The sequence below is a fragment of the Tetrao urogallus genome, assembly GCF_951394365.1.
Source record: "Tetrao urogallus genome assembly, chromosome: 1".
Taxonomy (NCBI): Eukaryota; Metazoa; Chordata; class Aves; order Galliformes; family Phasianidae; genus Tetrao; species Tetrao urogallus.
Genome location: NC_136813.1, coordinates 65,334,462 through 65,450,735, shown reverse-complemented (window position 1 = coordinate 65,450,735; position 116,274 = coordinate 65,334,462). Strand labels below are relative to the sequence as shown.

General features: G+C 41.7%; 2 protein-coding genes across 2 annotated transcripts; one reads left to right on the top strand and one right to left on the bottom strand.

Annotated features, from left to right (window-relative positions):
- Positions 1-9,729: 9,729 nt before the first annotated feature.
- Positions 9,730-25,638, bottom strand: RP2 (RP2 activator of ARL3 GTPase; the record flags this gene model as incomplete). The annotated part of the gene is made up of 5 exons (XM_079549246.1): positions 9,730-9,813; positions 12,953-13,038; positions 14,150-14,264; positions 16,913-17,578; positions 25,516-25,638. The coding sequence occupies 5 exons, from the start codon at positions 25,636-25,638 to the stop codon at positions 9,730-9,732; spliced, it is 1,074 nt and encodes a 357-aa protein (XP_079405372.1).
- Positions 25,639-43,501: 17,863 nt separating this feature from the next.
- On the top strand, positions 43,502-109,866 carry SLC9A7 (solute carrier family 9 member A7; the record flags this gene model as incomplete). The annotated part of the gene is made up of 17 exons (XM_079541853.1): positions 43,502-43,757; positions 72,825-73,024; positions 74,353-74,430; positions 75,046-75,122; positions 76,056-76,168; positions 77,507-77,612; positions 77,905-78,046; positions 81,983-82,088; positions 82,442-82,530; positions 82,647-82,760; positions 86,209-86,320; positions 86,914-87,067; positions 92,717-92,776; positions 98,064-98,127; positions 100,744-100,826; positions 104,228-104,333; positions 109,618-109,866. The coding sequence occupies 17 exons, from the start codon at positions 43,502-43,504 to the stop codon at positions 109,864-109,866; spliced, it is 2,109 nt and encodes a 702-aa protein (XP_079397979.1).
- Positions 109,867-116,274: the final 6,408 nt, after the last annotated feature.

The window sequence follows — 116,274 nt, the reverse complement described above, 5'->3', positions numbered from 1 at the left end:
CCGGGCCCGCGGCCGGCGGCGGCTCCCGCCCTGCGTGCCGGCTGCTCGGCGCGCCGCGGCCAGGCCCGCGCCCGCCCCCACCCCTCCTCCGGCCGCACAAGAGCCCTATTGTACTGGTGACACCGCCGGGCGGCAGGCTCCGCCTCTTCCCCTTCCCTCCCTGCCCGCGCCTGGCCCTTCCTGCCGGCCGTGGGCTGCGGCCCGCCAGCCCCGCCTCGGCGCGGCCCCCCTGGGCGGGGCGGCGTGGCGCGGGGAGCGCGGCCACGCGGACCGCCCGGCGTGTGGGATGGCCGGCCGGCCGCTCGGTCGCCCCTCGGCTCGGCCTCCCGCGCCCCGCCGCTGACTCACCCGCCGCAGGGCCGGCCCCGGGCCCGGCCGCTTTCCAGCCGCTTCTGAGGGCGCCGCACGGAGCGCTAAATTTAGAGCGTTTGGCCGGAGTTACGCAAGGCTCCTACGGAATCCCGCAGCTTTCCTTAGGGCAGCGCTCGGCCGGCTGGTGACGGTCATCGTCCGACCCGCGGCGGAGCTCCCCGCTGGAACGGCGTTTGACAGAAATGGGCACAATGGGTGGCATCGTTCAGAACGAAGGAAGCGACGGCCCAAAATACGGCAAACCTCCTTTACTCGGCTTGGTGCCCACGCGCGGCCCCCATGCTCCTGCTCCACGCATCCCTTGCGTCAGGCACGGCGTGCAGCCTCTCACCCCCTTATCGCAGGCCTGCCCGCGTCGCAGGCGTGGTGCTGGAGGCATGGGAAGGCTGCTGACTGCACAGGCTTTAGCAGAGTGGGAAACCACATTTGGCATCCCAAATCTAGGATGCTGCCCTGAGCCGTTGCTTTTGTGCTCAGACAGGTGCTGAGAAAAGGTACGAGCAAAAAGCATAGTACAAAGAAGAAGGAAAGAGGAGAGCACCAAAGCGCGGCGGCGATGGCTTGGCATATCTGAGCTGCACCATGCTGAGGCAGCAGCCAAGCAGTGACATGAGACAGTTCATGGCAAAGGAGACAGAGCAGTTCTGGCCCCAAGGTCCCTCCAGAACAACACCTCTTGCCCATTTTACCATGCTATGATATGCATACAGCTTCCCCAGGCCAGGGAGGTACTGCTGTGCATCACTGCCCTTGGCACTCAGCAAGCCCACTCTGCTTTTCGCCTGGACTTCCCACACACAGCACGGCATGCCTACTGACTAACTCTCTCACTTCTCCAATACTTCTCCAAGTCAGCTACAGCCGAGGCCATGTCAGTTTCTGACTGTGGAACACTGCTGCTGGCAGCGACTTTTGTGGAAATTATACCCGTTGCAAAAATACGTCTTGTCTTTTGATAGCTGGTTAGTATTCCTGCGTGTAATGCAAAATGTAACTTTCTACAAATGCAGTTAGACAGCAACCAGTGACGCTGACGCAAATGACTTCCTTCACGCACCAGCGATCACCTCATTTGCCTTCTGTTCATCAATACATACTTGCCAGGAAAACACTCTGAGCCTTCTCCGAGCAGCTTCGGTAAACCACAGTATCAAGCAAAACACCAGGCATATCTCCCCCTTCCTCCTCCCCCCTACTTGTGGTAGCCTCTATTAACCTGAGTGGCCTTGGCGTTAGGGCAGGCAACACCAATAATGAGACAAAGAGATCTGAAGTCCAGATTGAAGAGAACTCAGAATGATGAAGTCAAATCTGCCTGTAACAGAAGTAGACCATTTCCTGATCATAAAGGGAGTTTCAAACCTGATCGAGTCAGACTGAAAGGAAACCATTTTCAAGTATCAATACATTCATTTGGATTTGAAAATTTTTTCTTTTTTGTTATTGTTTTTGCATCCATGAACCTTTACAGAGTACATACAATGGTTAAAGTATTGGTCATTCTGAAGGACAAGGAGGCTGTGGATGCCCATCCCTGGAGGCATTCAAGGCCAGGCTGGATGTGGCTCTGGGCAGCCTGGTCTGCTGGTTGGCGACCCTGCACATAGCAGGGGGTTGAAACCAGATGATCATTGTGGTCCTTTTCAACCCAGGCCATTCTATGAAGAAAAATTCCCACGAGAAATCTTTTGCTGAATTACTTTATATACAAAAGACTTCACCAGCAGCCCAGAAAAGATGCTGCTGGGTAGCCACCTTCATTGGGCATGCCTGGGATCACTGCACTGCCTGTCTCAGGTCAGGAGAGAAAGACATCCCATCCCAACCTCTGGTTCTGCAGTAAATCCACATCTGCAGAATCCACATCCACATCCACACGTAACTTCTAGCAAACTATTTGCCGTTCGATACGAATTTTTGCAGAATTACATTTGCATTTGCTACTCATTTCTATAGGAAAATGTAGCAAGATAAATAAATCGGAAGCAGATTGCACACTGTTGCTCTTTGCAAAGACACATGCAACAGTTTCCACTTTCCTGAGAAAGGATGAACTACAGATGCTCTTGCGGACCTAGAGAATATGAGGAATTTGCAAAGCCAGATGTTAACAAGTTGATAAAATATAGCACACAAACTTAAAGTCCTCCCTGGGGAGGAACGCTGTGGAAGCTAGAAATGTAAGAGGTATGGTTAACATGAAACAATGTATACATCTATACCATACTCAAGTTGAACTGAGTCACTATGCAGCTACACAAAGGCTGCACACAGTATATTGCCTATTAAGAAAGTTACACTGAAGTAACGTTTAACATCTGAGAAGTTGGGTCACTCAGAGTTTAACTTCCACTCGAGCAATGAAAGAGGCATCTATAATTGAAATACCTGGAAGTACTGCAGTGAATTTCAATGGAAAAAAATACTGTTTTCTATGAAACCTGCTATCTCTGATCAGATGCCAGAGCAGTGAAGCAGACGGCTAACAGGTCAGAGCACCGTGAAGGAGCAGCTGGAGGCAGGGGGGGAAGTAAGAAAAAGGTTCATATCCCTTCATTCGTACCACTTACCTCCAAGTCTTTGCAGCATTCCCAGCCTGGACACGTAATCCTCTATGGGAGCAGCTGTAGTTATCCCCGATGCAAAAAGAAACGTACCAACACCAAAGCTTGGCATTACTCCTTTCTTTGAAACCTGCAGATACTGCTTAAAACTTGATTCATTGGCAGATCAGATGCTGTTGATGAAGCCTTGATATCATGCCCTTGAAATGAGAGCAAGCACTGACAGCTACTTGCAAGAGACAGAGAAGCTTACCTCCCTTATTTTCTTTTCACAATGAACAAAATTACTGAAGTGTTATAGCAAAGCACAAACACCCACCTGCAAACAAGAGAGCTAATTATTGCTGTGGAGCAACTTTCTTCTGCTGGGGGAAAAAAAAATGCAAAGTAGAGTCTCATCTGAGAATCATTAGCTGTCTCAAAATCCTCTTGTGACTGAAGTGTTTCTTTCCGATATGAAGTATTAGAAATAGAAGCAAAAAACACTCAGAGCTTCAAAAGATTATTGTTTCTTCTAAGGCTGAAGCCAATCCTTAAGCACCTGTTGGGGCAGCTCTCAAAAGATGCCCTCGGGTCACAGCACAGCCCTTCCATTTAATCTGCAGAACTCTTTTTCTGCAGCACCTGAAGTGCTTTTTACAAAGGGATTTCAGAAATGGGGGAAAAGGGTCTCTCCTCCTAAAAAGGTCAGCACATTCAGACAAATAAAGTACTAGCATTGCCACAAAGCACCTATTCTCTTCAGAGCAAAACACGTGTGCCAGCTTCAGTTCCCAGGATCTGGCAAGTTCAAAGATTTGTGCACATGGAGAACACCTATTTATCTGTCTCCTTCTCAAACAGTAATACAGAATGGAGAGAATTGCCAGCAGCTTTCAAACCGTATCTATTGGTATTGGGAGTCTGTATCCTAAACACATACCAGTACACCTACCAGAGAAGAATCAAAGATGACATCTGATAGCACTACTACTGAGGAAAAGTTACTGCATCTCTTACCTAAGAGTTGGAGGAACTGGATGCCCTGATATGCCAAATAGGATTGTTTGGGAGAAATCTCCCTAAAGCACTTAGCATTCACCTAGATAAGAGGAAATAAAGCTGCCACTCCTTAAGTGCTCAGAAATCTCAAGTCAACTGTCTCTCCACACCTCCTCCCCAAAAAAAGAAAAGGGTAGTTTCCATTCTATTTTTGAGGCACACAGTTAATGGCAAAACAACAACAACAACAAGCATACACCTATTCGAGTTTTCTTTAACATCATAAGAACAAAGCTGTCTAAAAATTAAAGCAGAGATTCTCTCACAACTTTACAAACTGGGATTCAATCATTACGATTCTTATCATAGAATCATTATAGAATGGCCTGGGTTGAAAAGGACCACAATGATCATCTTGTTTCAACCCCCCTGCTATGTGCAGGGTCACCAACCAGCAGACCAGGCTGCCCAGAGCCACATCCAGCCTGGCCTTGAATGCCTCCAGGGATGGGGCATCCACAGCCTCCTTGGGCAACCTGTTCCAGTGCGTCACAACCCTCTGAGTGAAAAACTTCCTTCTAATATCTAACCTGAACCTCCCCTGTCTCAGCTTAAAACCATTCCCCCTTGTCCTTATATGAAAATGAAGTAGGAAGAAAAAAAGAAATACATATTTCTCCTCCTGACACCAAGTCCTTTGAGGTCCTAGCTTCGTGGCGGTGGTTAGCTTTAAGTTTAACCCCATCATTTTAGTGGAATTTGTAAGAGCATGCTGCTTTTAGCATTTGGGGTTTGGGAACATCAGACAAACCCTTGTATAAATACTGTTCAAGAGCCTCTTAACCTCATTTCCTTCACCTATCAACTTCATCAGATGCTTTTAAGGACAAGCTTCCTACAGTGTTTTTTTTTTTTCCAGAATGCTGGGAGAGAAAAATCGACATGATTTGGAAAATTTCATCAGGCCCTTCGACAGCACTTGTAAAGTTATGGCATTCTAATTGTTTGTGCTATTGCAAAGAGGATACTCATATTTGACAGATCCTGGTCAGGTTGCTTAACGCATTCCAGGAGAGCAGTCAGATACGCCACCAAAGCACACACAGCCAAAGGTTAGCACATTTAGAAAACACCACCAACCAACAACAATGCACAGTTGCACTTTTTTGTGCTCACAAAACTTCAGAGCTTTTTGAAAGTTTCTCACTTCCCCCTCTATTTTCTTCTCTTACTCAGAACCAGCAACGATCACACATGCATCAGCAAGACTGCATGACCACAGACGTTACCAGCAACAGTCTTATGGCAGTCAGGCATTCTGATGAAACAAAAGCAGTGAAAAGCATTCTTCTAGAAAACTGAACAGACAGATAACCACGTCCAGCCTGTTAATACATCAAGACTTCCAGCCTCTCATATGTGCTTGTTTTATCAGGTCTGACACTTCTCAGGTTTTTCATATACAGATGACTGTGTTGTTCACCCCACAGAGACAGAGCTCTTATTAGACATTAAAGAAAAACTCCAGACTGGCAATACAGCAAGATGTTATTTTTTCAGAAACTGTTATCCTCAGCAAACTGCTATGGCTCACGCTGCAAATCCTGAGGCACACAGGGAACTGGATGGACCACAACAGAACTCCGTTTCTACACAAACAGATGCAAGAACAGCAGATTACAGCATGCAGTTTAACAAAGTGCTGCAGTCTACTTGTACCATCCTTCCCAAATCCAGGCTTTGGATTACTTACAATCAGCATTTATGCATAACTTTTAATACTGTCAGACTAGAATTTAGATGATTCAGACCAGGTTTAAACACACCTCGGAACAGCTGCTCCTGCAGACCTCCAAACAGTTACAGCAATCACCCTTATGGATTCAGGAGGTTTACTCATTCATTTGGAGGGGAAAAAAATGAAAAAGAAACAGCACAAATGAGTCAAGAAGGAACTGGAGAAGTCTTACAGTTTAGGAACGATTCAGGTATACACCTGGGCTGTTTCTAGATCTTAAAGGATTCAGTTCACTCCAGCTTTTATTTAATCTTTAGGAATAAAAGACTGGGGAATTGACAAATTCTACAAGACATTATCAGCAACAGTAATTTAAATACACACTGAAAGCTGAATGCTATAAGAATAAAGCCTGCATGATTAAAACTCATCATTTAAAAGAAGATAATCAGATACAGAGCTCCCTCAGAAGCATAAATCAGTAAAACTCATTTTTGCTCCTATTAGTCAGAAGGACTGAAGCACATATTTTGTAATACAAAGTTTCAAGCTCCTTTTTGGAATGGAAAATATTTGTCCCAGTTATATAAGTGCAGCCTGGTATGTGGATTACTTCTAAATCCACGCATTTTATGCATGACTATCTGGATACGACAAAAGAAAGTGGGTGACTTCCTAGCAATTGGACACAGATACAGAGCATCTGCTGGCTACTATTTGGGACTTGACTGGCAAACACTGTGAAAATGCTTAAGCTTTACTGCTACTTAGATACTACAATTAAAAAAGAAAAAAGATTAGCGGCAACTCAGATCCAAGCGAGGTGTAAGATTTTAATTGAACTGTAAACATGTGAAACAGCTGAGAGCAGAACAAAATCTTTTTTGTATTTAAAGCTTCCCAACTGATCTTGTTTCAACAGAAAAATGTATTGATACAGGACTTCTTAGCAAACATTTACGCTTCGTGGAAGTCACTCTAGACCATCTATGGCTGGAAAATTCTCTTTTCTGATCAATTTAAAGCTTTCAACTCTATTCTTATAAACATCATGACCTGTTTTTGATGCGAGCACATCACTATCGTCCACCCAGTATCCAAAGAGGTAATTACAGTTAGAAAGCACAGGACAAGCTGAAACAAAACAAATCAAACAAGCAAACGCCCAACCAACCACACGCACAACAGGGAGAAGTGCTTTAACAGTCTGCATCCACGTATCTCTACAATTTGATATAAGAATATCTTCTGGCACATCTTATTATGCAAGAAGTAAAGTTAATCATATCCTCAGTGACTCTGGGGAAAAATCCCTGCTGTCAGAAATTTACCTTTTTGGAGGACGGATGACTGCACTGCTGTCAAAAACGCATCTTTTTCAGTGGATGGATGGCTGCAGAGGTAATGCCTATTTTCAATTAGCTCCAAATATCTGGCAACTCACACTCTGTGCTTAAACACTGAATTCTGTTTTAATATTTGATTATAATTTGCAATGATTTGCAATTTAAGAAAGTCTTCCAGAACCCAGAGTTTACATTTGCAATGTTTATTATGAAATACATTCACAGTGCAACGCAAATTACACAAAAAGCTACACAAAAAACATACAAAAGACTACACGAAGCACGTACCATTCAGTAATGCATGCAATATCTGATATACTCTTAGTAAGGCTAGAAATGTCTTAACACCCATTAGCAAGAAATTGAAGTCAAAGATAAATAATTGGATTAAGAAACTCCTTCATTATTTAGGTTTTTAAAAATTAAAAACCCCTTTATGTTGCTTAGCATGCAAACAATGCAAAAGAAGCAACACCCTGCTCATTTCCAGCATGTAAAAAAGGTTTTCAATATTTCAAGACAAGATTAATTTTCAATCACTCATTTTCTCCTTCATCAAAAATAGTCACAAAAAGCAATTCAGCACTTTGCTTCCTGATCAGGTCGAAAATACAGAAAATAACCTGTAACACACACATAATCATGTGTCAGCACATAAGATTAGAAACATTACGTGTAAAAGTTTAGAGATCAAGATGGTCCAATACAGGCAGTGCTCAGAGAAGTCACATAACGACTGTTTTGAAGTACATTACACAGCTTTATTCATATCCGAAAAATGCACTTGCAGTATGGACCCAGAATAATTCCAGCAGTATTCACTGATGAGTTGTGCTTTGTGCACAGACCTAAGGTTTGTAGCTACTTCCCATAGCCTCACCTCACCACATCATACAAGAAAAAAAAAATCCTAGCTGGCTAAGAGCAAATAAGTGGCAATTTCTTCTACCAGTCAGATTTAGGTGGCAGTTTCATTTTATTTCACTCTATCGAATAATAACATTTTACAAGTGACATTTTTCTGACCTTCAGTATGCTAATGGTTTCGTGACTTCAGGAGATATCCTTCCTTATTTAATCTATGCATAACTTTAATGAGAGGTCCTAAGGACATATTCTCAATATCTAGTTTAAACTAAGGGCATGTATTTGCATAGTAGCAACAAAATGACAGCTCAGAACGTCTCTTGGGCATGACAGAATTATCAAAGAACCTGTTCTCCTGAAATTCATGTGCTAATTCTAAAAACAGCAAGAGGTGTGTATTCAGCCTCCCACTTGTGGAACTCTAAAGCTGTGAAATGGATGAACTGTGCATCTCAGCTGAAAAAAAGGGTTCAAGATTTTACTTTCAGGGGGACAGTGCTAATGAGGACATTATTGCTTTAGCATCTCAACACAGCCAAAGTGTGTTCAATTGATTATAAAGGCTGCATATACTGGCAACCCACAATTTTAATTAATAAATTCTGTTCTGTGCACTTGCATGCACAGCCTGTTCAAGAATCACAGAGGGCTTGTAAACCCAGACATAAGCGTTACGTTCCTGTGGAAAAATCAGTGGGGAACTAACATGCTAAAAGAAATTAAGTAATCATATACTTCATAGTAGTAAAGATATGCACCCTAATAAGCACTATATAGAAATAAGCATCCTTATTGATAGCTATTCAAATAAATCCAAATTGACAAGTAGCACTTCTTCAGTCCATTTTGTGAATCAATCTCTAAGCCCTACAGCAAAGAGTAATATTCTACAGCCAATTTTCAGGATTACTTTTGAGAGTAGCCCCCTGCTCTCGAGTCTTAACAATGAAGAGCTTTCTTAATGCCATCAGAGCCCTTTCTCTGGTTCCTGGTTGCTGCACGTCCCTTGTAACAAGTAACAATGTGCCAGTGTCATTACTCCCAGAGCTCAAGGGAATCTCAGGTATATCCCATATGTGGCATAGGAATACCAGAGGTAGATGCATCTCCAGAGACCCTGAAGGGACCTTAGAGCTCTTTAGACTTTAGAGCACTTTCAGCTGAGTACCCATGATCAGAGTTCACCTCAGAGCAAAGAGCCTAGCAAGTGCTCACTCACCAGACTGCTCGTATGACAACTCTGCATAAATGCCCCTGCAAACAAATTTATTCAAAAAAAGATGCCGAAGCAGAATAAAGCAGATGCACATTTTTTTAAGTCGTGCTCTGTTTCTGAAAGAATGCTGCAAGAAAAGTCCATTTCAGACTAAGCTTTCAGAAGAACTCATCAAATACAATTTCCTCCCTGACCCGCAATGAAGACAAATACACATACAGGAAAGTTTTGAACAATGAGTGTCACAGGAATATACTTTGCTAAGAAAGTGTCTAAATTAAACTTCACAATTATCGATGTATCAAATGCATGCCAGCATTGCACTTTCCATGTCTTCCATTAAATGCTGACAAGAAACATTCAAGTGTCAATAAAAGTTTAGAAATCACTGTAAAAACAAGTTAGTACAAAACCTCTGTGGTTTCTGAGCTGAAGTGTAAGTCTTGAGCACAATGCACACAAGGAGGTATGTTGTTTACTCCAGTTCAGGTAACGTGGTATTAAAACCATCAAGAGCTTTATAAAAGGAATGTATGAGAAATATAAATCCAAATGACAAAAATTCTCTGATACTACTGCAGTATTCAAACTAAGTGACATTCAAGTGCTGAGTCAAACCATACATGAACACTTCTGTGTTAGATCTCACATTCCCATCCGCATATCAGCAAAGTTGTAGAAGTTGTCTACATCTTGAGATGCTGATGCCTTGCTCTCCGACACAAAAACCTATTTCAGTAAACAAGGAAACAGTTATGCATCACTAACAAACAAGTTCAAGTAGTTTTTGCTTGTTTGGAGCTAATTATGACTTTATTTTTGCATTTCATGAGAGACCCAAATCTCTTGGTTTCCACTAAGGGTTGACAACAGAATCCTCTGAGCCCTGACGTACCCTTTGTTGTTGTGACTGTTCTCAGCAGACTCAGGCTACCAGTAAGCTTTCACACACAAAAAAACAAAGTTGGTAAGAACACCCTTGCACTCTATTCCTAAAATCTTAGCTGCTGCTTTAGACAATTTTAGGTGTTTTATTTATTTAGAATTAATTAGATTTGCATTTTGCAAAATTGATCAACACATGCAATTCCAAGGTCTAGGACAATCACCTTCAAGAATTTCCAGCAAATTAGCTACAAATGTCCCAGGCACCATTCAAATAGATCAGCGTAACAGACACAAGGGCTGCAGAAGCTCATCAGTTTCTTCACGCTCAACAGTATCAACAAATAAAGGATACTTTCAATTAAAACACTTGAATTATTTCTAGTTTTTATTCCTCCAGGGGAAATTCCCTCCCTCTTACCATATCATATGTGCTTGTGCAGCAAACAGCGATTCTGAAGTGCACTGAAAGTGTAAAAATGGGCTACTCCAGATAATCACACTCACACAGCACTACTCTTCTGCTTCACCTCTGAGTACCATGTCAACATAAACTATGACAGTTCCTTGAATTGGTTTACTCTAATATGGTTCAAGATGAATATCCTGTTATCCATCAACTTCTGATTTCAGAACAAAATTGTCTATTTCAAGTAGCTGCCTAGACTACTGCTTGCAAGCACAGTAGATTTCTGTCTGAAGAGACTTGACAACACCTACTATTTATCTGGCAGTTTGCTGGTGCAACAGCAATTTGTACCACAGTCACAATAGTTAAGTATGTTCTTTCAATATCCTTCCCTACCAGAATATTGCAATTTACATTTTGAAGAGGATTTTATAAGTGATGAGGCCAATGGATACTGCATGAAAGGCACACAGAGGGGAAAAAAAGAAAAAAGAAAAGAAAAAAATAAAGACAGATCTAGCAAGACCACACAAATCAGAAGTTCTGTTACGTGTGTATAGCGCAGAGGTCTCTTTGCAACACATTGTTTCTACTAAGCAGCTGTAAGACTTCTGTAGAAGACTTAAGACCAGCTGGTGCTACTGCTGATGATTTTTTCTACCTGCACTAGAGCATCTCAACAGTTATATTAGATCTAAATCAGAAACAAAAATTTGGCTAAATTGAAGGTATTAATGGACGAAGTTAATAAATTAATAATTTTGAAATGCAAGTGTAACTAGTTGCTTAAAAGCAGACTGATGTCCTTGCAAAACCTTACAGGATAAATGCCTTCCCAAGAGCTTTTGTCCCTGCTTTGTGATCAAGAATACCTATAATTCTTTCTGAGCACTGTAACAACTTTCGAGCTGTCCAAACGATAAAGGCAGCCAGCAGTGATGTGAAATCATTTTATAGAGCATTCCTGAACCTGCTGGTAGTAATAAGTCCAAAGTCTGCTACTCCCTATGTTATTTCTAAATTATGACCTAAGTAAGATATATTTCCTAAAATGTATACTTGTGATAGTCAAGTAGCTGGAGATCCATACACAAACGTAGCATTTATCTGATATCTGGGGGTTAAATTGTATCTAAATAAAAGACTGATAGGAAGCCTGAAGTCCTGCTTCTCAATTCAGCCCAACAATTATTTACAAACTGAGGTAGGTTCTACTACAGAGCCAGTCTGTAAAGAGAAGATTTAAATTCAGGGGCAGGAAATAATTTCACATTTGGAAACCTGAAGAACGAAGATTACTTCAAAGTATGAAGTGCATAGTTTCTGATGTCCCAGATCAGAGCATTCACTGTGTTATGACAACAGACACCAGTCCTTCTGGCAAGGAAAGTATAAGTTTTTATTTGTTCTAATAATTAATATAACTTCAGCCTTTGAACAGAGAAATTGAGATCTAGAAGAATGAGCTAATTATGTACCCAGTATCAGCTTTGTTTGGTATGAAAAAAGAAAAAAAAAAAAAACCAACAAACTAGCTACATCAGAAACACCACAGTGATCTCCCAGTTAAAGAACTGATTTTTATGGTAAAATTTGCAGAGATGACTTTTGGGTCCCAAGAAAGAACCAGCAACATCACAGCTCTGCCTAGACTGCAGTCCTAGTATTTCCCAGACTAGGAGAACCAAAATTTAAACCTGCTACACATCAGGCTTTGCTCACACAATAGCAAACACAACAAAACCCTCAATCATTAGCTACATTGCAGATGACATTACAAGGCTGTTTTCCAGAATCTGGGCAGTCTAATTCCCTGAGCAATCCTTTTGAGATGAACTGAAAGACATCAAGGAGCTGTATGGACACTAAGTCCCAAAGACATTCCAGTCTTTTTTGCACAGTTTAAAAGCAAGGGGTTTGCCTCTCTCCTATTATCAGTAATACTGCTCCCTTGCAGAGCTCCAATTGTTTCCAGACACTTTCTCAAATCCACTGCCATTCAAAAAAAAGAAAAAAGAAAAAAGCAGACAGCAAGCAAAAAGGAGACAAGGTATAAAGACGGTACAGTAAAACAAGTTGACAGAAGAAAAAAGCAAATGCCTTTGAAGGAAGGCACACTGCAATATCCTTCAAAACAAAAGTAAATCTTGAGAAAAGCTGGAATACTATTAAACCCTGACAAAGATGTGATACTGAAGTCTCCTTTATAGGAGACTTCATATAGGAGAACCTCCTTTATAGAGGTTCTCTGCTCTATAGGTCTTGGAGCAGAGCTTTACCCTGTTAAATTAACAAAATTTGTTTTTACCACTATGTGAAAAAAGTTTCAGGTGAAAATCCTTTTTTTAAACAATATGGGAATTTAATACTTTCGTTAACGGGGCAATTTTTATTCCCTCCTGCAAGCAAGCTTGAGTTTTGAGCAAAACAAGCAAACAAAAACAAAACATGACTAGGATATTTAGATTATACCATTCAGAAAGAAAATTCAGTACATTGAAACTACAGCTTGACTGTGAATTACCTTAGATGTCCTTTAACATTTTCTGCTAATAAAGCAAAACACCAGCTTACCTTGGTTCCATTAAAAACATCATTTACAGTGTTTCGACATCCTTCCACAGCACCATCTCCATTGAACTCCAAAGCAACGACCGGACCTAGAAGATCGTTTCATCTGGAATCAATACAACTTTTGAGTCTGGCATTAAAACATTATAGTTTTCATCCCTTAGGGAATGGTGAAGCTTACAAGAATCATTTCCATTTTTTGTCTGAGAAGCCATAATACAGAATTAAGAAACAGAAACACTTAACCATAGCTTAGAAGTACGATGTTATCTGTGCAGAAAATATCTGCAAATCCATGCTCATTTTTGCAGAGGCTCTAGCAGGTTTCCTGCTTTATTTCTTGAAAGACAGCAATGGCACAGAAATGCTGCAGAGTGGAAGGCATCGTGCAAGTGAGTCAGATTCTACTGCTCACATAGTGAGCCATTTCACAGACATCTGCAGCACGACTGAGTCATTCAGGCATTTTTACCTCAGTACCAAGATAGCAAACAGTCTGATTTTCAGACTTGTTCTCACCCACCATTTTCAGATCCCCTTTCTCAGCTTTCATTCTGAAAGTGTTATTTCTTCCCACATAGGTGCAAAATAGCCCTTAGACTACTTTTGATCTGAAAAGCAGAACTTCTGTCCTATTCCTGCAGTCAGCATCATGGACCGCTTACAGTACTGTGAAAAAAACTTCGCATTGCTCCTAAGTTTGGGAGCACGTTTTGAGCTTCAGCACACAACAGATGGCAAGATGAAATTACTTCTATAGGAACAGATAATAAAACGATTACAGTCAAATCAGCAAAAAAGCTTTTCAAGTACTCTGACAGAACACCGTTTATAAACAGGAATTGAACACTTGCCTGTTCATACATTTGCTTTAATATCCATACAGAAACACTGAATATCTAGGTTCTTTACCTGCAATTGTGCTAAGCTAATAGATTTTTATTCCAGAAAGATGAGCCTCTGTTGATCAGCCCAGACCGATCTGTTTATGTCACAGCTCCTAAGTGAATTAGTTCACTTTGGATGCCTTCAGTTTTGACAGGTTCAGTGCCTAAATGAAGCTTCCAAACTTCATCTCAACGGGCTTTATAATTTTCTCCTTCATCCTTCCATTTTCTTCTCTTTCACCTTCTCCAGAACACCCCACTACCAGCTAGATTTCTGCACTAAGAAGAGAAACAAAACTGTGTATAATCTCACCTCTTTCAAGCAGTGGAATGAATTCTGATGCATGCTGTTGGAAAACTCTCTGAGCATCCTCTGCTTTCATTGAGACTTCTTTGGTCTGTACCAGCTGAAAGCCTTTGGCAGTCATCTATTAACAGATAAAGTGTTCAAGCTAAAATGTTTCTCAGGCATGCAGCTCAACTTTAGTCTATTCCCGTGCAGACTGAATATTCATTTCCCATATACATTAAACCACAGAATAAAAAGACCCTTTTTACTCTTTTCAAAGACCATTTGCTTTTTCTGCATTTCTGTTTATTTCCATTCCATTCATCCAGATTTTATTCTTTGCTCTAGTGCACCTACAGGGGTAGGTGTGAATTTTGGTTTTATGTTATGGCCTAGGGTTGTAGTTTTTTCCACAGTCTCTCACAAGCTGAAACTAACAGGAGTTAAAAGCATTCAGCATCCGGAGTCAAGCAGTTTGTTCTCCTTAGACTGTAATAAAAAATAAGCTCAAATGCTTATCTATCTGCTACTGAAGTTTTCCATTTTGGGGGAAAAAAAAAAAAGTTACAAACTCTCAAACACACACAGCTCTTTATTCCAAACCCAGCAGAGATACTGAAGGTACATTGTCCTGGTTTTGATTGAGACACAGCTATTTTATTCACAGAAGAAATCTGGTGAGATACTTGGCTTTAGGAGAAAAACGATGTTTATAACACATCAGTGCTTCCAGTTGTTGCTGAGCAGCGCCGCACAGAGCCAAGGATGTTTTGGTTTCTCAGCTTCTCATGCTGCCACGACCAGTGAGGGGCATTGAGGGGACCCAAGGAGCTGGGAGGGGGGAGAACCAGGGACAACTGACCCAAACTGGCCAAAGGGACATTCCATATCATATGACAACATGTAAAAGAGCTGTAAAACTGAAGGGAATTAGCTGGGGGCAGCCGCTAACCAGAGGCTATCTGGGCATTGGTGAGCGGGTGGTGAGGAATTGCTTGTGCATCACTTGTTTTATGCTTGCATATATTTATTTTTGGCTCCCAAATGTGAAATAATTCAAGAGTTGTCACGATTGTGCCCAGTTGAGCTGGTGCTGGGAGTGAATGGAAGAATATGGGCAAAAGCAAAAACAGGTCAACAGACTTTAATGATAGTAAATACTTCAGAAACCTGTGAGTACATGACTGCAGAGCAGAGCAAACAAGTACTTGCCAAACTGCCAGGGAATTGAGTAAAAAAAAACAAAACCAAAACCTTGAGAATCTGTGATAACTGCAGGACATACATCACTAATATTATTTTTCCCCCTCCCCCCTTCCTTTTCTGTCCTAGTAAATAGCTTTTATCTCAACCTATGAGCTCTACTTTGCTGTTTGTTTGCTTTCTCTGATTCTCTCCCCCATCCCACTTGGCTGGCAGGGGGAACAAACAGCTGTGGGGTGCCTAGCTACTTGCTGGGTTAAAACCACAACATGCATGCAAAAGAAACAACTATATTTATACATCCAAAACATAAATTAAATCCACAGACTAGTAAGATTTCCCCAGCATTTCACTAAGTAGTCTTTTACATTCTTCTTAACTCTTCTTTTTAAAGAGAGACTATCAGGGGAGAACACACCTAATACCTTCCTTACTGTAGCTAATCATTCTTCAGAAAAAATACCCCCTTACTTATCTGTGTTCACTGAAGTAACTGTTAGTAACTCAGTTCCTGATAGGGATGGGGGCAGGTGCTTTAGGGAAACACCCTAAAGCTTTTTCTCTTTTTTTTCCTTGTAGTTAAAAATTGAAAGAAAGAACTCCATCATTTGTTTGGTTGCTCATACAACACTAGGATCAGCAACTTTTGCAGATACCTCTCTCAAGCTGTAAGCTGTAATTCACTTATTGGCTCTGCTCTGTCATCCCTGGCACTCCAGAATGCTAAAAGCAGCCAGCCACTCCCAGATTTTAGCCCAGTGAAGACCAAACTCAGCCAAGCATAGGAGCTCCTGCCTTACAAGAAAAAAAAAAAAGAAAAAAAAAAGAGACAGCACCAGCTATTTAAATAATCAAAGACAGCTGACCAGTTGTAACAAATACTCCCTGAATTTTCCAGCAGAAAATTCCAACACTGGATGGTAAGGGCAGGGGATAGATAACATTTAGCATGTTATTTTTAAAAGTCTCTGTTAGTGCTGGCAAAGCTTTCAGGGCAAATAGCCTTGATAGATTTTGGGGGCAATAAGTTAACAAGTTTATTGACTATCTCCTTTCACAAGCATTGACAACCACTTATTCTATACTTCGCCAAGTTCATTGATGAACTACACATTTTCCTCAGTGTAGGTTTGGTGTGCTGTACTGGAAAAATACACTGGAATGATTAAAGAACAGGTGTGCCAATACAGGACATTAGTTGTAACATAACTCACACAGAGGGTGGTGACACACTGGAACAGGTTGCCCAAGGAGGCTGTGGATGCCCCATCCCTGGAGGCATTCAAGGCCAGGCTGGATGTGGCTCTGGGCAGCCTGGTCTGGTGGTTGGTGACCCTGCACATAGCAGGGGGTTGAAACCAGATGGTCATTGTGGTCCTTTTCAACCCAGGCCATTCTATGATAACTGTTTGATCAGGATGAGTTCCATTATCTTATCTTGCTTCAAGGTTTTAACATGCAGTTGATTAATACAGTTAGCAGGCAGGCAGAACCTCAGCATTCTCTCTTCAATAAGCACCAAGGCTATCCAGAGAAAGTTCAATTAGAAATTCATAAAGTTGAACAGAGAAAAAGGTCACTTACCTCATCAATTAGCTTTCTGGCATTCGCAGTTGTGTAGTCACCAGCAAAAAACACAGCCAAACACGATTCATCACTGCTCTTCTGTCTCTGCCCTCGAGTTATTGGTATTATGCTCTTCATAGCATCTGTAGAAATTCTGACAGCTTTCAGCTCTTCAGAATTTGGCAGAGGAACATAATCTTGAACCACAGCATTTTCAGGCAAAAGGCCCCAGTTGTTTTCTCCTGACACAGGAGTAAAGTCATGGATCTTGCTCCATGTGTTATTGAAGATACTCAGTCCAGCATCTTTAAACTGTAAAGCAAGCTCAGGATAATAGTACTGGAAACAACCAAATTTCATACCTGTGGAGGACTCAATAATAGGTTGGGTGGCACAGCACAAGAATACCTCCAGCTTTCTGCAGTCCCGAGTACGAAACTGTTGGCAGGCTACTATGCATTTGCAATCCTTGCAATCACGGAAAAACACACTGCCTTTTATTGGTCCTAAAAAGATTTGGCAGTTTACACAGTCATCGACGGTGATTGTGGCAGAATGGTCAAATATGTAGATAGTACAGTTCTCACAGTCCTGAATGACAAATTGTTGTCCTGCTACTTTTCCAGGCAGTCGACCCACAGTTTCGTCCTTCAGTCCAGAAAAAGTGTAATCTTTTGGATCAACCTGAAGGAGAAAGGAAAGAAAGCACATGAAAGTCTTCACGTACAGATGATGTTATAATGCCAAATGTTAATTGATTTGGATTATCTGAGACATTACAGATCTGTACAGGATAACTTGCCAGAAAACTTCAAAGAACAGATATCAGAGTGATGAAAGATGCTTTTTAACTAGGCTACTGAAACACATAGTATTGAGGTACAACAGAGAGCCGAAACTAAACTCCGGGACAACAACAAACAAACAAACCTCACCACAACTAAGTTTGTTCTCTAGAAAGGAAATGGGAGGGGGTTCTAAACTGTTTCTACAGGAAAGATGGTCCTGAGGATTATGGTAATAACAGTAATAAATGAATTGGCCAACAGCATTAAAGATTCATAAAGCTGGGAAGATACAGTACTTCCTTTTCAAGTAGCCTGCTTGCTCTTACGTTACCACTCCTCAACACACTGCAAGAAAACATTGCTGCTTTCAAGCAGCATCTCCATCATTATGTTTGCAAACAACAAAGAGCTTGCTTATCCATGCCACAGCATTACCTTGTGCTAACAACTCCAGCTACATTCTAGCTATAAGCAACAAGCAAAGATTGGCAGTGCTGGCACACAGGTCATGTTTACAGACCTCTCCTCCTCCACTCTCCAGCATTCTTCTGCTGCAAGAGAAACTGTGGCCCTCCCCAGCAGCCTGTGCTGCAGAGCAGTGACTGAGGAGCCACGCAGTGACAAGGACGGTACCTGATGCAGCTGGGCTGCATGAATAATACAGCAGCTGCAGTCAGAACACTGAAGGAAATCTGAGCTGCGTTCCTCCTAGTTACATGACAGTCAAGGCAACTGTGCTTTCCCAGAGCAAATTCTACTCTGCCCTCTTGTGAAAGCTTATTAAAATAGCACTGAAAGGAAACAAGTACCTGAACTATTCTAACACCAGATCACTTCCCAGAACTGCCATTTCACTCCAAAGGCCTTAAGGCTTGCTGTGCTGCAGGCAATGATAAAGCAGTACAGCAGGCCCTGGACAGCTCAACTGGCAAGAAATTCCCCCTCCCCACTATTCTGAACATTCACAGAAGATTAGAGACCAGAAAAAAGTCTCTGGTTTCTAAAACCACAAGCAAGAAAGTGCATGTGTCATGGACATGCATTAAAGCAGCTTAGTCTAGATAGGTTTTTCCTGAAATAGCTCCCGGAAGCCACATATGTCTACTAACAAAGTGTGCTCTTACATGCATCATAAGAGACCTCCTGACACAAAAGTAAGTTTGCAGCTGATGAACTTTCTCCATGGATATGAACTCCCAGTAAGCACTTTTCAGCCAAATTCAATATTGCTAGCACAAATCTGGGACAGGGAGGTGGAAGAGTTACAGACAGAACTGGAAGGCTCAAAGTAAAGGCATCACAGCACAGAGCCACACCATATGATTAAGATTCAAAGTCCCTAAGATCTTGCACAAGACTCGTGTAACGTTACTTATCTGATCCACTGAGCATTCCCAAGGCACCGAGAGAATTGAAGTATCAGAACTGCTTTTGGACACATTCTTCCCCAGCATCTGCTAGAGCATTCATGGATGGATGTGCATGTGTATAGTATGTACAAACATAAATATTTATTTATAGCCTTGGGAGTGGTAGTGCCTTGTAACTGAAACAGAGGAACGGTTACTTCCCTTACGAAGGAGAAGTTCAAAGTTTCCAGAACTGGCAGCTTTTTTAGAAACATCACACCTACTGTGCCCTTCTAAACAAGCCTCTTCTAAATGCCTCGGAGACTGTATTAGTTTGTCCAACGTTAAGTCCTCACAAAGATCTGTGAAACAACTTTCCTTTACTATTTTAATTAGGCCTAAGTGTATAACACTGGTTTGTCAGATAATCCTCAGGTTACAGAATCTCAGATGAGAGCACTTGAGAAAGAGTAGCATTGAGTTCAATGATGTTCTGTATTAATTTAGATTGAGCAACAAAATCAGCTGATCTCCACATTCAAGAGCTCAATTTTGTTTCCCTAATGTGAATTAACAGTTGTGTGCTGATGTAATTCTTAGCTCTAAGTTTGTTCACCACTGTAGGGAGTTGGATGATTTCTTTTAATTCCACTTGGCAGTTTTCTTTTTCAAAGACCAGAAATATTTATTGACTAACACAACCGTCGGAACCAGAGGGACTGAATGAAATAGACCTCAGCACTCCCCCTACCACGCTGGGTTTCTGCCCTTGAGAGCAGTCAGTAACCCAAGAGGCCATAGCACATCTGAGTATTTCAATTCCCCTGGGTAAAAGAGGGGTAGCCAGCAGGGACAGGGAGGTGATTTTCCCCCTCTACTCTGCTCGTGAGGCCCCATCTGGAGTACTGTGCCCAGGTCTGGAGGCCGCAGTACAAAAAAGACAGGGAGCTGCTGGAGAGGGTCCAGAGGAGAGCCACAAAGATGATCAGGGGACTGCAGCACCTCCCCTATGAGGACAGGCTGAGGGAGCTGGGCTTGTTCAGCCTGGAGAAATGAAGGCTGCGGGGTGACCTCATTGCAGCCTTTCAGTACCTAAAGGGAGCTACAAACAGGAGGGGAATCAACTCTTTGAAAGAGTTGATATGTGTAGGATGAAGGGAAATGGTTTTAAGTTGAGGGAGAGATTTAGGTCAGACATCAAGGGAAAATTCTTTACAGAGAGAGTGGTGAGGTGCTGGCACAGCTGCCCAGAGAGGTTGTGGATGCCCCGTCCTTGCAGGTGTTCAAGGCCAGGTTGGATGGGGCCCTGGGCAGCCTGGTTTGGCATTAAACGTGGAGGTTGGTGGCCCTGCATGTGGCAGGGGGTTGGAGATTCATGATCCTTGAGGTCCATTCCAACCCTGGCCATTCTGTGATTCTGTTAAACAAAAGCCTTAGAAAAAATATCAGGGCAGGATTGTAATTTTAAGTACACACCCAACATCTGTTTATACCCTTATCACAGAGCTTCATGCTTAACAGTCCTCAGGTCTACAGGTATCACCATGAGGTTAATACTCCACTAACTCACCTTCCTTCCCCTGAGACAGACTGCACTAATTGCTTAAGTACCACCTCTATAGCTAAAAAGCAGGCTAGGAAAAACACAGGCAACAGAAGATAGCATTTAAAGACTCGCACGGTGAGAACCAAAGATATGTAGATTCTCTACCTACTTATCTGGTATAACTTTGTTGTAGAATCTTATGCATGTGACAAGTTAGCAATAGAAAAATCAAGTTTGATAATTCACCTACTTATCCTTCACATGTGTATAAAGCTTCAAAGAATTGAAGCAGCTGTATATAGTTTTGAAAGCCCTTTTCTCCAGATTGGTATAATTCCAAACAACCACAGTATTTATAGGTGTAAGTTTTAATGCTTTCAGCTGAATTTAAAGAGTTTTAGAGTAGAGAGAGTTCTGCATTAATAGGTTTAAGCACAGCTCAAGAATTGAAAACTTCTAGTCAAAGTGCTATGAGTAGGTTCAGGAATCATTCTGTAAAGTAACCTAAAATAATTAGATATGATGACAAAATAAATAAATAAATAAATAAATCCCTGCTTACTCAATAGCTTTTCTCCTTAACAGAAAACCTGAAGTCTCATCTGTAGTCATTGGAAACAACAGTGCTGATTAAGTCTATTACAAAGGACTGGAGAACATGTAAAGCAGTGATTATAAGGCACGGAGAAAGAAGTGATGGCAAGCAAAAGTTTGCCATGAATGCTCTGTAAGTTCTGCAGCAGCAAGTAACACTGCAGTATGCAGCTTTTCCTACTGTGAACAACTGTCTTGCAAGAAGGCCAGAGGCCAGGAAGGCAGATGAAGTTACTTCCCTTCAGCCCTGGCAGCTCCCGCTTGGAAGACTGAGAAGTACCAGATACTCACAGTTTTCAGTGCTAGCTGTACCTGAAATCACCAAGGTCCCCAACAGCTTCTTCCTGGTTCATGATCTAAGAAGACTTTTCTAAGAAGCCTGGTCGATCAGGAAAGGAGTCTTAGTCAGCAATGATTGCCCACTACTAGTAAGGAGGCAGTGCAGTCTTTAATGGATTGTGGCTCTCCCCTAGTTACTTGTACATAGCCTGCAAAACAGTGACTTTGAAGTCTGTCGAAACCACTGACACAAAGATCTTCTTTTAAATATTGCTCTCAAAAATCACTTCCTACCTTTCTAAATTATAACAAACGATATTTCTGTTACAAATTTATGTACAATTAAGAGTATGTGAGAATTGGCTGCTGACACAGTGACATCAAAAGCTGCAGTTATAGGGCAGGCACACAGACTTAAGAAGATTTATGTGCTATTTTTGTCAATAGGGGAATTAACAGAAAGGAAGCAAAAGAAGTGCATTCCAGGCCTAGGCAATTCCTCGCATTCAGATTTAAATGGTATTGGTGCCCTTCAGCACTGAATTGCAACATCCACTGGAGAAAGTGTTTGTTCAAGTTACTCACCTCTGCCTGACTTCCAGGTTCCCAGCAGTAACAAAAGCTGGAAAGAGGGACAATATCTGCAGATTCTAACCACTGTCATGCAGTTTTTCATCTTGAAGCATCTCCTGTACACCTTGACTTTAAACGCAACCAATATAACAGCCAAAAGATATGTTTCATTCTATTCTTCAGAATCCCTCCCTTCTTACAGAGGACCAATAATAGCACTGAAGAGACACTGGCAGACTTGTCTGAACAACAAACTGCTGCCAGATGCTGCAGATAGGAAAAAGAAAGGGAAAAAAAAGAAAGAAAAAAAAGCTAGAACACACTTTCATCAGCCTTAAATGAAGGTGTTATTTAATATTAACCTGTTGGCTTCCTCAGTTGGTAGATCACATTTTGAGAAACACAGCAGTAGTTTTTCCGGTGCACTGAAAAGCCTAATATGTCAGAGTATCTGATCTGAGCATGAGAACTCAGGACACCACCTCCCACTGCTTAGTAACAGACAAATCAAAAAGGTTAAAGCGATTTCATATTTGTTCAAAAATAAAATATAAAAACGTTATGTGAAAGAGATGTAGACAGTGCAAGAAGACCTTATCAGCTCAGACCATTCCAGCAGAATCACCAAATGTGAAGTAACTAATAGAAAACTACGACTCGTGTGGCAAGTTAAAGACCCGTTCGTGAGGTTTTCTTCTTTGATTGTGGTTTGGTTTTTTGTTTGTCTGTTTTGGGGGTTTTATTTTTGTGTATGTATGTCCAATTTAAACTGTTTGAATTGAACTACTAGAGCCTGACAGTAACTATCATTATATGTTTCCTACCAAATACAGCACTTCATCTGCAAGTCAATTGGCACAAAAGAAAATTTTCTCGGTAGGGAAGTCCACCTAAGTTTTGAATGTAATTGAAATCATAACTCATCTAATCTTACTTCTTTGAGGATGAGAAACAACAGCAAAAAGAAAAACCTCAGATGCTTGTGTTTCCCCTCTTCACAGAGGAGATCACAGCACATAGTTGCATCAGCCATCTCAAAATATAAAACCCCAGTTCCTGTCTGTATGTATCCATGTTCTGCTGTTGCTGTAGTTATTATTCTGGTCCTGTGTGCCAATGCTGTTTAGTCACTCAGAACATAGAAAGGTAGGAAAGGAAAAGGGAGACCAAGAACAGGAGGGCAATCTTATGTTGTAGATGAAATCATAGCTGAAGGCCGAGGAGATTCAGGCATCACCAAGTTCCTCTTTTGCATTTGGTCAGGAAGGGATACGACAACCCTGCAGAATGTTAAGTAGTGATAACTCTCTGTAATAAGCTGTGCACTGCTTATTTATCTGGAATCCCATAGAAGAAAGAAACAGAACACATTTTGTTTTCAGGATAAGCTCATCCTTTGATTCTTCTTCGGCACCATAAGTAATCTTCACACAGTTCTCCAAATCCAGAGGTCAGCAAACATTACAGAGATCCCAGTAGATTTACGATGCAATCTGAATTTGATTAATTTTTAACCATCTGAAATACATAGACTTCTGTTCCCTTTTGAATAAGGCCCTTCAAATTCATGTCTTTCCTTACTTTTAAGTAATCTATCAGCAGCTCATAGCATTTCATGTTTAGTTTTCTAGCACAAGGTCCATTTTCAGGGCTACTACACTGGAGTTATGTGGTCACAAAGTCTTTGTCATGCTGCTCTTTAGCTACATAATACCAACAGTAATCTTCTTTTGCCAGAAGAACACAATTAAGACAGCCTACAACTGTGCTGTGCTTCAGAAGTGGAAGAAACAACTTTGCTGGAAGAACCGCTTAAGTTCAGAGCTTCTGCCAGCACAGCTGTCAGCTAGCAATCGCCTCGTTTCGCATCCCTGTACAGACAATCATGCACACAAGAGTGCCTAGGTTGCGCTGCCTACAGTAAGTATGTCAGCATAGCCTGAATTAATGGGAAGCCAACCGGAGCCTCTGAGCAGCAAGATTTATCCATCTCTAAGAATGTTCAGATGATATCCTGCACAGACTGTAGGCATTTTGCACTCTGCTTGCAGAACTGCACTTCACAACTGGAACAGCATCACTGTGTGTAATAGCTTGAAATTAGAACACACTTCACACCTAACACATTCATAGTAAAAGTAACAGGAAATGCTAATGGCTTTTAAAGTTCATATTTCTGACCAAGTTACTGTTTTCAGAACACAAATTTGATGCACTCGATGATCAAAGAGCCCTAATGCCTCAAGTTTTCCAATTGCCACCAATCAAACTTTGCATACAAATACAAATTGTGAAATGAATAAGTATACTTATGTGTGCTGCATCAAAAAATGAAGCAGCAATAGAGAATTGGATAATGTGTCTGAGAGAATACCTAACGCTACCACGTGAACACTGACATGGTAACACTTAACACAAACTGTGATCAACAAATACAGTGCAGAAAGAGCTCAGCATTCCCTTGCCTAAAAGCAAGCATCTCAGCTCTGCTCTCCTGGCTTAACATACCAAGCATATACTTAGAGACCAATGAAAAGTAATGTTGCAGGGAGAGAGAGAAATGGGCTGGAACGTGAAATAAATGTTCTTGAGCTGTGCTGTACCAAATTAAGCAGCTACTCTGATGGCTTCCGCAGTTCAGTAGAACAGCCCAAACTCACTGATTCTTCCAGTTTTTCAGAGTATTTCATACAAAGAGGAAGTTATATACGCAATACGTGACATACTTCCCCCCAGTGAGACAGCTTGTTTGCACTGTAAAACCTCATCTGTTCCCTCCAGCCTACTTCCCACATGCTAACAATCACCTCCACAGCAACAAGGTTCGTTGTCCTCCCAAGTCCAGCATGTCTACATGCCAGTTTTCCACACAGCTCCACAAGTTAGTGCCATTTGAGTAAAACAGTGTGTAGAAAAGCTCATATGAGTTAACCTTTAGCTGACGAATTTGCTCTATGATTAGGTCATAGGGTTTCAAATGCTCATTTAGTCATGTACTTTGGCACTCGCTCACCCTACTCACTGCAGGACAGGTTCTCAGCACAGCCCTCTCCCCATAAGAAGTCTCCACAAGCACCCTACAGCCAGACAGAGCAAGGAGCCCAGCACAGGTCAGCCTTCTTTATCCCCAGGATCCGATCCCTCCAGGTTACACGCACAGCCCCTCGGCTCATCTCCAGCACAGCTTTTTCTTAATCCACTTGAAAGACTTAGAAGCAACCCCGGAGCACCTCACCAAGTTTAGAAACACAAGCGAGCTAAGCACGAGTTACAGCTAACATGAGTTCACGCATCTTTTTGTCACTTGTACCACACGGCCTAAAGGTCCGACAGCCCAACGATGGAAGCTCACACCGGACCGACAGCGCATTCTCACTCCGCCCCGCTCTCGCTAACGGGACGGGCTGCCTCGCGGCGAATACGAAACCAAGGCTGCCGGCACACTGCCTGACAGGAAACCGCTTTCCGCTCGCCCTCCCCGCCGCCCCGTACCTTGGCTCGCTGGTCCCAGCTGTACTGCGGCGCCTTCTCCTCGCCGGCCGCCGGCTCTTGGCTGGCTCCTTGCTGCTGCCCACTTTGCGCCGGCTTCCTGCGCTTGGAGAAGAAGCAGCCCATGGCACCGGCGCCGCCGCCTCGGCAACCGAAAACCGCCGCGCGCTCTACAATCGCCCCGCTGGCGCCGCCCGGCCCGGCCCGCGGGGAGAGGCCGTGCGGGACCGAGCGCCAGCGCAGCGCCCCGCCGCCCCGCCCCGCTTCCGGCTTCCCCGCCCGCCTCCGTCTCCCGTAGCGACGGCGACAGCTGGCGGCCCGGAGGGGCGGGGAAATTTCTGTCTGGAGGCTGTACCGTCATTTCGAAACGTTTTCTCCCGGGTTTCACGGAACGGAATATCCCGAGGCGGAAGGGACCCGCAAACATCACCGAGACCCAACCCCTGGCCCCACACAGAACCACCCAAAATTCAAACCCTGTATCTTCTAGCAATATCCAAACGTTCCTTGAACTCCTTTGCCGTACCCACCGCCCTCTGGTCTGGTGAGGAGCCTTTCCTTAACTCCCCCATACTGCGGGGAAGTATTCTTGCCTGCGCCCAGGCCAGCAGACCCACAGGGCAGAAGTGGCTGTTAAGACAGGGGGTGACGGATGTCACTACATAACCAGAAGGTTGCTGCCTCACATCAATCTGTCATAACAGAGGGCTTCATAGTCCCCATGAGTAGAGACCACTTCACTGTGCTGAGAAACAGCTGGCTCTGCAATAGAAATACCTCATCACTGATGTCAGTACCATTTCAAAAGGTTTTTAAAAGCAAGAGAAGAAAGTAACTCCTGCATTTGCCTTGCATTTGCTGTAATGTAAATTAGAGCTAGGATTTCCCACACTATCATGACCAATATTCTTGCCTTGCAAAATCATCAGTGCCACAAGAAGTCAGGGTTTTATATGGCTACAGCAGATTGGGACATGCCTTAGGTTTTATCGCCAAACCTCCAGGCTGTTTCCTGACACCAAAACACCAGGATATTTCTTCCAGACCAATTTAATATGACTTACAAGCACATGACTTCTTCAGAAATTGCAAGTGCCTGGCACAGTTCTTCATTCTCCATTCATACGCCAGGCAGACTCAACCCTCTTGGCCTGTGAGATTTGATACAATCATAGCCTGAAGTGTAGTAATGTAAGACTGCAATAACACTGTAGTCACTACCAAACATTATTATACTTACTTTAATTTCAACAAACTGCCGTAATTAGTGACTTCCCTCCTGGGGATGTTATGAAATATACCTAATTACACTGTAATACGGAGCTTTCTGATCCCCGGCTAGCAGTTTCTAGGTAACTGAAAAATAAGGCATTTTCATTGTAGAGTTTATGTCATAAAAGATTTGGTGCAACAGCTTGGTGTATCCATGCCTTCTGTGCTGGCTTCTGTCCCTGCACAGCTTTGCAGTGCAGAGATCCCAACTTCCTCCCCTTCTTTTTTCTGACACTCCCATGCATCACCTCAAGGTGCAGGAAGAGAGCTTATTCTCAGCAAACACTGGAACCTGGAAGTTTGCCCACACCCTAAACAGGTAGTAAAGGAAGCAAAAGCTCACCGAGTGCACATTGGCACTCATAACACCGGGCAGAGTCTGGCTCTCTGTGCTGCTGGCAGCTCACTGCAGTGTGCAGAGCCAAACTTGCACAATCTCTTTGTGTTCTGTGTGCGTGTCTTAAAGCTCTTGGAATTGTATCATTGTGAAAAATCTGCAGAATGTCTTGTTTAAAACTGCTTTTTAATCCTGCTGGTTATAGAGAAGTTGAAAACTTCACCTGTAAGACATGAAAATGAGGAAGACTCTGAAAACAAAAAGACTTCAAAACTACTGTTCCCTAAATCTCAGCTCATGTTTTCTCCACCAGGAAGCATTACAAATTCCATACCTGAGATACTGGCAGCTTACCTAGACTGTGTTTTGAAAAGGATTCCTAGTTAAGATTAGATTCACCCATACTCATGTGAAATTGTGAATTAAGTGTGAGACAAATAACACATGACAGTGGCAATTTCTTATGTTGTATTCAGCATAAAGAAAGAGCAGGATGCTTTACTGCTGAGCTCACACTCTGAGGCTGAGCTTTGATATATGTTTATGGCAGAAGCATTCCCAGAAAAGATCCCTCACCTCCAGCTGCTTATCCGAGTCCCCAACCACCTATACACGCATTTGTACAGACGTGTGGCAAACTGCACTGAGTAACAGCTGAATGTGAAAAGCAAGCATTTCAATCAGACATCTGTGCATTTGAGTCTAAACAGACACTTTTTTTTTTTTTTTAACAGAAGCAGATGATAAATTCACTGAATAATCTCATACAGCAACTGTCACACATTCTGAGACCATGCTGGCCTTTTTTTTTGGTCCCTTTTGCAGATTTTCTAATGCCAGATACTCTTGCCAGAATGAATGCCAACAGAAGTTGGTTTGGACTTGAGACCAAGATGGACAAATAATGTGGCTAATTTTGCAAAAAAATATATTAGAGTCTATTTTGCATTGTTACTGCTGAATCTGAATTCTTCCTTTTTTTCAATAAATATGTTTGAAAAGCATCTTTTTTTTCCAGCATCTCCCTGCATATAGAATTCAACCCTGGTCATTGGCAGCTTTGTTCAATCACAGTGCCACTGGACAACAAGGGCATGTCCTTTTCATAGCTGTCTTCAGCAAAGAGTCTGGCAGCCATGACATACATCTCTAACACTGGGGTTGGTGAACCAGGAGCAACAGGCCAGTGTGGCTGTGTCACAGCTTAGTGTGAACTGACCCGCTGCAACAAGGAAAAGCACAAACAGGAAAATCGAACAGTTCATATCTGCAAGCTTTTTTTTGTTCCAAAAACCTTCTTGGTGTTCCCAACCTCAAATAATTTCCTGGTAAGGAATTACAGCATATACACAACCCTTTTTCTATTGCTGGTGTTTGGGACAAAGATGAGTGGAATTCTGTGCGGACAGGGAGTAAATTATTTAACATCCCTCTTAAAAGTATTCACAGAACTACAAGTCCTTTCTGAAGTTTTTTTCACTGAAGCTCTAAACAGCCAAAATTTCAGAAAGGCAGAAATTAAATATTGATGGCCAAATGAACAAAAGAAATATTTGAAAGTAGACCATGATTTAAATTATCCAATACATTTGAAGCATGTATCCTGGTATTAGGACAGCATAACATATGACATGAGACCCACATTATCCTGAATTTTGCTGCAAGCTGTCTCTGTGACAGAAAGTCTGCAGATGAAAGGGGTTGCAGTTTATCTAGAGGGCTGCTGGTGTTCTGACTGCACTTACTGAAACAGAGCAAATTAAGTTTTCAGCTGTAAAGCACATTCTTATTTTGCAATTATCGTTCCATAGATCTTACACAAGAGCCCAGATCCTAGATCCTTTTTTGTGATAGGAAGAGAGCTGCCACAACCTGAGTGTTGCCTAACGTACCCTTTGCCAGAGAAGCTTGTGTTCTACGTGAACACCGAGCTGGGGCAGGCAGGACTCTTCAGTTTGATGTTAGATGCAAATGCAATGAAACAACCATAAAATTTATGGAGAGTATGTTTGTGGCTTATTTTAAATTGGACAGCAATTCAGATAACAAGTTACAGTGCTGACTCAGCAAGGCATGTATGCACATGCCAAATGGAGCATATGAAGAAGAATAATGAAGATGAGTTTTAACAGCTACTGAAGCACAGTCCAGCAGCCCTTACTTTCTTCCTTACGCTGCTGATAGCAGGACTTTTTTTTTGCTCTAGGCATTCCAGTTCCCTTTGCATCTTAGTTAAAACCAGGAGGAACACTTGTCAACATGCATCTCCAGTTACCTTACCTTTTATCCTTGTCTCTAACACCCAATGTTAGGGCTGCTCTGCAGAGTGCTGTTCCACATGTAGGCTTCAGAAAAGTTTCACTCTGCTGCAGTCCTAGTATGGAAGAGGAAGGCCAGAAATACACCGAGTAAAGGTTGCTTGCTCTAGTCATTTTATACCTTTTTGTCTTTCACCTTAGAAGAGAAGTTGGATGGAAGCTCTCTCTTCAAGCTCTCTCTTCACAAGGAGCTACATGGAGAAGACAAGGAGCAATGGATACCAGGAAACCTAAGAGAGGTTTCTCCTAAATCTAATTTTGATATTGATCACACCAAGGTTTCCTTTTCCCACAAAAAGTTGGGCCTGGCAATCTTTTGTGATCCGTTGCAACCTGGATTGTACCACAATTCTATGAGGTTATCCTTTTTAGTGCCTAAGGAACTTTTTAATTGCAGGACAGAGGTTCTATTTGTGTAGAGGGACAGCTGAAGCCTGGCGTACACACTGTCCTCATCATTTGGTGGTGCGGCAGACCACCAAAAGCGGTTGGTCAGAGGTAGCAATGTGTTAATTTGCTGTTGCATAATTCATCAAAATTTGTTTATCTGCAGTCTTATTTTACATTGTCACACAGCCTATTCATGTTCTTCCAGGTCCAAGCAGTAAATTTAACGAGGTGGCTTTATCTATGGTGCCAGCCTGCTATGCACATTGTCTTTGTGGGTGAGAACGGTGGCTGGCCCATGTTCCCAGGGAGACTGGTGAAAAGTGGGGTCTCCAACAGAAATGTAGAAGATATCACTTGTTTGCAACCATGGTGAAACCCTGGCAAAATATACTCAAAGGCTATGTCTGTGCTGGACTCTGCCTGCACATACTTTAGGGAGTTACACAGCATCTGTATCCCTGAACAATCCCCACATGTTTTAGGGGATCAGGTCAAGATTTCATAGAAGTTGAGCAGCATCTTTTTAATACTCAAGTGTTAACTGTAAAAAATTTCCAGCTGTTGAAGTCAACAAATAAAGGATTACATCTTTTTTTTTTTTTTTTTGGCTTTTCTTCCCTTTCTGTCTTATGGCAGAATATATAATAAACATTCCAGACTGTTTTTGGAAATGCTGTTATGTCACCGTAAGACTGAGGAATAAATTAGTTATACTGTTAATAGCACAAAGTAGCAAGGGATTCTGCAGAGACAGCAGGTGGAAAACATATAAAAATTAGTATTAATTGGAAGGGTTAAAATTCTAAAGCTTGATTGCATATTAGGAAGGCTTGTTGCATTAAGTCTGGTTTTCAGATAATGTAATTTACATTGAAGGAGCAAAAAAGTCCAGCACAGAACACAGAATACATTAAAATAGTCAAAATGGGAAAAACTGGGGTGGCATTAAATATATGTTCTTGTGGAAAATTGACTCAGTCACCAGAAACAGGTACACATTAGACTAATCTGGCATAGAGAGACATTCCTAACAGTTCAGATGGGTATAAAAATAGAGTTTAATATTCAGAGGTGAAATCCCAATTTCTGTGAGTCTACACAGGGATACTGCACACTCTGAGTAGCCTACATACAGTTTAGGCTGATAGATCTTGACCTAAAGGTCAAAAGAGAAGCACAGTCATGGTGCACAGCTGGCTGGTGAGGAAGAGAAAATGGAAGATGTCTGAGTTAATGCAAATTACAGACTCTTCTCATTCACCTATGGGCTGTTTTAGGGAATTTATGCCTTTCTCTTTCTATGCATTCAGAAGTCATTCAAACTGCAGTAGCCTCAGTAAAAATTTGTAAGCAGGACAGGCATCAAGGCAAGGCCAAATCAAGAAAAGAATAACCAGAATCCAGTAAGGATGGCTGTCTTAGGGACTCACATTTTACTCTGTTTCAGATGTATTTCAGTGGGATTACGTCCCCAGCAAAACAGTCTACTGATTGTCTCAGTTTTTAATTAGATGAGGAAAAAATCTGTCGCTGCTGTGCATCTTTAAGACATTGCATGTTTTCAGTGCAGGTGAACTATTTAAAAGCAGCTTTCTTTTGAATATTGCTGTACCCACTACTGTCTTCCCTGCCATACAAACCAGAGCTGTGGGCAGCTTTCCTCAGCCCCAGTTTTTCTAGTTAGACAGGCACGTCTCTCTGAGTTTGCCACCCAAAGCAATCTTTATAATAAAGGCAATAGAGAAAAACTTTGGAATGGCAATTCATATCGCCAGGTAGGCACTTTTTGGGGTAGCTAGTCTGACTCATCACAACTGCTCGGGCTTTTTTGTTGAATATGAAAGTAAACTTAGAGTGAGGAATACAGACATAGACATTGAAACATCAGCTGTCTAAAACTAACCTTCTAAAATTATTTTAGGTGAATCATGCTTTTTATGCAGAACTGTTTATCATTCATTGTTTCTAGCAGTATCCTATATGTTACAGGCACTAGACATAAACAGAACTACAGTTGTCAGTGCCTGAAAGGGCTTGCATCTGAAAAACAGCAAATCACACACACATTAAAGAGGTGTTTGGTATAACAACAGAACTTCAAACAGTTGGCTAAATTATAGTCACTTGTTAATTATGAAGAATTTATAAAGATTAATATGCTGAGTAAATAAGCCTGTCTCGTACTTTGAAACGAATCCACGAAGTCTTATTTAGGCATAAGAAAAGAATTTGAACAGTTTTGAAAGATAAGGCGAACACAGTGCTAATTTTCTGGATTAATTAAAGTGCTCTGTGATCAATTTGGTACATCACCTATTTAAGAAGATTTTTAAATTTTAAAGGCATTTACTTTCAAGTTCCTCTCTCTATTTCACAGCTATTCACGCACCAAAGGACGAAACAACAAATTATAGAAAACAACATGCAAATAATTAGAAAGCGTCAAGAAAACAGCCAGCTCTCATGAGTGAAAAAGAAGTGCACAAGAGAAAGGCTTCAGACCCCAGAATGTGAGTGCAACTAAACCTAAACACACACACACACAGAAAGTCATATTCCATAAGGTGCAGCTGCAGTTGTTGAAGAGCCTTCTCCCTGGTGTGGCAGAGCACTGGGATTCCTTCTGCTGAGGGGCTGCTGGAGACTGCTGACTGCCTGCCTATCTGCTGACTACCTCCATGATTCAGGCTAGAGAACATGATGGATGAGGAGGGAAGCCATGGGAACCGGCCCAGCATCTCCACAGAATATCGCTGTCCCAGTGTGTCCTGCTGTCCTGCTGAGGCCACACCAGCTACTAACCCAAGGAGGATGTCCTATGTGAAAGCATGGATCTGTAATCACATAGCTGTTGAAGAAGCCACGGGAGACCAGCCTCATGCTCTCATGGTCAGCAAGTCTCAACTTTATTATCTCTCGGTTACAATTCTTATAGCCACGATAATTAGCTCATACATATTGTAAAAGCGGAGCTCATGATTGGCCCGTTATGATTTGTTACATGTTTTCTGCAGTTAGCCTTGAGATTATCGCTTTCTCATACCGTGTGCTGTGTCTCCTATCTCAGCCGGTTCTGACTTGCCTACTCAGGGCTCAAAGTCAGGACGACCTTGTCCCGAGCACGTACTAGTGATCACTGTATGGCCCTTCATCTGCAGCCACTCTCTATAGATGCTATCCACACATAGCCAAGTTCACTTTTCTGCTGCCACATTTGCTTCCCTTTCCACTGTATCTTTGCATCAGTTTCCTCTGGCAGCAATGGTCCTACTTCTCCCTGCTGCTGTAACTCAGGCACTGAGTCGCTCTTCGCTTCTTTTGCTTGAGGGACTTTGAACCCTGAAAGGGGAAGTCAGTAATGACTGTTCCTGTTCTTCAAGGGGATAAGACCCACAAAAACAGGGAAATGGAACGTTATTCTTCTGCTAACATTAAAAAAATGCTTTTCCTCAACTTAATGAATCATTGCAAGATGCTGGAGGCTTTACTTCCCAGTACTCACTGCTATTCCTTTTTGAGCTAGTGTTGCTGGTTCCTTATTTCTCTATGTGAAAATGCACGGGAAGATCGATGACCACGTGTAATTAGCTTACAACAAAAGTTATCGCTGCAAGACATTTGCTCTGCTGAGCATTTGGAATTCCTGCTATATTAAAAACTTTTCTCAGCCTTATCCTGGCAGTGGGACATTTGGGCCAGCACAGGCCTGACAGTAAGGCAGGACACATTAGAATAAACTACTGTATAAATGGTAGTGCCTCCATAAGAGTGGCTTTTCCTCACTTTTATCAGATTGCTGCATGACTTTGACAGTGCCTTGGGCTTAATGCCACTAGAGGTCATGCAATGTACTTACTATGTAAGCTGCTTTTGAAAAAATGCTCTAATACTCCACATTTGCTAGATGCATTTGCAGATGCTGCTTTGGCCTGCTGGATGCCCCTGCTTTGCATGCACGTATCAGCCATGCCACAATAAATCACCCTACTTTTGCTATTGCCCATTTATTGTGAAAAGCACAAAACAGGGAAGGATAAGGAACTAGGAATATGCAAACAACCTTCACATGGAAAACAGTTGTTATAGAATGAAATATGCTATCCATTAGAATAAGAAATAAAAAGAAATAAAAAGGGAGAGTCCAGTGTCATATGAAACCCTCTGTTAACAGCAGCAAAAGTACTGACCTGACTACTATAAAGCTGATTCTGCTAACATACCTGCCTTCAGTTTTTCCTACCTTTGTGATACACCTTGAGATAATATTGACTGCATCTTGAAGTAGCTGACAACTGCTCTCTGTGTTTTAAGCTTTTTGGAATATTTCTCCTCCTTGCCTTTGGCCAGCAGCCTAACAATCAACCAAATAAACACCCCTTTCAATAGCATCCCTATCCAGCTCCTTCTCAAATAGGCACGGTTTTGGGGAGCTGTCAGACTTCACATTCTGTCACAACATGGCCCAGACCCACTGTAATAATTAATCTGGTAGATGCAGAGCTGTTGTGAGAGGGATCAACTGTTGGAGCCAACATGTTTTCCCATGGAGCTTCCCATTGTCACTAACCAAGACATTAAAACTTGCTCAGTGGCACTGTCCTCACTAGCCCAAGTTTGCTTATCCTTGGGAAAAAGAACCAGCTATCAGTATTACCATTAGCTGATCTTTTTCAGAACTTCTATCTGAACCTCTCTCACTGAGGTGGCCTTGGACTCAGGTTTCCACCAAGCTGTGGGGAAGTGGCCGTCCACATGGCCTTTCAAAAAACATCTCCAGATTTCCTACACCATTTGTCAAATACTGTAAAATGAGATCAGTAACAGTCAATCCATTTTCCAGTTTTCACAGTAATCAAAATCTACAACAAAATTGTTCTTACCTCTTGGAGGTAAGGGCCACTCTCTTAAAATTTTGCCAGTCTGGGAAACTCTGGATATAAGCATTGCTACTAAAACTGATATTGCATTCATAATTTCACCACTAACAATCTCATCTCATTTCTTCATACATTAATAATCTCATCAATGAATATAAATATCTGACAGGACAGTATAAAGAAGACAGAGCCAGGGTGCCCAGTGCCAGGACAGGAGGCCATGGGCACAAACTGGCACAGAGGAGATCCTTCTGGACACCAGGAGCACTCCTGTGCTGTGCAGCTGACGGAGCAGTGGCACAGGCTGCCCAGAAACTGTGGGGTCTCCTCCTTGGAGAAGTCATCCTGTGATTACTGGCCACTTCAACGGCCATTCTGTCACTCCGTGAGTAATTTATTGCCTGTGTAGAGGATTGTTTGGATTACACAGATTGGCTGTATTAGTATATTGTTAATAATTCAGCACTTTCAGCAGGAGGAGAGCCTAGGAAATATGACAGGAAAGTTAGATTGAGCAAACTGTGAGGCTTCCTCCAAAATTGCAAAGCACAAAGTGCAGCATGTTGGTGCCATTTATCACTTAAGCACAGTTCTCAATGGATGCTTTAGGATCAAATATTATTAGAAAAGCTTGTTTTCCTGTAGAAACAAACAAACAAACAAAAACCTAAAAGTTTTCTTCCTTTCTTCCAGAACAAGAGTAAAAATGACATTTATGTATAGCTTCCTAAGACAGATGTATCTGTATGTTTAACTATGCCTAACTCATATTTCATACATTTAGGTGCCTAATTCAGATGAAACTGAGATACTTAACATAACCTTACATGCAAACATTCACTTTCTAACCTATGCAATGCCTACAGGCATACTGTATTGAATGTAATCAAGATTTAATCAAACATAATTTTGGCATTCTGATTCTCTATCAAGAAAAGAACAGCGGGCTTTTCCAGGAGAGCTTTGTCAAAAGATTTGGTATAGCTGTACAAATCTACTTGTAGAATATAGATAGTTTTTACCAAGCTTGAATGCCATAACACTGTGCTCATATCTTTCTCAGTCTCTCATCCTCTGCACTTTAGAAGTGAAGAAACCTTCCATAGGCATTGCTTCTAGTAGTGTCCAACTGACAGCACAGAGCATCTATTTGCATGTTTGCAGCTTTGATGTTCTAATAACTCTTCATAGAGGTAGACAAGATTAATTTTGCATGGGAGGAGATCCAATTACGGTTCACGTGCCTCAAACAAGGCTCACTTGCTCTTCTCCAGAGCTTTTTTTATTACTATTATTATTCTGGCACAAGGCAAGCCCTGAGAAAGAGAATATTCACTTGTTTAAATATGTATGGGGATGTGCAATGAGAATAGAGCAGTGATCACTGAGCTGCTTAAAGCAGTTATAACATTGAAAGTGATAACCATGGTGTGACCTGCAAAGAATAACGAGCTACCTTCTGCTGATGAATAAGGGGAAACCTGCTTTGTTCCTGGTAGAACAGCATTGCCTGATCTCATGAATAGGTAGAAGAGAAAAGCGACTTGTTGGACATGAGGGAAACAGCAAAACCCACTCCTGTGGATAAAATTCCTACTCATATCCCTCTCAGACATTTTTTAAGTTTATCGTGACTTAAAAGTTGTGAGATGTGACTCTGTACCAAGGAACAACTCTCACACCTTGCAAATATCACAAAAGAGCTTCCTCTAGGTTTTTGTCTGCTAGAAAGACTAATGTTGATTTCTTCATTCATGTGATGAAAAAATGGCAGTTTTGACATTTTCTTTGATATACAACACCTCTGCAAAACTGGTGCTAATAGAGAAACATGTCACAAATTTTGGTAATTCCAATAGAACGGAAATTCAAACAAATTCCTTTTTGAGCCAAAACATGACATGTTCTTCAGAATTTTACTGCAGAACACTTAGCTGTCTTTAAAAAGATGTCTGCAACAAAGCACATTTTTCTGAAATCCCAGGGTGTGGGAATGTGGGAATGCTGATATGGATGGTTAGCCCACAGGGTGACCCAACTACTGCCAGAAACTGGCAAGAGGTTCACAGTGGGTTGTCATTTTGAAAGCATGATAATGGGAGGCTTTGGCTTAAAGAGGAGAAAGGAGAAAGACAGGAACATGATAAGGACCTGCATTAGCTGCTGCAAGGTTATTCTGCATGTGAATCAACACTGCATTCTGGATTAATGTGGTAGAAAATTTGAGTGTGCAAGGGAAGTTGCACAAAGACATTGCATATCAAGATAGGAATTTGTCTGATTTTCTGGTTTGTTATAAGTGCGAGCAGCTGGGAGTATTTCTCTATCAAAATCAGCCCGATGAAGGCATGTTAGACAAGTGGAAATCTCAAAATGCTTTCAGCAATACCATGTGCTACCTTAAACAGTTGCACAATACAGAGAAGATCTGAGTAGGGGCAGAAGTTCTTCAGTGCGATCGATGAGGGGCCAACAGTGCTACCACCAGGAGCTCAGAGACAGAGGAAGGTGTGAAAATAACACTTGGCATTTGCCTAACATCACATTACACAATTGTAGGATCAAGAATAAACGTAAAGGGCATATTATGTGGTAACAATGAATTACATCACAAAGGAAATGATAAAATTGCTGAACAGACTACATGATCATGCTTCTCACAGTCCGAACTTGTCGATGAGAGAAAACTGGTTGGAAAAAAGAATGGCATGGGCTGATCCATATCTACAGCCACGGCATTTTGGTTACATTCTTGTGAATCAATCCTATGAGTCACTCTCAAATGCACCTATTTATTTGTATTTTATACCAACATGTTCCTCCAAGTATGGCTGAATTTAACTGAATCACTATATTGTCTCTCTTGCCATCTCTATGCACCATTTCATAGCTTTAGTTTCAAGACTCTGGTCATGGAGTTATGTCTAGAGTTATCTCTAGTTAATTGGGATCGAAGCTAATAGAACAAGTAAATGAGAGACACTGTCCAAAACCAAAGGTCTTACTCAGTGCTGAACATGAGATGGCTAAGGGAGCACATGCTGCAGAGATGAGCAGTAAGAAGAAAAGGGATGTCTTGTGACTTGCAAACAGTTTTATCTTTCCCTCTGAATGGAAAATGGAAATGGAACACTGAAAATCTTCTGGGGTATGTAGTTCTTTTCTTCTGAGAACCAGGTAGCCAGAAATAAAGGCAATCCTGGAACGAAACTGGAGCGCTAACTCTTTAACTCCCAGTGCTCTACAAAATGTTGTGATGTGGAATAGTGATAACAAAAAATCATAGAACCATGACAACTCCACTGTGAACCCACCTGGCCATTGCCTTGCATCTCCATAAATATATATTTCTGCCTCAAATGAGAACTCACAGGCAGCAAGCAGAACTAAGATCTTTGACCAGGACCAGATACAAATAGAATCACAGAATCACAGAATCACAGAATCACAGAATCACAGAACTGTAGGGGTTGGAAGGGACCTCCTGAGATCATCGAGTCCAACCCCCCTGCCAAAGCAGGTTCCCTACACCAGGTCGCACAGGTAGGCATCCAGGCAGGTCTTGAACATCTCCAGAGAAGGAGACTCCACCACCTCCCTGGGCAGCCTGTTCCAGTGCTCCGTCACCCTCACTGTAAAGAAGTTCTTGCGCATGTTTGTGCAGAACTTCCTATGCTGCAGTTTCCAGCCGTTTCCCCTTGTCCACTCACCACTGAAAAGAGTCTGGCCTCGCCATTCTGCCCCCCACACCGTAGATATTTATAGACCTGGATCAGGTCCCCTCTCAGTCTTCTCTTCCCAAGGCTGAACAGACCCAGTTCACTCAGCCTTTCCTCATAGGAGAGATGCTCCAGGCCCTTCACCATCTTTGTGGCCCTCCGCTGGACTCTTTCCAAGAGATCCTTGTCTTTTTTGTACTGGGGAGCCCAGAACTGGACGCAGTACTCCAGATGAGGCCTCACCAGGGCAGAGTAGAGGGGGAGGATCACCTCCCTCGACCTGCTGGACACACTCTTTTTAATGCACCCCAGTAAGCCATTGGCCTTTTTGGCTACAAGGACACACTGCTGGCTCATGGCCAACCTGTCATCCACCAGGACACCCAGGTCCCTTTCTGCAGAGCTCCCCTCCAGCAGCTCATCCCCCAGCCTGTACTGGTGCATGGAATTATTCCTCCCCAGATGCAAGACTCTACACTTGCTTTTGTTAAACCTCATCCGGTTTTTTTCTGCCCAGCTCTCCAGCCTGTCCAGGTCTCGCTGAATGGCAACACAGCCTTCAGGCGTGTCAGCCAATCCTCCCAACTTCGTATCATCAGCAAACTTGCTGAGGGTGGCCACTATCCCCTCATCAAGATCATTGATGAAGATGTTGAACAAGACCGGACCCAGCACAGACCCCTGAGGAACACCGCTAGTTACAGGCCTCCAACCGGACTCTGCACCGCCAACAACGACCCTCTGCGCTCTGCCAGTCAGCCAGTTCTCAACCCACCTCACTGTCCACTCATCTATCCCACACTTCCTCAGCTTTGTTATAAGGATGTCGTGGGGGACAGTATCAAATGCCTTGCTGAAATCAAGGTAGACTACATCCACTGCTCTCCCCCTGTCCACCCAGCCAGAGACAACATCATAGAAGGCTACCAGGTTGGTCAAGCACGACCTCCCCCTTGTGAACCTGTGCTGACTATTCCTGATAACCTCCTCTTCTTCCAGTTGTCTGGAGATGACATCCAGTACAAGCTGTTCCATCACCTTTCCAGGGACAGAGGTGAGGCTGACTGGCCTATAATTGCCTGGGTCTTCCTTCTTGCCTTTTTTGAAGACCGGGGTGACGTTGGCTATCCTCCAGTCTTCAGGCATCTCCCCCGTCCTCCAAGACTTCTCAAAGATGACAGAAAGTGGTTCAGCAACCACCTCTGCCAGCTCCCTCAGCACCCGTGGATGAATCCCATCGGGTCCCATGGATTTGTGAACATTGGTGTTGCCTAGGCGCTCCTGGACCACCTCTTCCCTGACAGAAGGGAGGTCTTCCATTCCCCAGATCCTCTCACTCACCTCCAGGGTCTCAGATTCCCGAGGGGGAGCTTTTTCACTGAAAACAGAAGCAAAGAAGGCATTCAGTATCTCCGCCTTCTCAGCATCCCCCGTTACCAGAACACCCCCGTCACCTGGGGGATTACCATTACCCCCGTCACTTAGCAGGAGGGCCACATTCTCCCTAGTCTTCCTTTTACTGTTAATGTACTTGAAAAAACCTTTTTTATTATCCTTTATCCCCTTTGCCAGATTTAATTCCAGGCGGGCTTTAGCCTTCCTTGTCGCATCCCTGCAGACCCTGACAACATTCCTGTATTCTTCCCAAGTAGTCAGACCCTTTTTCCACATTTCATGGGCCTTCTTCTTTCCTTCGAGTTTGCGCACGAGCTCCTTGCTCATCCACACAGGTCTCCTGCCACCCTTTCCCGATTTCTTCCTCACAGGGACGCACCAATCCTGAGCTTGGAAGAAGAGCTGCTTAAATGCCCACCAGCTCTCACAGGCCCCCTTGTCTTCCAACACCCTAGCCCATGAGACAGCTCCAAGTAGGTCCCGGAAGAGATCGAAGTCGGCTCTCCTAAAGTCCAGGATAGCAATCCTACTTTTTGCTTTACTTCTTCCACTCAGGATCTTGAACTCCACCATCTCGTGGTCACTACAACCCAAGCTGCCCCCGACCTTTACTTCCCTGACAAGCCCTTCTCTATTAGTGAGAATAAGGTCCAGCAGTACCCCTCTCCTCGTCGATTCCTCAACCACCTGCATCAGGAAGTTGTCTTCAACGCATTGCAGGAACCGTCTGGACCGTGCATGCCTGGCCACATTGCTTTTCCAGCAAATATCTGGATAATTGAAGTCCCCCATAAGCACCAGCGCCTGGGATCGTGACGCTGCTTCCGACTGTTTGTGGAAGGCCTCATCAACCTCCTCCTCCTGATCAGGGGGCCTGTAGCACACACCCACAACGGTGTCAGCCATACCAGCCCGCCCCTTGATTCTTACCCACAAGCTCTCCACAAGCTCTCCACTTGAATAAGAGAGAATAAGAGAGAAGAAAGAGAATAAGAGAGAATAAGAGAGAAGAAAGCAGGAATAAAACAAAAGGGCCACTTGGCTAGATGAGCAGTCTGACTTCTGCAGTGCATGTGGCAGCCTTTAAGCTGAGGTAAGTAACATCCTAGTGCCATCTGTAGGGCACGTGAAGAAGGTTCAGCGCAGAACAGTGTGGGAAGGCAGGCAGAGACCTGCCAAGTCTAGAACACAGCTGCACCAAAGAGTTACCGTGGGAATGAAGCGCACCTAGTGGTGATGTCGCTGCTGTTCCCAATAAACTAAAAGCACCACACCAATCTGCTGCAGACTATGCCACGCAACTCTCTTAGTAAGCCCTGGTTCACAGAGGGGTGCAGAGAAACCTGGCCTAATTCTTTTTGCTATTCAACACCATTACTCCCCAAATGATCCCGTTTAAGTCAGTTAAACTATTCAAGCACCACAATACCAATCAATGAAAGTAAAGACAGCAAACTTGAGCCAGTAGGAATCAAATATACTGTGCTGGAAAGTGTGCATCAAATTCCCTAGCAACGATCTGCTAGAGAAAGCGCAGGGTTGAGGAGACTTTAATTACATCACTATTAAACATTGATCTCCTTAGTGGACAACCATGTTCCTGTCACCAATTTTTTGACACTCAGTCACATCCACGTTGTTCAGGGTAGGAATGAATTATGCCCCATTTTATGCATACCAGTGGTGAACATAATTGTTTATGCAATAAAAAGAATTTTGGGAGAGTACCCAGTGATGTACTGCTTTCAGTGGAGATGTCCCTAGGATGAGGTCACACAATAGTTTGAAAATGACTTCTCAGATCATCCAGTCCAACCAGCAGCCCACTCCCACCATGCCCACTGGCCACATCCCTCAGTGTCACATTCACACAGTTTTTTAACACCTCCAGGGACAGTGACTGCACCATCTCCCTGAGCAGTCTGTGCCACTGCCTCACTACACTTTTTGAGAAGAAATTGTTCCTAATTCCAACCTGAGCCTTCCCTGGCACAACTTGAAGCCATTCCTTCTCATCGTAGGTGATACCTGGGCAGAAGTGACAAGAACATTGCAGCAGTCCAAACACTTGTAAGTGCGGCAAAGTTGTGCTCATGGTAGCACTGACATGCCAAACTATGGACGAATGTTATATTCCACAATGAACACTGCTGAAAAAAAGAGAAGAGTAAAACTGAGTTACTGCATTGAAGTATTGAAAGAATTGCCTTGGTATTACTGCTGCTGCCTGGAGGGCAAGAGGCGTAGTACATACAACCCACACTGATGTTGAAGGGTACAACAAACTACTGACTTTGCAATATGCAACTGAAGATGCTGACAGCAGGTCAGCAGAGAGGTAGATGGAGTTATGACATCAATGTAAATTTTTTTCTTAAGCCCCACTTTACACTGAGGGACAGGCATTACTCAGCAGCAAATGATAAAGAACAAAGTAGAAGAGAATCTGTTATGGCCATTCGGGTTTTTATTTTACAACTTCATTGGCATTGCATGTGCTTAGCACTGTACTACACACAGTAGGCTGCTGCGAGGCTGTAGGCTGTCACACCCTGAAGACTTAAGAGGTGTAATGCTCCCATTGTAGCAGCAATGTTAATTTTAAACGTGCTATTTAACATATGGCAGCCTGGAGGCAGTAATCTTCAATAGTTCGTGTAGGTTTAAGAGCTGGGTCTTCAGGGCAAATTAATGCTTTTCATCTTTAAGAGGCTTACAAATGGGATCACCACCGACATAAACTTTCACCGTTGTGCAGTCAAGCCTTTACAGATAATTGTATGCAACTGTACCGGGTTTTGAAGGCGGAAGCGTTTGTATAAATAACACATTTAAAATAAAAATGGGGATTTGCATAGCTGTCACCTTGAAAGGGTTCTAAACGAAAGCGTGTGCAATAGGAGATGATGCGAGTTCCTCAAGCAAGAGGAGACAGTTCAGGGGGAGACTCCAGTGAGTACCCACAGAAAGGGCCGTGCAGCAGCATGTGGGCAGAGGACAGCCCTTAACTAAAAGAAAGTTGAAGGAGAAAGTTCCAATATTAGCTTGGTTGTGAAAACCGACTTTTCTTCCCCTGCCCCAAAGCGTAGTCGGTTTCAGAACCCGAGGCACACACGCGCTTTTCCAGCAGGGATTCCACACGAAGACCACCGAGGAGCGGTTGATTTCTTCCCACCGTCCCACTCCTGCCTCCTTCGGGCAGGAAATCCCAAGCGAGCAGCCTGCATTTTAGTCATTTTTCCTCCCCCTGAAACCAAAACCACCGAACCATCACGCGGGGACACGCTGCAGTGCTTCAGGAGCACCCGAGCGTTTCGCCTTCTTTCGGCAGAACTTTCGGAAGCGGAAAAGGCGCCGCACGGGGACGGCCACCCATCGCCTCGCAGGTGCCGCAGAAGACAGCTCCGGCCTAGCTCAGCCGGCTCCGCCCGGCAGCGTCGAGCCCCAGCCCCAGCCGGGGGCGGTGCGTTGCCCGCCCCACCCGCCCCTCAGCCGCCTCGAACCGTGGAGCCCACGCACGGCACCCCACGGGCGACCGCAACCAGGAGGCGGCGCTGCCCGGCCCGGCGCCTTTAAGGGACCGTGGGGGCGGTGGGCGGGTTCCCGTTCGCCGGGGCCACCCCCGCTGCTCTCCGCTGCCGGCCGGGCAGAGGGCAGCGCCCGCGGGCGGGAGCCGCGGCCATGGCGCTGCCGCTGCTCCTCCTGCTAGGAGCCGGCGGGCTGCGGGCGGCCGAGCGGAGCGGCGGCGGCGGCAGCGGCAGCAGCAGCGCCATGGAGGAACTCGCCACCGAGCAGGAGGCGGAGGAGAGCCACAGGCAGGACAGCGTGAGCCTCCTCACCTTCATTCTGCTGCTCACGCTCACCATCCTCACCATCTGGCTCTTCAAGCACCGCCGCGTCCGCTTTCTCCACGAGACGGGTCTCGCCATGATCTACGGTGAGCGGCGGGCCTGGCTCCGCGGCCGGGCCCCGGGAGAGCGCCCTGCCCGCGGGGAGACCGCGGCGGCGGGGGCTGCGGGGGGCACCGCGGGGCTGGGGGCGCCCGGTGCCGCCGCCCCGGTGGGTGTCCGGTGCCACAGAGACGAGGGGGAGACGCAGCCTTCGGTTCCTGAGGGGCGGGAGGGCCGGCGCCGCGTGCGGAGCCGTGACCTGTCATCATCCTCCGCTTTCGCGGCTGGAAGGCCGTAGCGTCCTGCACCGCTCCGCTTTGCAGAGCCGTCTCGCTCGCTGGGTCCTATTGGTGGCAGTTGGAAGCCCTGGGCTGTGCGGGTCGTCGCCGGCTGCCGGTCGGTTGCTGCGAAATCGGGGAGCCTCGAAGGCACACTCCTGTCATCCTGACCCCCCTCGGCGCTGAGGTGCCCACATTCCACCGAACCCGCAGGGAAGTGTCTGAGCAGGAGGACACAGGCGCTCCGCTGATCTCTGGAGCTGGCGCTCCACACCAGCCGGGCACTGCTCTGTCCTGTCAATGACACTGAGATGCTGCTGGAGCGTGGCGTTGTGTTGCCAACTTATGCTATTGTATTTGGTGCTTAGTTTGGTGCGCAGAGCGCAGCGGCACCGATGAGGAGCAGCCATCCATTTAAAAAATGATTTGTCTGCCCGCGATTGGTTATTGCCTCGGTGCCAGAGGCCCTTCTTCTCGTTCATTAGCTAAATCTGTTCCTGCCGAACGGTGCGAAACACCTCCCTGGTGTTGGTTGGGGTGAGCGTGCTCGGGGTAACCACAGCTGAGAGATCCCACACTCGTGGGAGGGGGAAAGGAGCTGTTTCCTCCTTGATAGGTACTGCTGGTTTTCCTCCCTGATGGGTACTGCTGTGATCTCTGTGATTGCTTGCAAAGCAGTGGAATTTTCCTCTGCTGATGCTTCTATTTAAGCCATCCCAATTTGCTCTTAGTCACTGATACCTTTGCTGCATTGCTGTGTGTTTCATGTATGCTTGTTGCTGGAAAGTGACAAATTAAAGATTGGAGATATGAGTAAATAATGCACCGGCATAATAATCCTTAGCAGCTGAACGGGAGATGGTAGATTAACTGTGCAAATGCTGATTGGAAGTGACACAGTGAAGCTGTGTTGAAGGTGTTATTTAGGTATCACCTTGGTATTGTCACCTTCAGGAGCTGCTGTAAGGCCATGTCAGAGATCCGGGTGTTGTGCTTCATGGTAGAAATCCTGTGTACCTGGAGATTTGATGTCTGTAGTGCCCAGATGCCTGGGATGCCCTGTTATTTGTGTGCATTTGGGTGGGCTGTGAGGGAAGAACTGCTCAAGTCAAAAATCCCTGCCTCTCATTAAACCCAAATTAGTTTGCTATAACTTCCACTTTCTGATCCATGAAATTGATGCTGGATTCCCAGTTTGATGTATGAATGCTGAAATTCTGTTCTCAAGAAGGCACTGTGCTGTAGCTCTTTCTGCACCATAAGCAGCACTGCCAGAACGATTGGCTCAAATTACTGCACATTGTTGATGTGCCCTCATTTAAATCATTTTGTTTTCATGGATCATCCCTTGATGCACACCTTCTCAGTGAGCCCCTCTGGTATACCAGAGAGCATGCTGTTTTCCCTAACAGCAGTTTTTGCAACGTGTAAATGTCTTTGGTGTACAGGAGATGCAGGTTGGCATTTAAGGGCTGGTTAATTTTTATCATGGAAACAATGACCTGGAAGAATTGTCTTGCTGGATTTTTGGTCTAGCTCTGTTCCCTTATAGCAACGTGCTATTAGAGATCCTTCTCTGAGCTCAGTGGGAGCTGGGTGGCGCGGTGCTGGATTGAGGTGGTGAGAGGAGCAGCTGCCTCCAGCCAGACCTCTCACCAACGTTTCTGACTTATCTCTTCTGGGAACTCTGCTATGAGCACATCCTGTTCCACTTTGATATTTCTTTGATTTGGTCACACAGCTGTTAAAGAAAGTATGCATTTTACTCAGCTAAGAGGAACTGTGGCCCCGATACTGCTGGTGCTGCTAAAGTTCACATTTCTTCCAGACTTGGAGCTTTGTGTTGTTCGTAGAGCAGGAGGCATCTGCTGTAACTGATACCACCACCAGTGTGGTCGTCCATGACCCAGTCCTCAATGCAACCAAGGCTGCTGCTGTGGCCAAGCTTGCTGTGTTATGCAGATTTGTAAGGCGAGTTGCTTTGCTTCTTGAGGCCATTAAAATCATAACAGTCTTTCCGTGTTTCTTGTTTTGTGTTTTGTCACTTCCTCTTCAATAGAGACAGATACTGTTGTCTGCTTGTGTTATGCTGAAGTGCTAAATGTCTTCCTCTGGAGATGTGTGTTGAGATGTAAAACAACCTGAAGTTTACATGAATTCTTAATGACTTACAGGGCTGCCTTTTGATGTGATGTACAACTTAACATCCTATTTTTGATCAGGCAATGTGGAAGTCCCACAGGTTGGCTGCATGTGCCCTACCTCACAGCTGTGTAAATGGAAGGGGAAAGGATCTTACCAAAACTGCAGGTTCAGGTTCAACGTAGATTTTAATTGATTACACACCGTGTCATTGCACTGTGCTTATGCACATGTTATTCCAGAAGATGCATTTGGCTTATAAAGTGCTAAATACAATTGAATTCTGGCCTTCAAGCTTTAACAGGAATGTTGCTCTTCTGTGGCTGCCTGACCAACAGTAGTACCAATGCAAGTCATTATGAAGCAATTAAGGACTTCAGGCTTTGTTGACACATGTATGCCAACTTGTGACAGCAGCTGTGATGATCACTTTGTACTGCTCCGAGTCCCAAAGGTAAGGCATGCTGCCCTGTGCCCTCCCTGAGCTGTGTGAGTCTGTTGTGTTGGGGACTTGCCTTGCTCTATGAGGAATGTTAGGGAAATGCAAGGTGTGGGCTGTATGCCCTGAGAGCACTGGAAAGAGCTTGGTGAGGGCAAATGATGGTAGCTGCTGGAGTTCTGCTCTCAGGGCAGCAGCTCTCCAGGTGTGCGGATGTCCTGGCTGTATCGCAGCCATCAGGCAACTACCTTGTCCCTTTTTGTAAGTGACAACTTAGGCAACTGGCAGCCCACACATAGCACAGGTGTTAATCCTGCTGGACTGTAGAGCTGCTCTTGAACTGTGTGCAGGTTGCACCTTCCAGCGCTGTGGGCTGGCTGCTTGCCCTGGTTCTTACCTCTGCTCCTTATATTGTGTGCCTCTGCCTTCTCAGCCCTGCTACTTTCAAAGGTTACATGCTGCCCAAACAATTCCATCAATGCCAGGCTTTGTAGCATGCAGACAAGTTGAGGTAGCAAGATCACTTGTTAGACATCTAATGAAAACTGTACATCTGAAAATAAAAGCAAACTGGACTTCTGTTTGAGGAAAAACAATATGTGAAGGGTCATGAAATGTCAGCTGCCTTTTGTAAATGAGAAATGAGAGATGTTCAGGAAAAAAAAATACTAGATTTATTCTGAAATACTCAATATTGGACTAGATTCTCTTATCCGAAGAGCAAATACAGAAAGGCCTGTTCTTATCGCATCGCACTGCAGCACTTGCTATACCAGTTCTAAGCTGCAGACATGCTGGAGGAGACATCTTGCACCTCAATGACCATCAAAAAATAATGGCAATGTTGGCATTTAATAAGCCACTTTTATGTAGGCATTCTAATATCAGATTTAGGAGCATAACTCCAAGCACTCCATTTCAAGAACATTGTCCTTTCTTTGGCAACCTGCATGTTCTTTTAAATTAATTGATACAAACATTCCAAGTGAGTCTTGCTCCATTTGTTGTCTGCTCAGGATGTCTGAGTTGTACTGCAGATCTTGTTTCTGAGCTTGCTTTGTGGTCTGTGACCAAATGAAATTTCACATTTTATCTTTGAGAGATCGCAGAAACACTGCATCTCTGTTATGAACCTACCACTGTTTCAGCTTTGCTTTTCAGGTGGGGTAATTGAGTAGCCTGAATGCTTCCAAAATCTCTTTGTGATACAGTTCAGTTCTAGTCCTCAGGACAATGTTTTTTTGAAAGTGTTTTTAGTAGCAGTCAATCTAAATCAGTTAATATTCATTGGTTAATGTCAGCTTTCCAATGTTCAATCAAATCAGCACTGGTCTACCTTTCTGATCACTGGTAAGAGACAAGAAGAGAAATGATGACCTTGTATTTCCTCTGTATAATCAATCCTTACTAATCCTTGCTAGTAGGGTAACTGGTTTTTAAAGCTAGTACTGCCCTACAACACCAGGCTGTTGTTGCAGAAGAAAAACAAATCCTGCAGAGCTCATACATGTGATTGCCTTGTGTGTCATGTGTGTCTGCACACTGCATGGCTCTGCTGATAATGGTGTGTTGAGCTGGGGACAGGTAACCTGATGTCTGGTGCATAGGTTTGTTGTCAGACAGCCATATTCTTCTATAGTACATTACAGTTACTGTTATTGAGACTTTCCTCAGTCCATTTCGTAAGATTTTTTTTTTTTTTTTGTAATGTTTTCCAGTTTTTCTTTGCCACTTTGCAATAGAAATCGAACTGTAAACAGATCCTCCAAGGAATCTCCTTAAAAGATTGCGGAGGAACTCAGACTTTGCAAATGCAGAGCTCTTCCAGTAAACCTCAGTGCATGTTTTAGATGAGAAGACTGAAAAGGGGAAAATGAGTGAATGTATAAAAGTCAAGTCCTACAGGCTGCCCAGAAATGTTTCTTGGGTGCTGATGGTATCCTCCTCTCAGTGCTGCTTTACTTAAGAATTGAACTCCATGCTTCTGGGAGAAGATGAATGTGACTGAACAAGTCTGGGTTTTCAGCTGTCTCATTTAGCTATGGTGAGCTGGGACTTTCCTGTGTGGGTAACAACAGAAGGGTAAGAGGAAGCATTTTCTTGGCCATAATGTGAGCGGTGTATAAGCTTGTTGCTGGATTGGCCAATGTAATGTTAACATAAACCTGAGGCAAAGAACAAGCAATCTGGACATTGTTCTTTCTGATATTTAATTTAAAAAATGAATGTGCTGGACTGAAGTGATTTTTAACAGTGGCCTCTATTGTAGTGTCTTTTATATCGCTTCCTCACTTTGTGCTAAAGAAAGACCAAAGCATCATAACACCAAAGTCACCTTCACATGCAGCAATTAGATGCACAGCGGGGTGCTTTCAGAAGTGCCTCTGGTTCATCTGACAGCCAGTCTGGGGCAGTGCCTAGGTGCTGCAGCAAAACTCTTTTCTACATGACTGTGTGACTTGGGCTCACTGTCATAGGTAGAAACTACAGGGTTCTGCTGGGTGTGCTCCCAGCCCCTGCTTGTGGCAAAGCTGCTCCCTTTCCAAACCTACTCTGTAGAGCTAAGATATCTTAGAGTTGGGTGAAGCCTTTCTCTTGCTCTGTTGGGGAGATATTTCCACTGCTTACTCCTGCTCTCTGAATAACAACTTTCTTATTTGTGAATGGCTGTTTACGAGGCTGGAGAGTGACAGACAAGGGGGAATGGTTTTAAACTGAGACGAGAGGTTTAGGTTGGATATTAGGAGGAGGTTTTTCACACAGAGGGTGGTGATGCACTGAACAGGTTGCCCAAGGAGGCTGTGGATGCCCCATCCCTGGAGGCATTCAAGGCCAGGCTGGACGTGGCTCTGGGCAGCCTGGTCTGGTGGTTGGTGACCCTGCACATAGCAGGGGGGTGGAAACTCAGTGATCATTGTGGTCCTTTTTCAACCTACACTATTCTGTGATTCTATGATTTATCTTCTCTCACTCATTAGAAAGCAGAAATTTGTAGCAGGAGCTGCAAGTCAGCCATCCAAAATAATAAATAAGTGAGACTCAGAGTTGTGGTGTGTTAAGGGACACTTTCTACTTCCTGCAGATCATGCAGTTGCTATCTAGCTTTACAGCTTGCTGTGTACCATGGGTGTTCTTTCCTTGCTGACTGCTGCAAGTCCTGCACTGAACTGTTTATGTGTGCTGAGGAGAAAACCTCAGTATTTCTCTCAAGGCTGTTACGTCCACTTTAACAGAAATAGTGGCTTGGGTATATAAGTGTTTAAGTGTTTTAGTGAGACCTGATTTGTGATTCAGGATTAATGCTGTATCCCCATTTATGACTGAATATAGCCTTCTCCTGCTTTAAACTAAGTGGTGTCTGTTGAAAGGAGTGTGATACAAGCAATTATTTTTTAGAAGAGTATTTATCTTGAACAGTTTTTACCAGTGCTGTAAAAATGCACAGTTGTTCTCAGCAGATCAGATCTCTTCTGTCTCTGCTGAAGATGGGTAATTTAGTTCAAATGTACTGCTTTTTCCCCCCTATTAAAAAGCACTTCAGCCTGCAATTAACTGAGTGTGAACGAATAAAAGAGAAATGATATAAAATTGCTTTTTCGTTCATGCCCTGATATCAGACAATTCACTTTACTTAGAAATGCCAGAAGGCCCCTAAAAGCTGTGAGGAAGGAGCTGGGTTTTATCGGAGTAGAGATGGTCAAAGACTCCCCCTCAATTAGAGTAGAGCAGAGAAAGCTGAACTGTGCTCTTAGCTGAGGGAGGCATGTGCTGTCTGTGCTTTCTTCCTGGCTGTAGCATTTCATGTTTAGTTTCAAAAGAGGAATTCAAAGCTTAAGCTCTGAATTCCTCTTGATACCTCTGCAGGTGTGAGGAAAGCATGGAAAAGGATTGCACCTTGACCCTGGTGTATCTCCCAGCTACTGGCTTAGCTACTGGCTTTGCCAGGGCCAGAAGGTCCTGCCAGTGTCTGCAGGTGTCTACAGATGTCTGCATGCCTTTCTTCTGCTTAAATAAAGAACATCCATTTCAGGGAAAAAAACATATTCTCAGTAGTAGCTTTCCTTTTTCTTCTTCTTCTTTTTTTTTTTTTTCTTTTTTCTTTTTTACTTGTTCTCCTGCTCTCTCATCATGAAAGTGGGGGGGCTATTCTTAGCCAAAAATAGGTGTGAAAACAAAAGAACACAGTATAATGTATTCCAAAATACAATTAAATTGTCTGTGTGTAAGATGACAATATGTGACATTACAGCTCTTTCCATTGGCAGCTTGCTGAAGTGAGGTGTCCTGTGTGGCCGAATGCCCAGTATGAGATTTGACCCAAGTGCCAGGTGTCCTGCAGGGATGTGGCTAGATTTTGGTATCGATTCTTTGAATCCCCTAGGATAAGTACTATCTCCTTCCATGCTAATTTGGAGCGATAAATTATTTCCTGCCCCCCTCTTCCCCTCCGCCCCCCACCCTCCCGCACTTCTTAGCATGTCATCAAGTCCTTGACCAGTGAAAGGGGAACTTGTGACGCTTTGAATACATGCATCTTGGCTGCTTCACTGCTGCGTGATCTGTCCTATCTGTTGCCCCCTCCATGTTATGTCATTTGCTTACTGGCTGTTCTATTTCTTCTGGGGGTAGTTCCCTTACACTTATCTGTGAGATAACGTGACTGTATTCCTTAATTTGTCCTCTCAGTGACCAAACTAATGTGTTGAGCCTCAGCATTTGCCTTCTTGCTTGAAGGAGAACTTTGCTTGAACTTTGGTGAGCCTACATGTCTTCTGCTGTAGAGCTGAATACTTCCAGAATTAGTATTCAGTAGTCTTCAGAAGTTGGGCTTAATGGATTTTGAACTGCTAAATGTGGAGAGCTCCTTGGCTGGTCCACGGGGATGTGCTACGTGGGATGGAAGGAGCATTTGCAGGAGCTGTGAAATGATGTGAGGAGTTGGTACCACTGGCTGCATTGGAGTTCTGCAGTTCTGGGAAATAGAAAAGTAAGCCAGGAGGAGGAAAACTGGAACAAATGCTTCTGTGTTGTGGAAGAGGTTTCCTGTTTTTCTTCCAGCATTGCCTGATATTCATGTATTCAGAGCAGAGAGCAGTAAGAATGTGAGGCCTTCCAAGCACTTCTGTCAAGGGACAGAATGTAGGGAGTATATTCCCATTGGGCACCATTTAATGGGAGTAGATTTTTGGAAGGAAGAAAATGCTTTGGACACATGATGGTGGAAGTCAATTATTCTGAACCCTGCAGTAGACTTTCAAATGAGTAACTGAATATCAGTGCAATTTTAGCCTGAGCATTACTGTTTTTCATCTCTTGGCAAACAGATTGTGAAGTTGATTTTTATCTCTAGGAACCTTTAACCTTTATACCTCTTAAACCACATTTGCATGTTTGTTCTCCGTCCCAGACACATTCTTCAAACTTTGGGAGCTGGAATGGAAAGATTCTGTTTTTGTACCAGCTTTAATTTTTCTCTGAAGTTCTGGCTTATTAAGCTGTTGGGGAGTTTGCTGCTTCCAAATCTGTCTGTCGGACAAGGACTCTCTTCAGAACACACAGAAGTTTCTTGGGCTTTCAAAAACACATGGGTGACCAGCCTCCTGATCATCTTTTATAGGGCTTTATGGATGTAAAATTGATCTTTCTTCAGCAGAACGTGACTGAAGTAAGCTAGTGAGTGGTTTCCTATGGAAGATCTGCTTGTTGAACTGCAGTAACTAAATAGAATTACTGCAAACTCGATTTTTATATTTGCCTTCATGAAACAATACTGACAACACACATCTTGGTGATACCCCCTTTCCTTCCCTATATATTATCTTCAGAGAACTATAAAAAAAAAAAGTTTATTTCTCTTGCTGGCAAATACTTGAGCATATTTGTTTTAACATTTCCAATTTCAGACCCTAATGGTTTTGAAATCTCTTCCAAAATGTAAAACATACAACAGTTATTCCTTCTTCTCCCTACTTCAGACGAATAATTAAGGTTCTCATTGTGTCAGATGCTTTCCATTGCAGACACCTGGGTTTTGTCAACCTTAATCAGGGTTAGAGGACACTTTACATTAGATATTATAGGGTACATATGGCAGAGGTACTGTGCCAAAGACTGTAAAGTCAAGGCAGGAGGTGCAAATACAATGTATTTTGTTTAGTAACACTTTCCTGATGAAGCTAAAGCTCTGGTTCAGGTCCGTAATCTTCTAGCTACTGCTTAAACTTACAGCTGTATTCTTTTTATTAAACAAACAGTAACAACCACAGAGGAAATTAACCATCTAAAATGTTTGGTTTGTTGCTATCACTGGCCCCAGTCACGGTTTCTCTGCTACCAGACAAGCTGTTTTTCAGCATTAGGTTCTAACTGCCACAGCTCTGAGAAAAGCTGGGGAGTATTGGAAGTCTGAAGGATGATGTCTGGGTGGATTTTGGCGGTCCGCTGTACCCCTTCTATTTTCACACAAGAGGTGCTGATGTAGGTACAGATAAATTTTGCCCTCCGATGTCTCCTCTAGGTTTGACTGTTTGTTTCTGGTCTGGAAGAAGTACTATACTTCAGTATTTTATTTACTTCTGTGGAAATCATCTTCAACTCTTGTCTGTTCTGTTTTTATTTTTATTTTTTTCTTTTTTACCCAAGATGTAGCCAATGGTATATCTTAATGTTGACTATTTTCACTCCTGTTTGCATACCAAGCCTAATTTTTCTACCAAAACTAAAAACCTTTGCTGTTTTTCCTGCCTCTTGTGACTGTGCAATTGGCTCAAGAACAAAATGGTTGAAATCACCTTCTCAGGCACTGCCCAGGGAGGTGATGGAGTCCCTGGAGGTGTTCAAGGAACATTTGGATATTGTGTTGAGGGACATGGCTTAGTGAGAAATATTGGTGATAGGTAGATGGTTGGACTGGATAATCTTGAAGGTCTTTTCCAACCTTGGTGTTTCTGTGATTTTTCTACCCCTCTGCTGCCACCATCTTGTCTGTCTGTCTTGTCTTATTTCTTGAGTGCTGCTGATGTGATCTGTACTTGTCTTCTCCTACAAACTATTTAAGCTTTGTATGTTCTTCCTTGGCAGCTATATATATGCATTTATTACTATGTAACAACAACAGCTCAAGCTTTCATTGCAACACTGTTTTTTTTTTTTTTTTTTTTTTTCAATGTTATCCAGGTGATGGGGGACTGTGTTCAGACTTATCTTCTGCTGCAGTGTTAATCATAAGTAACCCTTTTTCCTAGATCCTCTTTTATTTTATTCCTCTGTTCTCAGTTGCCCTGGTAGTTCTGTGGGTACTGTTATAGATTTTTCATTTGTGTTGTAAGAATCAAAGCTTTTGTGATTTGCCATTACGATTGTCTCTTGGAATATTTAATTGTAATAATTGTTTGAGGTCTTCTAATGTAACCTGCTAATAGGCTATATCAAAAGCAAGACCAGATTTTTAGTCCTTCCACTCATGGAAGGCTTCAAGTTTGGCTTGTAGGCAAGGTATGAACTCTTCAGCTGTAAGAGGAAAACTTATACAGAATCACAGAATGGCCTGGGTTGGAAGGGACCTCAAGGATCATGAAGCTCCAACCCCCCCCCCCCCCCCCCCCCCCACCAGCAGGGCCAAAAACCACTTAATGCTCTTTACCAAGGTTATGCTATTGAATTCTTTTGAAGTAGCGAGTGAGGAAATCAACTCAATTGCTGGATTACTAGGAATTGGTAAAAGTAGGGTTTCAGTGGATCTGTTCTACTGAGATCTTCAGAATCCTAGTAGCAGAAAAAAGGCGGTACTTAAAAACAAGAACTGGCTGCTTTTGCGGCGATGGCAGAGTACCAGGATCCAAGTCCTGCAGTGACTGCATTGTGTTTTCTTGATGCTGAGATCCTTGAACTGGTCACATTCCTGACCTACGTGTGCTCCCATGTACTACATGCATGCCGCAGAGCTAAATGACTCTCTTTCCAGATTAGCCCGTTCTTGGGTAACACTGTCTGAACACAGAACCTGTTTTCTGATGCTTTGCTGAATCGGTAACAGTATTTTCTTTGTACTTGATTTAGTGTGATAAATAAACTTTTAAATGTGCAGACAGTATATAAAGGTAATTAGACATTTAGATATATGTATTTTTTTCCCCTAAAACATTGACTAAAGAATCTTAAGCGCCATCTTCCTATTCCTGCAACATAATAAACAGAGGCTATGTGTTATGGAAAAAAGATCTATCAATCATACATTGCCACTGATCACAAATTTATTTCAAGTTGATGCATTTTAGGTAATCATTACTTATACTCCTAAAATTCACAATTCTTACTATAGGCATTTTACCTGTGGCGTGGTATTTGCTTAAGACACTTGAAAGAGCATCTGGTTGACAAGTCTGATTTTCTTAGGAATCCCTGAGTGGGCAGAGAGAGGTGATGACCCCAGGAGATGTGCTTGGGGACTGCTGTGAAGTGTTGGGAAGACATTACTGATTCTTGGTAGCAGCTGTCCACCATAGGTCTGTTCCTTATTGCTGGCCTTCAAAGTTGAGGAAATTAAATGGAAAAAAACCTCTTGTTTCTAAAATGCTAGAAATTCACTTTTGTACTGTAACTTAAACTGTTGTAGTTCTGTTGATTTAGGGATGTTGTATTTGTGTTCTGCTGAATTAGTGGCTGCATTGACAAGAAAAATCTATGATTTGTGGTTTGACGTGCCTGATGATGTAGCCGTTTCATGTTGCACTTCAGTGAACAGGTGATTAGCTGGTACCAAGAGGTTGCCCACTCTGTCCAGAAGAATTTGCTGAACAAAGAGCAACAATGAGAAATGGCTGACTGAGCTTTATCTGCAAGGGAAGACTTAGCCAAGGAGGAGGCAGTAGATTCAGTCAGATTTATTGACATGGGCTGATGCTAAGAAGACAAGTATTCTGGGAGAGAGGGTATTTTTATTTTTCTATTGGGGATGCAAAAACAGTGGCTGAAAAAGTAGACGTTGTCTTAAAAGGAAAATAATATATCAGTGGTTTAAGCTTTTCATTGTTATGTTCCTGTGCTATTTGGCAGGCTTTTCTACATAGTCTTGGGTCACGTTCCAATAACCTCAAGTCTTTGTGGCTATAAATAGAAAATCCTGGGGGGAGAAAAAAGGCTACCACTTTTCCTCAGGAGCTTAAATGGGGAAGAGGCTTCTGGCTGAGGCTGGGTTTATGCTGTGGAGCTTTATGGTCTTCTCAGGAGGAGTGTTGAAGCAGTGGCCAGACTGCCCAGAGAGGTGGTGAAGTCACTGTCCTTGGAGGTTTGGATGTGGCACTGAGGGACATGGTCAGCGGGCATGGGAGGGATGGGCTGATGGTTGGACTAGATGATCTGAGAGGTCATTTCCAGCCTTAAGTATTATATGTCATAATTCCATAGAGCATAGTAGCAGTTGCATCACCTCCCAGCTAACATGACTATATTGCTCAGCCCATAAAAATATTTTTATTCATCTGTTTACGCCACTCCTTTTTTTTTTTTTTCTTCTTCATACATCTACCCTGCGTGGCACACCTAGCAAACCTGAAGGGATGGCATGATAGCAGGGAACAAGGGAATGGCTAGGCTACTGCTGCTCATCAGCCTAAACTGAGGATCTGTATCAGTACGTTACTCATAAGGTTTTCTTGGTCCTTAATTTCTTTTTAATTCAGTGCAAGATTTTAGTTACTATTGTGATGGGAGAAACGTAGTTCACCCTGTTAGCTTTTAGCCAAATTTCACTATAGCTCTTCCCTGGAAAAGAACCAGTCGTTATGCTGGGTTTTGATTGTGTAGGTTTTATACACACAATACCTGCTAGTTGGTTTTGTTTGTTCGTTTTTTAATTTTTTTATTACTACATTTGTGGTGTAAAACTGGGCTGATTGTGATCTGATGAATGCTTTTCCAATGATTTTACAGTTCTATCTATCAGCATTTGGTATGAGTAACTGGGCACACCTTTTCTATTTTGCTGCTACAGCAATCCTGTAGGATGCAACAATGGCAATACTGTAGCTTTCCTCAATGTTCTGTTGCTTCTGAAATAGTTTCTTCTATATAAATAAGACATCTTATGTAGTCTTATTTATATCTTATATCTTATCTATCTATCTATAGATATCTTTAAGATATCTATACATCTTAAATAGTTTCTTCTATATAAATAAGACATCAAGACATTGTGATATAAATAAGATATCGGTAGTCCGAATAGTCCAGTTGCTTTGGTGTGATAAATAGCTCTGATCTGAAAACTGATCCTTCACACTTGTGATCTTATATATATATATATATATCTTATATATCTTTTATATATATATATATATATATCTTATATATCTTTTATATATATATATATATATATCTTATATATCTTTTATATATATATATATATATATCTTATATATCTTATATATCTTTTATATATATATATATAAAAGATATAAGGAAGGAAGTTCCTGTAAGAAGCAGCTTCCTAATTTGATCTTCCATTTATTGTCACTTAACTAGTTCATATTTCATAACAAGTTTTTATGCTTAAACTGATACAGCCTCATTAAAAGCTTTGAAAATAAGAACTCCAGTGAATGTATATCCACTGGTTTATTGTGTAATCTATATTTAGGATTTGGGAGATGGTATTCTATTCACATTGTGTTACAGCAAAAGTACTGTAGCAGCTGGTTTGCCTGCTGCTGAGGGAAGGCTCGCTGATGTGGAAATTCTGTTGAATTCTTTGGCATGAATAGGCATCACAGCAGTAACTTAAGAGCTACTTTAATTGTTATGGTTTCAGAGCATATCAGTGTCAGGACCTGACATGAACTTACTGCGTGTAGAAGCAACAGAATGTTCCACAGTACCCTGTAAGAGCACTTTGGCATACCAGTAATCTGGTTCTATTTTTGTCATTCCCTCTTTCTGTGAGTTATTGACCCCCAGGTAGAAATGAGTGAGGAAAGATCATCATATTGTGTAATTGGGAGCGAGGATGCAAGACAACTTTATTTATACAGAAGCATTTTGCAGCTTTTCAAGTACGGCATCTGTGTGTTCTAGTGCTTTGTAAACCCTTTTTTACTTAATTTCCTCTACCTGGTTTTTTTCAGAGCATGTACCTTTGTGCAGATCAGCAAATCTTCAATAGATGCTTTGAAAAGCCTGGATTTTCTTTGGATGGGTTTATATTGTAGCTCCATTGCTGTGCCTTACAATCTAAAGAAAGCCTGCATTCATAAGGCTTACTGCATCTGTGAAGGATGAGGAACAAGTGGAATGATGAACTCCGGTGGCCATGAATGGTTGGATTGTCCCAGACACTTGTTCAGTTGGCAGTATATTGTGATGTATTTGGGCTGGCAAAAGCGTTAGCTTTGGGGAACATACTGGTTTTATTAAAAGCATAAAAGAGTACTCAGAGGGAATATATTTTAAGACAGCATTTGATATACTAGTGTATCCTTCACTCAAGTGTGATTTGTTTATTTCTTACTTGTAACTTGAAGCTTGTACCTTCAGACTTCAGTTCTACTTTCCGTTGTTAGCTGTGCTTGTCTTATCAGACAAGTCTTACCAAAAAGCTACTTGCAGTTTTGAGTGGGATGCTGCATTTTTGTCATACCAGGAACAGTGGAGAAGGAAAACCTTGTCATCTTGATTAGCACTTGAATTGATTCTGGAGCCTGAAACATTCTCCATGTTCTCAGGTAGAATTAGTACTGCGACCTAGAGTTCCATGCTTTAGGCATTCACTTTGCAGATTCTGTCATGGTGGGTGCCAGTAAATGGTGTTCTGATGAAGCATTTCAGTGGTCCTATCCCCAGTGATATTATTGTCCTCTAGGTACTGTGGTGATGAGGAGTAACTGGTCACAGGGAAGCTGCTATACTGTTATGTAGCATGCAGTGATTTCGCAGTTGCTCCCATACCAGATCAACTAAATAGAATTGCATGTTAACAGATTGCTTTTTGTATAGCAATCTACTTTAACTACTACTTTAAAGTTAGGAGTCTCATACAGTGTCGCTTAAAGAAAAGAATTAGAATGAGGTTTTTTGCAAAGCATTATGAAAAGTATTGCTAACTATTGTGCCAGGCACTGATTGCAGGTGAGAGTAAATCTGTATTCCTGACTAGGGCTTTCAATGCCTTCATTGCAAGGTGATTTAGGAAATGCACAGACAAAACATAACACTCGTGTTAATATCAATTATTTATTGCACACAAACTTAATATAATGATCTGAAGAATATTTTGGTTTTGGTTTTTTTGAATTTTCTTTACGGAATCAGACACTTCAGATGTTTTGGTTGAGTTTACAGGCAAACCTGGAGCCTTTGGATGCTCACACCTACTGAAGTGGAACACGTTAGTGAGGCTTTTTGAAGACTTCTGTGCTTAGACCTAAACATACAGCCTTTTGCTAATGGTGTTTTGCTAATGACAGTTTGTTACTAATTACAAGTCTTGTAAAAAGAGTTTTTTGAACAGCAATCTAAGATCTTGTAAATAGTAACTAATTGAAATACCTGTGGGGAGGAAGTTAGGGAAAAGATTTTATTTCCTTGATGAAAACACAGTGCTATATGATACATCCAAGTGTGTATTTTTAATATTGCTGTAATTCAGATTTTCAGTGATATCACCTTGCACAGCGATGTACTTTTCTGCAGATCTCTGTGAATGCATGGCAGGAGTTCATGTGACTGCCTTTCCTGATATCAGACCATCTATCATTATTGCTGATAAAAGCTGCTAACTGAATATTTGTGTTTCTGTAGACATCAGTTGCTAAGCTGTTATCTGTTGGGCCTGATTTACATTGCTGTATTCACATCAGATAACTTTTCTTTTGTGTTTCTTTTTGATAATTTCGGTAGGTCGTAGAATCATAGAATATCCTGAGATAGAAGGGACCCACAAGAATCATTGACTCCAACTTGTGTTGGACAAGTGTTTGACAAATCACAGCAAAGGAACTTGCCTATATTGTACATAAATGCAAACTAGCTTCCACACTACTTCTGGAACTGAAAATCAGACCATGATGTCCAGTATTCCTATACCCCGGTCATGTGGACTCCTGGGATTTTTTTCATCAGGCCTTTTGGGAACTGCAAAAGCGATGACTGTCAGATTCCAAAAATGTACTGGACCAGCCTGCGCTCTGCATGTGTCAATTCTAAGGAATTGACGTAATATCTGCCTATTAGCATGCCTCACCCCTAGCCTATGTGTCAGCTGCTAACTGCGCTAGTCAAATTGCATTTTTCCTTGAGTCTGTTGACTTGAGAGGTCTATCTTGTTGATGTCGTAGTCCCTTCTTAGCTTCAGGAAAAGAGCTTGTGAGTGTTATGTAGAGGTCTCATAGCACACATTCCTACTGAAGTTTTCCTCGTTCCTTTTCCTGTTCTTTAGAGATCTTATTCCCAGTCACTGGGGAGTCGCTGAACTATATTAAATCCTGTGATGTGTTTGCAGAGCAGCGCATCTCCATCTTGCAGGTAAGAAACTGGGGCTAAGAACAAGATGAAAAAGATTTGCTGAGCCTTTTTCAGTTGTCTTCTTATAATGCCTGTGATGGGGATTTTGTTCTCAGTGTGATCCCAAATATGCTTTTAGCATCATTTCAGCTTGGAAAGCCTGGTGTTTTTGCAAACCACAGCTGTAAATACTTGTTCAAGAATGCAAAGCCATGGCCTTTGTGAAATGTCCCATCTTGATGAACAACCTGAAAGATGAGTATGTGAGAGCTCTTAGAAACTCCTAATGGCTTTTAAAAGGCAAATCATTAAATAAGAAGTCTTTTTAGTACATCAGAGATTCCAATGTCTGTAGAATATGAACTTATGTTTGTAGTACTTTTTTGCAGAGCTTTTTTTCAAATGTGAATTGTACAAAGGGAATCCACTGTTAGCTTATGGAGTATAACTCTGTGGCATGTTAAAACTCAGCATGTACTTCTGGGGGTAGGAAGTAATCTGTTGGGCTGAAAATGCTCCATCGCTGGTAGGTTGGAAAGCCCCAAGAGTGCAGATAAGGCAGAAATTACCTTCTGATTTAGGGTTTGGAGTAGGGATGGGAGGAACAGTCAAGTCAAGGGTTTGACTGTTTTCTTTCACTAGCTGGTAGCTGGTAAGCTTGAGCTCTTGGGAAGAGATGAGAGGACTCTTATCAACTGGCTCTGGGCAAGAGCCATTCATTTTTATCTGGATGAGGGGATTGAGTGCACCCTCAGTAAGTTTGCAGATGACACCAAGCTGGGAGGAAATGTCAATCTGGCAGGGGCCCTACAGAGGGATCTGGACAGGCTGAGGTCAGTGAGATGAAGTTCAACAAGACCAAGTGATGGGTCCTGCACTGTGGCCACAATAACCCCAGGCAACACTTCTGGCTTGAGGCAGAGTGGCTGGAAGACGCTGTGGAAGGACCTTGGAGGTGTTGGTTGGTCATGGCTAAACATGATCAAGCAGTGTGCCCAGATGGCCAAGAAGGCCAGTGATATCCTGGCTTGTATCAGAAATAGTGCTGCCAGCAGGAGCAGCAAAGTGATCGCTGCTCTGTACTCAGCTGTAGTGAGGCCATATCTCAAGTGCTGTGTTCAGCCTTGGGCTCCTCACTACAAAAAAGACACTGGAGGCCCTGCAGCCTGTTCAGAGAAGGCCAATGAAGCTGTGAGGGGTCTGGAGCACAGGTCTTATGGGGAGCAGCTTAGGGAACTGGGGTTGTTCAGTCTGGAGAAGAGGAGGCTCGGGAAAACCTTAGCATGCTCTACAACACCTTGGAAGGAGGTTGTGGTGAGGTGGGGAGTCAGCCTCTTCTCCCTCATAACTAGCAGTAGGACTACAGGGAGTGGCCTCAAGTTGTGACACGAGAGATTCAGATTGGATGTTAAGAACACTTCCTTCTTAGAAAGAGTGGTCAAGTACTGCCCAGGGAGGTGGTTGAGTTAGCATCCTTGGAGGCGTTCGAGAACTGTTCAGATGTTGTACTAAGGGACATTTTAGTGGGGAAGTATTGGTGATGGATGGTTAGACCGGATGCTCGTGAAGGTCTGTTCCAATCTTGGTGATTTTATGATTTGTCCCTGTGGCCTCCCTGGATGTCAGGATGGTTGTACCAAATCCAGGTTTGGTGAAGGTACACGGTTACGCCTATTACAACACAAAATAAAAGCTTTCAGTGAGTTGCCATAGATAAACTACCTCCAGTGAAGCACATCTGCAATCTCGTTAAAAGCATGGCTTGCTATTAATCAATGTATACACACAGTCATTAATATACAAGTTCATATGGTGACCAATCTTGGTGTAAGTACTTCTTTGAAGTAAATTGTCAAGGGGTGTTTTTCCACCATTGTTGTTCAGATCATCTTGTCTCCTAAACAAATAATCTAATTCCAGCATGTGATTTGTAAAGTCAAGAAGCTTTTGTAAAGAATTCCAAGTGCTCCGAGGGCAGCTCTCTTTATGAGCAATAATGACGGAATAGTAAGGCGGTGTAACCAGTTATCTACGTAAACCAATTTTTGGGTTTTTTTTCTGTTTCTTAGAACTATCTGATATCAGAGTCCACATTGCTATTAAATGAGGAACTGTTTTCGTGGTTTGAGAAGGCAGCTATAGGCTAGACAAAATGCATTAAATGGTATTACATGTTGTGCCTGGCAGTTGTTCTATTCTGTCAAGCATATTTAATCTAAGAAAATAGTATATATGGAGAAATGAAAGTGATGTGAAGACAGAAATAGATAATTTGGAATTTTCTTTAAACTTGAATGGAAATTTTAAAAGAGAAGTAATGTGGCTGGTTGATTAAAATAGAGTCACGTATGCAAAAATGGTCAAGGACAGATTCGTGTGGTGAGCAGCAGTGCTTAGTTTCCTGGCCTGATTATCCTCCATACTACGTTATGTGTGGGTGTGAGTGAGTCCCTTGTCCTTTACTTTTGCAGAGGGTGTGATTTTAGGTTTCTGATGACAAACATGTAAGTTGCCAGGTTTTTTATACATACAGTGTGCAGTTAATGCTTTTAAGATCACACTGGCTTCAGCAGTTTTAAAACCAAGCTTGTCATAAGTAGTTAACCCCTTGTGAGTGTATTGGTGAAAATTGTGTAACAAGAAGAAAGGTAGCAAAGTTTGGTGCATATTTTAATGACAATGGAAGGCCAAAAGACAGCATAAATGGCTATATACTGATAAAATGGTTAGGATAAATGCAGACTTCTGCAATGCACTGTGGTTCTGCACATTTAAGTGAGATTAGCCTTGGGAAGAATATTTTATTCTTTTTTTTTTTTTTTCTCCCCATTGTAATGCCTAGTGGTCTTGCAGCGGGTGCTTGTAATGTTGGTAGATGCCCTGGATGTCAGTGGCTTAGATTTTTCAACACACAGCAGAGATTGGCTGCTATTCAACTGAAATAAATCTGACCTTACTGAATCTCAGCTGGCACTTTGTGGATTAGAAGGGGATGTTACCTGATAGGTTCCCAACCATCTTTTCCTCCCTGGTGAGATGTGCCAGGGTTTGAGTTGAGATAGGATGCAGAGACAAAGCAAATACTGTTTGGGTCTCTGGTGTGTAGTGAGGAGGTTGAGGAGGTGGTGAGTGGGATCTGTAAGGGTGAGCTTGGTTAGAGGAAGACTGCTATAGCTGAAAGCAGGAAAGCCAATCACAAATAAGAAATAGTCTTTGATCCTCTGTTCAGCTGTTCATAAGTACTTAGGTTTTTTTTTTCTTTGGATTTCTAGCATGTGGGATGTCAGAGTAGCTGAATCAGCAAGTTAAATAGCTGTCAAATGGGATTGAGAGTTGAGCTTTGTGGGAAGGCCATGGCCAGACTGTGCTTGTACACAGGGCAGTCACCCAGAAAGATGACACCGAGAGAACACACAACTCCCAGCTCTGCTCTTGGAGACCTCTGTATGGAGAAAGCTGTTCCACAAGATGGAATAGATCTTGTGTTGAGACTGCAGGTGGATAGGGGATGTTATAATGAGATGTCTGTGATGTGGGACTGAGGGACATGGTTAGTGGGCATGGTGGTGATGGTTTGGTTGTTGAACTAAATGATCTTTAAGGTCAGAAGAGATCTTTATGATGTTATGTCCAGAGAAAGCCATGGGGTTGTTGCTTTCCACATATTCTGCTTGCTGTGTGTGTTTCCCAGGAAGCCACAAGCATCAGTCTTACGAGCATCCATCAGCCTTCTACTCGTGGCTCCACAGCTAGGGGCTTGCCTCAGCTGTGGGATTTCCTTGAAAATTCAGTCTGCTTGCCAGCTTCCTGTTCTGTGGATAGGAGGTTATTTTGTTAATAGATGAATGTGGCTTGGAGGAAAAAGGCTCGGGGGGGGGGGGGGGGGGGGGGGAAACAAGTGCTGGATAGCTCTCCTTGAAATAGCTGAACACTTTTTTGTTGCAGATTTTACTTTGTTTGCCTTGGTCATACATCTTTCCAGTTTTTTTTTTCCTTAAGACTTCACTTGGTCCACTGTTCAAATCAGAAGCTTCCAGAAATGTTCTTCAGGATGAAGGCTTCTATACACTTTGGTCACTTTAAACTTTTAAATATTTTTCAAATGAGCAAAGGCCTCTGGCTGGGATATACTCTTTGTTTTTAGCAAGAATGCAGGTTTAACTATAGTTAGGAGCTCTCTTTGTAGCTCTTGAGGAGTCTTTGAAACCAAAGCCATGCAGAAATGGATATGGGAATGGCCTCAAGTTGTGCCAGGGGAGGCTCAGGTTGGATATTAGGAAAAATTTCTACTCTCTAAAAGTCATGAGGTGTGCCCATGGAGGTGGTGGAATCACAGTCCCTGGATGTGTTCAAGAAATGCTTAGATGTTGTACTAAGGGACATGGTTTAGTGGGGAAATAGGTGGGGTGGGATATGTGGATGGTTGGATGGATGATCTTGGAGGTCTCTTCTAACCTTGGTAATTCTATGATTCTGTATTTCCTGCCCCTTCTGTCTCTACCCTCTCCCTCTGTCAAACCCTCAAATGACAGTGTCAGTGGAGACTGCTGTTACTTAATAAGTTTCTGTGAGGTTTCGGATGGAAGCCCAGCTCTTTGCAACGGTGCAGTAATAACTCTTGCTGCTGAAGCTTTATGGTGATATACTGGGATGTGTGTGGGGAGTATAAGTATCTGGGCTTTTTTTTTTTTTTTCTTTTATAGGATAGCTTAACTTCTTGCTAGTTCCTGTGATAGGTGATACTGTGTAGTTTTGTTTTTTATTTTTGGAAACAGTTTACTGGTTTTTTTTTGTTTGTTTGTTTGTTTTTGTTTTTTTTTTTTTTTTTTTTTTTTGGGACTCTGAGGAGTTTGTGGCCTCCTGTTTGAGCTATGCCAAGCATTTCAAGCGTATATACACAAATGGAGAAAAAAGCAGTAAAAAAAATATGATTGAGTAGACAGTTTTTTGTTAGATGTCATAGAGCTGTTCATGTTGTTTGTTTTTGTTGGGGTGCCTGCTAGTCTGGTCCCAAATATGTTTGGGGGATAAAAATCTCTGTGTTTGAGTTTTCCCTCATTTGATTTAGAAGCCTGGGTTCAAAGATGCTTCAACACTGCTCCTGTAGAAGGGCGTTGGGACTGCTAACTGGTGCTCTATAATAAAGCTATTTCTTCATGAGTCAGGAAAGACAATTGCAGGGTGATTGAAGTCACCCTGTGTTTCTGTGGTTGCCCATTGCTGCCTGTGCTTATAGGAATGCACGTGGCTTTAGTATGTGTATGATTTTCACTGCTTTGGGCTTTCTAGCTAAGAAGGAATACTTACATTTCTGAAAGTACAACTAATCTTTTAAGATATTGTATGTAAAATACCTGACAGCAAATACTTTATTAAATATGTTACCTGAAACAATGGTTGTGCAGTAAGTGAACTTGAAAGCACAAACAAGGAGAGCTTAATTGCAGGCTCTTATCTTACTGATAATCTCTAACAAATATTTGTGCCATCTGTAACAGACAAATAATTTACAGCTGCAGTATCTTATTTCTCTGTTGAGTGCGCCTCTTTGAATTGTCCTCTGTGGCTCATCCCGTGACTCCACTGAGTCACTACTGAAGTTGGGAATTGCCAAGAGCCTTGACTCAGTCCCATGCTGGGACCAGAGGCCACATGATCTTACCACAAGACAGCAGTCTCTTCCATGACCAAGCTTTCAGCGTAAGCTGTTGAATATATGGGTTTTGCTCAGTTTGTACTTATGAATGTTAGATTCCAAAGGGGAAGGGGAAGGAGAGGCAACACATTATTCCTGGTCACCTATTTGCTGCGTACTTAGGATCACATTTCTGGTTTACAGCCTTCCTAATAGTGCCTTTCCAGTTAATTAGAACACACAAATTTTTTTTGCAGTTATAACTGTCTTGTATAGATTTTGAACTGTGAAATGCAGTAATTTCAGATCATGGAGTGCTGGAATTCCAACATGGTCTTCTGTCTTCTGATAATTATATTTTTAATGACCTTTTTTTGCTATCTTAAATTTGTTTAATCCCATTATCACCACTGAATAAAATATATCTGCCTTCTTCTTTAGTTCACATTCTTTTGACCGTGTTGCTACGTGAGTATGTAGATCATATTAACATGACATGACCCGGAAAAAAAAAAAAAAATCCTGGAAAAATAATAAATAAAAAAAGTCAGAACAGCCAGACATAACAGTTAGTCAGACAGTAGATTTGGCCACCTGGCACTCCTGTGGCCTTTCTGGAAAGCAAGGTTTTAAAGAAGGCAGCAATGTGCATGTTGTGTGTGTCTGGCAGCATCAAGTCAACAAGTTAATTTGATGTTTGGATACTGTGCACTGTTTCAGTAACTTTTTCTGAATAATCCTTTGATTTATTTAAATTCAGAGTTATGCTTGCTTTGGCTTATTAGGAAAATGCCCTTGATAGTGTGATACTTGATGTCCTAGAAGGAAGAATTAGTGCAGAGCAACATTATTCCATTAATGTTGTTTGCTGTCTTTTTACGTCCTTATCTAAAACAATCCTAAAGCAATGACAAAGCGTGACCTTGAGTCTGTTGTTCAACCTATCAGATTCTGGGTATCCCCGGAGTTTTGTTCACGTTTCAGGACTGGTATCATGTGCCTCCATTCCCTGTTGAAAAATGCTCTTTTACTGAAATTCAATGAGGACTCAGAGACAATGCCTGAATTATTTTCTTTGTAAGAAGCTCTGAAACTTCCTGATAAATCACTGTGAAATTTGAAGTGTGGTTTGTCACGTTTGGAGGCTACCCCTGTATGAGAAGTACTTTCTCTGGTGGTGCTCTGGGTTATTTGAAATAACTGTGGCATCTCAATGCACGCAAACTACCATCCTCTATTAAAATACATTGTGTATAAATATATGTACAAATTGTGTATAAATACTCTGTATTCCTGGTTTTCTGCTTTGAAGATATGTGAGCAGGGTTTTCTTCCATCCTTCTTGACAGGTTTTCCTCCATCCTTGTCTGCAAGCTGGTAAAAAGTTCAGTTTGGGAGAATGGAGGAAGAATCGTAGAATGATTAAGGCTGGAAAAGACCACTAAGATCACCTAGTCCAGCCATCGGCCCATCACCATCATGCCCACTAACCAGGTCCCTCAGTGCCGCATTGATGTGTTTCTTGAACACCGCCCAGGACGGTGACTCCACCACTTCCCTGTGCAGCCTGTTCCCATGCCTCACCACTCTTCTTGAGAAGAAATTGTTCCTAATATTCAACCTGACTCTCCCCTGGCACAACTTCAAGCTGTTACCTACTGTCCTGGGAAAGAAGGCCAATCTCCACCTCACCACAGTCTCCCTTAGGGTCATTGTAGAGTGTGATACAATCTCCCCTGAGCCTCCTCTTCTCCAGACTGAACAATCCCAGCTCCCTCAGCCACTCCCCATAAGACTTGTGCTCCAGACCCCTCACAGCTTCGTTCTCCTTCTCTAGGTTTGAGGGCCTCGATGTCTTTCTTGTAGTGAGGGGCCCAAATTTGGACTTTCATACGTGGAGAAATCCTTCCTGCATCTTTGCCTTAACTCTCAAGTATTTCTTCTGCCATCACCTCTGTCCACTAGAAAGGTGGTGCAGGGGTGCCTGAGATACACTGATACACTGCCCTGCCTGGCTGTGCTGTGAAGGGGAAGCAGGCTGTGTGCTAAGGTGCAACTGGGCCTTCTGCTGGTGGTGTTACCCAGCTAGATGATGGTTTGGCTTAGTGCTGATATCAAAATGCAATGGCACTACTTTTTTTTTTTTTTTAACTGCTGCTCTTAGTGTGTGCTTTCTCTTTGCATAAAGTACTTGTCTGAGGGGTCTAGTGTCCGTAGGAAAGAGTGCAAATTGCAGTGCAGTTTAGGCTGGGGGGCCTCTGGCAAGGGTCTCATCCAACCTTCTGCTCAAAGGAGCCCCTTGCAGACCGTGTTGCTTAGGGCGTATTTGTGTGAGCTTTGCTATGTGCAAGGATAGAGATAATACAGCCTTTGGGGGCAGCTTATCCTGGTGCTTATCCACTTTGCTGGTTTTTATATTTTTTTAAATCTTATTCTTCTTCCTTTGTGTTGCAATACATTTGCTGCTGTTGGTCCTAATTCTATGCGTTTTCTGAAGTTTTTCTCTTCTCTGTTTTCCTAGTGGGTAGCTGTAAACAGCAGTAAGATCTCCACTGAGTCTCCTTCAGGCAGAAATACAGTTATAACAACTTGTACTTGACGTGGATAGAGCCATAGCAGTCTGTGCCCAGGCCTTTTCTAGGACAAAAGAAACAGTATCTAAGCTGGTTTTAGTTCACCCATTGATCCAATTCACTGATTCACAGTTTGAATCCACTGATTGAGTTGTGTGTCATGGAGTGCAGATGCCTCCAGTTCTGAAATTTGCCGGCTGTTGAAGCTTCCTGAAATCTCAGGGCTAATTCTTCAGCAGGGAATTTGGCTGGAGAACCACTCAACTCTGGCCTGGGTTATGTGTGCCTGTCTGAACTGCTGAAGACAAGTCTCTGGGGTGATCTGATAGTGGCCTAACGAGGACTGTAAAAAAAGAAGGGGGCTAATTCTTTGTCTGTTGTTGTAGGACAAGAAGAAGTAGTTTCAAACTAAAAGAGGGAGATTTAGACTGGACTTAAGAAAGAAGCTTTTACAGTAAGAGTGATAAGGCCCTGGCACAGGTTGTCCAGAGATGTGCTGGATGCCCCAATACAATGTTCTTTATGTACCAGCTGCACAATCAGACAGGTTATACAGTCAATGTAGTGGCATAAATACTTTCCCTGTTAAAAGTGAGAATGCCAGTCACAAGTTGAAGGCAAGGCATTAAGTATTAACTTCTGAGATTAGCCTTCCTGAGAATCCTTAAGGACAGTGGTGCAAACTTGTCCTTGCAGCAGTTACCACAAGCAACTTATGGCTTTTCTAAAATTGGGAAAAATGGGGAAATGGTTTTAAGTTGAGGGAGGGAAGATTTTAGGTTGGACATCAGGGGAAGTTCTTTACAGAGAGAGTGGTGAGGCGCTGGAACAGGCTGCCCAGAGAGGTTGTGGATGCCCCATCCCTAAAGTTGTACAAGGCCAGATTGGATGAGGCCCTGGGCAGCCTGGTCTAGTATTAAATGTGGAGGTTGGTGGCCCTGCCTGTGGCAGGGGGGTTGGAGATTCATAATCCTTGAGGTCCCTTCCAACCCTGGCCATTCTGTGAAAATTTTGCAGTATTTATAGCTCACCTGTAGCTCTTTTTCTCTTGCAGTAAAAGGTAGTGCTGGTTTAGTTTGTCTCTTCAGATTTCCATCTTGATGAGCTAAAATGTTTTTAAGCATTCAAATATTTGCTCTATTGATCCACATTCTTCATTAACTCTTCATCAGTGAGACTGTGCAAGATGAAGGTAGCACGGGGCTGGCATACTGATACTTTCATATTTATTCCTAACTTCCATCCCTTCTTTCACCTCTATATAAGCAGTAGTACTGTACCAAATTTGTGCTTGTGTTGTCCTAGAAATAGCTGCTAAAGTAAGTGCATAGCGCCTCACTAGGTTTGCCCACTGAGCAGTTCCAAGTCTTATTCTCTTCTGTTCTTTTTCTGCAGCTGTGACTCTAATGTTCCAGAGATGCTTGAAGTCAAATATCTAGAGAGAATTTATAAAGGATGAACTTGCCCTCTGTATAACACATGATGACAGGCAGCTTAGGAGGGCATCTTTTCTGAAGCTGTAAATCAGGCTGTTCCGTCTGCTTAAAAAGCACTCTAGTTCTTAGGTCTTTAGTTGTTTGGGACCTTGGGGGACGGCTAAGTATATAAGCCTTTTCATCAGATGAAAAAAGTCTGTAGAAGTGATCTAACAAGTCCAGGAACTTTTTAGTGTGTAGAAGAGCAGATGTTCATTGGAACCATAAATGCTTCCCTACGGTTTTCCGTAAGGACTTTGAGCTTGTTTAGAAAAATGTTAATGACTTGAGGCTCTCTGTAGCTCACTTCTGTCAAATGTGCCTAGCTGGCACACTTCACTTGAATGCTCAGAACCTGCTCTTTATGGACTGTGTGATAACTATAGCAGCATGCCTGTGCTTTGTGAGATTAGGGATCTGTTCCACTCTTGTGACTCATCTTCTGAGCAACCAGTTGCCTAGTTGTTTTTTCTCTGATGACGCTTGCTGTAGGATGTGTGTGGCCATTTTGGGCCCCACATGTTTTCATACCTATTTCCTTTCTGGACTGAGCCCTGTGCAGTTCTAAGCAGGACTGAGCCCTAGCAGCACCCTCCCTTGACTAGCTGCCACTGCTTCTTATGGCCTCCTACCTTCTTGTTGGCCACCCCGAGGAAAGCAGTAGCTGCAGACTTCAGTCTCGGCTGCATCCTGATGTTTTTTCCTGCAGTTGTTGTTGGAGGAGTTGCAAGATAGCAGCCTGACAGCAGGGATCGGATGTTCCTAAACTGTGTGGTGCTTGATGTGAAGGATGTCCACTTTGATATTTTATCAGCAGGAAGGGTACAAAACAGGATATTTCCCAGCAGCTGTTGTAGCCAGACAATGGAATACTGATGGTTAAAGTATGTTTAACTTCAAACATTAAATGTGAATTATGGATATAATTGTCATGTAGTTGAATCCAGACTTAAAATAATAGCTATGCTTTATTATAGCGGAGAAAATGTAAGAGTGAATTATGTCCAGTTCTATCATATAATCACATCCTACTCTGTAGTGCATCCTCCTAATACAATGGCAACAAGGTTTCCCATCTGCTTTAGCAATGAATTCACTGAATGATGCTCTCTGAGCCTTAGGCTGCTAAGTCTATCCTCCTCAATGTTCTCAGCTTAGTAGCAGTACAGAGCTGGTTTTGTGCCACCATTGTGTATAAATTAATCTGTGGAGTTTTCTGTGTTGCTTCTGATTTACTGCAGGGCTTTGGCAGATGCTGGCTAGCTGAATTTCTAAGGCTGAACATCTTCCTGATGTATTATGTGAGCCTAGCCCTCTCCAGGGATGAGGGGAGTGAGAGCAATAAGTAAGTTTTGGCAATCTGACTAGTGGGGTTTGTGGAAAATGTCTGTAGCCATAATTGGCACTGCAAATGGCTTGAAGTTGACTGGCAATAACCTGTCATTTTCTGCATAGCTGCATTTTTATTGCATCAGATAAGTGTAGCTGTAAAATACTCTGGGGTTGTATGGAATATGCTCTTTAAAACTCTGTATTTAAATTGTCAACATTTTGAAATGTCAGTAAGTAGTCTTGTCTTGCTGAAGAGTTTACTTCCCTGTGTTCTCCTTGAGTACATACTTTTCTAAATAAATAGTCTGTTTTCTAAATAAAATACATCTTAATCTTCCCATTACTTTTTAATGATCTTGTTGCCGTTATGTTCTCTTGGGGACCAGAGAATAACCACCCACTCAAGTGTCACAGCTATTGTATTGTACCTTCTTTTACATCAAGACTGTTTTTCTACTCTGAACCTGAAGAGAATGGGGAGTTGGTCTTTTTTGTTTTATGTTTTTTTTTTTTTTTTTTTTTTCATTACAGTTCAATTACTCTTTATATATATACCAAAATTTACATTTTTTGGTGATGTGTGCTTTCTTTCTTGTCACACCTCATTTATTCTCTTGTTAATATCTGTCAACTTTATTTACCATCTGGAGAAAGAGATCTGTGGATGCAGAGTGAGGGTCACAGAGCAAAACCAGCTCTAACTACTGTCCTGCCAACAGAAGGATCGCTTCTTTATTGACAGTCACCCATCATCACCTTTCATCTGTCCGCAACAGGGATTAAATCGCAAATTATCTTAAGATGACAGGGAAGACTTAAAGGAGGTATCAATCTGTGTACTTCTCAGGCCAAAACTACTCTGACTATTCTTCCCATTCCTCCTATAGGGCTGGACAGTTGTTTTTCACAGTATGTTGTAAAAGGAACAGTGTCAGTTAAAAGCTTATATTTCTTCAATATTTTTTTGTTTTGATTCCTGGCATTGTCCACTTGGTTACATGTATTTAATTAATTAATGGATTGCTCATGCTAATGATGCTCATCTTACTGATAGTGTTTTCTGGCTGGATTTTCTTTAGGCTGCTTGAGTAATTATTTTTATATTCCTGAATAGCATGTCTCGTGCCTCTTGTGGTTGCTTATTTTTTTTACCTTGTTTTAATTCTGTTTAGTGAAAAGAGGCACAGCTGACTTCTTTATGCACACCGTATGAACTTTAGTTGCAAAATTTGCAAATACACAGGAGATTGTGCAACTGCCATTGTTGGCTTGCGTAGAATTGCCAGGCAGAAAGATGCATTATTGTTGCAGCTGTATTGTGGTATTTTACAATGAATAGTTTCAGTGAATTATATTTTCAGTATTCAGTATTGTATATTTTCAGTAGTTATTTGGTTATATCGTACTCAGTTCTGCTCAGAAGGAGGTGAAATGTTTGTTATATCCCAGTTGTCAGCCTGCAGCACAATTCGGAGTTTTCGGAGAGATGTGAATGAGGGTGAGGAAGAAGTGAGATGAAAGTGAGTATTTTGTTTGTCTCTTTGAGCAGATACCAGATTTTACAAATTCATCAGTATCAGCATGTTTGCTTGGGTCTTCTCTTCCTTTGCAGGAAACTGGTAGTAGCCGTTCACTGCAAAATATACGTAAGCTTCTTGTGTTACACCTCAGTTAACACTCCAAACTCAGAAGCTCGGTACAGGAGTGTCAAATCAGCTTCATGGATTTTTAATCCTCTTCTTGCAGGCCTGATTGTTGGGGTAATCTTGAGATACGGCACTCCTTCTTCCAGCGGCCGTGATAAACCGCTGAGCTGCTCGCAGGAGGACAGGCCATTCACAACCCTGCTGGTCAACGTCAGTGGGAAGTTCTTCGAATATACGCTCAAAGGCGAAATAAGTCCTGGGAAGATTCACAACGTGGAGCAAAATGACATGTTGCGAAAGGTGAGGGTAGGCCAGTTCTTGTGGATGTGTGCTGTTTGGCTGCGTGCTTCTCCTTCTTGAATGCTCTTAAATCTACGATTCCCTTGAATGGTAGTATCAAACGTCAGTGTTTTTGGTGGTAACTGCACCTCAATGCTTAACTGAGAAGCACCTTTTGTACTGTGTTGCTGCTGGCAAAACTGTGTTCTGTTGCCACAGTGTAATACTTTTCCAAAGCCTTTGGCTGCTGCTGGAGGCTTAATGTACACTTCTAATATCTATAAAATTCATGAAAACCAGCAGAGCAGGAAGAGCCTGATGCTACCTTCTGTAATGTAAGGTATAGGAGGAAATGAATACTCATTGCTTCTTGGTGTTATTTCCTTGTTTTTTTTAATCTGCTTACTTTCAGGAAATAGTTGCTTGTTGCATCCTGTAATCCACCAAATTAAACAATCTGGTATTAGAAACGAAACTTATCTATCAACTGTTGCTCAGATCTGCTATTTCCTTTCTTATTTTATTCAGTGGCAGGAATTAAATCTCTTCAGTGTGTAGCTGTGTAGCAAAGCTAGACTTTTAAGTACAGAATTGACACTTCAGGATTGTGTCTTAAAAACACTTTCAGTAACTATGACAAGGATGACTCTGAATGACTATGAAGGTGGCTGTTTATACGTGTACCTGTCTGCTATAGACAGCTGAAGTGAGCTGATATGAGCCCCAGTCTGGGTGCACACTCTCGTATTAGTCTTCAGTAGGTCTAGTCTCACGTGTATGCAGGTCTTGTTTGAATTATAAATGATTGGTTTTGTTCCTTTGTCTAGTATAGTCTTCCATGGATACCTGCAGCATCCACTGGAACACTTAGAAGTGATGGTGATTCCGCTTCCTGAAAACCAGACTTGTGCGTGACTTGACTGGCTGGCAATAACAGTACGCTGGCTATACTCAGGAAAAAAAAAACAACCAAACAACAAATGAATGTCTAAATATAATTTCATCTGCAAATACACGAATGTCATGTGCAATTAGATACCTTTTCCAGCATCGTTTCCATTAGAATTAATTTTATTTCAAAAAAGGGACTATGTTTGGAAGTGTTGCAGGACTGTCATTGGTGATGAAGGCAAAGGTTGTTTTCCTAGGTGCTGTTCCCTATGGAGAGCTGCAGTTTTTTGCTGTTGTGTCTTTATAGGGCTAAACAGTAATTTGGAAGGTCATCTTGGCCAATTGACTGTTATTTCAACACTTAAAAAATAGTAAGTGTCAAAAATGAAAGAGGAAAAAGACATAAAGTGTGTGATTGTTCCTAATTTGTTTCACATTTTATTTGTTTATTATTTTAGGTTACATTTGACCCAGAAGTTTTTTTCAACATTCTGTTGCCTCCTATTATTTTTCATGCTGGTTATAGCCTGAAGAAGGTAAGTGTAATCATCTTCCGTGGAAAATTTCTTAATGGGAGACTGATCTGTTCAGGAGTGCAGTCTCCATTTCAATCATTTGTGTACATCAGTAAGGAAAATCTTGATTTCCTCCACAGATTAGGTTAGGTTACCCTGTTTTAAGAAAAAATACTTTATATATGCATGGATATAAACATGTGTGTGTATATGCACGCTATCTAATCTTGCTAATTTGTTTTCCTTTGTGCTTTAGTTGCATTTGAGCTAAAAGATATGCTGCTATGAACTGTTAAATGTCCAAAGTGCAGTACATTATACTGAGAAGTAGAGTCAAAATTCAACTCCAGTGGGGGTGTTCCAGACTCTGGATAATGAAAGGACCCAGATTGTTGTTTCACTAGAAGATGACATAAATCACTCATGTGGTGCATGTTTTTAGTTTTGAAACTAAGTCTTACTTACTGTATATCCTACATATATACATCTTACCAAAATTTCGTTGGACAGAATTTGCATTGCAGTAATTGAAGGATTTCTCTGGAATGTGGCAATGAATGCAAGTGTAACAATGCACTGTGTTTTTAACTTCTTTTTCTTTTTAAACTTGTTTAAACTTTCATTTCTTCTATACAGAGACACTTTTTCAGGAATTTGGGGTCGATTTTGGCCTACGCCTTTTTAGGAACAGCAGTCTCTTGTTTCATCATTGGGTAAGTGAAATTTGTGATATCTGTCCCTCGAGTTCATTGAGCCATTCAGATAGTTTTAATTTAGTGATCTGTTTGAATGTTATTTCTGATTCTCCCACTCAAAATTAAAGCATAACTTTTGCTGAGATCTGACTTCTAAGCAATACTGATAACAAAACAATATTGTCAAGTTTGAATCACTTCACAAGTCCAGACTACTAAAGAGCAGTGTTCAGTTTTTGATCTTATGTTGTAGTCCAAAATTAAACCTTTTTAGACTTCTGTTAGAATTAACTTAATTCCGAATTGTAGCCACTACTTGTAATAGAGTCTTAGCTATCAAATTTCTGGAGATGTCCTTTCCATTTTGCATGTGCACATTCTGTCTCTCCCTCTCTGATCAGAATATGTACATCACTTTATGTATACGTGCACATTTGGTTTGAGATAATCATGTTAGTTTACTTGCATACAATCACACAGATAATATTGTGTTCTTGGTGCATGGATGTTCTGAAGTACAGAAATCCTGAGTTTGCATAGGTGACTTCGATTTGCATCTTTCAATTTCACTACACAGAAATACTTTAAAAGCTATTCTCAGTTCAAAGCTTTTTCTCTATGTACTGTGTTGGGAGAAGCATTACCGAGGGGAATTTTGAGCATGAAAATGTTTGCTGTGGTGGAAAAAGGAAACAGCCTGTGGAGTTTGTGCTGGTTGTATGAACAGAATTCATGCTGTGCTTGCTTTATATTTGCTGGATCATGTCTCACTCTTGACTCAGTTCCTAGAGAAGAGAGGAGGCCTTAATTTGAGAGCTTAGACTGCAGCACTGTCCCACAGAGCTCCAATGTAACAAAGCCCACCTGAAATATTGTTGCTTTTGGTTTTCCTTTGCTTGTTTGAAATATACTAACTTGTTTGACTTGGACTGTTTTATCCTTTCTCTTCAGGAATCTCATGTATGGGGTTGTGAAACTAATGAAGTTGGTGGGACAGCTCTCTGATAAATTCTATTATACAGATTGCCTCCTCTTTGGAGCGATAATATCTGCCACTGATCCAGGTAGCTTGCTGAGCAATTTTTAATGACCTTCCAAAATGATCCTGTTGCTAGGATTGTTGGCTGTATAGCACGAATATATTAATAATTCTTTATTTTCTTTGATGTTATTCTAACATCTCTGATGTTCTGGGTGCTGTGAAAGCTATTCCATCAGTTTGGTGATTATGTGATCGTATGTTTAAGGGCAAATCCAACTTTCCTGTTCATTATACATTATTTTAATTATTTTTCCCTAACAGACTCTTTTTTAGCATGCTTCAAGTTTAGGGCTGAAAATAAATTATATTGGATATAAGGACTTCTGTGTCTTTGTTGCATCTGACATTTGATATTTTTCAGAGCTATATTTGAGGGTTTTTTCTTTTTTTTTCCTTCAAATGAAGTTCATACTATACAAGTTCAAAGAGAAGAATGCTCTTCTGCAAAGTAGTTTGAGCTTTTGGCAGAAAATTGAGTTATCCCTCTAAATCCAGCATGTTCACAAAGGTGTCTGTGCTTGCCAAGTCAGTCTGGAGAGTTGGTGGAAGAGCAGGGCCAAGGGATGGTGTGCTGAAGTATGAATTGTGACATTTAAAACAGATTATTTGATGTGCTTAGTGTTGTGTGTTGTGAAAATGGGAAGTAGCTCCTGTAATTGAGCTGAGCTCTGAGCAGGCTATGGCTGCACACTGTTTTTGGCCTTTGTGCAAAAAACTGCCATCTGATTTTTGAAGCTTATATATGGGAACATCTGAAATCGTTCTTTCAGGTCAGACTGGAGCCTTTTTTGAAAGGACTGCTGTAAATATTTAGTTATATTATTTTAGTTATATTTATTATTTTAGTTATATTATTTAGTAATATTTAGTTATATTCTTGTCCATTTCAAATCCTGTGCAAATGCATGCTCCTGAGGCACAAGGTATGCTTTGGGGAACATTTACAGCCATTGGTGCAATGATTGAAACAACACAGCTATGTCAATAATCCACACATCAAGAGCAGCACAACATCTTTGTTGGTTATCTTATATGGAACACATTTTACAAAAAATAGCAGAGCATTCTACAAAAAAATAACAGAAGTATTTTGTCTGCACTGTGCCAATGCATCATAGGGGCTTTGCTATAAATGCTGTGCATGTGGGAGGGCACAGAGCTCCTGCCTAATGAGGCTACCCTAAAACTGATGGTGGAATTGTTTACCAGTACATAAACATGGCTAGTTTGTTTCCCAGATTGATTTTGATCCTTCAATTCTTGTGTTTTATTGCTAAGGCAAGCTGGTAAGTCTGCTTTCTCAGCTCTCAGTTGTTCCTGAAGTCATCCAGTATGTTTTTTTTTTTTTTTCTTCCTGCAGTTACCGTGCTGGCAATATTTAATGAGCTGCACGCTGATGTTGATCTCTACGCTCTTCTGTTCGGAGAGAGCGTGCTGAATGATGCTGTTGCCATTGTATTATCTTCGTAAGTAGCTACTTGAATTTCTACTCTGAAATTACTTAACTGCTTTAAATGCTTTTTCTGAGGGGGGAAAAAAATAATTTTAGACATGCTGTTTTAAATTTAAGACTATTTCCTTGAACTTGACAATATATATCACAAGCCTTTGCCAAGATTCTTCAGGCATACACAGACCAGAAAGGAAAAAATTGCCTTCAGTATGGGTTGGTCTGTTCTATTGTTCATTTTCTGCTGTTAAGGATTAAAACCATTCTGATGCCACTTCTGACTTCTCATTGTGTTACTCTCTTCCTAGGTCCATAGTTGCCTACCAGCCAACAGGTGAAAACACCCATGCTTTTGATGCAGCAGCATTTTTCAAGTCAGTTGGTGTTTTCCTGGGAATATTCAGTGGTTCTTTCATGATGGGAGCAGTGACAGGAGTAGTGACAGCTCTGATATCCTTTTATATGTTAAGCTCCTCCATATGAGAAACCATGTTCAGGTGCTAACAGTGCTCACCTATTTCCTGCTGTAGCAATGGTGACTCTAGCTTATTTCAATCTGAGTGTGAAGATTTAACTCTGTCTATAGAAAGATACCCACAGAAATTACTCTTTCCAGTATAACTGTGGCCATACCAGATGTATTAACAACTTATTGATTCTTCATGCAGTGTACTGCCAAAAGGTTTAAGGTCAATAAGAGGCTCTAAATAGATGGCCTATCATTCAGTTTTAGTAATTATGAAAAGCAGTTTTTAAGGTAACTGGAAGATAACTGGTGTTTTGTTCTGTCTTCAGCAGAATCCTTGACAGCTTTTTTTTTTTTTTTTTTTTGTTACCCTAATGAGGTTTTTCTGAGTGTTTCTCATTCAAACTTTTTGCTGAAAATCTGTCATGCAGCTTGGAAAAGACTGTACCTCTGTCAGAGTTAACATCATGACATTGTGTGCTTTGCATGACCTGTCCTGCTCTCTTGACACTTATTTAGTTTGATCAGAACTCTGAAGCACTCAGAGAGCAATCTGTGTGGGTTCTGCTTTGAGCTATGGCTGTAAATCTTAAGCTTGTGGTTCTTCTCCTGGAGGGGAAAAGAATCAATTTTTTTTTTTTTTTTTTTTTTGCTTTTAGACTGAGAAGGATAACAATATTTCTGTGTGTCTCAGCTTGCTTTGATCTCCCTAGGCTTCTGAAAACTGACCAAGAAAGGGTAAAATGTGATATTTTGCACAATAATAATGAACCAGTGATTCTTTATTTTAAGCAGTAGTGTCTCAGCTGTATTTAGTTACAGGCACACCGCTCAGATTTGCCCAATGGTATCCTGCATAATGGAAACTTTTCAGATATAAGGAGGAATATGTGCTGTGATGCTTTTGTGTTTTGTCTTCCAGTTCCACTGTTCTACGGTTGATGTAACCCAAAATGATGATTCTTAAACTGGCTTTTAAGCCACTGGCCACCTATAGGCCTAGCTGCTCAAATGCTGTTGCTGTGGTTTTGGTTTTCTGAGCTGCTTCTAATTGCAGCTGGAATACTTTCAAATCCATTTTGTAAAATCATGTTCTGAAGCAGCAATTGGTTCTTGCTGTTTCTAATGCTTTGCTCAGGAGGGTGCTATGAGACTAGTAGGAAGGATGCTGTTCACAAGACAGCCTCTGGTTTAAAAATAAATGCATAAAAATGCATAAACTGTTGCTTAATTGTGCAATTTTAACTATTTTATTTTGGAAGACTACTTAATGGTGTGTAATAATGTAGAAAGTAACAGTAAATGTGCATTTTAGTCTTTGCTAGTTAGAACCTGTAACTTCAGTCATGAGTGAATAGAACCTTACTCCCAAGCAATGTTCTGTAGCTCTGTCATAGCTGTGAAGTACTCATCACCATACCTCTCCACCAGCAAAGGGCATTCATGCAGTCATGCATTGTCCTTTAAAAATAGACAGAATACTTATTTTGCAAGTACATTGCAGACAATATATTTAAACTTGTTCTGGCTTTCAGCGAACTGTCTTGGCCTCAAAGCCTTTGGTTATTATTATTATTTTTAATAACATTTAAAGTATTGCATCATTTGGTATTTTCTTTCTAAATTGTAGAATCTACCTGGCTGGAATGAAGTGAAGCCAAAATGCTATAGTTAAGAAATAAAGAAAGAAAACTCTTTGCTTTGATGTTCAAATTAGGAAAACAAGTAATTATTTTGAAGTAGTACTTCAATTTGGTCAATTAAAATAAAAATAAAATAAGTGATTATTTTTTTCCTTTCTCTCACCACCCTCTTCCTCCAGAATGATGACCACAAGTCTTAATTTTGAATTTAGTAAATTACTTTGATATGTTGCTTGCATTATAATGGCAAGAGAAATAAAGTGTTTGATTCACAAGGCTGCCAGAAAAGACTGGAAATGAGGAATTGGTTCGAATGGGGCTCCTTTTCTGACTTCAGGAGATCAACCTTCAACCTCTTCTTCTCCCGTGGAGCAACAGACGTGACTGTCTAGTTGCTAAGGAAATACATGAATTCCTTTTGAGTCAGGCACTGGATAAATTTGTAGTGGGATTATCTAAGTCTTCTGTGGAAGATGGGTTGTAAGTACTGCTTGAGTGGTTGCTGCTTCAGAAGTATGATATTACACAATAAGTCTGTTGGGAGGTAGGAGTGATCCATGTAGTATAACTGTATGTCTTCAAAAATGACAGGGAGATGGATTATGTAGGAAAAGGACCATGTGGAGAGTAACAGCTATTTAGAAAATGCTGAGTTTTATGTTTTGTTTAATGCCAGCAGTCATGGAGACATTTTGATCGTGATTTGGGCTTTTGTTTTGAGTTCAGCCTTCTGGCAAAGTAAGGTTGTGTTTGAAGTTGCATCTGGAATATGTGCTTCAGAGCCCTTCCCTTCTCTGAGCCATTCGGAATGCCAACAGGAAGCAGTGGTGTGGGTGGGGAGCAGGTAGCCATGCTCAGGAGTGCTTTGTGCTAACCACTGAAATGCTGCCAGCTGTTTGCCTCTGGTGTTAATCACTTGTGGCTGTGAACACCGTATTCTGTGACAAAGCCCTTGGGAGACTGCTTCCAATGAGTCTTGTGGGCCAACTGAATGCTTCTTGCAAGAATCACAAAGAGTGCTGTGAGCTGCAGACCTCCCAGGGCCTGTGAATTTCCTGTGAAAGTAGCGCTCCTCATTGTTTTTAATGTACTGAACCATGACTCCCCAAGTAGCTGTGTTGCCATTAGCTTTGATTGTGTAATGCCACAGAGAGCTCTGGGTGCAGCTATATTATACATGGAGAGGAGTGGTGGATGATGGTGCAGCCCTGATGTCTCTGTCAAGGTGCTGATTGCCTTCCTGTAGACAGGGAAAGTGCTACATCTTGCTGTTCCAAGTCTCCATACTGTTGTTCTCTTGCTGTTGCCCTGCTTGGATTTCAAAGACTGCCAGCCATCAGCCTTCAGAAGGAACAGAGGTTTCTCTACCACTCCTGTAGCACATTATTACTTTCTATAACTCCCTGTACAGTTGTGTAGCTATCAACACCTGAGCTATAATAAGCTGTGCTATTTACATGTTGCCAAAATAGTGAGAGAAGGGAGGAAAAAAATTCCCATAAATGGGAAGAAAAATTTTGAAATATGTGGAGAGCTGTATTTAAGGCAGCTGAAACTTGTTTCACTATTTGCTACCTATGTGAACTGTTAATTCTGTGTGTTTGACATTATTCAAGTTCTCTCATTTGGAAGATAAATTTGTTTTTTCTTCCCATGGAAAATGCTGAGCTTGCTGTGGTTGTGCTGGTGTTTTATCCAAGATGTATCAACACAGGGAGAAGAAATCTATCTTCTTGTAGGCAGGATATCAGTTTTACCTTAAAAATGCAGAAATAGCCAATCTGGCTGAAAAATACTTCTCCACAAATCTGAGTGCTTCATCCCAGGGTTTCTATAGTTGAGATCATCCCTGTAAATGAAACACTTCTGAATGCATTTTATGGTTTATCTAAAGGTGACCAGTGAGTATGTGTGTGCGAATCATCGTCTAAAAATAAAATATACTGTGAGAGGAAAAAGAAAAAGCAATCTGAATGGAACACTGAGTATATATCCCTTCTGTGCTGGTACTTTGCAGGGAAATGTGGTATGGAGTAAGCTATTAGTTGAAAGAGGTGAATTATGCTGCAGCTGTGCAGCACACATATCTAAAATTAATGACGTGAAAGGGGCTCTTAATATGATGGAATCGATGTTTTTCATGCCAAAAAAAATTTTTTTTTTTGGACTAGCATTGGTTATTAGCACATAAAAGTGCTTTTCGTAAATGTTAGATAGAGAGAAGCTGAAGGACCAGTGGGTTTCTTTTATCTGTGATCCCTTAACAAATGATTTAACGTGACGAAGTTTACCAAGTTACACTGCTTCCCTCTGCTGGAAACGGCTCTCTTCTTCTTAATGTCTTGGAGCACTTTCCTGCTAGCAGAAGCCTGTGGATTTACTGGTGAGTTGGTGGCTTTGAGCACACTAAGACAGAATTCCTGCCCATCTTAGCCATGTATGCATGTTCTCATTAAACCTAACTGTGGGAAACATGATGTTTGCATTAAAGCTTCCCTATATTCTGTACAATACCGTAGAGGGTGGAACTCTGTGCAGTAAAAGCTCTTAAGAACAGCTTTCATTTGGCTTAAAAGCATCTGTGTCCCAGCATGCCCAGCCCCATCCTTGGTTTGAAAATGAGGTTCATAAAATCTCAAGGTTAAGGGTAACCTAAAAGGACTTGAGAAGGGAAAATATCTTGTGCTCGCATAGTAAACAGACTGATTTATTTTTTACATGTAATTCTGTTTACAGGTGTAGTGGCTGTCCTGTTCTGTGGAATTACTCAGGCACATTATACGTACAATAACTTGTCAGTTGAATCAAGAAGTCGCACTAAGCAGGCAAGATCCTTTCACCTTTTGTACTATTTGTTGCTATAGTGCTGTGTACTGGTATTTTGAAAAGCGTATTTATTGCTTGGCCTTTAACATGTTATTTTTTTTTCTTCTTTCCTTAGCTATTTGAGGTATTGCACTTCCTGGCTGAGAACTTCATCTTTTCTTACATGGGTTTGGCACTGTTTACTTTCCAGAAACACATATTCAGCCCAGTTTTCATCATTGGAGCTTTTGTATCCTTTTTCAGTTTGTTTGAGGCTTCTCTATTTTCATGTGCGCCTGTAGGCTGGTGGTGCATTTTAGCTTCATCAAATAAATGACATTGACCAAATAAATGGTGGTTGACCAGAGTATTCCTGTGTCTTGCAGACACAAGAAGTCTAAGAAAATATTTAATTAACCCTTATATCAAAACCCTGAGGCCTCTGCCACGAAGTTGTTGGCTCTGCACCTGAGTGGGTACAAAGTCGTGTATGTTCAACACATCATGTTGATGTTCATATATTCATATCAAATGAATATATGAAAATATATTGAAAATAAATAAATAAATATATATATATATATAAAAAATATATGAAAATAAATGAAAATATTCATATCAAATGAATATGCTTTCCTCCACGTAGCTGTAGCACAGAGGAACTTTCAACACCTGGATTTGCAGATTTCCTTCCTAGCTAGGAAACATCAGTATCAGCAGAAGGGGGAAGCAGCGTGCTGCTACATTTATCAGCATAGGCAAAGGGAGTTGCTTACTTGGGAAATGTGAGTGCCTGCTGCACAGATATGGAGAAACATTGAATCTAAAGGTAAAGTGATGGATGAGCATACTAGAGAATTCTTGGTGAAGAGTAGTTCACCAATGCAAATTATTTGAGTTGTTTTTGTTTGTTTGTTTTTAATATCTTCTGCTTGTCTGTTTTTCCTAAGGCGTAAGGGATTTACAGATGACATTCAGGACTCTGATCTTTATCTGTTCTCATCTCAAATGTATACGTTGCCCACCTGGAGAAGTTATACTAGATGAATCTAAGAGAGCGAGTGGAGTGGAAAAGAAGAGAAGATGGGGGAATGAGGGGGAGAGAGGTTTTGGAGAGGGGGAATGTGTGCCTGGATTGGTCTGTTATTCACTGTATCTACATCAAGTGTTAATGTCTTTTGGGAAAGGAAGACTCAAAACTTTTATTCTTCTCCAGACCTTATGATTCAAAAAAGTATGTTGCATCATGAAGGTTAAGCATGCATGGTGTTGTGGCTATGAGCTGAAATGCATCTTCAACTTTCAGGGCTCCTGAGTTACCGAAGAGAGGAATCTACATTGAAGTCTGTTTTTTCCCATTCCCACAATTGATATCTAGTTCTTAAGGCTGGAGAAAGCTTTGTAATAGTGCCTTAAGAGGGATTTGCATGATGTCAGTCTTTCCAAGACTGACATTAGAAATCATATACAAACTCTCTTTGATTCTTGACAGTAATTTGTAACAAGTGGAGTAATAGGTGTTCATCCCTCTGCTCTTTCCCAGTCTTTCCTCTAGAGATGTTTGCAGCATAGGTGAAAGCACTTTGAGCTTGTCAATTTATGTAAATGGAGAAATAGCTTAGGATTTCTGTGAGTAAGAGATTGCAGAAGTTGTCAGGGCAAACAAGGTAGAGGTAGAAGGTTTTGACTTCTAAACTTTTCTTCTTGATTTTTCACCAGTCTGATCCAAAAGAAAAATTGTTCCTGTTGCTTTTGTCAGTGGAGAAGACAAAAATACGTGCCTCAGCTGTTGATGGCAAGCAGTGCTTGTAATGCTGTTGGGTTCAAACTTTTGTTCAAACTGGTATCCAGTTCCCATCATCACTGGCTGACTTGTTACCTGGCTCTCAGCTGCCTCAGAACCAAGCACTTTGGTGGTAGTCTCCCTCAGATAAGCTGGGAGTTGCTAGATTCATCTCTCCTCGTGCCCCCTTTCAAAACAGACTGTATACTTATTCCTTCACTGTATTCCTGGAGGCTTGAAAATTCTGAGCAATTCAGAGTGTGATTGAAATGATGGACACGGAGGTTCATGTCTTGACTTCTCTCTGCCTACTGCGGGAGTAGGTCTCTTTGCCATGGAGATAAAACTCAGGAAGCATAAAAGTGGCCTATTCTAGAATGTGTTTATTTTTTCTCCACGTTACTCTTTCTCTCATATCTATACTACTTCTAGGGATTTATCGCACTTATCTTTATTTATCTTTGATCATTTACTTTTCTGAAACACTGACAAAAATGTTCCACATCCTCACATCTTTTATTTCTGAATTAACAAATGTTCTGGAGCCCTGTGACCGCTGGTTGAAGATACAGATGAAATAGTTGTCTGGTGTGCTGAATGTTGTAATTTTTTTGTTTTTGCTATACCCATCTGTCCTCTGTCCAAGCTATGCCATCAGTCTTGTTTCTCCTCAGAATTTCTGTTCTATTCTCTTCCTGCCCACCTACTTTTACTGCATTTTTCACATCTCTTTGTACTACAACACTTAACCTTTGTTACCTCTGGTGTAACTTGTTTGTTTTTTTTTTTTTTAATTTTGAGGAAGATGAAGGGTGCTAGCACCCACATTTTGCCTTAGCAGCTGCTTTCCCCCTTGAGTTAATGCCTTATGGAGTGGGATCTGGGGGGATATGTAAACATCATTACTGTTGAAAGAGAAAGGTTGGACTGCAAAGGCAGAGCTAAGGCCTCAGTGTCATTAGCAAAATCCTACTCATTCTTCCTACAGGTGTTGGTCATGATGGTAACTTCTGCAGTGCCCGAAAGAACTGCAGTAAAAATTGCTTGGAATAACTGCATGAAGCTTTTTGTGAAAGTAATGATCAAAATCTTCGCTCCGTGAAGGTGGACTATATTGTTTTACTTCAGTATTTGGGTGTAACATCAACCCAGATAAGTCTTGAGTTCTTTCATAAATGCTTTTGTTTGTTTTCCATAAGAGCTGCTTCATTCTTCTAATGTTATCCTAGCAGCAAATAAACAGTATTGTGTTGTTGTGTAATAGGATTTCAGCTTATTGATCTAATTTGTACCCAAGTGTTCCTTAGATGGGTGGAGCATTTATTCAGCTTTCTGGTTAATCATTGGAACCATAGTGCAGGAGGGCAGGAGCTTTTCACTTACGGTTATGAATTTTTGAAGTACTTTTTAAAAGCTTTTTGAACCTCACTCTAGTAATGATGATTATTTTTTAATTCATCTTTGTAGTTTCTCTGAACATTTAAATGCCCACTGACCAGTAGGTCACATTGCCTCTGGAAGAGTGATGATAGTGGACACTTGCTGGTCTTTTATATTGACTTTCTTTCAATGCTAGGGCTGCATTTCTGCTGGTCTAAAATGCAGTCTTATGTTGGAGGAAGTAGTTGCTTATAATGTGATATTTCAAGTTTTTGTTTGCACAGGTGATGGCCTTCGTACTAGATGTAATTTAACTTCATTAAAAACACGTGGTTATAATAGTCTGCATTCGGTGCAGTGAGTTCATTCTGCACAGATTTGGTGAAAGTCTGTTCTGTATAGACAGGAATAGCATGACACTTGATATTGTTGCATGAATTTCTCATTAAAACAGAAGTTTCATGTTAGAGCCAGGTGCCCAAGACTGTGTTAAAATCCTGGGAAGGTGAAATCCTTAACCCTCAGCTGTGATCAGATTGCGATCTTTTTGGGAAGAGCTGCACACATCTACCCCCTCTCCTTCTTGCTGAATCTGGGCAGAAGGCATAAGATCAGCTGGAATTTTCAACACATGATGATGTTTTCAGGTAAAAGAGCAAAAATGTTGGGTAGAGCAAGAATTCTTTTTAAATCGCAAGATGTGGATTATAAAAGCAGGAGATAGTTCTGCAAACGTGTAGGTTTCCTTAACAGGGGACTTGGCAGCTGTAGCATGCTCTCATGTATCTTTCAACTGTCATAGATAGTGTAATGTCTAAGAAGAGTGACATCTTGAAATGACAGCTGCTGGCAGCTTACGATCACCTCATGTTGGGAATGGAGTATTTTCAGTTCAAGTGTTGAAGAAGTGTGCCTATTCGTTTAGATTCAGGGAGCTGCTCGATTTCCAAAACTTATTTTGCTGTTGTCCACAACTTGTTTTTTTTTTTTCTGCATTTCTTTCCTGTTAATTTATGAATAATTCTTAACACTTGTGGATTCAGCAAGTTACAGTCTAAGTCATCCCAGGGCATAATTTATCAATGAAACTGAGGGAGTTAAAACTCTTGTGAGATTACTCTGAACCCCTTGCTTTCTGCTCATCACTTTAAGCCTGTATGTCTGGAAAAGAAAGGAAAGATGCTGTATTATGACGGTGTGATTGCACTTCAGAAGCTCTATTTCATTTTTTTTCACATAGGTCTCAGGGGAGCCATGGCCTTTGCCCTGGCCATACGAGATACTGCTACCTATGCTCATCAGATGATGTTCTCAACAACTCTCCTCATTGTCTTCTTCACTGTGTGGATTGTTGGTGGAGGCACAACTCCCATGCTGTCATGGCTGAACATCAGGTCAGTATCTAGCTGTGTGCTGGGGAAACTTCGCTTTTCAGGTGGTAAACTTGTTTGATGCTTGCTAGATATGCACTAGGTATTTAGAACATTGTATTGTTAGTGCAGGCTGGTTCAAAAACAAAACAAGATGTTGCTGGTATTTGGCCTAAGCTTCCTAGTGGTCTGTGAGTAAGCGTATAGATCCTTGTCAGCCCAGTAGGATGTGGGAATAGCATTGCTAGATACAAAAAAGAAAGTATTAGCCAATCTGTTCCCATATTGACTTCTCATCCTGTATTTCCCCATCTTCTGCCTATGGGTAATGGTTGTGTTGTTTTTCGAGTTAGATGGAGATGTTAATGCTATACTGAATGCACTTTAATCATTTATCTGAATATAATTAACAGCCTAAACAACAACTCAGTCTGAACAACTGAGATAAATAGGAACCTGCTTATTTGAGTGTTTCCTCTGTTTTGAGGTGATCTATGGAAATGACAAACAACACAATTATAGCCACTTGTCTGTAAATTCTGGCCAATACTTAGCACTTTAGGGCTGCAAGTGTTTGAGACTGCTTATCAACAGAAGCCCTAAAGAATCATGATTCAATTCTTAAGGACAACTTCTGTTGGCAATCTGAAAGCTTTGGTAGTCAGTGTGGGGAGGGAAGAGAAGTACGATGGAGCCTAGTTATGCTAACCAGAATGTCTACTGTTGTATTGTGCTAGAACAGTAAAAAGCAAAGATAGTTTCTGTCTTAGGAAGTACTAACAGTCTTCAAGGATTGTTGCTCTTCTTGTAAAATTTCAGTGAACTACTTGTAGTAATAGGTAGCAAGTGCTTTCTAGATTGGGGAAAAAAAAAAGTATGAATGGATCAGCTGAAGCCAAACTATCTGATACAGTAATGTCAACAGCAAGTTTTGAAGTTTATGGGATGAGCTTACTAAAAACTGTGATATGTCAGACTGCCTGACAACCTGTCATTAAGGATATGTATTTGACAGAGTTGAACGGTTCTGTGCCAGGAAGACAGCTGCGTTCAATGTCAGATGCTTCCAGCCTGAGAAATTACAACACTGATTTACAATTTCTCAGCTCTGCCTAGCAGCAGACACTGGTAATCCTGGTTTCCTTTTATATTTTGGTGCCAATTTTGTCCTTTAAATGCAATTTCCAGATGTTTAGCTGGCACTCCAGAAAGAGGTATCACTTCCATGTAGTCAGAGTCACCAAAGATCATGCTGCTAGCAACAGCATATGCAATACCTGGTCTTGAGATCGACAGCAAAACAATTCCACAGTTCCTGAGTCATTTTTGATGTGGTATCATTTGACCATGAGTGATACTTCTCAGCTCAGCCTGACTGATGTCTCTTTCCATGTGAAAGCTGTTCAGTGATTCTGACAAGATGCCTGGAGTAGGTACCATGTGCAGCTTTCCATTAGGCACCTCTGGAAATGGAAGCAGATTTCTGGCTAATAGTGGTATATAAGGAAACCCCATGCTAATTACAGCAAAGCAGGCAGATGGTGTCTGCTCGACCAGCAGTGCACAGAAGCTTTCTGGGGCGTGGGATACAAGAGAGCAGGAGATGAGTTCTTGCAAGCAGTAGATAGGTAAAAACATTTTTGCAGTCTACCAAGATTGAACTGGGCTCAAGGAGCCTCCCATCCTGGAAGAACAGCTGCCAACAGATGGTTGGCTGAACCATGGGCTGGAGTGTTTAGCTTTTTAAAATGTTAACCACATTTATTTAAGTAATTATTTTAATCATCACTTGTTTGACATGCTTGATAGAAAATAAATGTTTAGTTTGTCTATGAAGGGAAGGGTATCGTGTCAGCAGGGGAACTCCACGTAAGAGAGAAGTATTGCAGAGAACTGCTTGGGTCTGCCTGCAGCTGCCCTGAAGGCTGCAGTGTTGATCCCTGAAGCTGCTCTTCCTAGGGATGACCTCAGATTCGTGCCAGGAGGTGGCAGCCGTGTGCAGCTGATGAAGAATTAGAAACCTGGGTTCTGGTGTTCTGCGTTGTGACAAAGTCCTTTCTGTGGGAAAGCACGAAGTCCCGCCTCACTTTTCATATGCAGGGAAGCGACAGATTACTTTCCAGCTGAATTTTAAACGTGTGCTGCTTTTCCATCACTTTCCCCCCGGTGAGTGAGGTAGGCAGGAGGAGATGAAGGTGCTCTTCTTTCCCAGTGCCTCACACAGCTGCACTGTGTAGTGCTGAGACAGCACTTCTTTGGATGCTTTCTCAGCTCTGGCACTTACCGTAAGATAACAGAGCCAGAGGCTGGAAATAAGCAGTGCTCCTGTCTAGGATTGTTTAGAAGAAGAGAGATAAAAAGATAGAAGGTTCACTGTTCTCTGGAGAAAGTAAATGGAGAGAAATAGGAAACTAATGCCACTCGTGTGCTGGACTTAAATGCCAGGATTTGTGCAGACTCTTAAAAGTCCATCTCTCTTGTGAAGTTCACAGCAGTTTTTGGGGTGTTATGAAAGACATAAATGACGAGATCTTTAAGAATTAGCCTGCACAGTTTAAATATAACAGTAGCATAGAGCTGGCTGCAGCCAAGACTTTCAGCCTGGCTTGGTACCACTGTGTTCATGCAGAGGTAGCTGCATGTGTGAGGCAATGGTTATGCAAGGATCTGGAGTTGCTGTAGCTCAGGTGGAGGCATGTACCTATTGTTTGAATGGCAGTTGGCTTGCATGCTTTGTTCTTTTCTTCTGGTGATCCCTGGTTGGGGAAAGTAAGGTTGTGACAACAAAATCCAAGCAAAAATAATGGCATCTTCAGGTGCTTTTTGTTTCTGCCACTTGATTTTAGGTGAGTTTAAGAATTACCACCAGAATCCAGTGTAAAGCCATGACATCAACTCTATTTGAATTTATGCGCTGTCTTGGCTGTGGAACATATTCATGTGAATATAAACTGATTTTTTTTTTTTTAGTAGTAGGTGTTTTCTGGTAGAAATTAAAACAACTTACTCGAATATTAAAAATGAAAATCTCTTACTTTGTTGAGATTAAAGTGAAGAAACAATTTCCTGTGTGAAGCTTTAACATTTCCAGTAAATTAGCTCTCTAAATCAAAAACCACTGGCAAAGTTCCTCTTCTCTAAAAAGTAGCTGACATATAGCTTCATTTATTCGTTACAGGAGAAAGAAGAGGGGAACTTATTGCGTTTGTATAGAAAAATATTTCCCTTTTTCTTTTTTTTTGTTAGGTTTTGACCTAGTTCTTACTGTGAAGCAATGTGTAGATTAATGCCTGCTTCTCCTTCATAAGCTGCTTCAAACATTTGTGTATCTTAAAGAAGTAATTTCAATTATATTAAGCCATCTTTTTCTGAATCTTAAACATGAGGATTATAACTTTCCTTTTAATATACTTAGGCTGTCTGGACAATGTCAGCTTAGGTATTTAGTGCCTTCTGCGTGACTTTGCAAATATAATCTTTCAAGGAGCTCTTTATCTAGTGATATTTTTCTTTTTTCTTTTTTTTTCCCTCTCTTTAAATAAGCAACAACAAAAAAATAACCACAAAACTAAGTAGTCTCACATAGTTGCTATATGAACTATCTGCCTATCTGGGTTGAAGGTGAAACTAACAGCTTGATGACAGTGTCTGGATGAATCTGGACCAGGGTGGTCCAGCTATTAGGCTTTGGATAAAATGCCTTTCTTGAACACTGTGTTTCAGTGTGCTGCAGTGACAAGAAGTGATGCTGGGATCCAGCCTTGTATTGTGTCTGTGTCTGAGGTGGGAATTGTTCAATAAGAGATCACACCCTTCTGCTTTCCTCCCTATTTTCATTTTTCTACAGTTCAGATCCACCATTTGGTTTATCATTTTCTAAGCCTGCCTTCTAACTACTTTCTTTTGCCTCTATAGGGTGGGCTTGTGCATTGTGCATTTCCCTCTGTTGTAAGCTCTTTCCTTTTGCCATGTATTTTTGTACTGTTTTCTCCAGTCTTCTATCTGTATTCAATTTCTCTTCTCCATATTCTGCTTTCTTCGATTTCTTGTCATCAGTCACGAATCTTTTTTAATGGGAGTGCAATAGAGCCATCAGTTCTCTAGCCTTGCTGGACCGGCCCTGTGAGATTTTTCCCTGGTAGGAGAAGGATCACCTCCTTCTTTAGATGCCTGGATATAAGCATGGCAGTTCTTGTGGTCTGAAACACAGCTATTCCCACCAGAGAGAAAAAGAGTGAGGAACACCCAGGCTCTGTAGGATCTGGGTTGATGGGATAATATGAATTTAACTGACCGAGCTCTGCCAAGCCTGCATGGGCAGTTTCAGGAGTCATTACCTTGGTTAGGTCAAGTAAAGTAGTACCAAAGGTACCCTAAAGCTGACTTCTGCAGCAGCTTATCCAATTCTGGAGTTTTTGAGTGATCAGCTTTAGTTTTATTTTTATTATTTAAAATATCAGGATGGGAATTGCCTTCTTCCTCAGCCACCGTCTACAGAACAGTTGATCTCTTCCAAAATAGCTAAAACTTTCCAAAAATGCACTCACTCATACTGATGTTTTCCCAGATGTCTGTAATACTGACTTGGCAAAGGTACAGCAAAAAGAAGTCACAGAATTGAAGTTACTGGGCAATTCTTAATTTTAGCTTTTGCTGCATATGCAAACCTTTCTCTGTGCTGGACTTAAAATTCTGACTACTCTGACCTGTAATGTATGTTGGCATGGGAATTAAAAATCCAAAAACCAAATCTACCCCAAGTCTGGCATTTGCCTTAGCTTTGAAGGTTTAGACTACTGCACACCTGTAGTAGTAGCACAAGCTGTGAGCTTTAAGTATTTGGTTCTCAAACATGAGCCTGCAGTCAGTATGCATACCTGTTCTTTGTAAAGTAAGACCTGTGTGGATTGGTGGTAACCTAGGCTTGTATTTCAGACAGGCAGTATACAATTGATGCTGTATGCTTTCATGCAGATTTGGAGAGGGTTGGGGTGGAACAACACCATGAATTGCTAAGGAACTTATATTGGAAAGTACTAGAAACAAAACATACTCTGACTTGTTTGTTTGTTCTTAAGTACAGTAGAAAAAAGGCAAAGCAAGTGGTGAGAGTGCTCTACTGTGACTGAAGATTAATTATCTTGGATTTTGTTAGCTTACTGTTAGTTAAGCCAGTTGAGTATTTTACATATGTATTATCAGTATTTGCTCTAAAACTAGTAAGTGGTGGCAGCCTCTTTGGTATATGCATGGATTTCTGTTGTGACTTTTTCTTTACTTACTTTCTCCCCTCTAGAAGATACATGAGTCCAAAGTGCTGGGAATCGTCTTTGATCAACTTTGTCTTCCTGTAGCATTTCTCTTAAGAGCTCTTGAGTATAATTTCTACAGTGTAGAAGTTATGAATGTGTAGCCTGTGTCGTGAATTCAGGTGTTTTCCTAGCCTGGGTCTGAACAAATGAAGAATGTTATTGGACATCTCCATCAAAAAGAGCTGTTATTGTTAATTTCTATGATTTTTGTCACTATGCCATTGTTCTGTCATTCTTATTTTTGTGTATTTTGTCTGTTTTGTTTGGGTAAGGGTTTTTGTTTTATTTTGCTAGGTAGTTCTGTAAAGCTGTCATCTCATGAGCTTTTTGTTACTCACATTCCATTCTTGTACTGTACCAGAGTTGGTGACCATGTTCCATCGGTGGAAGAGATGAGTGAAAGCCGCTGGCTGTATTTCAGGTGACACTGTGCTTTCCTTGATACCAAATTAACCTGGTGCTTGCCTTCCTTTATCTTTGTAACACTGTATACTCCTCTTCTATACTATGGCGTGCTATTGCTGCTTCTCCTCTTTTGCAGTGCCATAGCTATTCCTCACTTCAGAATTAGATTTCTTCTTGTGGACTGGGAGAGCATGGATCAAGCATTAAGTATTTAGCCTTACAAACAACTATGCAACCGAAAAAACCAAACAACAACCAACCACTCTACCAGTAACTTTAGCTATCATTTATGTGTAATTAATGAAACTAAATGAATGTCTTTGGCCTGGGAAGGCTTGAAAGCTGAGAAAACTATGGATGTGATCTTGTTATCCTTGATCACATAGACAGTCTTGGGCATTCTCTGGGGCTACTACGTACAGCTGTTCAAGAGGAGGGGACTTCTGCAGATGATTTATCTCGGCCTCCTTGAAATGTATTTTTTAAAAGTAAAAGTTGTTAGATTGCTTTGTAGCAAGGTGCTGATAAGAGTGGAGATGACAGAGAATCAGCTGGTTGTTTCTGGAACTGACAGGAAAAAGGAAAATATCTTGAAGTACAGTGTATTTCTATCATCTGTATGTGCCACTATGTACAACACACAAAATTTTTGGTGTGGAGCAATGGTAAATTTTTCACAGAGCCTGTCACATGGGCAAGTTCTGTTGAGTGCTAAATTTATCAGAGATGCACAGTGTTAGTATTAAAGCAGCACATACAGCAAATGTGAGAAGTACTATTTATTGTGGTCATTCCCGGCCGTCACTGCAACTACGTATACTAGGGTGTAATAGTTATATTTTGGTAACTTCTCATCCAGGTCTTGTAGGGCCTTGGAAAGGCTTTTGAAATATCAAAAGAAACTGTTCCATCTATTTAGAAAAATGACACAGTGGAGAACTTGAAGCAGTTTTACCTGCTTTTTTTTTCCCCACTGTTCCTTTCCACGTTTTTGGTTTCCATGTTTGTATCAACTATCTCCTAGCATGCTGCTTAAATTGCTGAACTGTGCATAGCCATAGTGTTTGAGTGTTCCAGTATATTTCTCGAGGCTGCTGCCAGCCCATGACGCTCCATCCCTCCATGATCACTGTGCCCCTGCTTCATGTGGGTCCATCCTACAGTGCCATCCACCCTGAGCTGATCCCCATGGACTTCCCATGGGCTGCAGCACTCCCAGCACTGCCCCAAACACAGCTCCATAGCTCAGGGCCCACCTTCAGGCACTGCCCCACATGGGTCTCCACAGGCAGCAGCTCCCTCAGCCCTCCTGCCCCTATGCAGGCTCCTTTCCACAGGGTATCCGCAGGCTGTCCCTCCTCCAGGCCTCAGCCACCACTGCCCTGTGGGCTCCTCTGTGGCTGCACGGGGGTGATCTGCTCCAAGCTGTGCTCGTGGGCTGTGGAATGTTTGAGTAAAACACCACAATCCATAGTGAGACTTTCTACCCTGTGCCTCTGATCTCTGAAAGGGAATTTGCATAAGCCAACCCAGTAACAATTTTTCTACATGCGAAGATTGTTCAGATAAATGAATAACTGTCCTTGGCTTTTATAGCACATTTTAGTTATAGGAAGCTTTTTAAATGTACTTCAGGATGTAAAGTGTTTTTCTTTTTTTTTCTTTCAACAATAAGAAAAGAATTATGATGAAAGCTATCCATGCATACACCAGCTTTCCTTGTACTTTCAGATATGAAAGCAATTAAGAGTGAGGTAACTAAATGTTCTCTGAGCCTCTCTTCCTTGTAAAGGAGCTTAAGGGGATACCTGACTGTTCATGTGTTGTTCTGTTTCAGGTAATAAAAATGAGACTGTCTTGGAAATTGGGGGTGCAGGGTCTACAAAAACAGTGTTTGTTAGGAGAGCTATGTGTATATAATGTGAAACTTGACCAGATGGACTTGCTCTGAATAATAAATGCTTTCTATACACTTCACTCTGGTGAAAGATACTGTACACTAGTGAAAGTAGTTGTGGGAATTCAAAGTAGTATTGTATTTTGTGTTAATCTGCGAAATGAGAGACAAGCTTTGAAACACGAAGTTAAGGGAGGGGATAAAGTGGCTGTAAAAAGAATTCATTGGAGAAATTCAAAATATGTTACCCTGAAGAATAATTTTGAAAACCATTAAAAAGATGAATCTGTCCACATGTTATTTCAATTTCGAAAGAAACTTCTGTAGTTTTTTTTGTTTGTTTGTTTTTTGTTTTTCCTTCTCTGAAACAGGAAATCTTTTAATATAGAAAAGGGATCATACTCTTCAGGAAGCCAGTGAGCCCAAACACCTACCCTATGATCTACTTTTCCCTGAATAGTATGGTCATCTTGCTTTGGTCGTCTTCTTAGCCCCTTTCCACTGTCTCAAGGAAGGAATCAAAGGCACAACTTTATTAGTCATATAGAAGCTGAGATGATTGTTTATGCTTTTATATAACATGAAGTGAATGGGTAGAAGCAAGTTAAAATTATTTTGGGAATGCAAGCTACGTTCATCTTCTGGAACAAGTTTTGTGGGCTCACAGTCCATATTGCCAGCTGCATGGCTAACTCAAGTCTGGTGGTTGTTTGTAGTGCATTGGACCTCCCTGATGTGCAGTTGGAACTAGAAAAGCCACAAATCTTTATTATTATTGTGTTTTTATGAAGGAATGGTCAGTCTCCCATGTTGCCGTACTGAGCTTGCTTCCTGATGTTGGGTGAGGTAACTAGTTTTGTCTGCAGGAAGCCCTTCTTGTCCTGTCTTCACTGCTTAGCAATGGCCTAAGCAGTAATGTGTCAGCTCTTGTAACCTTGCAGAGCTCTTTAGTATGGCATTTCATTCTGGCACGTTACAGTCTGGTTCCCAGTCTGTCCAGTACATGATGCTCTGTTTCTTGCTATGAAAGTGAGTGGTGCGGTTGATACAGTGGAAGGAAGGGATGCCATTCAGAGGGACCTCGACAGGCTGGAAAGCTGGGCTCGGGTGAACCTAATGAGGTTCAACACGGCAAAGTGCAAGGTTTTGCATTTGGGCCGGAAGAACCCCAGACACCTGTACAGGCTGGGAGGAGTGGTCCTTGAGAGCAGCTCGGCAGAGAAGGACCTGGGGGTCCTGATGGACGAGAGACTTAACATGAGCCAGCAGTGCGCTCTGGCAGCTCGAAAGGCAAATGGGATCCTGGGCTCCATCAGGAGAGGGGTGGTCAGCAGGGACAGGGAGGTGATTGTCCCTCTCTACTCAGCTCTTGTGAGGCCCCATCTGGAGTACTGTGTCCAGGTGTGGAGCCCTCAGTACAAGAAAGACATGGAGATTTTGGAAAGGGTCCAGAGGAGGGCGACTAAGATGATCAAGGGGCTGGAGCACCTCCCCTATGGGGACAGGCTGAGGGAGTTGGGCTTGTTCAGCCTGGAGAAGAGAAGGCTGCGGGGTGACCTCATTGCAGCCTATCAGTACCTGAAGGGAACCTACACCCAGGAGGGGAGTAAACTCTTCAAAAGGGCTGATAATAGCAGGACTAGGGGAAATGGATCCAAGTTGAAGGAAGGAAGATTTAGGTTGGATGTTAGGGGGAAGTTCTTTACGAGGAGAGTGGTTAGGCCCTGTAACGGGCTGCCCAGGGAGGTTGTGGATGCCCCGTCCTTGGACGTGTTCAAGGCCAGGTTGGACGGGGTCCTGGGCAACCTGATCTAAATGTGTATGTTTGGTGGCCCTGCTAGGCAGGGGGGTTGGAACTACATGATCCTTGAGGTCCCTTCCAACCCGGGTGATTCTGTGATTCTGTGAAAGGAAAAACAAAGGGATGAGGAGACATGAGAGAGGAAAAATCCAAGCCAAGGACCCAGTCAGCACAAGCTCAATGTGAGGTAGCTGCAGTTGTCTTAGAGCTGCCTCCTGGATTTTCCCTGAACTACACTGTTGAGTTAGGCTTTGGATTGGCCTTGAGTCCACAAGGATAAGTTAAACATTTGCTTTAATGCCTGCTTCTCTTTTATAGAGTTCTGCCCTGAAACTATTCAGTGGTGTTCCTTGTTACTTTAATCAATGCAATCTATGTCTGAAAGTAAAGCATGTCTGGATCGATTGCCTTACATGAGCATACATCCCCCTGGACAGACCTGCAACGTTGTATTGGTTTCTGGTTACTGTTTCAGAAGGGAGATTCCCTAGGCACTATGGCTAGAAAAAGCGTACACAAAGTCTAGGTAGGTAACAAATTATACTAAATCAGCTCAGTTTCTTCTAAAATTGGGGCAATTAATGTGAGCCATTTCACACAATGCTTTTGTTACTAAATGCTTCCTTCTCCAGTCTTTATGCTATGCCACAGAACTGAAACACAAAACATTTGACACTGGCAGTCTTACCTTACATGTAAGGTTGTACTTTCTTGTGGAGTTTAGACTTACAGAGGTTGAAAGATCATTAGTATTTGAGGCTGGACAACTCAAGTCTTAAGAATAGACTGGGAAAAAAAAAAAAAGAACTTAATTACAAGTATCATATTAAATTCCTGTCCTGGATAAAAGAGCCAGGTGAAAAGATAGTTTGGTAATAAAATGCCTGATAACAGTGCAAAAAGAAGTAGTTTCTTATTAATATACTATTCTATGGTCATCCACAGTCTTATCATACTGACCCTCCCTTGGATGAGTGGCTGGACTATGCAGACCATTTGATGATCCATTTTGACTGTTTTGTGTTAGGTGAATGAAACTTGCATCAAATAAACATTATGGATCTTCATCAAGTATTTTTGACACTTTACACTGTCAGTGCCTTAAAAAAAAAAAAAAAAAAAAAGACTGTATATGTGTTTCATTTGTTTTCTTAACAGTATTTTTGAGCCACTGTCAGGCCCATTGGGCAGTCGAGTTACTTGCTGTGTCAAATATTTAGACTGGACTTTTCCTTAGCCTGTGATTTTCTGCTTTGGATCTTCTCCATTGAAGAAGGTATCATACACGTTTCATCTTTTTAGGCCAAAAGTAATATTTGCAAGTATCCTGGCAGAATTGGCAACAAAGGTAAGCAGTTCAAGCTGGTGCTGAGGTAGAGTTAAAGCTGTTGTCTACAGGTAGTTGCTGCTTGTGTGAAGAAGCCTCTTGTTTAGCTGTTTGACTGCACGGAAATAATGGACAGCTCTTCTTCAAACTATTCTCATAATCTCTCTGAATGCAGCTTTGCTGGATGCTTACGGTGCTTTTAAATGCATTCTGCCAAACTTACAGCATTTTCAATCCTCAATAACACCACTTGCTTTGTTTTCCTAATGTTTCTGTAGGGTTGGGGTTGACCCAGATCAGGACCCTCCACCTACTAATGACAACTTCCAAGTCTTACAAGGAGTAAGTAATTAATATAACTTCTCTATTAGGCTGATCCTTATTTTATACTGAGATGATGAACTGCAGAAGCTACATGCATGGATGAAACCTTTCTCTCCTAGCTGGCAAATCAGTTATGCATGTTACTTTGTGACATTCAAATAATGCCCACCAAAAACAGTTGTGTCATTAGGCGTAACACTGCGGTGTCTCTCTGCATTTCAAATTTTTGCATGTATGTATAAGGCCTCAAACCTCTCCCCAGATATACTAATACGCTCTGTTTATAGCAATGTGCTTTCCTCCTCCACCAGCCGAATGCATGCTTGTAACATTGTGCAGCATAAATGGTCTCCCCTTAAACTGACACAGATAATCCTCTTGCTTCTGTCCTATAGTTGATAATAAATTTTAGCACTTGGACTTTGCTTAGAATCGAAGATTCTCAGTCTAACTTCAACTCCTGTGTAATGTACCGGAACCCAGTTGGATCTTGCTTCTATTGCCCACCATCTTTGAGGCAAAAGGAGCATTGAAAAGATGTCAGTTACCTTCAGCAGACTTTCAGTGAATCCCTAGTGCAGCGTTCTATGCATCAGTAACAATCAAAGTGCTGCTTTTTTCACCTACAATACACTGTGTGTAAACAAGACTACTGGAAGGATGTTATTCAGTTTACCTTGTTTGTAAATTGACTGAGTTCACAGGAGTTTAAGGTCTGAAAAGAAAACATTTCCTGAGGTTTAACTGGGAGTTTCCTCTGTAGCAGCAACTCTCCATCACATGTTCTTCTGTCCAGATCTTAGTTTACACTCTCCCATACAGTATACTACTGCAGTGACACTAATTGTTCAGTAGCACAACTGGTTGATTATGCAGGAGCCAGCAAGAGGAAAATGAAGTTGAATGGCAGGAAATGTAGATGACTAGACCGGAGGATGCATAGGGAGCAAGCATGCGAACTTTGCTTTGTAAACCCTGGATTGTGTGATGCTGGTGTTCAGACTGGCCAATGATACGTGCGTGAGATACTTGCTGCATTTGGGATCAGCTTTCTTATTAGCAATCTCCAACTTTGTGTGGGATTTTGCATCTGTTTTTCATTTTGTCACAGATTGTACAGATATTTACCTGCTCAGGAAGCATCTCTTTCATTACAGAAACTACATTAGGCATCTCTGTGTTCTTTGTGATAGACTGAGTCCAACACATGATAGATTCCTGTAGATTGCATGTATATTCTATAAATTTTATGCCTGGTGACCAGAAGGCTGGGCCTCAAAATGCCATTTACAATGAAGGCCACAGTTATGGCATAAAACCAAGGTTAGGAAGTGGTATTGTGGTATGATGGCTTTTAGACTGCTTGTCAGTATCAGCGGAATTGCTTTAACAGGAAACAGCCCCAGCCAGAACATGGGTATTCTGTTCTCATTCAGTGTCTGTGTGGAAATAACTTGCTTGCTTTTTTCCCATGTAAACATAAAGCACTTATCCATTTGTTTCCCTCTTTAGCTGTGCACTGCATTCCTAATGGAGTCCATTAGTCAGTTCCCTTTGGATTCCTCTGGCTTTCGCAAGACCAGAATTGGCAGCAAGTCACAGTTAAAGAAAATATATTGTTTGGGTTGGGGAGGCAATGAGTTTCAACGAAGGTTTAGCTCTAGGTGAATGAATCATAGGGTGTTGTGGTTTTGTTTTGAGGGTTTTTGTTTGTTTGTTTTTGGTGTTTTTTCGTCGTCATTACCCCCCCCCCCCCCCCCCCCCCCCAGATGAGGAATACCCAGGCCAACTCTATCCTGTTCTTTTCTAGCAGTTTAGAAGATGATTCATGCAAGGCGTTCTCACATCATCTGTTTCCCTGGGCTTGACTTTGGCCTCTGGCCAAAAAAAATGTAACAGAAGTAAAAACAAATGCAGCTGCAGCCCAGCTGGTGGGAGGACTTGCTGCACAGCTAGTGAGGGGACTGTATTTTAATACTTAGCACTTCTGAGAGCTGGTGTGATGTAGCACTTAGGAAGTTTGCACTATAAGCTTCCTCAATTGTGATTTCATTGTATATTCCCTGTTAAGTGTAATTCTTTTAAGTGGGATGTATTTTATGGGTTCTGCAGAAGTTTATCAGGCATGCTAAATTCTCTTATTCTTCCAAGGAAGCAGTAGGCTTAAGGGAAAGTACATGACATACTCCTTGAGTTAAGGAGACCAACCGAGTAATGAACAGTCTGCACTGTCCTAGTTCATTTATTTGACAAGTAGTAACAGGATAGCAGAGAGGCTTATTTATTAGTTTTGGATTTTTTTTCTTCCCTGTTACTGCATTAACTATGTGGTAAGCATTAAGGCTTAAGGTTCTTGCCACCAAGTTACATCATTAAGGTAACTTGAGAATGTTGAAGAAGGCCTGCTTGTTCTCTGCACAATCATATCAGGTTTTTTTTCTACGGAAAGTAACCTCAGTACAAGCAAGTCTCTAAATAATAATGTTCTGTCATCTGCATATCATATTGAAATCTTTTGACTTTGTTGCACAGGACATTATAATGTGAATGACTGGAGTGTATAATTTGTCATAGAATCACAAAAAAATTGCTTTTCTGCCTGAAATACTGAGTATGATTTTATCTTATTTCTAGGATGGTCCAGATTCTGAAAGAAGGAACAGAACAAAGCAGGAAAGTGCGTGGCTCTTCAGGCTATGGTACAGCTTTGACCATAAGTATCCTTCTGAAAAAAACAGCGTTTCTTCAGCACGTGAAGTATTCAGATGTTTTTTTTCTTGCCATGTACCCATGTGTAGCTTTAGGCACTTGAGAGAGTCAGGTATGACAAAGAGCAAGTGCTTGACGGGTTCAAGGCACAACACTGAAACTTCAGCTTGCTGACTTGGAAAACAGGTCTTTCCATTTAGAGCATGGTATGCCAAACTTGCCAGATGGCAAAAAAAAAAGTCAGTTCTGTGTGTTGAAGACCTGCGTAAGAAGTGACACAGACAGTTGAGAATTCCAGATCCTCTGATTTGTTCTGTTAATCTGCTGGTGTTCAGAGCACAAACTAGTTTTCTAGCACACTATGTATGTCTTACAATTCACTGTGGTGAAGAGTCACCTGCTTTTGTGATGTGCACCCTGATATGGGAAGTTCTGGCACTAAAAATATACGTGTGATCCAGCTTATTTCCTTCAGTATATTCAGAACTTCCTATGAGTGTTAATGCACAGTGTCCTTTTGTGTCTGTATTGTACTGTACTATCTCTCTGAAGTTGTCATTGTGCCTTGTTTAAACTTCACAGCAGTTTTCATGCAGCTGTCCTGTCCTTCGTGCTTGTGTTTTTTGATTTTGTTTTCTTTTTTTTTTTTTAACTACTTAGCGTGTTCTTAGTGAGTTTATCATAGAGGTGTCCCTCTGCAACTGCTTACGTTTACTTAGTAAGAAACAGGGAAGTTCTTTTGGCCTTGCCAAGTGACTTTACCCAAAAACTTAGATGTTTCAGTATTTGATTCCTAGTAATCTGAGGCAGTTAAAGGTACCTAGATGCCTGTGACAGGGCCTTGATTTTGTTGCAGCTTGCACCTGAGAAGTGACTGTGTGGTTCGGGGTGTTGTCCGTTGGTTGGTTGGGTACTGTTGGCCTGCTTGGAGCACAGTAGCTTCCTTCCGTGCCTTGTACATCAAGATCTGCCAACCAAGGAATGTTGTTGGGAGCATTTAATCCTAATAGCACTTCAGAGTAAAATCTGTTTGTCATCAGTACTCTCATGCGCTGCTGAAGGGACAAAGCTCAGAAGCGTGCTCGTACTAGTTTAATTGTTTCTAAATGTTAGTCATTTCAAGCAATCCCTTTGAATGTAGTGACTAATGTTCAACGCTATCTAGGTCAATTTTTGTTCTAATACCTGCTTTTATTTAAATCAAAACAAAAAAAACAATTTGTGTGCTAAGAGCAGGAAGGACCTGGCTGTGACTGACTGCCATTCCCCCTGCCCTGAAGGAAGCAGAGCTCTCCTTCCCCCCCGCCCTTTACAAAGGGATGTGCCTTATGAATAACAGGAGTAGTTGGCAATACTGACTTCCCTTCAGCAGCCACAGCAAGGGGGGGAGAGCTGAGTGAAAATTACAGTTAGGTGTTTCACACAAACTTTGTTAAGGCTGCTAATAATACATTTGCTTTCTCAGTGGCAACTAGTAATCATTAGGGAAGCTTTCTGTGAACTTTGGGCTGACAAAACTGACATCCAGAGGCAGAGCTGTACCTTCAGTAAAATTCTGCTGCTTTTGTTGCGAGGAAGCATTCTGCTAAAGATCTGCTGCATTTAAATTACACGTAAGGGGATGGATGATCTGTGGAATTGTTACCTCTACCTACATCTAAATGTCAAAATATTTTTTTTTGCTGATGCGTTCACATGAGCTATGAGTAAAAAGGCAGATTGTCTCAAGATTTGCTCTTCACAGTGGAATTCGACTTGAAAAAGACGCGAATAAGATTCATTTGGCAGTGTGCTAATGCTGGCTGTTGTATGCAGAGCACTGTGCAGATGAGTAACTGGGATCTTCATTCCTCTGGAATGTGGAGTTCATTCAGTGTTGTGGGCTGTGCTCTGGGCCCAGTCACAACCGTTGAATGCAAAAGAAACAGCAACTCTGAAAAAATACCAAGTGTCTCTTAGTGAGTTTGCTTCTTTGTGATATACTTACTGCTGGCCTGTCTGCCATGGGGAAACACATAGGCCAGTAGGTTGCATAAGGGCTGGGGGAGAGTTTTTATTTCCAGAACTGGGTGTAGCCACACTTGTTGGGGAGGGAAGGAGGAAGCTTAACTGCTGTGGCATAATTATACCATGATGTGTTACAGTAAATGCACTGTGCCAGGCTCTGCTGAAGAAGAGAGATACCTCTGCTTAAACAGTCTTTCTTTTTTTTTTTTCTCCTCTTTTTTTTTTTTTTTTTTTTTTTTTTCTTCCTAAACACTCTCCTCTGCTGAGTTAGAATCAGGGAAATGGTACTAATTCACAAATAGACTTGATTTTTCTGAATGTAGAGACTTAAAGTGGCTAGAATACCTGCAACGTGCTTATATTTAATATAGTCAAACTGATGTCAGGAGGAAAATGAAGAATTGTGGTCCTGATTTCCGGCAGTGTTGGATGTATTGGTGTTCTCCCCCAGCTCTGTTCTTGTACCAGACAAGATCAATATGCTGCTTTGTAGCAGGGATGCTTTTTAAAAAATTGTTATTATTTGGGTATATCATCAGTCTGAAGTAATAAAATGAACAAACATGGATTTACCTGGGGTCTTTCCCATGCCCACTGTCATCTTGGCAGCATTGCCTGGGCAAATGCTTTCGTTCCATGCTGTGCTATGTGATTATGGCCATACAGTCTTCCCTATGCCTTTTTGAGGGCCTTTGGTGTGCGTGTGCACAGCAGTGATGTTTTTGAGCCTTACCAGAGTAACTGCTGTAATCTTTTGGGTGTTCTGATGTCCAAGACAGTTCTTCACGTGTGAACTGAGCCATTCTAAATCATGCTTGATTTTTGAAAGATAAGATTAATAATTTCTTTGAGAGCTCTTACTTTTAGGTCTCCTTAGGCTTTGTCCAGGCTGTGGAGATCTATGGTCACACCTCTGTGGCTCACTGCTCAGCCAAGAGCGGACAAATGAGGTGACTGTGTTCTTTTGGGGATGTTGGGTACGTAGTATTTTGTTACTTACCTCTGTTGAGTCTTGCAGGTATACCACCTTGCTACCTCTGGCTTGCAGTCATGAAACTGCTCCCACCTGTAGGTCAGCAACACGTTAACATTAAAGCACATGTATCTGCTTGCTCCATTTGACTCAAGCCCAAAAACTGGAAATATTGCAACTAAATGAAACTTCCATAAGTTAGTTAGTTCTCTTTGCAGAAAGCAGGTGGATGAAGAAACCATCCTTAGAAGGATCAAGGGTACGTGGGGCTGGGGAGGGGAGATGCTTTCCATTTATTTGTTTAGTGGATGTTATGCAATTATTGAGCAACATGTCAATCAAAGGCAGAACTATACTTATGTAGAAACTGTCTTTTTGTTTTCAGTAGTGGTTTTCAAGCGCTGTTCTGTTTTCCTTAACTAGTCTAAGTTATTTAAAGCCAATTCTCACTCACAGTGGCCCTCCACTGACCACGACTCTGCCCAGCTGGTGTGGCCTCATAGCCCGCTGCTTGACAAGTCCCCAGGTTTATGATGTAAGTAAAATAACTCAATACTTCTGCGTTTTTGTTTTCTTTATGTATATGACATCAGCAACTTATTTACTTGGGCAAAGGTGGTAAGATAAATTTATTGTAAGTAACTGCTGCTGTGTCCTAGGCAGAAAAGAGTGAAGATAGTCAACCGGAGGCAACAACTTTTGTTAGTAGAAAACAGATGCTGTTGTTGTTCAAATACCATTTAATGATATTTAAGGACATTGAAAAATTATAGATCTAATTAGTAAACTAGTTGTTCATGAATAACTTCAACATGTTTTGTCCCTTCTTGACACTTCTGAACAAGATTCCTTTCCTGCTGTTGCTAAGATTGTATTGAGGTCTCCTTGAGAAATGACATTGACATATTTATCCATGCCAGGAGGAAATCTGGTAGGACATCCCTTCATTGTTTCCACAGTGAAATTTAAGATGACATTTCAGAAACTGTTTATCAGTTACTTATCTCAATCTAGCAGGTCAGCATACTAGCTGTGTGGCCATGCCTTGCAATAATTAATGCTGCTTTCTCCTGTTACTCTTGTAAGATCCTGATACATGTCCTTCCTATCTGTAAAATGCTTCTAAAGTCTTACAACTTTCTGTGAACTGATTTGTAAATACAGTCTTAGTACTGGATGAATGCTCTCAATTGCACATTCTCCAGAATGGTAACATATTTGCTATGTTCAAGTAGCATAGCCAGATTTCTATTATTTGGGCCAGAATTCTATTATTTTTTTTCCTAGAAAGTTTCAAGTCCCACATGGAACTCTGAAATACTCCTCATTTCTTATTGTATTAGAATCTTGCTTTTATCTGACAGTAAAATTTCCAAGAATTTTCAAACTTCTGATGCTTATTTAGAGCTATTAGTAATGCAAGGAATTGGCTTTGTTCCCATCTTTGCAGTGCCACTGGAGATCTTAGAACAGATCTAGGCTGGATGGCATCCATCAGAACAATTAGTCTACTTGTGTGTTACCCATGTGGCTATCTGTGTATGATCTTACAAGATTAGATCCTCAGTTACTGGATAAATAACCAGAATGAGCATGTAGGCTTTGGCTATCATTTTATCTTATAGTTTGGCCCTTTTTTTTCCCCAGTACTTTTCATTCTGAGTTGCTTCCATATTTGTGATGTACTTTTCTAACACTTACTGTGTTGTGAGTAAAAGTAGAACAAGGGGCAATGGGCAGAAAGTGGAACACAGGGCATTCTGTATAAACACAAGAACATCTTTACTGTGAGGGTGACAGAGCACTGGAACAGGCTGCCCAGAGAAGCTGTGGAGTCTCCTTCTATGAAGATATTCAAGTCCCAGTTGGATGCCTACCTGTGCAACCTGCTTTAGGAAACTGCTTTAGCTTTGGGTTGGACTTGATGATCCACAGGGGTCTCTTCCAACCCCTGCAATTCTGTGATTCTGTGCATGGAAACCTACTTAATGGGGTTAGTTCTGTGTCACACCTCACCACCTGAGATGCAATGCTAATTTCATCTCTGCATAACTCGCCATTTATGTTAAAAATGCTTACAAGGCTGCTTGCTACTTCTAACACTCATAATGTGGATCTTCCACATTGTATTCTTTTTTTGCTGTTTGTATTTTGTTGCATTGCTGCCTTAAGATTAGGGTTATCAGTTCAAGGTGTAATTTCTAGTTTCCTTTCAAGACTTCCTAACTCTGTGATTGCTTTTTACTTCTTCAAAGTTGGAACTAAAAAGCACAAGAGGCTGCTGTAGTTCATGCTTAAAATGATTACTTTTAAAACTTTCCTCCTGTCTTTCACTTCAGTGACCTCTTGGAAGGGCTTTACAATTTATCCTAAAGTAATGGAGGTAGATTTGAATTCACTTATGATGTGTCCTTTGAAACTAGCAGTAATTCCCTTTTCTACCCACTACTTCATTTGGATGAAGCATCTGTGTTATCACTTACTCTTCCTGATGAAGCACTCCTGGGGATTTTGGCTTTGCTTGTTGGTTGAGGGGTGTGCTTTGTCCTACATGTGCTCCCATCTGTTTTTCTAGATTGTTTGGCCCTTGCATTGTGCACAGTGTGACACTTGGTATGAAAGTACCAGATAATTGAATGTAGTTTTCTAAACGTGCAAATCCAATAAAGAAACTCCATTTGCAGTATGCCATAGTCTTAGGAGGAGTCATTTTCTGATGTAAGTTTTGCCACCTCTGATGCCTGTGCTGTATTCAGCGTGAGAGGTCAAAATACTGCCTGTCAGCAATAAAGACTGGTTTCTTAGTAAGCTTTAACAACTAGATTACACACTGTTATCTGTGTGACATCTCCACCAAATGTTGTAATGAATGGACAGAATGCTGTGAAGTTCCTTGAGGTGAGTGGGTAACGGTGTCTTAAGTCAAAACAAACTTCAGTTTTTTGCAGGGTTTTGAAGTTAGGTACATAGCCATGATAATTTGTGAGTTTAAATAGTGAAGTTCAGACCTATGCTGCTTGAGTGAATTGAAGTTACTCCTGCAGAATTGTAGGGGATTACAGAGGCCAGTTGAGGGTTATTCTTGGAAGAATTTCAAGTCTCTGGGGATCTACTTGGATACATTTCCTGTCTTTCTTGAAAGAATTGTTCATGCTGTATGAAGCACAGTAGGTTTACACACACATTCTCTTTGCTTGTAAACATAGCATCAGATCCAAGTACTACATCGGTTTGGTCATGTGTGTTCTGTGGGAAAGAGTATGAAGTTAATTGCCTGCTGTTTGCAGTGTTGTTCATTGAAATAAGCAAGAGCATCTCAACCAGCACAAGGCCATGTTTGTTCACCATACTGTGAGAACACTGTTTTCTTTGGAATGGATCCTGTTTATGAACAAGCACAGCCTGGGACAAACCAGAAAGGACTGAGTCAGGAATTCCCACGTAGTATAAGGCTTGGGGCCCCTCTCTACTCAGAACTGTGCTCCCAAAAGCTGCCAGCCTTTTGGAGAAGCTCAAGCATAGCATGTTTGGGTCTGCTGTCCTTGCTGCCATTAACTTGCTGTTAAATGGCACTGTGGAGCTAGGAGATGCTCTGGGAGCTTTTGGTATGCTTGTCCTTACTTAGTGCTTCTCCAAGGGCAAACACTGTGATAAGAAACTTGTGGTAACAGCTTTGCAGCATCTTTGGTTTAATGCCTGAATACTGCTTTAAGAACTGCCTGCTTTTTGTTCTTCTCGGTGTTTCTGCTTTTTGTCTTACTTTGAATGTCTCTTCTTCAAAGATGGTGTACATATAAGCCTGACAGATGTTTTTAAATAGCTCGTTTTCTTGTGACTTTCTGAATTGTCTTAGACTTGTTTCCAAGACTTTTTTTCAATAGAAAGCTTGTAAAAGTTGTTTCTGTGCGCTGTATCAGAACCTTTCAATTTTGACCTTCTCTTGAAGATGCTGGCATTAGTTCAGTGATTTTTTTTTTTTTTTTTTTTTTTTTTTAATCAAAGAAAGGAGGGATCTTAAACTGCCTTTTACTCTTTGAGAACAGCACTTTTTATCACAATAACTTTCAAGTGTTTTTGGTAAGCTCGTGATACCTCTTTCAGCCCTGACTAGCTCACATTCTGTACCACCTAGAGGGTTCTGCTGCCTTACTTTGGCTGGTTCTAGTTCTGAAATAAAAACAGGAAGTTTTTCCAGGAAGCTTTATTTATCTAGGAGCAGAGTTTTTCATCAGACATCAGTCAGAATTGTCAGTCTCAACTATCCTGAACTACTGCTCCGCAATCCGGGTAGGGTTTTCTGGTCAGGCTAACCACAGGCATCCTGTATCAGTTGGACTTCGCCCTCATTCCTTTGCTATAGCGGAAAGAAATGGTGTACTTTGAGAGTGTGGTGTGGAGAGCATTCAGCCTACTGAGGAGAACAGTGATACACATGCTTACATTTCAGATCCTGCTGAGCAATATGGACTATTTGCATGGGGAAATGCTCGCTTTTGGTTGTGAGAAAGCAAGCTTTATAATACAGTTTTCTTCCACTATGAGAAAAACACAATTCAGGCATTTTGCCTCTTATGAAGACCATGCTAAACACGGTACAATTTAATGTTTTGCTGTTGTGTTGTGTAGGAAAACTGACTTCAAGTGTTTTGTTATACTCATAGAATCATAGAAAGGTTTGGGTTGGAAGTGACCTTTAAGATCACCCAGTTCCAACCCCCTTCCATAGGCAGGGACACCTCCCACTAGACCAGGCTGCTCAAAGCCCCATCCAGCCTGGCCTTGAATGCTTCCAGGGAGTGGGCATTCACAACCTCACTGAGCAACCTGTTCCAGTGTCTCACCACCCTCACAGTAAAGAGTTTCTTCCTGATACCTTGTCTAAATCTGCCCTCTTTCAGTTTAAAGCCTTTCCCCCTCATCTTGCCACTACCTACTCCACCAACTTCTAGTCCTTGGCAATCTATTTGACCCCATCTGTACCAAAATAAATTCATGGGGTTTCATGAGCCATTTATTTGGAATGATTTTGAAAAGAAAACGTTTCAGAACTAGTTAAAATTATGAAGAAAGCATTTTCTTATATAAGTCTGTCTTAATTTCATGGATTGAGAGTGTTCGTAAGAACTAGGCTAACTAATTCTCCATTTAGTACTGGGTAAACATTGTAAGCAGTTATAGAATCATAGAATCGCAAGGTTGGAAACGACCTGCAAGATCATCCAGTCCAACCACCCTCCCATTCCTATTAGTACCACAAGCTACTAAACCATATCTCGTAAGTTAGTTAATTTATGAACTAAAAAGTAATCTGCTAAGGAAATCTTGAATGTTAAGAATTTGGATTTAGTGAATTCTTACTAGTTTGTATGAGTTCTTTTACTTCTGAACTTATCGAGGTAGTGAAAGATACAACTCAGACTTTGTAGTTGAAATGCTTAATTGCACTCAGTCTTAGGCTTTGTTTTTCCTGAACAGCCTTCTAAATTGTCATATAAAAAATGGGGTAGACAGCTTCTCTTTCCTATATTACTTGTACTCCTCCAGTGCTAAAAAATCACTAGCAACTTGTCTGAAGATCTAGTTCTTGAGTTCAGATCCCCCTTGTCTGCCCACAAGGGCTGTAGTTATTCAGAGAACAGCAAGCTGTTCTGCAGACGCTGGGTTCAGGGTTATTTTGAACACTTCTTATGGTGGAATTTTACCTTCTGTTGCTGCTGTATTGACATGTAGGTGAACTTATCCAGTTATTTTTTTGGTGAAGACCTAATGCTGTGCACTGTATAAAGGCTTTCCTCTTTCTTTTTTTTTTTTTTTCCCAGAATCAAGAACAACTTAGAGAAGAGGATTCTGATTTTATTCTCAATGACAGCGACCTCACTGTGACATACGGCGATACAACAATAACTGCGAACGGTTCTTCTGGCCCCCATACAGCCACCACCAGCCTTGATGGCAGGAGAACAAAGAGTAGTTCAGAGGAAGCACTGGAACGCGACTTAGGAGCAGCAGAGCATGAAGTTGCAAGCAGGGGTACCCGGCTGGTATTTCCTCTGGAAGACAATGCGTGATTACTGACTCAGTACAAACAGCTCTCGCTCTGCGGATGGATCAAGGAAGACTGCTGCTCACTGTGCCACTTGAGGTGGGGGTGTTTGTTGAAGCAAGTGAATGTGTTTAAGTGGTTTTACTAAGGTCTGAAGACGTCGCCTATTTTTTACTCAAGATGCTGACAGTGGGGATTTTCTAGAAGTCTGAAAACAGACAAATGAGAACCGGTCATTCTCTTCTTTTACACCACGCGTTGAATCTAAGCATAACTAGCATGCTGCGATTGTCTTGTTCAGCTGCAGCAGCTCTCCGTGAGAAGAGGTGTGTGACAACATTGTCGTAGACCTGAGCTTGTCTTGGCTTAGCTTGTGAATGTGGAAGAAGAAATATAAATGTGGTGATCACGGCAATCAAGAGGAATGTGTATGTATCTGAATGTGGAGAGATCCATTTACTTCTCTAGCAAGGTTGAGAAATCCAGAGGTAAAATGGGACAGTATGCCTTAGGACTACAGATGCATGAATGCAACACTGGCGAATCTGTTACTACAGTCTGTACTTAATGAATTTCAGGGAAAAAAGGGAAAATAAGATTTTGTTACTGGCCATGTGTTTAAATAGGAAGACACTGAGAGCTGTTTGTCCCTTTAGCTTTGGGTACCTTGACTGCTGCCATTAGCTGAACTCCTCTTGCCTCAAAAGAATAACACCCAACTTCTTGTGGACTGAGATATGGCTGACCTGACCCAAGCCTGGAGCCAGGCTCTCGGGTAGAAGTCAGGAGGTAAAACTTCCTCTCCCTTAAGGTTGCTAAAAATCAGGTGAAGATGGAAATATATCTTGGGTTTGGGAAAACAGCTAATAAGAGGAGTGAAGAAAAAAGAGGTGGAAAAGGGGGGGGAAAAAAAAAAGCAGTACTGAACTTTCACAGAAGTTTCATATTTCTCAGAAGAGTCCATGGAGTCTGCTTACAGTTTTTGTGTGTGATAAACAGCAGATGTTTAGTTAAAAGGACAGACAAATATACTGGCTTTACCATTTGTGTCCATCCTAAAAGAAAGGTGTTTACCACTATTCTCTTTTGCAGAGTAGATGTGAAACTTGAGCGGGGCGTTGCACAATAATGTCTAAGCTACAGAAGTGATGAACTGTAGTATCATCTTAAGTGTGAAAAGGGAAAATCTTTGCCTAGTACTTAGCCCACTCACACGTAGGCTAGCTTTAATGTGATGCTAAACGCTTCTTACTTTCCAGGTGAGGCGATATCATTGTCTTTGCTGATAGCTGAAAACTGTTGCGCCTTGAAGAGCAGCTCAGCTATTCAAAGCATGCTAAAATGTCGTGTCGTTCTCATGTCTCAGAAGGTTTATTTTTTTAAAACGACTCTGTGGCCCACTAATGTGATGTAATATCGGTTTGTCTAAGAAGTGTGGTTTCTTTCTTGCTGCCATTTCAGTTGTTCCTCATAAAATTGTGTGTGAGTAAATACCCACTCTGTTTCTCCTTAACTATTAAACTTAATGCTGGGCTAATAATGACAACATGCTGCTGCAGAGAAATGCTGCAGTCCTATGGTCAAGTCTACTTTCTTTCAGCTGTTTGCTTATGAGTGATCTACCTCCTGTATGTGTCCCTTCAACGTACGTTTTTACAGAGCATTGATCTTTAGTGACTGCCTGACATTTAAAAAAAAAAAAAAAAAAAAAAAAAAAAAAAAAAAAAAGAGGAAACAAGAAACTTTTTATTGGTGGGATGGGAAAACTGAGTTCTGTTCCTAATGGGTGAAGAGTAACAAACCCTGATAAAGAAAGATCTCTGAGCTGAACAGATCTTTGAGTTCTCCAGTTTCAAGAAAGACGAAGATGGCAATGATCCATGCTCTATCTATACTCTTTGTAGCTTGGCTTTCATGGAGTTTTGTCTTGTTTTTGTTTTTTTTCTAAGTGCTAACAATAGAAAAAGCAGTTACAAAATGACTAAAACAACTTATTTAAAGTAAATGGACTTAATACAGTGAGGTAAACTTTACATTCATCTTGAAGGTTACCCAGAGAGTTAGTGGATGCTCCCCCCTCTGGAGACATTCAAGATCAGGCTGGACAGGGCTCTGAGCAACCTGATGTAGCTGTAGGCGTCTCTGTTCATTGCAGGGGAGTTGGACTAGAGTCATATTTTAAGAGTTCCTTCCAATTCAAATGATGATAAGCTGGGGAGTATCAAATCACTCTGAGTGAAAAACAGCTCCTTCTGCAGAGATCTGTTGTTTAGGAGAAAGACCACGTACAAATTCTGGAAGTAAAAATTGTTTGGTTGGCTTTCTTGGGGAGATTGAGCTTTTGAAAGCAGTAGTAAACCATCCCAGTACAGACTCCTTTGTGTCCATGTTCATAATTCCAGTGCAAAGATATATGGTTTAATGAAGTTTGCCAGTAAGCCCAAAATGTGACTCTGAAAGGGCAACCAAAATTGAGTCTAACTTCTGTATTCCAAAATGGCTTGAAACACTTCTCCAACATAGTGAGAAGAGGCCTACATACGGAAGCTTAATTTTATTCCTTGGTTTATTCTTTTCATTTTAAATCTTCCAAAATTGGAATTCACTGTTAGCCAAAGGTAAGCTACAATTCTAGCTGCTTCTTACCTCACTGGTCCTTGTTCAGAACTCTCACATTTCCTTTATTAAGGAAGTAGGGAGAGAAAAACAAAAATCAGAAAATGCAGATTTAAAAACAACTCTTTGTCCTGGAGAAACAGTATATTTCACCAACTAGTGTCTTCTAAAAAATCATTTCAGTTCCTTTCCATTAAGATAGGAGGAATTTTTTCACACAGAGGGTGGTGACACACTGGAACAGGTTGCCCAAGGAGGCTGTGGATGCCCCATCCCTGCAGGCATTCAAGGCCAGGCTGGATGTGTCTCTGGGCAGCCTGGTCTGGTGGCTGGTGACCCTGCACATAGCAGGGGGGGTTGAAACTACATGATCGTTGTGGTCCTTTTCAACCCAGGCCATTCTGTGAAGAAGCCAAGCTGGCAAGAGCTTGACCTGTCTGTGCAGCAGATGTAATTTCTTTCAACTTTGGTGTGAGGCTTCGAGTAGAAAACAAAGTTGAAGATTGCAGTGAATAGCAATCAATACATACTAATATATGCTTCATGTAGAAAGAGAGGATGTGTGAGATGGTGGTCCTTGCAGAATGAGGTGTTGCTTTAGTAGCATGGGATGTTGCAGCTGATATGGCTGCCCTTGTACTTGGGACTGAGAGATTCCTCCCTTCAGATTTTTGCTTTCTGCATCATCAATCAGACTGAAAACTTTCACCTGACGTTACCAAGGAGTTTGCTGATCTGAGTCCCTGCGGATGGGAAAAATGACATCCTTGATCTTCTTTCAGTATTTCATAGAAGCAAATCCTGACACTAAAACAAGACAGGTCTGCAGGAGTTCTGTTTCTTATGCCAGCAAGTCTTTAATTGTATTCAAATCTCTAACAATACACAAGCATAATGCTAACATCATGTTTGAGCAGAGTAAGAAGTGACCTGAACTTTTCTGTACATTCATCTACAATGTTTGGGAGAGGAATTAGACATTCATTTACAGAATTAGAAGATACTCAAATAGGTAGAAAATTGGCATATTTGTGCCTATCTTGCTGGCTGGGTAAGAAACAAAGGTGTTTTGTGTCAGTCACCCTGCAGGTGGTTTGTGCAAGAGCCAATTCTTGTACCTTCTGTGGGATTCTAGGCAGATCATCTGTTAAAGGTGAGGAGCTGTTACTTGGTTCTGTAAGTAGAAGGAACAGTATAGGAGCAATCCTTTTACAAATGTGGGCTTAACCTTGTATTTACAAGGTGCTTTTTGTGAGAGGTGTTTAAATGCTTCTATGGGCTTCAGTAGTAGCTCCAACACACTGACTTCAAGTCAAGCCCTCAGAAAAGAGGGAGACTGGAGCAAGTGTGTTCTTGCTGTGTGCTCCATGTCTGATGTGCAGACACCTGACTTGTGTTGGGGAAAGGAGCAATGTAACCTACCTTCTCTGATTTAAAGAAAATAAACAGTGAACAAGGATATCAGAAATAGCATTGCCAGTAGGAGCAGGGAGGTGATTGTCCCTCTGTAATTACTATTGGTGAGGCCACACCTTGAGTACTGTGTTCAGTTTTAGGACCCTCGCTACAAGAAAGGCATCAAGGAACTAGAGAGTGTCAAATGAAGGGCAATGAATCTGTGAAGGGTCTGGAGCACAAGTCTGATGGGGAGCAGCTGAGGGAACTGGGATTGTTCAGTCTGTAGAAGAGGAGTCCTTATCACTGTCTATAATGACCTGAAAGGAGGCTGTTGTGAGGTTGGAGTTGGCCTGTTTTCCCAAGTAACAGCGATAGGATGAGTGGCAATAGCCTCATGTTGTGCCAGAAGAGGTTCAAATTGGATATTAGTAAAAATGTTATCTCTGAAAGAGTAATAATGTATTGGAACTGGCTGCCCAGTGAGGTGGTAGAGTCATCATCCCTGGATGTTTTTAAGAAAAGCATGGATATGGCACTGAGTGACCTGGTCTAGAGAAGTCACAAGCATGGGTTGATAGTTGGTCTAGAAGATCTTGTTGGTCTTTCCAACCTTAATGATTCTACTATTCTAAGGGTAAAGTGTTAAATACTTGGAAATTGATGAAGTCTGGCCCTATTCCAAGGATATGAATTTTTTGGCCTACAAAAAATGTTTTTTCACGGTGAAGAAATTTCCTTTGGGGAAAGGACTGCAGAAAATGCAAGCTGAGGAAAGAAAACCACAACAGTGTTCTTGGCTGGACTTGCAGTGAGCTGATCTGAGGTGAGTATGTAGCAAAGGTTCTAGTGATGTTCACCAGTATGATGGCCACCGTGTTTTACTTCTGGCAGGTGGAAGGACCTCATAGTAGGAAGTGCAACACCTTAATAAACAGCCCGAGTGATTTATAATAACTAGGAGGTCACATCCTGTGATTTTAATCATTCAGCAGGACCATTTGTAGGTTGGTGTGGAAATGATGGTCTCTCCTGTGTAACTTCGATTCAACTTGGCTTGCAATCTCTCTTCTGGCAGTATTGATCAGACTTAATTCTGAGCAACAAGGCTCCAAATGCTAATATGTTTTGCATGCCTTTTAAGGAGAGGTGCAGTATTTCTTTTAACTCTGTTTGAAGTAGCTTGCAAGAATAACATGCCTGACCTCGGGCTTGGCAGACATGGTCTCTGCTTCTGCACAAGTGTGGGAATGGAATTTGAGTACTCAATAGTTTCAACTCAGTATGCTTTCCTTTAAGATGGAGGTGAAGGGAGAACCTTTTTGAGGAGAAGCAGGGAACTTGCAGATACAGCAGATGCAGCAGGGAATATTCCTCTCCAAAACATGGAACTTATGACCCACTGGGATTTATAAACAAGGGAGAGTGAGAGATGACTGGAAATCATGCAGGAGAGAAGGCAGTAAATACCCCACACAGCTTTTGTGCAATCTGTCGTAACTAGCGTCACACTAAGAAGAAGGAACACTTTCATGCTACAAAGCAGCTCCATAAGAGAAAAACACACTGAGTAACAATTTCAAATGTCCTTACAATGAAAACTGTTCTTTGCAAGCAGCAGCTGACACAAACCTTACTTGTGGAGTTAGGAGGGTCGTATGACCCAAGTTTGGAGAAGAGATTTGCACACTGCAGTGCAAAACCACAGATTCCTCTTGGCTTGTGATGTTGGGAGCGCCCTTCTGAAAAATGTGCCCATAAAGTGAAAGAGAAGGAAAAAGGGGAGGAAGCAGTGAATTTCAGAGCCAGGAAATGGCTTTAACAGGCAGCTTTACTGCAGGAACAGCACTGTAAACAATTGTTGCTGTTAATCTTACAGTCCCAAATGCTGAGTTTGGCAGATTTCTGCATAACTTATCCTAAAGAAAGGGTGATGGGATAACAGAGCAGGAATTCAACTGTCCCCTATCCTAATTCATCATAGATTTGAAGGCTTTTACAAGGAAAGCCTGATTCAATTCTAATCTAGGGCAAGGTAAGGAATGTTTAATGACTTTTTATTTTTAATAATTTCACTCTATTTTCTTGAATCTAAAAAGCCATCAGTAAGTTTGGTTGTCGTTTTTAAGGTAACATCAGTCTGATGAATGTGAAAGTGCCTTAATCATGGATAGACACAGACAAGATGTAGGTGCAGGCAATCATAGTTGAATCTGTGTGTGGACTCAGATGAAATGCCCTATCTTGATTTGTTATGTGATTTATACACGCTTTTGAACGGAACTTAGGTACTTGTGACAGGGAAAGGGCTTAAGTACTGGGATCGATTCAGATTTTCAGTTAATAAACTATCTGGTTTGGACGCTCTATCCAATACACCTTTATCTCATGCTACTTTCTTAATCATGGTCTTACGCACCAC